The sequence below is a fragment of the Pipistrellus kuhlii genome, unplaced genomic scaffold (assembly GCF_014108245.1).
Source record: "Pipistrellus kuhlii isolate mPipKuh1 unplaced genomic scaffold, mPipKuh1.p scaffold_m20_p_12, whole genome shotgun sequence".
Taxonomy (NCBI): Eukaryota; Metazoa; Chordata; class Mammalia; order Chiroptera; family Vespertilionidae; genus Pipistrellus; species Pipistrellus kuhlii.
The window spans coordinates 26828110-26950005 of record NW_023425427.1 but is presented as its reverse complement, the minus strand read 5'-3'; the positions used below and the strand labels follow the sequence as shown (position 1 = coordinate 26950005).

The 121896-nt window shown below is 40.2% G+C and overlaps 2 protein-coding genes and 1 non-coding gene across 7 annotated transcripts; 2 read left to right on the top strand and 1 right to left on the bottom strand.

Annotated features, from left to right (window-relative positions):
• Positions 1-229: 229 nt before the first annotated feature.
• NMRK1 (nicotinamide riboside kinase 1) lies at positions 230-23746 on the bottom strand. Of its 4 annotated transcripts, XR_006741284.1 has the most exons (11): positions 23424-23743; positions 19588-19735; positions 18275-18334; positions 17220-17310; positions 16841-16889; positions 11508-11655; positions 11359-11430; positions 10618-10721; positions 7640-7723; positions 3761-4248; positions 3125-3718 (listed from the first exon to the last, which is right to left on the bottom strand). XR_006741284.1 is itself a non-coding variant. In XM_045580107.1 (10 exons), the coding sequence occupies exons 1-10, from the start codon at positions 23581-23583 to the stop codon at positions 245-247; spliced, it is 954 nt and encodes a 317-aa protein (XP_045436063.1). In that variant the 5' UTR covers positions 23584-23746; the 3' UTR covers positions 230-244. The 4 variants fall into 4 exon arrangements, 1 of the variants encoding a protein (XP_045436063.1); XM_045580107.1 differs by lacking the exons at positions 3125-3718; positions 3761-4248 and adding an exon at positions 230-282 and having other exon boundaries at positions 23424-23746; XR_006741285.1 differs by lacking the exon at positions 11359-11430 and having other exon boundaries at positions 23424-23746.
• LOC118716786 lies at positions 4510-4640 on the top strand. The gene has a single exon (XR_004987250.1). It is a non-coding gene; the product is annotated as a small nucleolar RNA SNORA18 (small nucleolar RNA).
• A 234-nt stretch (positions 23747-23980) lies between the features above and the next one.
• Positions 23981-79445, top strand: OSTF1 (osteoclast stimulating factor 1). 2 transcript variants are annotated; one of them, XM_036433777.2, is made up of 11 exons: positions 23981-24260; positions 51336-51382; positions 58394-58444; positions 61034-61097; positions 62790-62843; positions 64246-64353; positions 65290-65339; positions 69147-69225; positions 71447-71545; positions 78506-78536; positions 78926-79445. In XM_036433777.2, exons 1-11 carry the CDS (start codon positions 24227-24229, stop codon positions 78951-78953), a joined length of 645 nt encoding a protein of 214 aa, XP_036289670.1. In that variant the 5' UTR covers positions 23981-24226; the 3' UTR covers positions 78954-79445. The 2 variants fall into 2 exon arrangements, with proteins under 2 accessions (XP_036289670.1, XP_036289669.1); XM_036433776.2 differs by lacking the exon at positions 78506-78536 and having other exon boundaries at positions 23997-24260.
• Positions 79446-121896: the final 42451 nt, after the last annotated feature.

Sequence of the window (121896 nt, the reverse complement as noted above, 5' to 3'; positions counted from 1 at the left end):
TGTCAAATTGAGACTATCCAAAATAGACTTAGGAATTCCATGTAATGTCTGCTGCAGAAACAGGTATGATAACATAACGAGCATAGGATTGCAGGCTATAGCCCTTTTGATGGACAAAAATGTTTTTATTCTATGAGCATGGTATCCCAGAGATAAGAGATGGAAAACATTTTTTTTAAAGGAACCACATAGTTGCCAAAATTCATCTTCTATAAATCAGTTGAATAATATACCAATAGTTGTATCAATCTGAGTCCATTAGGGGAGAGAAACCACAAAGTACTGTGAACAAAAAAAGTTTAATTAAATAATTGTATACATTCTTACATAAAATAAATATAATTATCCTTTAAAAATTAATAATTATATTATATAAATTAACTAAACAGATACATCATAGTTATATATAAATGAAATATGTTTTAAATATATTTGTTTATATAAACATATGTATTAAAATATAAAAAAGACCTAAATACCGTATTTTTTGGCCATAAGATGCACTTTTTTCCCCCCAGAAGTGGGGGGGGGGGGGGGGAAGTCCCTGTGTCTTATGATCCAAATATAGCCTACACATCTACTTTAAAAAAAAAGTTTTTTTACTTGCCCGGCTCTGTGTGGTCTCTGTGTGCTTGCCCGGCTCTAAAATGGTTCTAAATGCTGCTGTTTACTTTACAGGGTTGATTACATGTATTTATGACTGTGATGTTGGGTTTTAATGCACATAAAATATTTTAGGACACTATTTGTTTCAGAATCTTTTTTTCTTCATTTCCCTTCTCTAAAAACTGGTGCGTCTTATGGTCCAGAGCGTCTTATGGTCCGAAAAACACGGTAACTCTGATGATATATTTATTATGTAAATAGAATATACACAAGGTATTGGCTACTAAGAATTAATGAGAACTCTTAAGGAACAGCCACATCTCAGTGACTGAGGAAGGGATGAGCCAGTAATGAGAGCCAGACCTTGGAGAAGCCCTGGCTGGGGAACTCAGTTTGTTAGAGCATCAGTACATCAAGGTTGCGCGGGTTTGGTCCCCAGTCAGGGCACATTCTACAAGACTCAACCAACAACTGGGTAAATAAGTGGAACAACAAATCAATCTTTTTCCCTCCCTATCTTTTTCCTATCCTTCCCTCCCCTCTCTCTCTCAAATCAGTTAAAAAAAAAAAAAAAAAAAAAAAAGAAAAAAAAAAAGAAGGATCTGCCCTGGCTCCCTGAATGGCACAGAAGTCACTGTGGTGCCACGTCAGCCAAACTTGCTGGAATCTGCCCTCTGGAATTTTGGGGAAATCCACTGTCAAGGGTGCTTTGGGAAAGCCACTTATTGGGAGATGTCTCACCAGAAGAACTTTGCTACAGTTGCTGACTTCACGGAAAGCAAAGTCCTTTTCTTTTTCAATGTCTCTCTAGTGCCCACTGTTGACAAACTAACATCGTTCCAGCTGGCAGAATAGTTAAGGGTCCAGATTAATTTTTACAGTTGAGGCAAAATGAAGACTTTGGATCTAAAAGTGAATAAAATAAAAAATTGGCACAGGGATGATTTTGCAATGCTTTTGGGGCTAAAAACACCAGTAATTTCAAGCTGGTAGTGTCCAAATATGCAGGGTGGGGCTTCATGGGCCTGTGAGCTATTTGTCTACTACTGTGCAGAGTGCAGTAACTCTAAAAGTGTGGCCCCGGGTCAGCGGTAATATCATCTGGGAACTTGTTAGAAATGCAAATTCCAGGGCCCTGCCCCCCAAACCTATTGAATCAGAAACTGGGGTTGGGGGCCAGCAATCTGTCTCAATGAGCCCTCCAATTAATCCAGATACGGGCTAAGGTTTGAGAACCACTGCTGGAACAATTCGTTCCAGGAACTTGCTGTGCAGGCTTGAAGGGAGGAGTCAATAGGGATGTCTTTGCATGAGTTTTAGTCTCAATTTTTAATCTTGAATAAAACAACCCAGCTTCCCTAGGATCTGGAAGCTAGCAGGGAACATACTATTATATCTCTATTTTTGCTATATTGATGGCATCTTTGTGGACCCTGTGGTGTGACTGCATTGGGATATATTCTAGTACTTTTTAAAAAATATTATTTTATTGATTTTTTACAGAGAGGAAGAGAAAGGGATAGAAAGTTAGAAACATCAATGAGAATCATCGATCAGCTGCCTCTTGCACACCCCCTGCTGGGGATGTGCTGGCAACCAAGGTACATGCCCTTGGTCCGGAATTGAACCTGGGACCTTTCAGTCTGCAGACCGACACTCTATCCACTGAGCCAAACAGGTTTCGGCCGTATTTAATCTTTTAAAAAATTGTTTTAACTTTATTTTTATTGTTGACACTATTACAAATGTCTCCATTCTCCTTCCCCAACCCCTTCGTCCACATCCACCCTACCCTTACCCCACCTTCCCTCTGGCCATCACCACATTGTTGTCTGTGTCTATGGGTTACTATGGGTTATGCATATATGTTCTTTGGCTAATCCCTTTGCCTTCTTTCATCCATTCACCACCTTCTCCCATCTGATGGCTGTCAGTCTGTTCCATATATCCATGCCTCTGCTTCTTTTTTTCATCTCTCCATCACCACTTATGCTCTCTATACTTCCTCCACCTCCATCCACCTTCCCCCTCCTCACCCCCACTCCCTGCAATCACCACACTGTTTTCCAATGTCCACGAGTTCTTTCCTTTTTAGTATTTAATATTTGAAGTATGTAAAATGTGAAAATGACTATATTCTTTGACTAAGCGCTATTCTGTAAAATTTCAATGTAATTAAAGAAAACCAGCAAGCTTTGTAGGTATCTTTTATAACATGTTATTGCCAATATAAAACACTTGTACAATACTAAATATCCAACAATTGAGAAATGACTCAATAATCTTACATCAATTTGAACTATTATGCTACTCTTACTTTATAATTAGGAATTATATTTTAAATCCAATGTAGAAAAATGCCAAAAAGAAAAATATAAAAATTTGATTATATTTTTAGTTTGCAATTTCTTATTTCTATGATTTGAAACTAGACACATGACATCTTCTACACTAAGATGTCCATGTTGTCTTATAATTCGCTTTCAATGAGCAAAACAGAACTCAGACTTCAACTCTTAACTGGGAGAGCAATTTAGTTTTATTCAGTTTCATTATATAATGGACTCCATAAAGCTTCTTAAATATTAAATATTAACTTTAAAAGGAAACAAGCATCACAATGAACCATGTAACCATATAAAAGACAGATGAATGTGAACAGCAAAATCACTGGATGTATACTCATTAAAATGTTAACATGCTGACTGGTGGACATATAAATGATTTTTTTTCTCCTTTTGCTTTTACATTAAAATTTGTTTTATAATCAATACTAGTGGCCCAGTGCATGAAATTCGTGCACATTAAAAGGGGATTAATTAAGGAAATATTTTAATATTGCTATTTACCCTTCTCTATAAGTGTTAGAGATTAAAGAAAATTAGTAAAATGTATATGAAAATCTTCCTCCCGTTAGAGTCTGGGATGTGCTGTGGGACCCAAAGTCAAGTCCCAACCCACCCACGGTGCCTCAAAATCATGTGAGACCCTGACCCAGCGGGCCCCTCTGGGTAGGGGGTGCAAACTCAGGTCTCCTGGCCCAGCACTGGGTGGGGGGCTCAACCTCAGGTCCCTGCTGATTGCTCGTTAAGGCTTGTTATGGGAATTCAGCCTCTGCTGTGGGCGCAGCCATCTTGTGTTACGGAAACCCCACCTCTGCTGAGGGCACAGCCATCTTTGTGATAGCATGATGGTCAATTTGCATATTCCCTCTTTATTAGACAGGATACTGTTATCATGAGGTAAAAGTAAATATTCTTAAAGGATGTTTGAATGATGCTAGTGACTAGACTGCCTTATTATAGTGAGAATAGATAATCATTCAAATTCGCTTCAACGTCTGGATTTAAGAAGGATGGAATTAAATATATAACTTCACATCCTTATTCTCCTGGGTCATTTAGTGTTTCTTATCAATCAAATTCAGTCTTTGTTGTTTCCCATTCATAATTATGACTTTATCACAATTACGCTTTTACATGCTTAGAGTGGAAAATTAGTTGATCAGGGTTATGAGATGTTATGAGAAATGTAAAGTGTAGTCAAATGAAACATCTGAAACTCCTCCCCACTAGCTCATTCCTGAATTAAGGGTCACAGCGGGTTATTCTGAGGATCCCTCCAGGCTGGCTTTGCAGGACACTATGGTTGGAAGAAATGGGAAAGATGGTGGGTTAATATAACACAGTAAACTTATACAACTGGGAAAAAAATAACATAGGTCTTGGAGGAAGGAAAAGCTGATCTTTTTTGGTTTTTATTTTTCTTCTAAAGTGTCTGTTACACTCAGGGGTGGGCAAAAGTAGGTTTATACTATTCATATGGACAATCCAATAATTAATAAACAAATAATAACACAAGAATAAACTTTGTTTACGTACTCACAACTATAAACCTACTTTTATTGAGGTCTATCCTGATGGGTCTTTTTTTGTAGACTTACATCATTGGAAACACTTCATAGAATAAATACGTTGCTTCCTTTATTCATAGAACTGTGTGTTAGATCTATGGGAAGGGATTACAAGACATCTGAAAACAAACAAACAAACAAAAAAACCTACTTTTGCCCACCCTGTATTTTCTTCTTTTTAAACTTTATCCAATATCTAGAAACAAGCAAGATAGCCTTAAAAGGAACAGTTAATTATTTCCTTACAAGTCTCTAGGACATAGGCAAGCAACGAGGAGGGTGTAACACACATGGACATGTACTTTCTTGTAGACCTTCAGCATGCCAACTATTCTGGGGCCTTAGTCCCATGGCAAAAGCTGGCGTTTGGTACAGGACTACGAATAATTTGCCTGAAATCCATGATCCTTTTATTTTTTATTTTTTATTTTTTTTAATTTATTTAATTATTTTTTTTTTACATATTTTAATGATTTTTTTTTTGCCCCCCTCCCTCCCTCCCCCATAGCCCCTCCCTCCCCATAGTTTTATGTCCATTGGTTGTACTTATATGCATGTATACAAGTCCTTCGGTTGATCTATTATCTCCCCCAGATCCTCCTCCCCTCCCCGCTGTAATTTGACAATCTGCTTGTTGCTTTACTGTCTCTATATCTATCTTTTGGTTCATCAGTTTATAATGCTCTTTATTATCCACAAATGAGTGAGGTCATGTGGTGTTTCTCTTTCATTGATTGGCTTATTTCACTCAGCATGATGTTCTCCAATTCCATCCAGGTTGCTGCAAATGATGAGAATTCCTTCTTCTTTATGGCAGCATAGTATTCCATTGTGTAGATGTACCATAGTTTTTTGATCCAATCATCTGCTGACGGGCACCTAGGCTGTTTCCAAATTCTGGCTATTGTAGATTGTGCTGCTATGAACATAGGGGTGCATATATCCTTTCTGATTGGTGTTTCTAGTTTCTTGGGATATATTCCTAGGAGTGGGATTACTGGGTCAAATGGGAGTTCCATTTTCAGTTTTTTGAGGAAACTCCACACTGTTCTCCACAGTGGTTGCACCAGTCTGCATTCCCACCAGCAGTGCACGAGGGTTCCTTTTTCTCCGCAACCTCGCCAACACTTGTCGTTTGTCGATTTGTTGATGTTGGCCATTCTGACAGGTGTGAGATGGTACCGCATTGTTGTTTTGATTTGCATCTCTCGTATAATTAGTGACTTTGAGCATGTTTTCATGTGCCTTTTGGCCTTCCTTCTGTCTTCTTTTGAAAATATTCTATTTAGGTCCCTTGCCCATTTCTTAATTGGATCATTCATCTTCCTTTTATTTAGTTGTATCAGCTGTCTGTAGATGTTAGAGATTAAACCTTTATCAGTGGTGTTATTTGCAAATATGTTCTCCCACACCGTGGGCTTTCTTGTTGTTTTGTTGATGGTTTCTTTTGCTGTAAAAAAGCTTTTTATTTTGATGTAGTCCCATTTGTTTATTTTCTCTTTAGCTTCCATTGCCCTAGGGGCAGTATCAGTGAAGAAGTTCTTTTGGCATACGTCTGAGATTTTGCTGCCTGAAGATGCTTCTAGTATTTTTATGGTTTCCCGTCTGATGTTTAAGTCCTGTATCCATTTTGAGTTTATTTTTGTGTATGGTGTAAGTTGGTGATCTAGTTTCATTCTTTTGCATGTGTCTACCCAATTTTCCCAACACCATTTATTGAAGAAACTGTCTTGACTCCATTGTATATTCTTTCCTCCTTTGCATGATCCTTTTATTTTTATCAGCAGGCAAAACATAAGGGCAAACTCCAGTATATGACTCAGTCACTAAGGGAGAATTGATCTGCTCACTGGCCATTATCGAGAAGATGGAAAAGCCTAGGTGACCAAAAGCTGAAATGACCCTGGAAATATCTCTGTAGGGCCAGAAAGAAAGCCACTGACCCCTATACAAGTGGCGTTGGCGCAGGTGCTATCATTTATGAAGGCAGAGCCCCATTTTCCCCCTACACTCCATTATCCATACATGCTGGAGGCCTGCCTTTCATCAAGGTAACAGATGGCAGGGGCGGGCAGGCATATCTGGCAAGAATTATAAGGTTCCCTAAGAAGTAATTTAAAAATGGTCCTGAAATTTCTTCAGTTGGATTCATGCCTACATGAAGGGCTGATCCTGAAATTGGGAGCATGGAGGAACTATAAGCTGCATTGCTGGGCTCAGTTTCCTGGTCAGATAGGAATTTATTGAGGACATGGGAAATCTGATTCTTGAGAGATGATATTTGGACTATGGCAGTGTGTGTCACACACACACACACACACACACACACACACACACACAAATCATGTAATATTCTTCACTGCTGGAGTGACTCTACTCTCTTGTCTTGAGTCAGCCGATTATTGCATTTTGCATGATTAGCAGTAAAAATCTTTTTAGTTCAAATATAACAGCAGCTAGATCTATAGTTTTATTCTCCCAACATGCTTTGTTATCCTCCTTCTTCTGGTTTCTACCTCCTGCTCTGCTTTCCCTTTCATTTATCCCTTTAATTCAGGAGACCTTAAGAGGCATATTCAATTACAAGATCAGTAGGATCCAGTTTTAGCCAGTCAGAGTATGCCAGTTCCCTGGCCATAGTGATTGGTTTAGCAAAAGTCATGTGACCCAAGCAGGACCAATCAAAGTCTTCCATGGGAACATTTAGCAAGGCTAAAATGGAAAACTTGTGTTTAGTTTTGAGGTATCTGGGAAACAGAAATTGGTGAAAAAAATCTTTGAGAGGAATAAGGAGAAGGGGAGCTCTAAACATATTAACATTTTAACTTCACTTGGCCAAAGGATCACTTCAGTCTTATTGAAATAGCAGCTATCTACTAAAATATTTAAACTATTGTACATAACATAAATGTTAAGAGGTATAACGAAGGGTGGATATTTTCACCCTCAAAAAATTGATTGAGTCCTCAAACCCATTCATAATCTGATTCTGAATTATCCTCAAAGCAGTGAATAAATGGATACAGTCATTCCTACATTAGCATTCTGGTATGCCATTCTTAGGTATGTAATGAACTATGTTCCTAGCTGTTCCTTCCACTTCAGTAGGACAATATTTACATTTTTGCTTTGCAAGTTCCTGTCTTAGATCTTCATACACTTGTGAAAAGAGTTCCTCTTCAGATTTTGTCCCATCCAGGTAAACTGAAAAGGGAAAAAGAGAGCAAGTCAAATAAATGCTAACAGGCTTATTAAGATAGCATGCTTACGTTGGCACCTGGTATCTCTTGAAAATACCTAGTAGGTTTAACCAAAGAACTCAGGATCATAAAATAAAAATAAATGAATAGCCATTAGAGAGTGAAGTACATTATAGTCAGGAACAACAGGTAAAAATTTGTGGTTAATTATAGAGAAATGAACACTAGTTAATATAAACATTATTACTTTTTTTTTTAATGGAAGAAAAAGAAAATCATTAAATGGCACTGAAGAGGTGTGTCTCTGAAAGAATCCTGTAAGGGAGTAGTTATCCCACTTACTGATGCATCAAGATTATATGTGAAGCTTCTTACACCATGTAGGGGTGTAAGATATATACTGAATCAAAATTCTTCAGGCCATATATATACTGAATCAGAATTCTTTAGGCCCAGAAGATATGTATTAAAAAACAATATATATATATATATATATATATATATATATATATATATATAACTTCAGAGAGGAAGGAAGAGATAGAAACATTAATGATGAAAGAGAATCATTGATCAGTTGCCTCCTGCATGCCCTCCACTGGGGATTGAGCCCTCAATCCAGATATATGCTCTAGCTCATACTGTGACCTCCTTGTTCATAGGTCGATGCTCAACCACTGAGCCATTCCAGCCAGACTCAGAAGATATATATTTTTAATGAAATTGGCATAGTAAGTCTTGGAGAAAAAGTGGAAGTTATGTATGTTACAGAAAGGAAAAGGCCTTCTAGTCAGACACCTGCAGCGGTAGGGAGGTAGGAGAGAATTTTGCACCGTTAGGAAGGCCTAGAATGTGGGGAGGCAGAAACAGTGGAGAGAGGAGGTTGTGGAACAAGGCTGTGCCTTTGCTGTTAGAGGCCTTGATGTCTGGCTGTGTGGGGGTTTTACCAGAGAGCTGGAGACTCTATGAAGATATCAAGCTAGACAGGGACATAGTTAGATTGCCATTTTAAAGGGAGAGGGAGAGAGGAACAGTGAGAAGAGGATGCTCCTGTAACCATGTCCAAACTGGAAGTGCTGTGGCTAGAACCCCAGCAGCGGCCCTGTGGATGGGGAGAAGGGGTTGAACTTGACTGAAGAAGAGATTATAACGGCCACCAGACCAGGGGGGAGGCCCCATGCGCTTTCTGCACGGTTCAGACATAGCCCCCTGGAGGCCACGGAGCTCTTCCCAACATGGGCAGCTCCCTTTATTCTGAAAAGTATGCATCAGTTCTGCTTCTGCTCCAACTAAGAGCCTTCCCCCCCCCCTCCGCCCCCCCCCCCCCCCCCCCCCCGGGCTTCCTGCAGTTTCTGTGTGGAGCCCTGTATTCCAGAGGTCTGTTCTGAGCCTGGGCTCATCCATCCAGATGTGTACCCCCAAATCACCACTTTATGCCTCTCAGGTATCTTAACTTGTGCAAAAACAGACTTGCATCCTTATCTTCCAAACCTGCAACTCCTTCACTTATTTCTATTTTCCAAAACAGTACCTGCCAGGTTCCAAGGTATTATTCTCGACACCTTGATTTCCTGGACCCACCGTATCTACACTACCATCCAGTTCTATTGAGCACACGTGCCCAATATTGCATCCTCTACACCGAGCCTCCACATGGCCAAAGAGATTTTATTAAACAAGAATCTGGCCGAAACAGGTTTGGCTCACTGGATAGAGCGTCGGCCTGTGGACTAAAGGGTCCCGGGTTCAATTCTGGTCAAGGGCATGTACCTTGGCTGCGGGCACATCTCCAGTAGGGGGTGTGCAACAGGTAGCTGGTTGATGTTTCTCTCTCATCGACATTTCTAGCTCTCTATCCCTCTTCCCTCCTCTCTGTAAAAATCAATAAAATATATTTAAAAAAAAAAGAATCTGGTATCTGACGTGTCCTTGTTTAAACCTGTCTGTAGAGGGCTTCCTACTTTTACTGGGATAATGACCCACGTCCTTAACTGGCCTGTGTGACCTTGAGGGTTAGGATCTTTCCTGTATTACCAGCAGCACTTCTTGTCCTTGGTTTTTCTCTCCACAAATACACCAACCTTCTTCCGGATGCTGATCATTCCTTCCGGCCCCCTGGCCCTTTCCATGTATCACACCCACTGCCCAGGGTGATGATCTTCCATCCCAGCACTCTTCCCTTTCTCCAGTTAACCCTGTCAGAGCACAGCTGGCATGTGGCTGGATCCCTGGGATGTAGGCAGTGCCCTAAGAGCTTGTTGTCACAGCACTCGGCACAGCTGGAAAGGGCATGCTCAGGTAGCTAGTTTAACGTTTGCTTCCGTAGTAGAATGTTGGCTCATGAGAAGATGGACAGGATCTGCCTTATTTCCCTTGATATATATCACCAGGACAATACGTGTACATTGAAAACATTCAATCCATATTGACTGAATAAACGACCACCTAGAAATCACCAAGCTATTCACAAGAGCCATAGAGAGACAAGCAGAAGCCAGGAGAGCCTGTTGTGAAATACGGGAGCCCAGAGTGCTGCACAGTAAAGTTTCCTTTATAACATAACACACACATAAGAAACACGCCTTCTGCTGAAACCAGGTTGGCTAGTGGATAGAGCGTCAGCCTGCAGATTGCAAGGTCTCAGGTTCGATTCCGGTCAAGGGCATGTACCTTGGTTGCAGGCACATCCCCAGTGGGGGGTGTGCAAGAGGCAGCTGATCGATGATTCTCTCTCATCGATGTTTCTAGCTCTCTATCCTTCTCTCTTCCTCTCTGTAAAAAATCAATTTTATTAAAAAAAAGAAAAAAAGAAAAAAAGAAACATGTCTTTTGAATTTTGTGTACTTTCTGGCAATGATAGGTTAAAAGGTCTCCCGTGGAGGGAGCAAGGGCACTTACCAATCTCCTCAATGCTCTCTATTTCTCCTCTGTGCTTTAGATACATGGGCCACACGTGGCCATCAAAGTACCCTTCAGGGTCTGGAGGCTCATAAACCCTCGTGCTGTCAAAACAGGTGGGAAGCTTCATGTTGATAGAAACACACATGGATAAAGTAATATAGTAACGGCCAGGATAATTAAAAAAAAATCACTGAGATAGAATCTAAACAGGATTAAAACTATACATTTTAGACTCAATGCCAGTTACAAAGACAATAAAAAGAATTTAGTTTGCTCATCCAAAAGTTAATCTTCTAATTCACTATAATTTATATTATCTTTTCCTCCCTCTAGTTTTTTTTTTATAAAATAATTAAGAGATAAATACCAATGTAAATAATGATAGAAATACTGATACGCAAGAGTGAGCTTTAAATTAATTGGTGTTCTTTGTGGCTACAGCAGAATCTAGGCCAACTAATTTGGAGTCATAATCAGCATGGAATTATTTCATTTGAAGATTGAGGAGAAATCAGCCAAATAGCTCCTATAGGGCCTTTTCTTAGAAAAGTAATTTGTATTTGTCCACGTGGATGATTATTTATGGAAAAAGGCTTTGCTTATTGTGTAAAAGAGCTGAGGCTTCCCTTGTTTGAAAAAATGACATATACATATTGCTCAATAATGTTGCTGTCCTCATTCTTCTTTATAAATTCTGTCTTTTGAATCATCATCTACAAAGGCAATTTTAAAACTTACCTCCTCCTCCTCTTACATTCTTCATATGGAATGGTCAGAAAGTATCTTCTATTCCATACAGTCTCAAGGGGCCTAAAATAATAGCATATTTAGTTCACAGGGATTTCCTCCCATTCATTCAGAGCCAATATCTGAGTGAGGATGCTTACTTAAAATTAAAGAGAAGGAAGCCTTCGATGATTAATATGGGAACTTCCTCAGCGTTTCTCCAGTCTGTTGATACCGGAGAGTGTCTTGGGCTTTTCATCCAGCAAGAAACGGTGGACATCATTTTTTCCATGTTAAGCGCTTCAAGCACTTCAAACAACATACAAAAATGAGAAATCAGTACCAAAAAAGTGTTATGATGCAGGATTTGAGTATATCCTGGGCTTGCTAAATATATTAAACAACATTATTCACTCTTCAAAAAACAGAATAACAAACCTTTTAGATACTTTTAAACCCTAATATTGATAAATTGGTATGTTTGAAACATTTTTATTATGGGAACTTTGATACACATACAAAAGTAGAGAGTAAAAAGTACAATGAACTTCCATGTCCTCATGAGCAGCTTTGACAGTGATAAACTCAAGGCTAATCTTGCTTTATTTATAACGTCTACTATCCCGACTGCATAAAAGTCTAACATTTTTGGATGACAAAATATCTACAAATTAGTTTAAAAGATATATGACACACTGAGGAAAATATCTAGTGTATATGGTAAAAAACTAATACATTTTTAATATTTTATTGATTTTTTACAGAGAAGAAGGGTGAGGGATAGTGAGAAACATCAATCAGCTGCCTCCTGCACACCTCTTACTGGGATGTGCCCGCAACCAAGGTACATGTCCTTGACTGGAATTGAACCCGGAACCTTTCAGTCCGCAGGCCAACGCTCTACCCACTGAGCCAAACCTGTTAGGGCAGAACTAATATTTTCAATATATAAAAAGCTCTTACAATAAACAAGAGGAAAACCATTAAAACTTTTGCAAAGAACACAAATATGTCGTTTTCAAATACTAAAATGAGCATTCTTTCTGAGCTTTTGGTTATAAAAATGATTCTGAAAGTGTGGTACCTTGACCAGCAGCCTCAGCATGACCTGGGAATTTACTAGGAAGGCAAATTCTGCGTCTCACTCAGAAGTACTGAATTGAGTCATTTGGGCTTAGAGGTTTTTAAATTAATTAATCCTTAATTTATTTAATAGATATAGGGTTACTAAGATTTTCTCTGTTCTGGTGTTACTAAGTGTTCCGGTTAATAATGTAGATTTTTTAAAAAAAATATATTTTATTGATTTTTGTACAGAGAGGAAGGGAGAGAGATAGAGAGTTAGAAACATCGAAGAGAGAGAGTCATCAATCAGCTGCCTCTTGCACACCCCCCACTGGGGATATGCCCACAACCAAGGCACATGCCCTTAACCGGAATCGAACCCGGGACCCTTCAGTCCCCAAGCCGACGCTCTATCCACTGAGCTAAACCGATCCTGGCAAATAATGTAGATTTTTAAAAAACTAAATGGAGTTACACATATGTTGATATAGATGCGATTTGATATGTATGTTATTTTGTTGTATTGCTCCTTCATATTACCACTTGGTCCATTCGATGGCACAGGCACTTTCTGAGCAGCATTTTAAAACATATGAAGTGGAAAACTGGGTCTCTGAATGGTCTGCCTCAAAACAAGAAAAGTTCTATTGGGAGAGTATCCACAAATTACCTGAAAGATGGGGGAAAAGTGTAGCTAGCAATGGACATTACTTTGAATAAAGCACTTTTGATGTTTCTCTTGAAATTATTGTATTTTCTTTTATTACAAAATTCGTATTAACCGGTTAATAATGTGGATTGCCTATTAACTAGTTAATAATGCAGATTACATATTAGCTGGTTAATAAGGCAGATTAACTGGTTAATAATATGGATTGTCTACTAACCTGGATGAACCCATGATTTTGTGCATTTGGGATTCTCAAAATAAATCCATTTTTCATCAACAGTCACAATTCGATGGAAAAAAAACTTTTTTTGAGCTGTTGAAGCAACATTTTACTGATGACTTTTTGGTTTTCCATTTGTCTTTCATTCAGTTGATGTGGCACCCATTTTCCTTCCTTTAAAATCTTTCCCATTGCTTGGAAATAATCAGAAATTGTTTGCTGAGCATTTAATCTTTCTGCAAGTTGTTTCTGAGTTTGACATGCATCTTCATCCAATAATGCTTGTAATTGTTGGTCTTCAAACTTTTTTCGGTTGATCTGGATGTCCTTTGTCTTTCACATAGAAATCATCACTTTTAAAGTGTTTAAACCAGCGTTCACAAGTGTTTTGAGATGGAGCATGTTCACCCTAAGCTTCCCGAAGTATATAATAACTTTCAGCAGCACTTTTCTTCAAAATAAAGTAATTAATTAAAACTTCCCACAAATGCTCTTTTTTTGGGACACAAAACTTGATATTTTTAAGTGTAAAAATATCTATGATGTCAACACCTTCAGCAAATTTGACATATGAAATTGTGAAGCTTGCTGTCAATATAACAAAATAGCATGCATATCAAATCACATATACAGTAACTCCATCTATTGAAAAAAATCCACATTATTAACCAGTACACCTAGTAGTCTTGGTGAGTTATATTTTTCTGGGAAATAGTAAATTTCAATTGTTTTCTAATATATTCACATAAGTTGTTTATAATACCTTTTAATGTAGGTAGCATCTCTAATGCTATTATTTTTGTTTCTGGTATTTGTAATTTGTCCCTTTCCTGTTTTTTGTTGTTGTTTTGTTTTTTATTTTTAATCCTAACCTGAGAATATTTTTCCATTGATCGTTAGAGAGAGGTTCTTAAGCCTATTCAGTCTCCTTCTCCTTCTCCTTCTTCTTCTTTTGCAGGTAGTCACCTGTTTAGATGTTGATTGCCCAGATGAGGGGATGTTTGGCTTCCCGCTGAGCCTCACTGATACTTAGGGTGGGAGGGATTGCCATGAAGGGAGAAAGGGAAAATTAATGTGCTGGTGTGGCTTCATTGCTGCTCAGCAATGAGTCAAGTTCAGCTCTCTACTGAGTTCTGCTGATAGTAGCTGACTATCTGGGCGGGGGGGAAAAAAGTGTGGAGTACAACTAGCACCACCTCACACAACCTCATCCTGCCGCTTTGCTGGAGGTGGGGGTGGACGTTCAGTCACCGTTTTGTTCCACTGATATGATCCCTATGGATGACACCGAGGGTCAATTCACCCCACCTGACTAGTGTGATGGGTTCAGAAGTCTTGCTCCCCACTTGGCCCTGCTAACATCATGAGGGGAAAGTGGTGTGTGTGTTTTTCCTTTGGCTTGAGTAGGGTGGATATTGCAAAAATGATTTTCTATTCTGCTAGGACATCCTTTCCTGGTTTGTTTGGTTGTTTGTTGTCTGTATCTATTGATGGTTCCATGTTGCACACTTCTCTAGCACCCCTTCTAGAATGTACAAGAGGAAAAAAGGAAACTCTGGTAATTCACAACCATGTTATTCCTCAAAGCCTGAAGTCCCTAGTCCGTCTGCTCTCTTCTTTTCATCCTTCAGAGTCTTTCCTTTGTTTGCTGTATTTCATCCGGGGTTTTTAGTAGAGGAAGAAATAGTTAGGAATGGGGCCAATCCATTTTGGCTGGATCCAGAAATAATGTTAGTATTAATATATTTTCATTTTTATTCAATTAAAAAATCTTTTCTAATTTTCATTATGATTTATTCTTTAAGTCATGGGATGTAGAAGTGTTTTGCTTCAGATAAAATGGATGATGTCTGGGAGTTGCTTCAAAATAACGTAGGAGAAAGTGAGTGAGGGTCTAGATAAAATATAATTGGCCAAGAGTTCATCATTTTTAAAGCTGGATGTTGAACTCATGAGAGTTTATTATACTTTCTTGCCTACTTTTGTATATATTTAAAATTTTCTTTTAGAAAAAGTTTTTACAGAGTCGAAGATATATGGAACAGACTGACAGCTGTCAGATAGGAAGGGGAGGGGGGAAACTGGTTGAAAGAAGGTGAAGGGATTAGCCAAAGAACATAGTTTGTGCATAATTCATAGACACAGATAACTGTGTGGTGATGGCCAGAGGGAAGGGGGGTGGGGGCTGGGTGGAAGTGGGCAAAGAGGGGGTGGGGACATCTATAATAGTGTCAACAATAAAAATAAAGTTAATGTTTATTTTTAATCAGAAAAAAAGGGTATTGATTATTTTGCAATTACTTGGGACTTTACTTCCTCTTTAGTTATTGATTTCTAATTTCTAATTCAATGCTCTGTGATTGGAGGATGTCCCTGTACCTTTGAGGTTGATGTTTTATTGCATATTATCAATAATCTTTGCTCCTATTAATAGCTTATTCACATCCTTGGACAATTGGGATATTAGTGTTTGTCTTATTAGTTTGTTAGAACTCATTTGAGTTAGGCATAATCCTTCATCAATTGTTGAAAACAATGTTTCCTAGGGCATAGCATGACATTCTTTTTTCTTTTTTTCTTTTTTTTAATATATTTTATTGATTTTTTACAGAGGAGGAGAGAGCGATAGAGAGCTAGAAACGTCGATGAGAGAGAAACATTGACCAGCTGCCTCTTGCACACTCCCTACCGGGGATGTGCCTGCAATCAATGTACATGCCCTTGACCGGAATTGAACCTGGGACCTTTCAGTCTGCAGACCGACGCTCTACCACTGAGCCAAACCGGTTTCGGCAGCATGACATTCTTTATAGGAAAGTAAACTTTTACTCCTGGACTTTAATCCTTTGGCTTCAAAGCTGTGTTAGATTGAGTAGAGGAGTGACGTGAATCCATCTAAAAAAAAATTTCATTATGGTTTTTGGTCAATGAAAAGAAAAAGGAAAAATCAACTGTCCAGATCACCGTGGTCACTGGAAAGGAGAGCTCAGAAGATGAGTACTTTAAGTTTGCCCCAGGTGAGACTGAGGGTAGGGAAGGGAAGTAGTGGTTATATTCCCCAGGCAGGGATGACCTTGCCCTAGCTTCAGAAGAAAAAAATCCGTATCATTTCAATGTTTTCAGTTTTAAGTATAAAACTGGGGGAAATATTTCATTTTTAAAAATAGTTGAACAGCCTGGCCGGTGTGGTTCAGTGGCTGAATATCGACATACGAACCAGGAGATCACAGTTTGATTCCCTGTGAAGGCACATATCCTGTTGTGGGCTCAATCCCCAGTAGTGGGCATGCAGAAAGCAGTTGGTCAAATATTTTTCTCTCATCACTGATGTTCCTATCTCTCTTTCCCTTCTCTGAAATCAAGAAAAATAAATAAAAATAGTTGAACATAAGTCAGAAACCTTTACAAAAGCATGTTCCAAGTACAGTGATATGTATTTAAACACACTTTGAGAATGTCTTCCCAGATAGCACCCTCTTTGGTTTTGAAAAAGAAAATGAACATTAGGATGTAATGTTTTCACAAGCTCATCTACTTACCATCGTACTGCAGAAATCCATTTTTATCTGTCTCTATCTCAGACGGTGGCTGAAAAAAATAATAAAGTACCCATAAAAACTATGCAATGCAAAAAAACAAACAAACAAAAAACTATGCAATGCAGAAATAATACAATTATACAACAAAGAGGCGATAAACCTTTAATAAATGCATTGAATGAGGATAAATAAAATCAAAGAACAGCCGTGATAGTGGTGCCATCTAGTGGATAAGTAACACTACTGCATTGACTATACCTTCATAACAAAAGCTTTTATCACTCAATAAAGGCTTTTTGGATGCACTATTAATACAATAAACTTTGCTACTAAAACTTCTTTTGTGTTAAATAAGTTATCTAAGAAGTTTTAAAGATACCTTAAAGAAATCATCCTGAGATATGACACTGCAATTTGGGAGATGTTTTTGCAATTTTTGAGCCAATGTTGTCTTCCCACCATTTGTCACACTGAACCAAAAAAAAAAAAAAATAGAGAGAAACTTTGTAAAAATATTGAAAGAACCGAGAAGAAAGTTACATTAAAAAACATACAACATTAAAAAATATCTTATAAAAAGAACATTTAAAACAATATCTAATATCAAAGAAAATTTATTTCTTTTATAGATAATGTTTTTCTGTGGGGAAAATCAAGGCATAAGTAAACGGTGCAATAAATTATAAGAAATAAGCTGGGACTTACGCCCAGCTTTGGACATATGGAACCTGGAGCACAGCCAGTGTGGCTCAGTGGTTGAGCATCAACCTATGAACCAAAAGGTCACAGTTTGATTCCCTGTGAGGGCACATGCCCAGCATGCGGGCTTGATTCCCAATAGGAGGCATGCAGGAGACAACCGATCAATGGTTCTCTCTCATTATTGACATTTCTATCTCTCTCTCCCTTTCCTTTATCTCTGAAATCAATAAAAATATATTCTCAAAAAAAAAAAAAAAAGAAATGAGCTGGGAAGGATTGAAGAGAAAGGTAACTAACTACTGGGCAAATGAATTGGGTTATACCAAGACTAAATACTAAAAATACGGCTATTGTGTTGGAAACAAAAGAACTTTTTTGTCTATGGTGAAACAGTCAGAGGGTTCACAGGCAACACAGAATATGAGCCGCATATTTTAATGCAAAGAGCTAAAACTACAAATCTTTTTCAATGCACAGTGGAGAAAAATGGAGGCGTGGCCTTGCCTTTGGTATAAAAAATAAATGATAAAGTTGCTTATTGCCGCTCCTGTTTTTCTGTTTACAAGGAAACTCTCCCATCAAATGCCAGTGCTCCGTGTTGCATTTGATACTGGCCTGTTCTCTAGGACTCAGGAATCCTCACTGCTTCTCCTTCCCCCATCACGTCCACATGAAAACACCCCTTGGACATCCTGAGTGCCTTGACCAGCTGTGTGTAGCAAAATTACTCACCCACCAATCCCAATGACAAATTTTTTCATAATTAGCTTTGAAAATGTCTTCTGAAATTTCCTAAAAAAAAAAAAATGGAATGCTTATCATTTAGACGTCTGAAGAGGTAAAAGAAAGAGTCCTACATTAGGAGGGCCAGCTGAGGGAGGAAGATGGCACAGCCCTGGACTGTCCACATTCTGTGAAGGAGCTTCACACGGTATAGGCATGCCCTGGAGATACGTGGGTTCAGTTCCAGACCACCCTGTAATAGAGGGAGTCAGAATCTTTTTGCTGGTGGAGGGTCTTGACTTCAATTTATAAAAACAAACAAACAAACAAAACACACACACACACACACACAAAAACAAACAAACAAAAAAAAACACCCAAAAACAAACAAACAAAAAAACCCATGCAATGTCTGTAAAGCATGGTAAAAGGTGGTATGCCTGGGCTGGCTTCTCTCTGCCACACTCTCCTGCTAAGTGCCAACAGATGGTGCGTGCCCAAGTCAAGTGAACTGAAAGGGCCTGAGACAAAGTAGACACCCTTGAAAGTGCGTTTTCAAGGCTGTGGAAGAGCTGCCAGGTTGCAGAGCACCCTACAGTTTTACACCCTATCGGCCTATCCCTGAGCTAGGTCGCCCTTTCCCTGCTGGACTCAATCACTTGGACATGATTCATTTCCCTCACGTGGGAACCACAGAGCTTCTCTCTGTCTCCCTCTTCCCCCTCTGCGCCCTCTACGTTCAGGGCACCCTTTCCCCACCCAGAAGCCTCGTCTAAGGCTACGGTAGATACATTTTTTTCAGAAATGGGATAGGCAGTACCTATTATAGGCTTTGTGGGTAAAGAGGTGAAATCCAGGCTATTATGTAAGCATTTATATAAGAGATAAAACAAATTTCCACTATGTTTTTGATAACAGTCTAAACATAATAATAATTGAGTACAACTGTTTCTGGGTAATACATGTCTACTAATGAGAAGATAACACTTCCCTAACTGGATTTGCAAGTTTGTGTTCCCTATCTGAAAACAGATGGCAAATGGTGAAGCAGAGGGTCAGGTTTTAGGCACAAGACCACTGTCTGCTGACCCCTGGCCTAGGGGTCGGAGGGCAGTTTCACACTTGGCCATTTAAGAAGCCCCTTCCAATGGGCCAGCTTGACCTTTTTAAGTGAAAGGGTGAAGTCAGCGGAGGGAGCCTCAGAAAGCAGCTCTTTATCCCTGATGCTGTGCGTGGCTCACCAGGAATCTAAGCTGTGCTGTTCATGGAGGGTGGCCCCTGCGCTGGGGTTCCCAGCAGCCCTCCCCCATCCTACCTCTGACCTGTGTCCAGACGTCCCCTGGGGAGAGGTGGTGGGGAGAAGAGCCTGGTGCAGAGGGGTAGCTGCTCCTTGGCGTCTGCCCAGCTTACCCAGAATATTCCAAACTGAGAGCAAGAGCTTACGGTTCGGTCCCACTTTCACTAACATGCCTGTGTGAGACAAGAATTCAACAATGACGATGCTAACACTATAATAACACAACACGCTGGGCATCTGAGTTTCACCAGGAGTTGCACTGTTGACTGTATCTCCCACCCAAACTGACAAAGCATGTCAAGGGACCAATTACATACGACGAGTACTGTCAATTTCTATGCTGTCATCGTCTGTGTAAGAAACGGCCAAATCCGTAGACTTGTCCGAGTTCGTTTGAGCCAAACTGACAATTGCTGGGAAGCAAAATCTCAACGGATTGAACAAACGTTCTGGAGAATGGCAGTTTTGCTGCTTATTTTATACATTAGAAACAGAGGAAGAGACAGAAGGGGGAAATTACATGAAGTTCACTGGGGATAGATTAGGGAGGTGGGAGAAAGCAAAAAACAGGAAATCTCCGAGATTGGATAAAGAACAAAACAGAGAGACACTTCTTTTACACTGGTGAGTACAGAGTAGTTAACCATGAACATTCACGGCACACCACAGAGATGGCATTTGGGGAACAAGTTAACCGTGAGGGGTTGTGTGATCGCATGCCCTGGTGTGAGGACATACTTGGAGGGGTCCGGAAAGAGGAGATGACGCTGACATCCCAAGGATTTGTTACCTTAGATACAAAAAGATAACAGTCAGACTTACCTAAGGTAAAACTTGACCTTTTCTTTGTCAAGGAAGCTCCAGGCCCAGGAGGTGACTACCTGCCATGACTAGCTTTTAGTCAGGAACACTGATGTTCTGACCGTCCCCTGTGGTTCCTTTCGGACATGGGCCTCTCTGGAGCCTGTCAGGTTTGGTGTGGGGCTCCTTTTGGTCCACATGATTTTTCTACTTTTGGGTTAAGTTTTACCCTATTCTTTTTAATATATTTTTATTGATTTTGTACAGAGAGGAAGGGAGAGAGATAAGAGAGTTAGAAACATCAATGAGAGAGAGTCATCGATCACCTGCCTCTTGCACACCCGCTACTGGGGATGTGCCTGCAACCAAGGTACATGCCCTTGACCAGAATCGAACCCGGGACCTTTCAGTCCCCAAGCCTATGCTCTATCCATTGAGCCAAACCGGTTTTGGCAGTTTTACCCTATTCTTATTTTTAATATGCCAGTGCGAGGGTGGCAACTATGCTTTTTTGGGAAGAGAAGGCTGCCCTTTATCTCGCGCGGGTACCTTTCTTACTTTTTTTGTTGATAAATGTCGTTTCTTTTGCAAAGGGAGTTCACTAGTTCACTTAGCCTACTCCTTCATTTTGCAGTTGCAATTGGCCCAGAAAAATGCAGTGACTTGCCCAAGGTAACACAGCTGGTATGTTTAGGAAAAGTGAGAAACAAAACTAGACCTCCCTTCAAGCTGCTAAGAAGCATTGTGTTAACAAGAGCACAGAAGAGGTGGTACATGTGTGCAGGCTTGTGAGGCTCTCATGTATGATTGATGCCCTTTTTTTTGATGTATTATTGATGGGTGTGTGTTCTCTCTGCACACTACAGGGCAAGGACTGCTGGTCCCCGTGCTTCTTGCCACATTTGTACACGCACACTAGGATTCCGTACCAATGACATAGCATGTAAGTAATGAGTGTGGTTGTGGCCCGGCAAAAAGGCTTGAGGGGGTTATTTGGGTGGGAACTCTAGCAATTCAGAAACCACGTGTGAGACAGACAGTAAAAAACCTACTATTATACTAAATCCTCTGGGGCTCAGGAGGGAACTCCCCCAGTCCAATGCAAGTCCAAAACAGGAACCCTCGGTTCTGTATTCGTAGTCTTAGCCTGTCCAAGTCAGTGCTTAGGCAAATGTTGGAGGTACAGCCCTGGCTGGTTTGGTTCAGTGGATAGAGCGTTGGCCTGCAGACTCAAGGGTCCCAAGTTCATTCCGGTCAGGGGCATGCATCTTGGTTGAGGGCACATACCCAGTAGGGAGTGTGCAGGAGGCAGCTGATCAATGTTTCTCTCTCATCGATGTTTCTGGCTCTCTATCCCTTTTCCTCCCTCTATGTAAAAAACCAAGAAAATATATTTTTTTAGAAAATGTTGGTACAGTCCATTAGCAATGAACAGATGACAATGTGGTGGGAAGGGTCGGGAACTGGAAGCAGCAGAAGCAAGACTTGGGCTGGGATGAGTAGCTGGGGTGGTAGCGGGTGTAGAAATCCCAGAAGCCATTTGTTTCAAACAGTGTCCCATCCGATGCACAGGGCAGCTTCGGTTGGTTTCTAAGTTTGGGCCTGGCTCTGTCCACCTCAACACCAGGTTCTGTTATTTCACTGCCCGTAGCCCTCTTTAAGAACTATTTTTAAATCACATTTCAAAAAGCTTTCAGTCAAGAGGTGCCAGTCTCAATACTGTATGTACACGCAGCAGCGCCTCCACAAAGCAAACAAGTTTGATCAACTACACACAGTGAATCACTGAATGTCTCCAGAGAGACAACCATTTGGACTTTCCAGCCTCATCAGCGCAGGGCATCCGATTACTAGGAATATAATCACCCCCAATCTCATGGGATATTAACGTACTTGATCCTCCCAGTAAGTGCAAAGCTTTCCTCGGCAGCACAGAGCATTTGCATGGGGGGTAGGAGAAGCGACTAAGCTATCCATGAGCAAACCCAAAATAAGTCATTTTAATTACTTTCTTTCACCCTAAGTAAAATATATTGTTGAGTCCTTTTTTTCTTCATAGCTGGTGTTTGTAACATTTCATTTATTTCACTACTAGGGCTGGTACACTTTAGATTCCAAACTGCAAAATGGTCAGAGGTGGCATGTGCAGAATCAGCAGGTTATAAGAAAATAGCAACCCCCTAACACAAACGGTCCAAAAGACCGACAATATGCGAACGAAATGTTCTTGCTTTCCCAGGTATTGAAAAGAGCAATCTGGCTAAAGTTCCTGAATATGCCAAAGATTTCCCTTTCCCTGGGAATCACTCCCATCTTTCACTAACTAACCCCTGGGATAAGTTTCGAAACTTGGTTTTACGTCGAGTCTCATGTAGAAAGCTTTTCTTTCTCTTCCACTTTTCTCACCCCAAGCACACAGCTGGTGTAGAATACCGACTGTGCCATTTTGAACTTACAAACGCTGCATTTCGTGTGTGCTTCCATTGGCGATTCAGTTTGCTGGGTGACGGGTGGGCAAAGGTTTGTCAAGTGCTTCACAGAGAATGTTTCCCACTTTGCGGGCAGCTCTCATGGGGTGAAAGCAGCCACAGGCGGCACAGAAGCCACTGAGCGTGGCGGCGTCCCTAACACTTTATGGGCACTGGAATGAGACTTTTATGTAATTTTCACGTGCCACAAAACATTCCTTTGACCTCTTTTCAGCCATATAAACATGTGAAAACCGTTCTTGGTTAGCAGGCCTTGTGATATACCAGGAGGCAGGGGGCGGTAGAGTTAGCCAACCTGGTCTTGTCCCCGATGACTCCCCCCCTCCCTCCCGCCCCCCCAAATCTGGAAGACCTGTGGGAGGCAGACTCCCCATTTCAAGGACCACTGCGGGGCGTCCAAGCACTAAGTCAGCACGAGCGCCCGCGGCTGGCTACCTATCGGCCGGTCCATAGGGGGTAACCTAGGGGGTAAGAGACGCAGGGACTTGCAAGACGCAGCCGGGTTCGGGCTCCAGCAGAGGAGCACTCTGGGGGGCACTTCCAGGCCCCGCGGGGCCAGGCAGGTACTCACCCGGACTTCCTAGTCCTCCCGGGCCGAGCCGCAGAGGCGGCGGCCCGGCGCGCCTGTCACTAACCCAGAAGCCCAAGGCCCCCGCCCCGCGGCGCTCCCCGCCCCTGCGCCCCTCCCACCGCGCCCCTCCCGGGTCAGAGGCGGCCCAGGTAGAGGTCATTAAGGGAGGGGTCCGCCCGCCCCGCGGGGCGCCTGCCGCAGACCCCGTAGGGCGGGGCCGGGCTCTTGGTGAGCGTGGCTCTGCGCGCGACCCCGCAGTTCAGCCTGCTCGTCGGGGGCGCGCGCCCGCTGCGCCCTGGCCGGGCTCCGCCGCCGGCCGCGCCCCCGCCGCCGGCCGCGCCCCCGCCGCCGGCCGCGCCCCCGCCGCCGCCCGCGCCCCCGCCGCCGCCCGCGCCCCCGCCGCCGCCCGCGCCCCCGCCGCCGCCCGCGCCCCCGCCGCCGCCCGCGCCCCGGCGCCGCCGCCCGCGCGCCCGCGCCCCCGCGCCGCCGGCCGGGGAGCCAATCAGCGCTCGGCGAGGCGGCGGCCACTTCCTCGTCGGCCGGGCGCGCGCTCCGGACGGCTGGGCGGCCGCGGGGCGGGGCGGGGACTGCGCCGGGAGCCCCTGTGCCTGCGTCCGCTGGTCCCGCAGCCCAGGTGGCTCAGTGGATAGAGCGTTGGCGCGGGTCCTCCAGGGCGCACCGCTGCGCACCAGGCAGAACCCAGGATCTCGGGCTTCCCGGAGGAGAGCCGGCTGGCGGCAGGGCGCGTTCGCTGGGCTTTTCGTGCGTCGTCGTCTTGAGGATCAGCTGCTCCAGGAAGCGAGATGGCGAAGCCGCCACCCAAACCGGTCAAACCAGGTAAGGGAGGCGCCGGCCGGGCCCCCTGGCCGCCCCGGTGCCCGGCGAGCGTTCTCTGCCGCTGGGCAGCGCGGACCCGGCCCGGATCCGACCCACCGGGAGGGGAGTTTGCGTTCGCTAAAGAGGAGGAATCGTTTTTTTTGTTTTTTTTTGTTTTTTTTTGCAGAGCAAGAGGATTTCGAAGATTTTTTTTTTAAGTGTATTTTTTAAAAAATGCTGTCGCCCTCGGTTTTACAACATGGACATTCTCTGCGACTTCCAAGCGGGTGTGATGGCTTCGCCCCATGGAAACTTTCCTGGTGGACAGGGTTATTGGTCTCTAAAAAAAAAAAAAAGAAATTAGCCACTTCCTTTTTTTTTTTTTTTTTTTTTTCAGTGTGTGTCACTGTCAAGTTAGAGTTCTTGACCGGCCCGAGAGAACAGGAAGTTCGCTGCTTGCAGGGTGGGGTGCGTGCGCGAGGCTCCTTCGGGACTTTTGAAAGGAACAGCTTTTGAAATTGATCTCGGCATCTTGGAGGGAAACACACACACAAACACACACACACACACACACACACACACACACACACACACACACACTTAGGAGACTTGTGCTCGAGTTCATGGCGAGAACCATCGCGGCTGCGGCAGAGGAATCTCGGCGTTAACTCCGGGAAGTGTCACTTTATCGTGCAGCGCCAGTCCTTCCCTCCGCTGCCCCCGTGGTTGGGCCTTCTGCACCGGAGAGGGCGAGATTACTAAATCCCTCAACGCCGTTTTCTTGGCCCATCGTCCTGGTTCTTTTTTTTTTTTTTTTTTTTTTTTTTACTTTAGAATATTTCCTGCGATAGGGAGAAAAGAGAATTTAAAAGGGTCTGGTGTATTTCAGATCAGTTCTGCTTAACACACTTTCCCACGTTCATTTGGTAGGTGATTATGGGGAACGCAGGAAACAGAAAATAAATGGCCCTGACCTACTCAGGTTTTTTCCCCCCCTCCCCATCTCATGGAACTTTGGTAGAGCATAGGCTGAAAAAATATCCATTTACATTTCAAAGTAACCTCTGTTGCAAGGCATAGAGTTTCAGTGATTAATTTTTCCTTGATTTTTTTTTGGTAAACTTTTAGTGAAGTGCTAGAACTTGCACGATTATTAAGTTTTCTTTCTTTGCCCACATGCATGGTTAGTGTCAAGTCATTTGATTTGAAAATGGTGTACATACTCACATATGTGGAATGGTGATTCACTGGAGACTTAAATTTCGGTGGGTGGGTGTGGAGAAAGCTACTGGGACTTTGGCGCTGCTGTGAGAATTGGGCTCTGTGATTCTTTAGATGTGGAATCTGATGAGGAATCTGCATTTTAAGTGAATATGTAGGAGGTGGCCGCTTTCTAAACTCAGATGTGAATCATGACCTCAAGTATTCAACAAAGCATAGTTATTATTTGATAGCCAAATAAAGTACTGTACTTTATTTTAAAGAATGTCTTGAGAAGCTATTCATGAGGGTGTTTTTTTGTTTTGTTTTTTTTTTAATATCTTCAGACATGAAGTGATGTCTTTGCTGCAGCTGGAGGGACATGGGATGTGATGTGTGTGTGTGTGCGCGCGAGTGTGGACTTATGCACACATGGGTGTGGTTTAAGGACCATAATGTTCCCAGTTGGGGATAAACTCCTAGGAATCATTTTTGTTGTCTAGCATCACTGCTTTCGCTTCTTCAGCAAACCAGAAAGCAAATGGTTGAAAATGACCGTTGTTGAGAGACAGCTGGGATTCCTCACACATTTATAAATCACATCCAAACTCAAATAAGGTCACCATAGAAATAGGGTCCCTCTAGCATTCTGCAAAGCAAGAACCGGGCGGAACAGCGTGGCTCAGTTCATCGGCAATATGAGAAGAGGACAGCTAGGTGAGAGAGGACAAAGGACTTATTGGAAAGTTTTGGGAATAAGGAACATTAAGCTTTTTATCACGTGGGCTGAAGTATCTATCTATCAGGGTGATTGGCAATATCCTATGAGGGGGTCCAATCAAAGGAGGCTGCCCAGACGAATGCTGGTCAGCTGCTTGTGGGAAAGCCCTGCCACTTAATTCCTTTTTCATTTTCTTAATTTCCTTCCTAAGGCTACACCAGGTGTCACCTCGTTTGGGGTTTTGTCCGTAATCAAAATTCATTTGCCAAAAGCACTTCTTAATGTATGTAAGCTCTGTGCTAGACACCAGGATTCCAAGGAACAATGAAATAGGTTCTCACTCATGAGAGTGTTGAGTCTAATGGGAGAGGTTTACATATGTACAATTAATTTTAGGTTGTTCCTACAAGTAAGTGGCTGATTTGTCCATTTTGTTTTAAAAAAATCTTGTAGTTAAAAATAAAAGCAATATTTTTATTATTAAACCTTCAGAAAATAATAAATATATAAAAACCATCCCTACTTATCATCTGGTGATAACCGCTGTTTTTACCCAGGTTTTTTTTTTTTTTCTTTTTTCTTTTTCAAATCCATTTCATTGGAAACAGAAGATACAAACAGTTATTCCCAGGACAGAATCAGATTCCATTTTAAGTGCCTTGCTGTTGGCTGCCATGTTTCCTCTATGCTCTACACTACAGTATCACCTACCTTCTGCTTGAAAAATCAATTCGTTCACATTTTCACCTTCCCTTGTTTAGTGGTGTTTTTATTCACTGCTGGCCATCCCAGGCAGGTCTCTAATTGTTAGATGTGTCACTATGGTGCTCCCTCTGCTAAAACGTGTCACAGTTTTGTGGTTTATCGCATTCCTTATGGACTCCTCTGTACCTTCTACTGTTTTACACACATGTGGCATTTCTGCTCCCTTCAGCCTCCCTCTGGAGCCTCGCAGTTAAATTAGGGTGAACCGGTCCTGCTTGTTGGAGTGGAGAAAACGACTTATGTTCTCACAAAGCCTTTTTTTTTTTTTTTTTAAAGAGACTATTCTGAGACTTGATGTAAAATGGGCCAAGGACTATTGAATGAGATGTGGCTACAGTCCTTGCATTCAAAGCAGCTTTGATGACCCTCCACTGTAGCTGGAAGTATTGATTTTGATGGTGGAAGTAAAGCGGCATAAATATTTCACGTGTCTTCTGAAAATAAATTTGCGGGACATTGAAGGAGCAAATGGCAATGTTTTGGGTTGTTTTGTATACACAGTACAAAAGAAAATTCAAGGGTGTCACACATATGCTGCTTATATAACACCGCTGAGAGGGAAAAGGTCTTCCTCCAAAACCATCTGAACTTTCATATATTTTTCCCCCCTCTTAATAGATAAATGTCAGAGGTGCTCCATTATACAGTTTGAGAAATGCCTTGAAAATGACAGGATGATGATGATGATGATGGTGGTGGTGGTGGTGGTAATAGTTAACATTTATTCCTAAGTGTCAGGAATTGCGCCAGGAACTTTAAATGCCCCATCTCATTTGATTATCTTAGCTTCCCTAAAAGGGAGATCCTAATAGAAAACTATTTGAGGTCTCAAAGGTAGGAAGTGGTTGGTTTGACCCAGGAATGGAACACAAGCCTTAACTGGAGTCACTGCATTTTGCTCAGAGAAACCTGTGAGAATTCTGTTAGATTGGACGAGGTTTTGTGGGGCAGCCATCCTTATTAACTTACACAATTGTATTTTTCATATTGGCTTTGTATCACCCCTCTTTCAATAGGTCTGTATTAGACTATTAGATACTTTCCGAGGATAGAATAATCTTTTATTTCTTTGTACCGGCATAGCAACTAAACTTTTTATGCATGACACACATAAAAAGTCTTGATACATAATGAAGTCTTTGTCTGGAAGAAGGTGAGGGAGACTGTGGTTGGGTACATCTTGTAGCTTCACCATAAAGGAGCAAAGACTGGAGGCACTGTCCATCAGCACTACTTCTGAAAGTAGCGGGGGTCCCCTCCCTTTTGTGTTAACATTCCCACTGCTTGACTTCACTGTGACTAGTAACTCGTTTTTCTGGCACGCCTCTATAAGAGAGGAAAATATTTCCTCTACCTTCCTAGGTTCTATGTCTGGGTCCTATGAATTAAACTGAGGAAAAAAAAACACAGATTAACAGAAGAAAAATGCATACAAATTTATCTTGTTTTAATTTTATATGTACACTAGAGGCCCAGTGCACAAAATCTGTGCACAGGCAGGGTCCCTAGTGGCTGGCAGCTGCCAGCCAGGGCTTCCCTACCCCAGCTGCCGGCGGGGGCCTTCCTTAGTTCCATGCCGCCCACTTGTGGTCAGCGCAAAGCATAGTGAGCGATCGAACTCCCAGATCAGTTGAAATCCTGAAGGGACACTTTGCATATTAGGCTTTTATATATAGAGATGGGAATATACAGAAAAGAAGTGAAAAACCCAAAGAACTGGTTAATCTTGGAAGCTCATACACAATTTTAACAAACTGTAATGAAGTGTGGAGAAGTGACTAGACAAAGAACAAGAGGGTCAGGCTTCTATGGGGAATAAACTGGAAGGTAAATATATGGGGAAACTAATGAAAGATAAAGGTCATTTTAGTAAGATTTGTTTATACAGACTCATTTAGGCGCCATTTCCAACTCCAGTGATAAGGATTGTTCTCCTCATTCTTATATGGGAACATGTTGGGAGGGATACCTTCACAAGAGGAATTTATGCCCTGCTCTTAGGTCAATAGGGAGAGGATAAAGCAAGCATGTCAAACTCAGGGCCCGTGGCCGAATGCAGCCCACAATGAATCTTTTTGGGGCCCAGCCATTATAACTGTATGTAAGAAATATTTTAATAAAAATTTGTATCTTAATTCTCACAATATCATGTTATACATAATTATTAATAATGAACTACAACATTTGCTAATGACTGATTACTATAATCGTGTTGCATTCATTTCCCTTCCCCACCTTACATGCAGGCACACCATTTCTCTCCACTAATACTAGCAGCAAATATTTTAGCAACCGATTGCCATATCATTAGCTTTGTACTGGTTTGGTGTGTGCTTGTTTGGTGTGTGCAACAGGAAATCTTTCACTTTCGGGGAAAAAGAAAAATAGGTTTATTTGCGTTACTTATTTGTGCAGTTATTCAGTGTCTGGTAACGTAATGTTCAAGAAAAATATTAATTTTTATTAAAATGTTCTATTATTTTTATGTTAACAATTATTTCAGCCCTTTGTATTCAGCATGTCTCTATCGAAATAAACCTATGTTTCTATGAAAATTGAAGTTTTTATTGTTTTGCAGCCCACGTAAACTTAAACCTTGTTTATTTGGCCCATGTGAGCCTTTGAGTTTGACATGCTTGGGATAAAGAGTCCTTCCTGTGTCTGCTTTTACTCACCTGCCTTCAGCTCACAATAACCCTTACACCAAAGTGGCACATTTTTGAGTGGCAGATTTTAATCTCCTTTACCTTATATCTCATGTCCAGTGAAAAACCATTGCTAAAGTGTGCTCCCTTGCTTATTGCCCAGGGAAAAACAAAATATGAGAGAGAGAGAGAGAGAGAGAGAGAGAGAGAGAGAGAGAGAGAGAGAGAGAGAGAGAGAGATGCACTTGGCACTTTCAGTGGGCTGATGTGAGCTAAGTCAAGATTCTCTATAAATTTGTCAACCATACTTCAGTAAAGCTGTATTTGTGGGGGAGATTCTCTATCAAACAAATTACAGGAGTTTGGGGGAAAATGTTTAGGTATCAGTACAAAGAGAGTTTCCTAGTTTTTTTTGAACAACCGCATGGTATTCTATTGTATTTATTCAATCAGACCTACATTAGCTAGCATTTAGATTGTTTCCATTATTTTGTTATAACAGTCTTGTTGCTTACTTGGTGAATAAATCTACAGAAAGTCCTGACAGAGGGGTTGGTGTATTGTTCAAAGGCACGTGACTTTTCATTTTCATAGACATTTCCAAAATGTTCTCCAAAAGAGGTTGTACCAAATGACCTTCCTACCAAAAATGTGTGAGCTTGTCTTAAACAGTTACGTTACAAAGCATGTCATCATAGGAGATAGCATCACAGTGTGACCAAAGAACTGGGAAGGAGCTGGAGGAAGCTGAGAAGGTGTCACAGGAAGGACAAATTTAAGCAGGATCTCCTATGCTGAGGAAGAGTTTTGTAGACAAAAACGGGGGGAAGTCATCTGACTTGGGCAGAAATGGAATAATTTGATATGTCCTCCTATCCACATTCGCCTGACTGCACAGGGCTGAGCTTTTTCATCTCTCAGAGAAGCCAGGGAGACTTGCTGTGCACACATGCAACTGTGGATCGGAGAGATTTGCTCCGAATCAAAGAGAAAGTCATTCATTTGGTATAGCAGTCAGTGGAAAACAAGAATCTGTTCTACACAGGAGTGGAGAACTTCAATGTCTGCATATCAGCCCTCTACCTACCTGCGTCTCTGTTTGTCAGAGGGTTAACCATAGCCGTGGGTGTGTAGTTTGCAGCATGGGTTAAAGAGGGCCACAGATTCCAATCCCTTACACAGGCCATTGGTGGGGCTGCTATGACCACCTCCTTTTCATTCCTTCTTCCCGCCAGTCCTTTCCCACTTGATGTCTGGGCACCTGTAGAACTGTTAGAGTCACAAGGAAAATTCCTCAACCTGCTCTTGGGGGAGAGCTTTGTGTTTGTGCATGTTGATTAGCGTGGGATTTTAAAGCTCATTAGCATCCCTTAGGATTTGGTAAGTTACTTTGGTTTTATTTTTATTATTATTATTTTTATTATTACTTTTTAAAAATATGTTTTATTGACTTTTAATATATATATATTTTATTGATTTTTTACAGAGAGGAAGGGAGAGGGATAGAGAGCTAGAAACATCGATGAGAGAGAAACATCGACCAGCTGCCTCCTGCACACCCCCCCACCGGGGATGTGCCTGCAACCAATGTACATGCCCTTGACTGGAATTGAACCTGGGACCCTTCAGTCCACAGGCCAGTGCTCTATCCACTGAGCCAAACCGGTTTCGGCAAGTTACTTTGGTTTTACATCCCTGGGACCAAAGAAGACATTCCCTGTGGTTCTTTCCTAGGTTAGGGCTCCTGATTTCCGGGCAGCCTGAATTGGAATGAAGGAAGACCCTAGGGAAAAGCTCAGCGAATACCGCTACAGAGGCCGCCTTGAGCCCTTTAGGAGGATCTGGCGGCAGCACTAGGGAGTCTTTCTGGCAGCCTGACACTCCAGGGATTTTGCTTGGTTCTGAGAAACGCATTGGTTCTATTTCAGGATTCCCTCCCTTGTCTGGGGAGAAAAGACTTGAGTCAACTTTTTGCATGAGACAAAGCATGGCTTCCCCTGGAGAGTGTCCTGGTGTGGCTGTGTCTTCCGTGAACCTCCTGACCCAGGCCATACTTGGGGGCAGGACCCCTCCAGTGGCAGTGTCCCTGAGCACGGCTGAGGGCGGCCCGGCTGGGAGAAGCCCTGCTAGCCCGTTGGCACGGTTGGCAGGTCTCAGACTCCCGATTTGGAAGTATCCACAGAGCCTCGTAATGCCTTGCTTGAAAACCAGATTCCAATCTCTCTCTAAAAATGTTGCCTCACCGGGTTTACAGGGTTTTCTGCTTTGGGGCCCTTGTTTGATGAGTCACTGCAAGTCCATCAGTAGCCGGGAGGACGTACCCTGAAGGCAGCATTCTCACTGTTTTTCAGGCCTGGAAACTGGCTGTGAAATGTTACAACAGAAACCATCCCCTCCAAAGTTATTTTCTGAAGGGTGTGCCAGAGAGATTGTTTTCTGCCTTATTTTTTCTGTTGGAGAAGAAATCCCTCTCTTTCGTTCTTCTGTCCTCAGGTTCTAAATCTAAGGCACCCCAGCAGCTGCCGAAGAGCCGGGGCCTGTGTTAAGTTGAAATGGGAAGCAGGTGTCACTCCTCTTTTAGGAAGCCTGGCCCCCTCCACAGGGCTGCTTCTGATCGTGGCCTCATGGCTTCCCACTCTCCAGGAGCCATTGGAAATCCAAATTTGGGGCCTCTGAAGGGTCCCTGGCGTGGTAGAAGTTCTGTTCTCCACAGTGGGTGCCTGCCCATTTCCAGATGCTTGGTTGGCACTGCGTCTTTCTGACGTCTTGACCTGTGGGGCACTCTCTGATCGACTGGCACGGGGGTATCTGCTGCTTTGCCTGTCCCAAACCCTTGTCGTTGGCCTGCTTTTCTCCTGCTGGGACACCTGTCCCTTATCCTTTAGCTAACACACCTGGGCCTTTCGGGTATACTCTGACCCTCGATTGGCCTGGGTCTGTGGCTACTCTTCAGTGGATTTCCCCTTAGGTGTCCTTGCTGCTTCAGACCTAACCTCAGGCAGGCCCGCATACCGTAGCCATTGGTTTGAGCTCTGATGATGGCACCTTAAGGGACCAGGGCCACATGCCCAGAGAGCCTTATGGCAGCGTCTCGATCAGGACCGCCCTGGTCTTCTTCTCTGACGTCGTCTGGGACTTGGTTTCCTGTCATTTCAGCTCCATAGGGCTCTGAGAATGAACCTACTCACCGCTTCACACCCGAGGAGCAAATCCACCTTCATGGATTTATCTTAACCCCCTTCCCAAAGGTGTTTAACTTAAGAATTAGGTGAGCTGAAAACAAGGTTCCGGGAAGGAATTCATGCCATAGTCCCCCTGGTCCCCACGGCGTGGCTGCCCATGGTTTCAGTGACCCGCACTCAACTTCAGTCCGAAAACATGAAGTGGGAGATTGCAGAAGTTAACAGTTCATAAACTTTAAATCTCATCTCCTTCGGAGCAGTGTGACAAAGTCTCAGACCATCCGCCTGACGTGAATCGTCCCTTTTCCTGGCTCCTCCTGTTGCCTGTCAGTCACGTGGTAGCCCTCTCGGTGGATGGAGTGTCTCGGTACCCTGTGCCCCTGTTCTAGGAGCCCTCATTTTACTTAATAATGGCCCCAAAGCGCAAGAGTAAGGATGCTGACAATTTGGCTATGCCAAAGACAAGTGCCTCCTTTCCGTGAGAAGGTATGTATTTGTAGGGGGAAAAAATAGTATATATATTCAGGGCTTGGTACTATCTGTGTTTTCCCATATCTACTGGGAGTCTTGGAACTTATCCCCTGTGCCTAAGAGGGCCACTGTACTCTTTCACAGGACTTCAGGCATAAAGACAGGCTAATAGCGCCCAGATATTCCAGGGACTCGGCTTTCAGTGAAAGAAGAGGTAAAATATAGTAATGGGAAATGAACGTTAGCTTTGGGGTGAAATTCTGGTCTCAAATTCTTTTTTAATCTTCTTTTTTAATCCTCACCAGAGGATATGTTTTTACTGATTTCCACAGAAAGAGGAAAGGGAGAGAGAAGGAAAAACAAACAAACAAACAAAAAATACATGGAGCCCTAGCCAGTTTGGCTCAGTGGATAGAGTGCTGGCCTGTGGACTGATTCCGGTCAAGGGCACATATCCCAGCTGCAGGCTTGATCCCTGAACCCACCACCTTTTTGGTGTACTAGATGCTCCAGCCATCTGAACCACCAGGCCAGGGCTAGCCTCCGGTTTTTAATTGCCAGGTCCCCTTGATAAGCCAGTACCTACCTAGACCATTCTGGGCCTGTTTCTTCCCTTGAAACTCTGATTCTAAGTTTTCGTTGCCTTACGCGGTTTTTTTTTAAAGAACTCCCCAGATTTCTACTTAATTTTATCCTGAGCTTCATGTAGAACCCTGCACCATGTTTGTTGCTCCCTGTCTTCCTGCTACTCCCCACTCTCAAGTGTTATGTGAATGCAAACACATGGAGGGATTCAATACCTTAAGGGCTTTCATCAGTCCAGATTTCCATGACAATGCAGCAGAGGGGAGGAAGGGAGGGAAGAGGACATAGCATGTTTGTGAACAGGTCTAATCTGACTTCTCTTGGGCTCTGGTTGAATAGGGCAGTCAAGGGTTTGTGTTTTTTGTTTTGTTTGTTTGTTTTTTGGTAGCTTCCTAGTAGAAGAGAACACCAGGGTGACCCTGCAGAAATGTGTCTGGACCCTACAGGCACAGCCAAGGACACCCGCGCCAACTGTGGCATTCATGAATGGCTGAGGACTTTTATGTTTGGAAAATGTATAAAGCTCTTGGTGACTGGATAACATCAACTCCAGAGGTTTGAGAGCTAAGGATGTATCTTTAGCTGGTGTGCAGAGATTAATTCTGTGCAAAATATTGTTCAGAATCCTCTTTTCTATGACATTTATTTTTTTCTGTCTTCTTTGGAGGTAACAGTTCTAAGCCAGGGATTCTAGCTCAGACCTTGCTTTATAGGAACAGCCATGTTTTATTCCAGGAAGGAAGGTTTTCAGTGCTCCTCTCTGGGAGAGAAACAGCGATTCTTCCCCTAAGAAAGTTGTTCTCAGAACACCCTTCACTTTGTCAGTTAATGTGGTTCTTAACACAAGAAACCGAAGCCTCTTTTTCAAAAAAGAAACTAACATTTCTGTACTTAGAGGGTTTCCGATATAATGACAGTTTTAAGAACCTAGAATTGTCCTGATGGATATAAGTCTTATTGCTAAAACTTCAGAACTTAAACAAACAAACAAAAAATCCCGTTGTAGTTAAAAACTATTATAGTGCTCTTGAGTATTAATTTTCTACTAAATACACTTCAGGCCATAAAGAACTGCAATTTGTTAGGACAGATGACAAGAGAAGACAGGTTACTTTTGCCGCTGGACAGTGGGTACTGAAGGAGGGCAAATTCCTGGTAATTATTATAAAAGCCTGCAATTTAAATACCGCTGAGTGATGGTTGAAAGCCACTGCCAGGGGAGAGAAAGTGGTGAGTTTCCCCGCATCTGTCCCTGTGGGCAGAGAGGTTAGTTTTTTTCTCTGTCAACTCATCCACATCATAAACAGCAAATAGTCCCATAGGTTCAAGAGTTTGGAAAGGGACCAGGAATATTCACAGAAGTTTAAGAGCAAATTCCAGAGTCTCAGTCCCCTGTCTTCCCCAGCTCATGGCCCCATTGCATAGAGAGAAATTATTTTCTGGATGTCTTTTAATGAGAAAGAGTTAAAATCACGAGCAACTTACAGCCTCTGGAATGAGTGTGAAAGGTGCCTTGGGGCGGGAGTAGCTGAGTTCCTCACTGAATCTAGGTATCCGACCTTCAGCTATGTCCAGTCCTTGATGGTAGGGGATTTTCAAAAGAATGGTCCTGTAATTACCCTAGTTTAACTACAGCCCCAGAAACCACAGCTTTTCATTTGTCTGACCTTTGTCATTCTCTAGGGAAATTCTAGGGACTTCTCTGTCATTCTTTAGGGACTTTATTCTCCTGGGCCCCTCTTCCCTTTCCCCAGATGTGATCTGGTTTGGAAAAACACCTGAACATTTCTTTTTTGTTGTTGTCGTTAATCCTCCACCCGAGGACATTCCATTGATTTTTAGACATAGTGGAAGGGAAGGGGAGAGACACACAGAGAGAAACATCGATGTGCGAGAGACACATCAATTGGTTGCCTCCTTCAGGTGCCCTGCCTGGGGTGGGGGATCGGGGTGGGGGATCGAGCTTGAGCCTACAACAGGTATGTGCCCTTGACCAGAATCAAACCCAAGGCCCTTCAGTCTTCCTGCTGATGTTCTAGCCACTGAGCCAAACCGGCTAGGGCCTGAACATTTCTTTGACCTTTTCTGGGAGTCACTTGGACTCTGCGGGGTCAAATAGACATGAGGCAGATTTGCAAGAGACTACAACTAAATTTAACACATACACACATGTATGGGAACCGCGCATATGAGTCAGCGATTCCACGTGCAGGAGAGGTTTACGCAGACAGGGGGACTGAGGTCTGTAAGAAGTTCTGTGTTAGGGCTGAGGTAATGCACCTCGGGGGCTAATCAGGGTCATTGCAGGGTGATAAGAAGAGCAGCTGCTGAGAACATGAACGTTTGCCGTCTCATAGACGGGGCTTGAAAAGGTGACCACTGAAAATCTCTTATGGGAAAGGCCTCGAATTCAAATTCTTAGGCAGATAGGAGTGGGGGGCAAAAGTTTCTGCTGAGCCTGCGGCTTATAGTCACCTTTAGATCAAAACAATCCGTATACCACAGAGGCCCTTCTTGGGGGTGACTCTTTCTGGACCTCCACAATGTCTTGGGCCTTCTCTGACCCTGCAGACTTCTGTCTCGCCACCCCTTCCCATAAGCACTCTCGGCTCTCAGAACTAGACAAGCTGGAGAGGGGACTCGTGACCAGAGCATCGCCTTCCGGGCCCAGCCTTCGGCGAGATGCCAGTTGCGGCTCTGTAATGTCCCAGGTGCCATGCCCAGCATCTCCACCAGGCAGAGCTCACTGCGTTCAGGGAAGGACCGTGGCCCTTAGGAGCCCTGTGAACCTTTTGAGGAAGCACTGCTGTGGGACTTGGGAGAAGATGCTCTCAGGGGACCATTTCTGGGTTCGAGGCTGTTAAGTAGATGATCTTGGAAGAAATGAATGTCTTAGACAGCGCGTTGGTTTCCTACAGGGGGCCTCTCTGAGTCCACTCTCCTGTTCTAGGAAATGGGCTTTGGGGGAGGCTCTTTCAGGCGCCACAGAAGCAGACTGGATTCCGTCTTGTTTTCTGAAGGGAGAGGGGCTCAGATTCAGTTGTTACTTATTTTTGCTCTCTAATGACTTCCTCCTGTGTGTTTGGTAATATTTCTTACACACCCAGTGCTTGTGCTGTTATAGAAGAGTTCTAGTGCCAGCTGGAAACAGTGAAATGCCCTCCTCCACTCTAGATTTGGCCCCTCTGTGTTCCTCAGGTGAGTTTCGAGTGAGCACCTGGATTTAGGCTTAAGCTCAGTTCAGTGTCTCCAGAGATTCGCTTTTGTTTTCCTTAGACACAGTGTATATCTTGGTCCTTATATCAGTTTTTTTTTTAAAATATATATATTATTGATTTTTTACAGAGAGGAAGAGAGAGGGATAGAGAGCTAGAAACATCGATGTGAGAGAAACATCGATCAGCTGCCTCCTGCACACACACACACACACACACACACACACACACACACACACACATACCCACTGGGGATGTGCCGGCAACCAAGGTACATGCCCTTGACCGGAATCAAACCTGGGACCTTTCAGTCCGCAGGCTGACACTATATCCGCTGAGCCAAACCGGTTTCGGCCTTCTATCAGTTTTAAAGGGCTTCTGAGTTAACTAAAGGAGACATTTATTTTTATCATCGTGTTGTCTTGTTACCATGTGTTTTTATAGAGGGTTAAGACCAAGGCCATTTTTTTACTGTTGCAAATTTTTATTTCCTAAGTGCATTAGTAATTTCCTTAGAACTTGGGCATTCATGAAGTCTGAATGCTTGTCCATTTATTATTTGTTCAAATTAGAAACTTCTCTTGGAATAAAAAGTAATTTCCAAGGCGATTTTTAATCTATTCAGAGAGCATTCTATTAATTGCCAAGAGCACCAGATATCTAAATCTGAAAATTTTCTATTTGATTTCTAAATTTTGATTATACACATTAATGTATTAAATGCTCCGGCCTGGTGTTTTTTTCAGGTTGTGAGTGGTGACCCAGTAGTAGGTCATCAAGTCAGTATAGTTAGTCGTGACTAACATTTAGCATTTAAGAGAGAGAGAGAGAACAGAACAGAAAATATCAGAGAGTGCTCTGGCTGGGTGGCTTAGTTGGTTAGAGCGTAGGTTCTAGGGCTCTAATTGAGCCCCTGTCAGGGAATATACTAGAATCAACCAATGAATACATAGATTAGTGGGACAACAAATCTCTCTCTCTCTCTCTCAAAATTAATTAAAAAAATATCAGAGAGAATCACTCCAAGTTTTGGTGAAATTTTTTCAGTTTCATGAGAGTGTATATATGTGTGTTTCCCGGTTCCTGATGTGCAATGTATTTCCTAATGTGGGCCTCAGAAATATTGAGAAACCTCTCTAGCCTGTCTGTGCTCTGCCCCCACCATCCTCCTACTAGTTCCAGCTGCACTGACCTTGTTGGCGTTCACAGGCAGCCCTCCTGGCCTCCAGCGCTTCTGTCTGTACGCTGCTCTGTAGTACGGGTCTGCCCCAGCCTGCCCCCTGCCCCTCTGGAAAAGGTAACCCCTGTTATCTTTCCAGAATCAAAGTACATGTCACCTTCTCTCCAGCCAGCACAAGTCATGCTTTTATGACCTTACTTGGCATTGCAGTTACTTATCTCTCCACCATTTTTTTGGGGGGTCAGATTAGGGAGACAAAGAAGACAAAAAAACAACAACAAAACACATTAAAATACTCTGCTGATAAATAAAGTAAAAATAACCTGAATTGTCCTTCAATAGGGCATTAGAAAAATATGTTTTCCTGTTTATTTATGGAATTTTTATTCTTTATAGACAGTTTAGGAAAATAAATAAGAAAATAATTTTTTTTTTTTTTTTGCCTAGAGGTAACTATTAATATTCTGACATATTTTTCCTTCTGGTTTTCCTTCTATGCATATTTTTATTTTACATAGTTGACTGTATATATATTATACCACCAACTATATATATATATATATATATATATATATATATATATATATATGCCTAAGCGACCATTATGACTGGTTGCCATGATGCGCACTGATCCCTAGGGGGCAGACACTCAATGCAGGGGTTGCCCTCTGGTGGTCAGTGTGCTCCCACAGCGGGAGTGCTGCTCAGCCAGAAGCTGAGCTCACGACTGGCAAGCGCAGCTGTGGCGGTGGGAGCCTCTCCTTCCTCTCCAGCTGCCTGCCACTTTGGCATTGCTACATCCCCTGAGGGGTCCCAGATTTCCAGAGGGCGAAGGCCAGGCTGAGGGACCCCACCTGTGCACGAATCTGTGCACCGGGCCTCTAGTTTTTACATAATAGTAAAACATAAGCTTATCTCCAAAGAGCTAATTTTTACTCTTACTGTAGTAGCCTATATTCCAGCATATGTATACATGTTCATGCTTTTCTGTTTTTTTAAAAAATAATTCTGCATTCATAGCTGTTATGGACTGAATGTTTCACTTATATATTGGAGTCCTAACTCACAATGTGATGGTACTTGGAGATGGGGGCTTGGGTAGGTAATTAGGGTTAGGTTAGGTCAGTGTTGGCAAACTCATTAGTCAACAGAGCCAAATCTCAACAGTACAACGATGGAAATTTCTTTTGAGAGCCAAATTTTTTAAAGTTAGACTATATAGGTAGGCACATTGTTATTAACTTAATTAAGCTGGCCTTGCTAAAAACTCAAGGGGCCAAAGAGCCACATGTGGCTTGAGAGCTGCAGTTTGCTGACCACTGGGTTAGGTCATGAGATGGGGCCTGTGTGATGGGATTAGTGGCTTTATGAGAAGAGGAAGCAAGATGGGTGTGTGTGTGTGCGTGCACACACACACACACACACAGAAAAGGCCATGTGAGCACACAGTGAGAAGGCAGCCATCTGCAAGTCAGGAAGAGACTGACCACCAGAAATTGAGATGTCTAATACTTTGATCTTGGACTTCCCAGCCTCTAGAGCTGAGAAATAAATGCCGTGTAAGCCACCCAGTATGTGGTCTTTTGTTAAGGCAGCCTGAGCTGACTAAAGACAATAGCTATAGGTTTCAAAATGACCACTTAAAACTCACATTTAATTCTTTAATAGCCACTGCAGGATATAATACTAGATGTTACGCTTTGTGTAACAAAAGCATTAAGATTTCTCTGCTGGCATATTATAAATAAATCTCCTAATATACAGGAGTAGGATTTTTGCCAGTATGGATAAAGACCCAGGGAATTACCCTCCCCCCCCCAAAGGTAAACATTTGTAGTATATAATGATAGCTAACACGGGCACATAACACCACCTCAGGGGCTGCACTCAGTACTTCATTTATGTTACTTTGTTCAGTCTCATTTAACCCCAGGGTGCCAGCAGTAAAAGCTCAGATCTTTCTGCGCCGCTTCCAGGCTGTTCAGAGCCTGGGCCCTGGAGCCTGGGCCTGGGTTTACACCCTGTCTCCGCCTTCCTAGCTGTGTACACCTGGCCCAGGTACTTACCCTCTCTAGCTCAGTTCCTTCAGCTGTAATAGAGCTAATAAAGCCTTTACATCTCAGGGTTGTTTTGAGGATTAAATGAGTGATTGCAAGTCAATGCTTGGTAAGTGTCTCATAAATGTGAGCATAGATGGGTAATTTTGTTTTGGATTAGAGAGTTTACTTTAAAAAAAATATGTGTTTTTTTTAATTTAGAGAGAAAGGAAGGAAGGAAGGGAGAGAGAGAGAGAGAGAGAGAGAGAGAGAGAGAGAGAGAGAGAGAGAGAGAGAGAGAGAGAGAGATTGATGTGAGAAACATTGATCAGTGCCAACTGGCGACTGAACCCACAACCTGGGCATGCGCCCTGACTGAGAATCTAACTGTGACCTCCTGGTTCATAGGTTGATCCTCGACAACTGAGCCACTCTGGCCCGGCTATTATTATTATTTTGATTTCCCTACCTTCCCACCCCAAGCATTTATAAATGCAAAACTATTCTTAGCCTCTCACTGGTTGTATGAAAACAGGTATTGCTGTCATGGGCTCATCTGAGCCTTTTGCAGAAGGTAACATGACCCAGCATAGCCTTGATTTAGTTAAATTCCAAGGACTGAAATAAAGAATTTTCCTCCCTTCATCCCCACAGTCTCCTCAAGCTGGCTTGGGACAAAGATCTTCTTAGGATGAAGGGTCTTTAGGGGCCCTGGCCCCCTCTCCAATGTGCAGACACACTTGGCACTGAGCATGTCATTTGAAATGCTGAACCCTGCTCTTTGGGGGCTCTTACGTTATACTGTGGAGAAGAACTAAAAATAACCAGCAGTTATGACCTCTCAGGACGGAAAAGTAACCAAGTTCGCTGAAAGGCACTGAAAAGTGTAAGCAAAGGGAAAAATGGATAAGAAAGGCACACTGTTAATCAACAGAACCCTCTTGTCAGAAAACACACTGGCTACTGTTTTTAATGAGTCTGCCATTCCTGCAGCTGAAATCAAGACACGTTTCAAAATCTTTAGTGTTTTTTATTTTATTTTATTTTTTTATTTTTTATAAAGTGAAGCTGCAGGGAAGAGGTGGTGTTTGGGTAAGGAGAGATGAAAATTTTATGTTCATAGCTTTTTAAAAAATTAGTTATTATCCTTTATGGTAAAGATAGATATGCAACTAGAATTCACTGGATTTGACTTAATTAGCCCAAGAGGGTGAGGGGAAGAAACTTATTCTTTGCGTTGGAAACTCTCAGACATTGCTGCCCTCTTGCAAGGATCATAGCCTCTCTATTTTATTTCCAAGAGTGATGGGCTTTTGTGGAATGACATGAATAGAGATCATGACCAAGGAGCCTGTTCTGAGCTGACCACCTCATTTGTGGGCGTTTGCACTCCACAGATCTCAGGGGAGTGTTGTGTTGGCCCAGCAGAGCACAGCTGTTTCCTTTCACCCCAGCAATCAAATGACGGCCTGGACTCTTGGATGCTATCACATAGACTCCTTCTGTTTTGCTTTTGAGCAGAAAGCATCCTGTTTCATCATGCATGTTTAATGGAATAATTTAAATATGCCTAGTAGAAATAATAGTCATGCTTTTACTTACTCTGAGAATATTAAGAGGTGGTGACCCATTTTTTTTTTTCAGGCACACAGGACGTACATTAAGAAATGAATACTCTCTGTGTCCTCTTAGACCAGTGGTCGGCAAACTGTGGCTTGTGAACCACACGCGGCTCGAGAGCTGCCGTTTGCTGCTCTATTGACTAATGAGTGTGCAGACCACTGTCTTAGACAACTGTGATAACTATATAAATTCTTATTTTTTTTTTCTCATGATTTTCCCTTGTTCACATAATTTTCTTACTCTTCTTTCTTTTTGAAAACACTAATGGTGGTTATAAATGATCTGTTTTGGGGGATGATAGGAGAATATTATCTATAATAATAAAAGCATAATATGCTAATTAGATCTGATGACCTTCTGCATGAAAGCCTGGGCTGCGAGGGAAGCCCGGGTCCCGGGTGCCTGCCGGTGGCCAGACGGAAGCCTGGGTCTCAAGTGCCGGTGGCCAGAGGGAACCCCGGTCCTGGGTGCCAGAGGGAACCTTGGGTCACAGGTGCTGGAAGGAACCTCAGGTCACGGTGCCAGAGGGAAGCCGATGCCAGCAGCAGGGGGAAGGAAGGCCTACTCTTGCACAAATTTCTTGCATAGGGCCTCTAGTTATTTATATGCTAGCTGAGTTTTAAAATTCACAAAGTGGAGGAAATATTACTTTTTCTTTAGAGTGTCTTGTAGCAAATCCTAATTTGATCAGGTAGCCTAAAGCAGTGGCTTTCCAAAAATTTTTTGACCTTAATCATCAGTAAGATATTTTACTTAATGACCTGGAAACACACAAACACACACACACACACACACACACACACACACACACACACGATTATAGGGGTAAAAGGAAGTTTATCTTAGCCTCAAATTTCTTCCTAAATTTGCCATTTAACTTTGGCCAAATGGTGGAATGCCTGCTTTAGTGTCCTTTTAGGCACACCTAGACTTGAATTAGAACAAGGATTGTGGATTGCATTGGTAATTCTCCTGTCTAACCAGTGTAGTGGCACCAGTAATGCAAATAAGACATGCCAGTTGGATGTATTAATATCTTTTCTTTTCTTTTTTATCCGCACCTGAGGATATTTTCCCCATTGATCCTTTGGAGAGAGAGTGTAAGAGAGGAAGAGAGAGAGAGAGAGAGAGAGAGAGAGAGAGAGAGAGAGAGAGAGAGAGAGAGAGAGAGAAACATTGAAGTAAGAGAGACACATAGATTGGCTGCCTTCTGAATGCTCCCTGGCCCTGGCTATGGATCCACTTGCAACCTAGGTACAATGTGCCCTGGACCGGGAATTGAACCGGAGGCCCTTTGGCGAGTGGGCAGACAGACTCTCTGACCACTGAGCAGCCAGCCAGGGCTGGATTTATTATCTTAGCATTCACTGTGAAAAACAGGTTAAATACTCTAAATGTGACTTATCCCAAATGCTCCCTTTTGTGCTTTACATATGAAAATTCCTTCAGTCAATTGAAAGTTTAAATGTACATTTATAATTAGAGAGTAAAGTATTACTAAGACTAATGATGATTGTGGAGGCTGTGAATTTTATATGTCCTATAGGTATAGACTGGGAATTAATGTTGCGAGAGTGCAATTGCTAATAATTTTGGGGAAACCAATGTGTCATTTGTGGCATTGCCTTCAATGAAATTGCATCATTAGGATTAAGCAAACCTTCCAGCACAGAGATAAACAGGAGGCAAGGCTTGACTTCAGTCGTTTTCTATTAGGGAGGAAGGAAAGCTTACTAACTTCGTGGTAACATGACCACAGGCAACAGCTAAGCTGGCAGGGCTAGCACCAAACTAGCTTGCTTTTCCACGGACCTCATTTATTTATTTAACAGCTTTAAAAAAAATGGGATATATATATATATATATATATATATATATATATATATGTAATTATATATATATATGTAATTATATATATGTAATTATATATATAAATATATATGTAATTAATTTTAGAGAGAGGAAGGGAAAGAGATATATAGAGAGGGACATTGATTGGCTGTCTCCAGCATGCTCCCTACTGGGGTCTGAGCCAAAACTTAAGCACTTGCCCTGACCTGGAATCAGACTGGCAACCTCTTGATGCGTGGGTCATCAGTACTGATGAGCTCTGACCCTCACGGACCGGGCTCCACAGACCTGATTTTATACAAGTCTCATCTGGCTGCAGTTATGGCTTTTGCCCTTTTTTTTTTTTTTTTTTTAATATATTTTATTGATTTTTCTTACAGAGAGGAAAGGAGAGAGATAGAGAGCTAGAAACGTCGATGAGAGAGAAACATCAACCAGCTGCCTCTTGCACACCCCCTACAGGGGATGTGCCTACAACAAAAAGAAAGATATACAAGTGAGGCCAAATCCAGAAATCTGAGTAATGAAGATAAGAATATGAGAGTTAACGCCAAAACCGGTTTGGCTCAGTGGTAGAGCGTCGGTCTGAGGACTGAAATGAAAGGTTCCGGGTTTGATTCCGGTCAAGGGCATGTACATTGGTTTTTGCCCTTTTATATCACATTTTAAAAATGGGCCTATCAGGCCGAAACCGGGTTTGGCTCAGTGGATCGAGCGTCGGTCTTCGGACTGAAAGGTCCCAGGTTCAATTCCCGTCAAGGGCATGTACATTGGTTGCAGGCACATCCCTGATGGGGGGTGTGCAGGAGGCAGCTGATTGATGTTTCTCATCGACGTTTCTAGCTCTCTATCTTTCTCCCTTCCTCTCTGTGGAAAATCAATAAAATATATTTTAAAAAAATGGGTCTATCAGAAATTTTAATACGAAGGTTGTAATCATCATTTTTTTAAATAAAAGTTCAGACTTATTCTTATTTCTCAATAGTCCATGCTGTAAAGACAACATTTGGCTTTGGCAAATACTGATTTCAATATTTGGCCATTTGGCATGATGCCAAACAAAATGTGTTTATTTCTAAAATAAACATCCATCTATCCAATCCCAATGACACAAAAATTTCATAGAACTCTTACTACTTCTGTTGTGTACAATGTGCTCTGGTCTTTTCAGTCCTGCTTAATATTTTTCAAGCTTTTAAATTAGCTTCACAATAACATACACACACACACACACATATGTAAAATGTACAGGTTATGATCTGCAGTTTAAAAATGTCGAGACTCAAAGTATTCTGTGAATAGTGAAGGGTCATCTTTGTATGAAGTATTTAGTCATACAAAAGATTCAATGTAGGTTTTCTAGTTATGTTTCTTTCCCAGAAATGCAATTTAAGATCTCAAAGGCATGTTAACATAACATATGAATTAAAGCTACTGCTAAATACTTTTCTGTAATTGTTGTGCCAGTGTACACACCCACCAGTAGTGTTCGAGAATTCCAGTTATTCAGGATTCTTAACACTTAACATTGTCAGTATTTCCAGTTTTAACCATCATAGGTGGGTATGCAGTCCTAGATGGCTCATGCTTCCCAGATTCATAGCAGAACATCAGTGAAAGAGCCAGTCTGATCTAGATCACAAAGTTCTGATATTTGAAAAGTTATCCCTCTCGCTGTTTATTGAATGTCTGTTTGTTACAGTAAGCAGTCCCATTTCAATTCTGTCTTAGAGGCTTCCTCTAGAATAGGGGTGTCGAACTCAATCAGAGAAGGGGCCAAAATCTAAAATCCAGCCTAAATCGCGGGCCGAATGGTTTACTGAACAGTCATAAACTGTCATTGTGATGGAAACGCAGCGGAGTGCAGTGATGACAGCGCGGTGCGGGCCACATTGCAAGGCCTGGCGGGACGGATTTGGCCCGCGGGCCTTGCGTTTGACACATGTGCTCTAGAAGCTTCTCCACTCCTTCGCCAGCAGAGAATAAAGTAGATTAGAAATTTTATGTTTGAATTTATAAGCCCCAAGTTCTAAGTGCTTATTTCAGGGTCTTAGAGATGTAGCAATTCATAGTCTGCCAACCTCAGAAACAGAAAATTCTCTTACCCTTTCTCTGTACACGGCCTTGTGCAGACCCCCTTTCCTCTACCTGCCTCAACCATGGTGGGCAACGATTAGCTTACTGAAATCTGGAGCAGAGGAAAATAGTGTTTGGCTCAGGACTGGTGGCCTCAGCCCTTCTCTGTGGGGGCAGGGTAGGGTTGCAGAGAAATGGAAAGGGTGTGCCTGGCCAGGTGAGAAGCCAGCCGAGTGAAAAACCAACAGGGGCCTGCAGCTGTGGGCGTTCACTTATCTTGCTAACCTCAGGAAACTGGCCCTGCTGAAATCCCTGATACCGTTCACATGCTATATCTCATGTGAGCACCACGTGAACATCAGACAAAAGACTGGCCTTTTTTCCAGTCTCATTCAGGGTGAATTCCAGGGTGATTTCAGGTAATCCATGCAGTCTTCCCGGCTCTGCTTTCCGTCTTTGTTACGTGTAACCAGACTTCCATGAGAAAATGATGAAGATGGAAGTTGCCCGAAGAAGGCATCGAAGTTAGCCTCCCTGCATACCGTGTTTCCCCGAAAATAAGACCTAGCGCATGGAAAGAGAAGACATTCCCTGAAAATAAGACCTAGCGCAACTTTGGGAGAAAAAATTAATATAGGATACTGTCTTATTTTCGGGGAAACGGTACATATAAGAACACAACAATTTCACATGTGTGAATCTGCTTTCATTAAGTAAAACTGGAATTGATCAGTACCATCTCTTGATAATTAAAATGTATTATTATTTTTTAGATGTCTGCAAGGATAATACTGGAGGAAGACATAGTACCCTGATTTCTACCCTTCGATACTTTGTTTATATCTGTATAGAACATTAGTCACAGTTGAATTAAATATGATGTAAAAATGATCACTGTATTAAGTTTAAAAAATATATATTTTATTGATTTTTTACAGAGAGGAAGGGAGAGGGATAGAGAGTTAGAAACATTGAGAGAGAGAAACATAAATCAGCTGCCTCCTGCACTTGCCTACTGGGGATGTACCAGCAACCAAGGTACATGCCCTTGACTGAAATCGAACCTGGGACCCTTCGGTCCGCAGGCCAACATTCTATCCACTGAGCCAAACCAGTTAGGGCTATTAAGTTTTCTTAATTATTATTCTCTTAAAAGACTCATCCAAGGTTAATAAACTGTAATCATGAAACTTGGTTTTTATGCAATTCTTTCATATCCTCTGGCTATTTCTTTTGCATTCTTTTATTTCTATTTGACTCAGATCTGAGAATAGAATAAATTAAGGCCCAGAACTTTAAAGGGATCCACAAGAGGCTAACATCCTAACATCTATAATATCTAATAAAAGTTTAATTTGCTAAGTGTCAGGTTGGCTGTTCAACCAATCAAAGTGTACTATACTAATGATATGCTAAGGCCACTCAACCGCTCGCTATGATGTGCACTGACCATCAGGGGGCGGATGCTCAATGCAGAAGCTGCCCCCTGGTGATCAGTGTGCTCCCACAGGGGGAGTGCTGCTCAGCCAGAAGCCCTGAGCCAGTGCAGTGGCTGTGGTGGGAGCTTTTCCTGTCTCCACAGCAGCACAAAACATGTCCAACTACTGGCTTCAGTTGGACATACCCCAAGGGATCCCAGACTGTGAGAGGGTGCAGGGCAGGCTGAGGGATTCCCCAAGTGCACAAATTTCATGCACCAGACCTCTAGTTAATCAACAAATAGGACTATATATGTGGTAGTATTTCTATAGCATTACATAGAATGCTCCTTGTATAACAGCCTAAAGCAATGGTTTCCAAGAATTTTTAAAGCGTGCAATGCTTGGACTGTTTAGTTAGGCACATTGACATCTTTTCCCTTAGATTATCAAATAAAAAAATGACAATAGCCAACACAATAGCTGTCTGGTGTGAATGAATCAAGATTATAGTTTTTATTTTTTTGTCAGATTGCCTAAAAATATATTTTTTGGTGTGCCACAGAATTTTAGAAATTTGTTTATGTGTGCCATAAGATGAAAAATGTTGAAAATCTCTGGCCTAAAGATAGTTTGTCTAATGTTCAATGTAAATAAAAATGCAAATAAATCTCCCACTTCCTTTGTGAACAGTTCAAGACAATCACAAGAGATACAATTACAAAAATCAATGGATTAGTCACACTTGAAGTATTTTCTTAGGTTCTTTATATTGGATTTTATCTATGCTCATTAAATTGACATGGACCCTTGTTTTCAAAATTAGCCACAGTACAACCCTTTGCTGTCATTCCCTCAAAGAAACCAGAAAGTTCTGTCTTTTTGAATTTGACTGCTTCCTTGTGTAACTTCTCTTTGGAAAGTTCGAAGTAATCAAGATAACCAGTCTTCCCTCTCAGAGAGACAGTCAGGTCAGCAGAAAATATTTCTCCTGGCAACTCCTTCTTCCCTTGGCAGTTCCTTTCTCAGGGCTGTGGGTGTGGTTAAAAAAGTAAACTCCAAACAAAAAAAAATTTCACCTTTTCTTCTGCCTATAACCCTCCCCTTAGTAGAGCAGGAAAGAAGTGGCACTAGAATTCAGATTGCAAAAAAATATTTTCTTGCAGCACACTAAGTGGCAGGGATCTGAACTTTTAAAATATGTAGATTAAAAAGGATCCACAAGAGGTAACATCCCAACATTAATCGATAAATAGTATCGAGTCCCAACATTAATCAATAAATAGTATCATTAGGGCATTAGAAAAAAATGATATTCCTCCCTAACCCCCATGAAGGTATCTTTACAGCTTTATTTGACTCTAAAAGTAATGCATGATATGTGTAATAAATATAAACAATACATGTAAGGTAGAATGTGAAGGTTCCCATTAATTGGTTCTCTCATTTAAGGGGTGTGCATGTGTGCGTGCGTGCGTTGTCAACATAAACGAGATGGTACTTGGCATGATGTCACTGAATGTTTTGTAGGCTCTTTGTTATATCCGGGTCTGCAGATCCTTCTTTTTTAATAACTATTGAATGAGTGAGTCAAGATTGATTTATCAATACATAGGACTCTCTGAATGGATATTCTGTCATTTCTCATTTTCTGATGTTCTAAACTGCATGGTTCAATATGCTAGCCACCAGCCATGTGTGGCAATTTACTTTAATTAGAATTAAATGATGTTTAAAAATAAGTTCCTCAGTCACTCTCATTACATTTCATGCATTCAGTAGCTATATGTGACAAGCACAGATATAGGACTTTTCCATCATTGCATCCTATAATATCTACTAAAAGAGTAATATGCAGATTCACCATCACTCCAACACACAAGATGGCTGCCCCCATGTGGTCAAATATGGCTGCCCCCATGTGGACATAAAATGGCCATCACAAGACAGCCAGCAGGGGAGGGCAGTTGGGAGGCACCAGGCCTGCAAGGGAGGGCAGTTGGGGGCGATCAACCCTGCAGGAGAGGGCAGTTAGGGGTGACCAGGCTGGCAGAGGAGGGATGTTGGGGGCAAACAGGCTGGCAAAGGAGCAGTTAGACATCAATCAGGTTGGCATGGGAGTGATTAGGGGGTGATCAGGCTGGCAGGCAGAAGCGGTTAGGGGCAATTAGGAATGCAGGCAGGAGAGCAGTTGGGAGCCAGCAGTCCTGGATTGTGAGAGGGATGTCCGACATCCCTCAAGGGCTCCCAGATTGGAGAGGGTGCAGGCTGGGCTGAGGAAACTCCCCACCCCCATGCATGAATTGCGTGCACCGGGCCTCTAGTATAATAAAAGTGTAACATGCTAATTAGACCAGACGTCCTTCCAGACGACCTTCCTGATGAAGCCGGGGCTGTGAGGGAAGCCCAGGTCCGGGTACCTGCTGGCAGCCATAGGGAAGCCAGGGTCCTTGGTGCCTGCTGACGGCTGGAAAGAAGCTTGGGGAAGCTCAGGTCCCAGGTGCCAGAGGGAAGCCAGTGTCAGCAGCCAGAGGAAGGAGGGCCTACTCTTGCATGATTTTCATATATCAAGTCTTTAGTAGTTATATAGGACAGTGCTGTCCTAAACGACTGGTTTTCAGACTTCTTTTGAGCACATTTCCATTCTTTTATTCATCCATTTTTGAGTTGTTCAACACATAATTATTGAGTGCTTCTATGTTCCAGGCACTGCGCTAGGTATTTGGACATCTCATTCGTAAAACAAAAACACCTGTCCTCATAATGCTTCCATTCTAGCAGCGAAAGATTGAGCACTCTCCCCCAATAAATATAAATGTAATTATAACTTGCACGTGTATTCTATTGTGCTGTCACCTTATTAGACATGTGAAATTGGGAATGAAAAAGAAGGTAAAAATGTGCATGATTTCTGAAGTAGTCCTCCTGTGTCCCGCTGTGGAGGCCACCATTCTGCACGGTGCTCCTGTAACAGGTGTCGTCTCTAACGGTGCTCCCAGTGCTCACACCGAACTGTTGTCACTTTTTAAATAGGTAGTTCTTCTATTTTTTAAAAAAATGTGTATATATATATATATATATATTATTGATTATTTCACAGAGAGGAAGAGAGAGGGACAGAGAGTCAGAAGCATTGATGAGAGAGAATCATCATCGATCAGCTGCCTCTTGCTCACCGCCCCCCACTGGGGATGTGTCCACAACGAAGGTACATGCCCCTGACCAGAATCGAACCTGGGACCTTTCAGTCTGCAGGCTGACGCTCTATCTACTGAGCCAAACTGGTTTCAGCAGTAGTTCTACTATTTTGATATCCCTTCTAAATTTATTTCATAAAAGACCTGTTTTTGTTGTTGTTTTTTTTGTTGTTGTTGTTTTGTTGCTATTTTAGTTTTTTTTCTTACCCTGTGTGGATTTGTTCTTTTACTTACATATTCATTTAGCAAACATTTATTAAGTTCATAGTGTATAATGACAGTTAGGTGCCAAGAAATTGAAAAAGTCAGGGTTCCTCTGCCTTTAAATGGGACAGGCCAGCAAATCAGTTCTTCTCAGACACGGGATAATGGAAATGCAGCAAAGGGGCGTAGAAAGAGAGAGGTCTTTTGGCAGAATGGAGGACAGCTTTCATGAGCAGGACCTCCTCTTTGCTTAGTGATTGTACTCTGTTTTGGGACTTAATGGACTCACAGATTTCTCCAACAGCTACTATTTTTCACAATGGTATTTTCTTTTTGGGGGGCAAAATAAAATTCTAAACCATTGGCTTTATTTTTAAACCATTGTCTATTGTCATGTTAAATATATTTTCATGTTAAATGCTCACCTTTCCAGTATTAAACTTAGTTCCTAGTGTAGGAAGGGCTCTGTATAGGACAGAAGGTAAGTACATATAATTGTGTAGCTCCTATTGTTTAACAGGAAAAAGCAAAATCACTTCAGAGGTGTGTGCTTATTCATGCTTTCATTTAACACGTTTAAAAAAAAAAAATGCCTCCTATGAGGACAAAGCACTTAATTCCAAAATGAATTTTTCCCACAGGCTTTGAATTAGGGAATTCTGAAGAATATAATGGATAGTTTAGAAATGAGAGAATTGACCATGTTGTTTTTCCACCTCTCTTTTAGGGCAAGTTAAAGTGTTCAGAGCTCTTTATACGTTTGAACCCAGAACTGTAAGTATTCAGTTTTTAACTTTAAATTGGCATAAAAACCTAAGCTGGTTGCATTTGGATACTTCCTCTGGCCTAAATGTGCTGCCTGTTATTGGTTAGCCATAAATCATTTACAGGAATGGGTGTTGGGTCTCTCCCCCTGCAGCTCAGATGCATGAACATTAAGCCCCTCTGCATGATCTGTGTGTCTTTCTGTCTCAAGGTCATATAGTCCATCTTGAGCTGCTTCTCTCCATGAGGTGAAACCACTGGCTTTAAAATCACCGAGTGACCTGCATGGCAAGCATGTCACCTTGTCTTAGTCATCCTTCCACTGACTCTCTTGTTAACTGATTTTCCCTTTGACCTGCTACATCAAACTACGTATAATGGAACCTTCTGCGAATTGCCCACAGCAAATTTTTTTGTCTCTGATGTATGTAGTTTTCATTGTTACAGTTTCTGGCATACATCCAGAAATCCATCTCTCCACCCAGGGGTTGGTGAGCACATAATAAGTGCCAGAGACTGGTGCGGACCTCGGAGCTAGTGTCGTGACAACAGAAAGGACTGTCTCAGGGAGCTCCCATCCCAGTAGGGAGAGACAGACAGTAAGCATGACAAATGAGTCTAACTGTCAGAGTCTGGTTAAGTGTTAGGAAGGAAAATAAGGAGGGTAAGGGGAAACACAGTTAAGAGAGGAGGAGTGTTATTTTTCAATAGAGTGTTTAAGGATGGCCTTTCTATAGAGGTGACATTAAGTTTTTCTTTTTTTAAAATTTATTGATTTGAGAGAGAAAGCGAGAGAAACATTGATTTGTTTTTCTACTTATTTACACAATCATTGGTTGATTCTTGTATGTATCCTGACAGGGGATTGAACCCATAAACTTGGAGTATTGGGATGATGCTCTAACTAACTGAGATACCTGGCCAGGGCCTAGGTTGACATTTGAGTGGGGACCTGAAGGAAGTGAAGGAGCAGAAGGAATAGTAGGTCCAAAAAGGATGCTTGGTGGGTTCTAGAAACAGCAGGGAGGACAATGGGGTTGGGAAAATTGTGAATAAGGGAGAAGGAAGTGTGAAAAGGTCAGAGATACTGGGTCCTCTAAGGCATTGCGGGTTGTGTTTGGATTTTGCCCTGAGTAGGATGGGAAGCAGTTGAAGGATTTGAGCTCAAGGGTGATTAGATTGCAACGTTTTAGAAGAATCACTTCCAGAAGTGGATAACCAGGGAGTCCGGACAGGATGCAGAGGAGAAAGAAACAAAAAAGGAAACCTAATCTCATTGACCTCTCTCTCTTACGTTGCATGATTCCTGGGGTAGAAAGGAGTGGGGGAAAAGGAGGCAGTCATCCTCATTCTAGAAAGCAACCTGCATTTACTCATTTGAGACCTGAGGTGACATCACTCTTTTCCCTCTCTCCTGTTCATCATCACCTTTGTCCTTTCTCACTGACCTTTAACAAATATGTTTGGTTGGATGCTATATTAGTTACTTTAATTCACCTTTGGTTCTATTCCAGATGGAGTCTCTCCTCTGCTCTTCATCTTTGTTATTATTGAATGCATAGGAGAGAGTAGGCATTGCTTATTAGGTTTTTGAATATTCTGTAGTTCAAATGTTCTTGTATTCTTTAATATCCCTGGTCTCAAGGATTCTAGGCTGCAGAGCAATGTTGCTAATTCATCCTGATGTACCGGTTGTTCAGTAATGACTACCCCGCACCCTGCTGCCCCCACACTCTGCCCCTTTCCACTTGTCCTCAATCCAGTGGTTAGAGGTAACCTATAGCTCCCATGGACCTTCCTGACTGGTTAAGTGCCTGTACTTGTGCCCGCTGTTCCATATTTTGAGTATCACCCAAGAACTAGCTTAGTTTTGCATTATTTTTCTGAATGAGAATTCCTGTTGGACAATGCTGGAAGCTTGGTTTGGTCTTTCTCTTCCATGATCAATAGCCATCTGCTCTGGTGGGCACATTCTAAACTGACCTGGTCTCCTTAGAGTCATTGGGACCAGGCAAGATGGAAGAGCTGGTCTGGACTCTGTGGGACCATTGTTGACTTGTGCAGCACCCCAGAGAGCCCTGGTCCCTGTTTTTAGCTGCTCTTCAACCCTGAGGAGATAGGGACAGCAATGTCCACCTCCACTCTTGGTGATCCACCAAACAGGTAGAACACTGGACAGCTTGTGGCTCCCGATTCTTCCTACTCACCCATTTCTCCCCTGTCTTGCTTGAAAGCAAGGTAGTTCTGGCACCACCCAGTCCTGTTTGGTTCCTATTTCTCATCAAACCTCCAGTGCAGTAATGTGTCGTACTGAGAACTGGCTGGACTTGACAGACCGGTGTAAGACCATGCTGATAGAGAATGAACAGCATTTCCTGTGTGCTGGGGGTATAATATGGAGTTCCAAAGAGAAACCAGCAGGACCCTGCTCTATCACATAATATTTGCCGGACTTTGCTAGGCTTATAGCATTAAATATACAAGAAGGAGCCCTAGAATGGGGTTCCAAAAGCTGAAGCCCAGCCCTGCCACTCACACCGTGTAACCTGGGGCAAGTTTCTTAACCTCACTAAGCTTGGTTGTGAAATGGAGATAATGCTCATGGCCAGCCCTGCTCTAAGGGGTTTTTGTGAGAATAAAATGAGGTTAAGTATGCTTTGCAAGTATAAGGTGCTGCTGTTGGTTTTGTTGTAATGCATTATGCGGACGGAGGTGGAGGTGAAGGGAAACAGATATTTTTCAAGGCCATATATATAATTTCAGAGAGGAAGGCGGAGGGAGAGAGAGAGAGAGAAACATCAATGATGAAAGAGAATCATTGATTGCTGCCTCTTGCACACCCCCTCCCGGGGATCGAGCCTATAACCTGGGCATGTGCCCTTGACCGGAATTGAACCTGATACCCTTCAGCCTCAGGCTGATGCTCTATTCACTGAGCCAAACCGGTTAGGGCAGCCCCTGCCTTTTAACCAGGTCACGACACCATGACGACCAATAATGGCTATGCAGGACCCTTCCCTATGAGAGAAAGCATAGGTGGTTGCGAAGAGCAGGGACTCAAGAATTTTACTGTCATGGTTCAAGTCTGGGGTCTACCGTGTACCTGGTCTGTGGCCTTGGGTCTGTTTCTTACCTATAATGTGGCAATAAGAGTAACTCCCACCTGATAATGTCCCTGGTGAGGATTAAATTAGTTAATATTTGTAAGTGTTCAGACTAATCTCTGGGATATAATAATACCATAAATTGTTAAATAAAAATACACCTGTCAATTTATTTATTTTTTCCTTTTTATTATTTTTTTGAGGCTCCGCATTGACAAACCTGAAAAGTGTCAAAAGTATCCCACAGTCTTCTGGAATTTTAAAAATAAAAAAAATATATTTGCATAAGTCAACACAATTAATACCTTGGGAATTATATAGTACAGGAATGAGAATATTATAACCCCAAGTTGTACTCATCACTGTAACGTTGCAGTGGCCAACATTTTACTTGTTCTGATACCTTGTGGTTCTTCAAGGGGAGAAAGAGGAGGAATGTGGTTAAAAACCAAAGAACAAGCTGGAAATAGAGAAATGCTTAATTGACTGTGTCCCTATCTTCCCATTTCTGTCTCATGTATATGATGCCAGGAACTTAAAAGTAGTTCCTTATCGAACAATTTACATTAAGAGCCCTGTAAGCGGAGAAACCGGAAAGTGTGAGCATTACCGGTAAAACGTTATCTGAGTTTTAAAATCATGAAATTACCTTGTCGTCTATACCAGCGGTCGCCAACCGGGGGTCCGTGGACGACAGCTGGTCCGTGAGGTCCGGAAGGTTGGTGCCATCAACTAAAGAACTTGGTAGACCACCTCCTCAGCTGTGTTCAGGACAAGCTGCCACTAGTTTCTTTGGGAAAAGATATTTTATGGGTAGCAAGTAGTGTTGTGTGTCTGGGAACTATTGATTAAAAAGAAAATAAAACACCCACTCTCCTTTCTCAAGATGAAAAAAAAAAAAAAAATAGTGAGACCTTATTATACCTGACTGAAATTGACCGTCTGCTGTTGCCTCAGTTAAAAAACAAGTCTGCCCTAATATGTGGCTTGTGGTAGACGCCGCTGTTGAATAGCAGCCATTAATTTAAAAACCAAACCGAAAGAAAGCTGAGAAGTAGCAAAATGACTGTACTTAGCGACATTTTCCAGATGCCACTTGACCAAACCACGCAGGACAAGAATTACTTAAAAGACATTTAAGAGTTTTAACTGTCCTAGGCTTTTATTGCCTTCTACACAATCGAGGTATAATTTTCATTACATAAAATTGACCGCTTTAGATGGAAGAAGGCTTAGAGGGGATACCTGGCGATAGAGGAAAAAGAACGCACACAACAAAAGAATCCCTGAGCACCCAAGCAAAGGTCAGTCTGTACCACCACCAGTGAGTGAGTTCTGCCAGAAAAGGAAGAGCTGCTGGACTCCGATCACACTTAGAACCAGACTGACTTCTTAAAAAAATTTTTTTAACCACTTTCAAGTTTAGTACATTTATAGTGTTGTCAGCCATCATCTCTGTCTGGTTCCAAAAGAAACCCCATACCCATTAAGCATTTGTTATCCATTCTTCTGGGCTTTATTCCTTTGTGTGTGTGTGTGTGTGTGTGTGTGTGTGTGTGTGAAAGACTAAATGCAGGGAGTGTGTGTACACTTTGTTTTTGTTGAGGTATTTGTATGATACTTTTTCACAATGTGCCTTTTGCTTCCAAGGGTGAGTGATCTTATTAAATGAGAAAATTTAGGCAGATTTGGCTTCCACGTTTTCAGAAGTCAGACCAAAACTGTAGGTAGAGATGACTCCTTAATTTCAATGAAAGCGCCGATTGAGGAGGACTCACTGTTAGACATGAGTGGGTAGGGTTAGCGCTTAGAGAAGTACAGAATGAGAATGGCCCGGGATGGCTCTAAGACCAGAAAGATCTCTTCAAGGCATTGAGCTCTTTCAAAACTCCAGGACACTTAGTCACTCCAAGAAAAATGCTACATTTTCACATCTATTCTGTTTTCCTTTCTTCTTTATTACCCTATTTCATTCTCTTCTCCCATCTCTGACAGTCATCTGAAGGAGAGATAATCAAATGGTATTGCCAGCAAAGGCCGACCTTGGGCGGCCACTGTGTTTACCTGGGATGCTACCTATGATGGTAAGCAAGTCCCCTTTCTAGCTTCTCTGAGAGGGAGTTACAAAAGGAAATAGTTTGTTTCCCTAGTCACTTTCTATGTCCATCACACATCGGTAGTCATATCGATCATAGATCATCAGAACATTTTAGAGAAGAGTTAGAGAAAATCTTAGAGGGCATGCTTTGTTTTGTCCTCCTAAATGCCCATTTCAAATAATATTAAAATGGGTATCATCAAGTCTATGTAGTTTCAATTAATTTTGCATAGCTTGTGCTATGTTTAAGTCTAGTCTCTGTAAATAAAAATGTAAATGCAACAAATGCTTCAGAAAGTTGCCTTTTAAAGGAACTTAGCCATTTTTTGTTATCATTAATCATTAATGACAATTTTGATATTTGAATTTATAACGCATGTAAATATTCATGTATTGTGGTGGTTTAAAGCATGATGTAGCTGTTATACTTTTATTTATATTTGGAAGAAATAGTTATAACAATGATATAGGTCAGCTTTGATACTAAATAAATTGCTAGTGCAAAGTCATATTTACTACTCTCGTCAGTGACTGAGAGAGGAGATAAACAAATGGAAAAAGAAATGGATGAAATAATTTGTTTTGCTAGTATAGATTTTATTTGTATGGAAGAATAACTATAATGGGAAACTTCAAAGCCTCTTATGAAGAAAGTATTTTTACAACTAAAATTATGAAAGTAATAAAAGTAATAATATTTGGAAAATACTTATTTCATACATTATTGTGATCTTATCCTGTGTGAAATTTTGTGCCCTACATTTTCCACTCAACATGACAATGTAAACATTTCTCAATATCTGAAACTCCCTCTGAATAGACATCATCCTATTTACTCATAAGTCATGCTGATAAGTGTTATCTATTAATGGGAAAAAGGAGATGTTTAATTAAAGTGCCTGGATTTGTTCAGAGAGTGTGTCAGACAGTTGGCTGGTATGGGCTAAAGCACATACTGTAATCAATTAATCCCTTACCTGCTTATGGTCATATCTATCAGCTCCATATCTATCAGCTCCATATCTTTCATGGTTAAATTCTGTATTAACTATTCTCACATATAAAATGTTCATTTTCTCTGAACATAAAGAGATAGGATAATAGTTTTCTCAAAGCAAGTATTTAGCAGATGTCTATATGAAAGTGATTAAGTAATCATTTAGGAAAGAGCCAAGCTTCTAGTCATTTGTCATGGTTTTAATTCTAGACATTTATCCTTTTACTAGAGGCTTGGTGCATATATTTGTGTACTGGTGGAGTCCCTTAGCTTGGCTTGCACCTTGTCACAATCTGGGACCCCGAGGGGATGTCGGAGAGCTGGTTTTGGCTTGATTCCCACAGGTCAGGCCAAAACCAGTGCTGGATAGATGGCAAGCAGTGGTAGAGGTGGGGGTGAGGCCAGCTGCCTGCTGCTGAGGGAAGGAAAGCCCCGATAGGCCCTGATCTCAGGCCTAGAGACCCTACTCGAGGGATCCTGGGTTGTAAGAGGGTGGAGGCTGGGCTGAGGGACCTCCCCTCCCCACCAAGTGTATGAGTTTTTGTGCACCAGGCCTCTAGTTTTTATATAAAATGCCCTCCTTTCATTGTGGAAGAATATGATGTGTGTATTTAGGAATCTTTATTATTGTTCAAATGGGAAAAATTCAGCTTCAAGAACATGTGCCAATTTGTTAATAATGTTTTGTGAAATGATTTATATAATTTAAAACCACGTTGAATATTTTATTATATGGAATTTATATAATTTTCATAATCATATTCTAATTCATGAAAATATCACATGGAGTCAAACTTAAAAAACATTTTTTTTTCTTTTAGCCAGATGAATTATACTTTGAGGAAGGTGATATTATCTACATTACTGACATGGTAAGCCCAGCTAAAATTTTGTAATCTCCTGTATGAATTAAAGATATATAAGACTGTTTTGTAAAGCCATAACATTATTTAAATGTGTTTCTATGTAGAAATAGATATGCTCAAGTCTGTTCATTTTAGCACAGTTTATTAGAAATTCCCCATATGTTGAAAAACAAGAAGATACTTGATTAAACATTGCAGAATTGGAGTATGATGTAGCTACAAAGAATAAGGAATACCCATAAGGTGGAGTAATTTAAGTGAAAAAAGCAAGATGAAAAAAAGTGGATTGCAGGCCATCACTTATCTAAGAAAAGGTGAGAGGATATACATAAACCTATTTTCTTCAATTTGTAATAAAAAGTCAAAGGAGGAGTCATAAAATAAAATTTGAAAAATAGTATCTTCTGTGCGGGGGGGGGGGGAGGAAAATAAGAGTAGAGGGAACATAGATGGAAGATAGACTTTTTAAAAATTATACTTTATTTTGGAGATCTCACTTTGGAACCATGTAAACTTTTTCATAGTCATACAATTAAATTGGTAAAAAGCAATCCCCGAAAATTAAAAGCAGCCTGAATCAAGTGAACTTGATTGTAATAACCATACAGAAAGGATCTATTCAAAGTGATGTTAAAACTCAGCAGTTGGAGTGACATCTCTAGTAGAAGATGGATGAAGAACAAAAAGAACTGCCCCCAAAAATGTGTAAACTTTTTAAGCATGATTTTGTTGGAGATTGTTAGGATCACTATTCTGAGAGAGTTGCATGTGTAATGTGTAGCAAATGAGTCATTAGGTCAGTGATGTTGAAAACTGGGATTTTCAGCCTGCAAGAAAGGATATATGGCTGTAAGATCAATGAGGGTAAGTAAAAACCCTGTAGCTCTGCATTTGAATAGAACATATTTTACCTAAAATGAAACAAGACATGATCTCCTGTTCTATACTTTGAAAAGGCCTAGAAAAAAAAAACCACACCAACTAATAATTCTATATGGTTTCCCATTAAAAGGATCAAAGCTCTTTTGAGAAATGCCAGTACCAGGTCTGGGACAGTTAAGGTACAAGATAACCCCTAACACCTTGTTTTTAGAATGAAAGGAAGCTACCAAGACCACCTAGGGTCACATTGGAAAGACACAGGAACTGTGTTGGGGAGGCCGTCACTAGCCAAAGACAGGACAACTTAGCAATCAGAGTAGCGGTTCCAAAGGATTGAAACACATTTACTGTGCATAAATTATGAATCCCTAATGATATATCAAAATAAACATTATAAGATACCCTGAGAGGATGTGAGGGAACCAGCTTTTTATTATGACATCTGTTATGGAAAATAATCAACATTTATTCTGCCTTTTTTTTCATGAATTTCATCTCTTGAGAGCCTGGGAGTTGATGAGGGAGAGTTTCTCTTTAAAGAGGTATTCTAGTTATTTAAATGAAGTGGGAATGATGGAGTTAGAATGTTTTCCTCTTTGCAACCCCTATGAAATAATGGATCCAGGTAATGCTCTTCAGTGGTTACTAACATTCCAAAAGGAGAGGTTACCAGACATTGTGTGTCTTTCGATGAGAGAGATCAAGATGAAATAGTCTTGCCAAAAAAAATTGAATCTAAAGATAATTAAGCCTCTAAAATTAATGAACAATTTAGAGGCAATTCAGGGAACAGAAGAACACATCTTTGCTAACACAGGAATTCAACAGGCACAATCCAGGCTGTTGGAAACTACAAAACAAATGGATTTTTTTCCAATAACTAAACTGTGAAAGAGTGAAAAAAACAAATGGAAAGGGAACCTATAGAATAAAAGAGACTTAAGAGGCAAATCAATCAATCCTACCATATGGCTCTTATTTGGATTCCAAGTTATAGAACAACCAGAAAATTTAAGTATTTATTTAGATATTTGATGATACTAAGGAATTGTTGAAAAATTTGAATCTGTGATAATGTATTGCAATTATGTCTGAGAAAGTTCTTATCTTTCAGAGATACATATTGGAATATTTGCAGATATTGAAATAATATGATGTCTAGAATTTATTTCATGTTAATCTGAAGGGGAGGGAAGTTATAGGTGGGGGTGTATACCAAGTAATATTGTCCATAAGTAAATAATTCATGTGGTTGAAAATGGGTACGTGTAGGTTCATTTAGTGTTCTTCCTTCTTTTGTATAGGTTTGGATTATTCTGTATTAAAATTTCACCTAAAAAATAAAGGTGACATAAAGAGATCTTTAGAAAATAAACAAACAAAAAGTCTTGATGCTAATAAAAATTAGTGTGGACAAAAATATTCTATAGATAGTCTGTATACACTAAATGTAATTCTTTTTCTTTTCATTCGTATTATCTTGGTTTGATCTGTTTGGTTGTTGAGGCTCTGTGATGAAGTGCCTTTACTTTGCAGCAGACAGACATGTGAATGTTTATAATTTAGTGGTAAGATGAATGTACACCCGTACCTAGGAAGCTTTGCCTGTAAGCAGGGCTGATGAGCTGGTTACGCTCCATGGGAGTCCAATGGTGTTAAAAGGGATTGAATGTTCATTGGATTTGGTATCACTTAAAACTCTTCTTTCCCCAGAGTGATACCAGCTGGTGGAAAGGCACCTGCAAAGGCAGGACTGGACTAATCCCAAGCAACTACGGTAAGCATGGCGTGGCTGCACTTTGGCATGCTCTGTGCACTTCCAATTCTCTGGTCCCTGAGGCCTCTCTGCTTGTTGCTCTGGCTGAGAAATCAATGGAGTCATTGTCAGTCTAGGACAGTGGTCGGCAAACTGCGGCTTGCAAGCCGAGGTGGTTTGCCGCTCTGTTGACTAATGAGTTTGCCGACCACTGGTCTAGGACATTTTCTTCTCCATGAGCCTGCTGTTAATGACATGGTGATGGTCAGTAGACGTGCTTGAGCCTTGACTCATTGGCTTAAGAAAATGCATTGTAGCATTCTTGAAAGGACCCAGGATTTCCAAGGAAACACACTTTACTTCATTCAACTCTTAGAACTTTTTTCCTGTTAAACTACATGTCACGGATGGTTTCTTAGACTAGCCCTTCCTTTTCTGATGGAGTCACCCTGCCTTGTTAGTCCATTCTTGGGGCAGTGATGCTCATCAGAGGCCTCTTAGGGGCGGGTTGGGCAGCTGGAGCAGGGAGGTGTGGCCCCTGCCATGAACACACTTGTAGCTGGATGGGGGAGAAAGCAGGGTTTCCTATAGAAATCGGCAAAGTGAATAGAGCCCAGGATTGATTAACAAGGGTCCAGGGTTCTAACCAGGGACCTTACTGAAGGCACTGAGCTGCTACCTCTGGGACTGTTCCCTTATATGCGTGATGAGAGGGTCGATTTAAATAACTTGTAAGGTTCCTTTTGACTTTAGCACCGGATGCATCCTTAGACCAATGGCGCTGGTATCAGGCGCCCGTCCCAAGCACTGGAAGGGGACTTAGAAAATTTCAAGGCAGGCACTTTAAAACTCCTAGTGGGGGGAGGGAAGAAAGAGGGTGGAGAGCTGAGGCTTGGGGCCCAGCACAGGGCCCCACCTGTCCTGGTTTTAGGGCGATACCGTTCTGGATGTAAAAAGACTTGAAACATTTCTCCATTTCTCTAACCTTTAAAATCCCCAAATGTACCCGATTCCCGAGGTTTGTAAAATGTTCGTAGACACTGAGTGTAAAATGTGGCTTTGGATCCCAGTTAGCCAAGGGAGTATCCAGTTCCAGCTCTTTGTGGAGGGAGGGGCTGTCTGAAGTTTCATTTGAACGATAGTCCTGTCACCCCTGCTGATTCTAGCTAGGATAGCAGTGGACACACCTTCCTTGGAGGCAGGTGGGTGTACTCCTTTCTGCATACAGGAAGCAAAATATTTTCCTCTCTCCCTCCTCCCCTCATACACACACACACACACACACACACACACACACACACACTGGAAACATCATAGCGGGTGTTTTTTTTTCAGAACGTAAAAATGAACATCAAGGTCTTTCTTTTGTATTTTCATGACTAAATTTGTTTACTAAATACTTGAACAAACTGGTATGCAGGCCATGGATCTGCTAGTTTTGTTTATACTTCCAGTTAATTGCTATGCTATTATATTGTTGCTTAGCTTGGTTTCATTGAACACGTAATTCAGCGTCTTTTAAAGCGGGAAACATCATTTAGATTTTCTGCTACTCTAATAACACTCTCAGTGACGGAAGCTGGGTTGCAGAAGGCCCTGGCCCTGTGGGAGCTGGGTGTGTGTGTGTGTGTGTGTGTGTGTGTGTGAAGGCTTTAGTGAACCGTTTGGGTGACACGCTCAACCCTGGGTTTATACTTTATCTTTCCCGTCTAGTGGCTGAGCAGGCAGAATCCATTGACAATCCACTGCATGAAGCTGCAAAAAGAGGTAGGTGTGATTTTTTTTGATTGAGATATATGGAGCAGTGACACACGGAGATTTTAATTATACAGTCTGGTGGCTTTTGACAAGTGCATACAGCCATGTAACTAATACCCAGATCAAGGTCCAAGATTTAGAACGTTTCCGTCATCCCAGAAAGTTCCCTTTCTAGTTAAATCCCTCTCTCCCCCAGGGGCAGTCTCTGTTCCGCCTTCTGTCATCCTAGAGAGACAAGTGTAATTTCGGTTTTAAAATGTCAGTCACTCGCGCTTTTGAGTGCCGTATATACCCCATGCTCAGTGGCAAGTGGAAAGGAATGGTCTGTGACTCCCAGAGCCTAAAGTCTGGAAAGAGAGAGATGTGTGTGACAGAACAAGATGGTGTGATATGTGTAGCAATGGAAGTGTGTTTGAGTTAAACAGACTCCAGAGGCCAGAATGAGCTAACAGGAGGGCAGGAGAGTGGGGGTTTCTTGGGGAGATGGCATTTGGGAGAGTGTTGATGGTGTGTGTGTGTGATAAGGGTAGAGTCAGGGAGGGAGGGAGCCACAGGATGGGCCTTGCACCCGAGGCTTTATCCTCTGGATCAGTAGTTTTCCACTGAGGGTGATTCCTCCCTCCGTACCCTAGAACATGTGGCAGTATCTGGAGATATTTGACTGTCATGACTAGGGGAATGCCACTGGCACCTTTTGGGTAGAGGCTGGGGATGCTGCTGAATATACTATAGGCTACAGGACAGCACCGATAACAAAGAATTCTCCAACCTCAAATGTCAGTAAGTCTACTGTTGAGAAACCCTGCATGGGGAGTGTTTGCAAGGATTCTTTTATTCTATTTTAGGTCTTTTTGAAATCGGAATATGCAAAAGGAAATTATTGGCTTAAGATTGTGCATAAGTAGAGCTACAAAACTGACATTTACAACTCTTTTTTTGTGTGTAAATTAGATATTTAGGGCATTAGCCAGGAGATTTTAAATCAGTAGTTTTACTTTGACATATGAGTAGAAAATCAGAGTAGGTTATGTAGTGGTTTTTTTTTTTCTTGTGAGAACTGAAAGTACATTTTAAATATGAATATAGGTAGTGTCTGCTTGTTCTTAGGTTTGACTTTTCTTCCCTAAACTTTAGTAATTCACAAAGGAAAAATATCTATTTTTTACAAAGTAAAATACCTTAAGCAGACCCATTTAGGCAACTCTTCCCTTTAAACTACTATTAAAAATTGATGTTAATACTTTCCATTAATAAACTGGAAGTCAAAATATACCATAATAGATGCATTACTCAGCAGGTCTTATTTTCAGACTTGCTGATTAATCCATTGCAGGATGAAATTGATTTAAAGGCCAAACAAAAAACCAAATCCTTTTTCTTGTGTTTTTATAAATGTAAAATTTTTTTTCAGGCAACTTGAGCTGGTTGAGAGAGTGTCTGGACAACCGCGTCGGGGTCAATGGCTTAGACAAAGCTGGCAGCACTGCCTTGTACTGGGCTTGTCACGGGGGCCACAAAGGTATTGCATTTTGTTACTGTAAATGCTTCTGAAAAGTGTACTTCATCCAGGAGGGTCGGATTTACAGAAGTGAAGAAAAAATCGGTTATTCTTTTCAAATCCTTTTAGAACATCAGCCAATAGCCCAGATGCTAGAAGCTTTCTTTGTAACACAGTAGGTTGAATGTCATCAGTCAGCCTTCCTACATGGACCTCTCTGACTTGAAGGAGTGGAAGCTTCCTTTCCTCAGACTTGGCAAAGTTACAGGAAAACAACAGTCATTTAAAAACAAACCCCAGTATCTAATCTTACCGAAGAAAGGGGCAGAATGAACTCCTCTGGCTTAGCTTTTTCCATGAGATAGTCTTTGATCTTATACATTTGAAGATGAATGAAAACTGTTAGGATCAGGAGAAAGAGCATTTGCTTGAGTTAGTGACTCAGTTGGTAACTTTCTCTGTTATAGTCCCTAGTAATAATGACAGATGGAATTTCTAGATGTATTTCAAACTGGCCAAAATTCTGCCACAACCACTCCCTTTACACCTCTCTCTACAACCCAAAAACATAATCCCAACAACAATGAGAAACAAAAACCCCAACAAATTAAATAGCATAACTGAAGGAAAATTTATGGCTGTGTCCCAAAAGATATCCATTTTATTTTAGCAAGTAAACACAAATTAGTGATATAAATATTAGGTATCATAGCATTTGTAAAAATATTCCTATAATAGATGTCATGTGAAAATGCAAAAGCCAAATTATTTGAAAAAAAATATTCTTGAAGTAATTCTACCTTTTAGTGTCTTAATACTTCAATTTAGAAAAATTTGTTGTAAGGACTTTTTTAAGATTCTTCTGAAGAATTCACTTCTTTAAATGTATGATGCCTAGTTTTATCAGATTTTTAAAAAATTCTTTAAAAATTCTTATTTTTTCTACTTGAATTTCAGATATAGTAGAAATGCTATTTACTCAACCAAACATTGAACTGGACCAACAGGTAAGATTCTTTACGTGAAAGTCACTTAACACACCTGCCTTGTTCTTTTTGTGCAGCTTATGGGCATGAAAAAAGTCATATCATAGTGTCTTAACAATCATATCATGAATCATATGTCCTCAAGTAGAATCCTGAGAAAGTGGAGCTTGCTACTGATTATTTGGTTGACAGAATTATAGGTTGTAAATGATTTCTTTCCAAATTTTGCAGCCATGCCTCCATGTTATTCTACTCTCTGGGGTTGCCTTTGCGAGGTTTGATGCCATTTTGATTTCCATTCTTTTGTGTGTAATCTACTTTTTCTCTTAATTGGCCTCTTTAACTTCAGTGTTCTAAAATTTCACAGTGATGGGCTTCAGTGTGGGTCTTTTCCCAATAATGATGGTGAGTATTTTCAGCCTTGAAAAATATCTTGTATTAATTTCTTTTTTTTAAGTTTTTATGGTCATTTCCTGACCATTTTCTTTGTTCTTTGGTTCTGAATGCCCATTAGTGGTTATGTTAGACCTCTTAGGGTGAACCTCCAATTTTCTTAGCTTTTCTAAGATTTTTCTCACTTTTATCTCCATGCTTTATTTTGGTTACCTTCTCTATTTTATAACTTTTCTATTGCTGTGCAATAAATTACCGCAAATGTAGCACTCTAAAACAACACTCATTTACCTTATATTTTCTGTAGACCAAAATGCTGAACATGACATAGATGGGTTCTCTGCTCAGGTCTCAGAGGTTGGAATGTAGGTAATGGCTAGAGTGGGATTCTCATATGGAGATCACACCCTTTTCCAAGCTCTTGAGGTTGCCAGGAGAATTGGGTTTCTTGTGCTGGTGTAGTGTGGACCACTACAGAGACCAGTCATCTCTATGGACAGTTCACAGCATAACTGTTTGCGTTCTTTCTCAAGGCCAGTGGGAGATTGTATCTCTGACAATAAACCTGTTTTTTTGGGGGGGGAGGGGGGGTCAGGAAAGGGCACCCAATGTAATCTCCCTTTTGATGAACTCAACATCAACTGATTAGACTCCTACTTATGGGAGTGATATTTTATTATATTTACTGGCCTCAACCACAACTCAGAGGGAGGGAATTATACGGTGGGTATGTGCCAGGAGCAGGAGTCTTGGAGGCAAACTTAACATTCTGTTTCTCCCCCAAGCTCTTTCTTTTACTCTGATTGTTATTTTAAATAGCGTTCTTTATTTCTTGTTTCGTTACTTAACATATCTCTGATGTTAACTCTAGCTTTTGGAAACATTTTCTGCTATTCACAGTACTGTATCTTTTTCCTCAGAGATTCATTTGATTTTTTGTTGTTGTTGTTTTGGTTCTTTTTCAAATACAGACTTTCCTCAAATGCCCAGTGTCTTTGTCCCTGCATGTTTAAGTGTACTAGTAATTATAAGCCCTGTGTGCTTGTGGGGCTTGTTGTCTGGTGGGCTTCTCCACAGGTTTTGCTGGGTTGCCCCTATGTGCCAGCAGGAGGACTCCCTCCCTCCTCCGCATGTGGGGCTGATCAGCTTCAACAGAAAAATAACCTCCAGCCTCCTGTCTGGGTACATGTGAGGTTGTACACATTGGGGCCAGGAAGTGATAAAGGCAGTGGGGAGAGCAGTCTTACTGCTCAGGTTTTAGGTTTTCCAGCTAGCCCCTGGTTGTATTTCCTGGCCTTATTGCCGCCTTCTTTTGTACTTAGTGTCTATGAGCTTGGAAACTCTCTGGTTAATTTCTTGACAGAGTAATTCTAGCATCTGCACTGGATCCTCCAGCAGCAGGGGGAGAGGCAGGCGATCTGGGGTACTGGGGTTACTTCTTGCAAACATTTCCCCCCATACCCTTGTTTTCACCCCCATGCCTCATTCCTGCTCTTGTGTCTCTAGGCATCTCCTGTGCCCAGTTCCTGCCAGGTTTCTGTGGAGGGAAGTCTGTTGGCTTCTATCTGGTGTCTTGTTCTGCGCTTCCGCTTGGGCTCTGTCGCTGCAGTTTCTATTCCTTCATTCCATTCCATCTCCCTACATGACTCATCTCCCATCTCTTTAGTCTCCTTACCCTCTTTGGAATCTTATATGACTTTATAACTTTCTTCTCATTTGAGGTTTACTTAGAGCAATAATTTACAACCACTGTGCTGCAAGAATTTTTAAAATGTGCAATACATGACTATTTAGTTAGAGGCACTGAACCTCTTTACCTTTAGATTGTCAAATAAAAATGACTACAGACAATACAACAGTAGCTGTCCTGTGTAAATGCCCTGTCTTGAACCATAAATATATATATATATATAGGACATATACTGGTCATGTTGTATAATAAGTTTGTGTTTGTTTAGTTAATCCTTAGTGCCAGAAATCCTTATATATATGTATAGGCACCTGATTTAAAAAAAAAAAGTCACTTTTAGCCCTAGCTGGTTTGGCTCAGTGGATAGAGCTTCGGGCTGCGGACTGAAGGGTCTCGAGATTGATTCCAGTCAAGGGCACATGCTCAGGATGCAGGCTGGATCCCAAGTAGAGGGCATGCAGGAGGCAGCCAATCAATGATGTTTCTATCTCTTCCATTCCCTTCCTCTCTGAAATAAATAAAAATATTTTAAAAAATTAAAAGTCACTTTTACCCTGGTAGCTCAATTGGTTAGAGCACATGTGTCAAACACAAGGCCCGCGGGCCAAATCCGTCCCGCCAGGCTTTGCAATGTGGCCCGCACCGCGCTGTCATCACTGCACTCCGCTGCGTTTCCATCACAATGACAGTTTATGACTGTTCAGTAAACCATTCGGCCCGCGATTTAGGCTGGATTTTAGATTTTGGCCCCTTCTCTGATTGAGTTCGACACCCCTAGGTTAGAGTGTCATCCTGATAGACCAAGATTGCGGGTTCAATCCTGGTCAGGGCACATACAAGAATTAACCAATGGATGCATGAATAAGTGGAATAACAAATAGATGTTTTAAAAATTAATTAATTAAAAAAAAAGTCACTTTGGAGTAAAAAGGATAGGTAATTAAAATTAATTATTATTATTATTATTATTATTATTATTATTATTTTTAAACTAAAGTTATACATTTTTTTTCTTGTTGGCCTGGCAAAAATATATTTTTGGGTGTGCTGGACAATTGTAGTAATTTTTTTATGTGTACCATGAGTTGAAAAAAGTTGAAAATCACTGTCTTTGAGTAAGCCTAAATTCTTGTGTTTTTGGTCTATACTCTATTTTTAAAATGTTACTTTCTTTGTTAATTTTTTAAATTGAATTTATTTGGATGACATTGGTTAATAAAATTACATAGATTTCCGGTGTGCAATTCTATAATACATTATCTGTACATGTATTGTGTGTTCACTACCCCATTATGCTAAGTGAAATAAGAAAGTCAGAGAAAGACAAGTACTATATGATTTCTTTTTTTTTTTTTTTTTTTAAATCCTCACCTGAGGATATGTTTTACTGATTTTAGAGAGAGGGAGAAAGAGAGAGAGATATAGGAGAGAAACATCAACCAGTTGCCTCCCATATGTGCCCCACTGGGGATCAAACCCACAACCTAGGTATATGCCCCGACCAGGAATTAAACCAGCAACCTTTTGGTGCACAGGACGATGCTCCAGCTAACTGAGCCACACCAGCCAGGGAATCATATGATTTCACTCACGTGGAATCTACTAAATAAAATAAACTAACAAACAAAACAGAAACAGACTCATAGATAGTAAACTGACTGACAGCTTTCAGAGGGGATGGGGGTTGTGAGGGCTGGGTGAAAAAGGTGAGGGGATTAAGCTGCTTTCTCTTTTTATCGCCACAGAACAAGTTGGGCGACACAGCTTTGCATGCTGCTGCCTGGAAGGGTTATGCAGATATTGTCGAGTTGCTTCTGGCAAAAGGTAAAGTGTGCTGAGTTTATCTGGTCTTTGCTTCACCTGAAAAGTAGGCTACATCCAATGACACCAGTAGGAAGAATAGGAAGTGTAGGAAAAATAATAGCCTCCTTATTTTAAAACTGGGATTTTTAACCTCTACTCTGTCTGTATCGCAGAGTTGTTATGATAAGATGGAATTATTCTGATGATTTGTGTTTTTAGTTTTAAATTAAAACTGTGGTAAGCTTTCAAATTATGTATGTTAATTTTAGTAAGAACTTATTGTACATTTATGTAGGGTTAAAGGACCTTAGAAGAAGATAGAAGTATTGTGTGTGTGTGTGTGTGTGTGTGTGTGTGTGTGTGATGGGGGGGGGGGAGTGTGGACAGAGGAGGTCCTCTCTGAGAAGTATGGGTAAAGTCTCTGAGCTCCTATACTCACAGGAAAGTCTTAATAGCTAAGAAAGATTTCTGTGGCTGCAGTATCCTGCTCTGACTGTATAGAGAATGAGAGAAGAACCTTGAAGTCTCTGTTTTTACTTAAGTCAGAGGGGACTGTGAAGTTGTAGACTGACCGTCCATTCAACCATTTGTCCCACAAATACTCATCAACCCTTACAGCGCACAAGGCATGACACCCTGGTGCAGAAGGCTGTACTATAAGATGCTTGAGCCCCCAAGGCCCTGTGACATGGATGTACTATTACTAGTGCTCCTTGAGCAATGCTAGCCTATAGGAGAGGAAATGTTTTTGATGTAAAGAATATTGATGATGTAAACTCTTGGTCCAAAAGATTGGACACCACTTTAGTTGTGCTCCCTCCAAAGTCATGCCGAGAGCTGTGCAATTATTTTTGTAATGGTTACACGATGGAATGATACCAGTTCAGATATACTGGGTAAAATAAAGTATATTATTTAAACGAATTTTACTTTTGGAAACATCAGCCACTGGAAAATGGAAAATTACATATATGGCTCTGATTTGTGGAAGAGGATGTGGTGGTGAAGAGAATGCTCCACTCACACATTGTGGCAGAAAGTGAAAATTGCTAAAGCCTTCCTGGGAAGCAGTCTGACAGGAGCTAGCAGAATTTAGAATGTACATAGTCTTACATTTCAACACCACTTCTAGGAAACCATCCTTCAGAAACACACACACACACACACACACACACACACACACACACACACATACACACAGATGTTCAAGCAGGTTCATGGCAGAATTGATTGTGATCATGAAAATTAGGAACAACAGCTACATATTTCCCAGTAGAGGAGGGATTAAATAAATTTTGGCCTGCCCACAAAATGGAATTCTTATAAACATTTAAATAGGTTGAGTTATAAGTATGTGTGCTACTAAGGAAGTAGTACCATTATAAATTAAGTTAAAAAAATCTTGGGAGTCAAAAGGTATAAACTTCCAGTTATAAGGTAAGTCATGGGGATGTAACACACAGCATGGTGATACAATTAATAATACTGTATTGCATATTTGAAAGTTGCTAAGAGAGTAGATCTTAAAACTTCTCATCACATAAAAAAAGTTTTTTGTAGTTGAATGGTGAAGGATGTTAACTAGACATTGTGATGATCATTTCACGATATCTATAAATACTGAATCATGTATACTTAAGACTACTATAATACAGCATACTTCTGTATTTTTTTATCTTTAATGATGAGAATGTGTTCATGAATGCTGATACAATTTTTAACACAAGACAAGGAAGAAAGTATGTAGAAGATAGGTTATGGGAATTATGAATAAGTTATTATATTATTGTTTTACTAATTTACATGAGAATATATTTATAGACATAATATATTAATTCCCCTCAAGCTCAACCCACATGATCTTTCCCAAAGACCGTGAACAGAAGAGGCAAAGGGTGTATTGAATTTAATCTCCAAACAATCATGCTGAGGCATATTAACTACTGGGGTCGAACTGCTTTAGGGTTTATTAGAGGACATCAAATTCTGCTGGGACTTGAAGAGAAAGGCTATATTTTGATTGTGCATAGTTATCACAGGTGCAGCAACAAGCCTCCAGATCAAAGATGACAAAGACATTATTACTGGTGTGAGAAAGTTTTTCTGCTTTGAAAAAACTTGCTTCTGAACCAGAAAAGTTCTCCAGTTAGTTTTGCCAAAAGTAATCAGTTTTGGTGGGAAGAGTATTGCTGCTGCTACCGTGTTCAAAAACATCTAATTTACGTTTCTTGTGTTGGGAAAGGTGCTAGAACAGATTTAAGAAACAATGAGAAGAAGCTGGCCCTGGATATGGCTACTAATGCTGCCTGCGCAACTCTCCTGAAAAAGAAACAGGGAACAGGTATTTTTTTTTAAAAAAAATAAATCTTTATTGTTCAGATTATTATAGATGTTCCTCTTCCCCCCCACCCCCCCCACAGAGCTCCCCTCCACCCGGTTCCCACCCCATGTTTTTTTTTTAAATATATATACATATATATATACATATATATATATATATATTAAAATATATATATATTTTATTGATTTCAGAGAGGAAGGGAGGGAGAAAGAGATAAAAACATCAATGATGAGAGAGAATCCTTGATCAGCTGCCTCTTGCATGCCCCACACTGGGGATTGAGCCCGCAACCTGGCCATGTACTCTAATCCGGAATCAAACTGTGGCCTCCTGGTTCATAGGTTGATATTCAACCCCTGAACCACGCCAGTTGGGTGTGTATTTGGTTATAACCCTTCTTTTCCAATGGTGCTGTCATGACTAAGATTTCTCAATTTAGTATTAGGGGGGGGGAAATTTCTTTCAGGTGATTCTGAAGTTAGATTGTCTGTCTGTGGTCCAAATCAGAACCTCTAACACAGAAGAGTACCCTCATGCAAACAAATTTGAAGAGACAAATTAAACATACAAATTTTTGTATATTTCTTTGTTTCTTACAATTAAATTCGAATCACTTTGCTTTCCATTACAGTCCTTTTCAGAGAACCATGATCTCCATCTCTTCTTTTCAGATAACATTTTTTTTTTTTTTATTGAGTGGACATCTCTAAATATTTTTTTAACTTAATCATTCAACAGCTCCATGATTATATTTTGTTTCTGTTTTAAATGAGGACCTCAATAAACTATTTTAGCCCAGCTGGTGTGGCTCAGTGGTTGAGCATCCACCTATGAACTAGGAGATCACGGTTTGTTTCCTAGTCAGAGCACATGCCCAGGTTGTGGGCTCGATCCCCAGTGAGGGGTGTGCAGAAGGCAGGCGGTCAATAATTCTCTCTCCTCATTTGATGTTTCTACCTATCTCCTTCTCCCCCTCCCTTCCTGTCTGAAATCAATAAAAATGTATTAAAATATTTTATACTTTGTAAACATGTTGGCATTTATTTGTAGTACGGTGGGTGGTTTTTAAAGATGAAGTTTAGGTGTACCTTCTTTAAGATAAAAATTGCTATCAATGTGGGAGAATAGGTTTGAAAAAAATGAAAGGCTTGTGTGGTTGTTTTGAAAAGGTGTTAAAGAAAGGTGCTACACAGCATTGCAGTCATTCCTGATCAACATTCAGAGACCGGATGTTATTTGACCTCTCAGTACATACCCTATTGAATGTGTCCCCCAGAATCATTCTAATGTGATTCCTGAAAGAAATGCTGGAGGGTGTGCCTTGAACTCCTCTTCCTATCCTTCTCTTCTGATTCCCCTCTTCATTCATCATTAGCGTACAGCCCCTGAGAAACCCAGAGCTGTAGGAAAAGAAAGGTAGATGATTTGGTTAGAGGGAACTTCTCATCTCTTTTCTCGCATCTACTTTATGTTTGGCATTTTAATACCATTTTGAAGTATATAATTAATACATATTTTTCACTGTTTTTTGTTTGTTTGTTTGTTTGTTTGTTTTAAAGGAACCTATAATGGTTTTTCCAAATCTTTAGCATTGCTACTCATCATTCCAATCCTTCTTAGTCTTGCTTTAGAGCAGGGGAATGTCTGGCCTGCAGGCCTTCTACAGCCCACAAAATCATTGGTTTGGCCTGGCTGATGTGGCTCAGTGGTCGAGTGTCAACCTATGAACCAGGAGGTCATGGTCCCATTCGGGGCATATGCCTGGAGTGCTGGCTCGATCCCCAGTGTGGGGCAAGCTGATCGATGATTTTCTCTCCTCATTGATGTTTCTATCTGTCTCTCTTTTTCCCTTCCTCTCTGAAAAAAACAAAACAAAACAAAAACAACTAAAAAAAATATGTATCATTGGTCTGGCCCTGGGGTGAGTTAATTGAATGTTTGACCAAATATAGCAGGCTAATTTTTAAGGTAATAACTTTGTATGACCCATGAATGAATTTTTAAATATCTAAATGGCCCTGGGCAGAAAAAAGATTCCTCACTCTTCCTGCTTTAGAATCTAAAGTTTAGACTGATGAATCTTGGTGGAGATCTACAATATAACTTTTGAAAAATCTTTATTATACAGGCTAAAGTGCATTTGTTTTCATTTTAACTTGAAGGTATTATCACTTTCAGAATTTGTGTAATAACTACTGATTTCTGTTTTTATCATTTGAATTGATTTCTCATTAAGTTTTGAACCCTGGGAAAACTTATTTCTCCCCCAGGCATCCTTTTATTTATGAGAAGAGGCAATCTTATATTGCCCTATACATATTCCATTCCTAGTAGAAGCAACAAAATAAAGTCAGTCGCCTGGTTTCCTGTTTCAGCCCATCAAAAATATCCCAGTCCCCTTCTCTTCCTGGCTCACCAAGGGAGCTTCCCAGAATTATCCTCCTTCCCCGTTATGGGATTCCCATCACAGCCCTCCTCTGGAATCTATTGTTCCTTTTTCTCCTTTATTCCAGACGTGTGTTTGTTCCAGATCCTTATTTCTTTTAACTTCAGATATATAATGTCAGCTGTTTAAGCAGTTTGGGATTCTAATTATTTAAGCCATGTGTGCTCACTCGCAGAGCAAGCCTTCCTTTAAAGTAATTGCTCCTACAGAGATGAACTGGGTTCTAGTAAGTGAGAGAGAAAGTATTTACCAGCTGAGTGGTGCTGCCCAGCCGCATTGTTGCTGGGGAGAGAGACTGTTACTTGGTGTGGACCTCCTGCTCCTGCTGCCTTGGTTGGGTTAGGAAGTAGGACTCTGGCCTAATTTCCTTTCTCTGCCACTGACTTCCTGTTGCTCTGTGGGTGTCTTCAGAATGTCCTGACCTAGGAGTAAGGTTTCTTGTGAGCTGAAGGTTATCAGAAGCTCGTGCGTCGTGTGAGCTTGATCACGATGGGCACGGGAAAATGCCAAATGTGCTCAGCCCCTGGAGAGCTGTACCCCGACGCTTCTGACGTGAGCAGCTGGACGGGGGAGAGGCAGGTCGCCAGCTCTCCTCTGTCTCTCCCCTTTTTGGAAGTTTTTGCAGATTAAATAGGGCTAGATGATGGGCGCTCTTTTTCTCTGTTCACTCCAAGTGTCCTTAGCATGCCTTCCTAAGTATGTACTGATTGGATAATGGGTTTGTTAGGGAGGTAATCGAAGAGCCAAGAATGGAATTTTCATATTTCGATTTTCATCTTACCTTTTTCTTTCTTTTTTGTTTTTCTGCTTCATTTCCTCAGAAATCCAGTTAAAAAAATTTTAAATTTGTATTTTGATCCTAGTTGGAATGAGAGTTTAAATATTGAGCTGTGTCATTAGTTGCCAGCATGAACTCTAAGCTGGAAAAGGTATATTCTGATATCATTTTCCACTTCTTGATTTTTTTTAAAGAAAAAAAGAATTCATTTGTTTTAATTATTATGAAGGATAACTTTAGGATATAAGGGTGGGGTGAGAGTCATATTTGAGAGTTGAGCCCTTTAATTTTTTTTCTAATAAAAAAACTGGGATATAATTCACATTAAGTGAAGTACAAAAATCCTAAGTGTACAGTGCATACACTTATTTGCCACAGCCCAGATCCAGATGGAAAACATTTCCCATTTCACAGAGGCCTCCCTTAGTATCCTAACTTCTCTTACCACAGATAGCTTTGCCAGTTCTTGAACTTGATATAAATGGAATAAAGCAGTATGTACTTTTTGTGTGTCTTTTCCTTAACATCACTTCTGTGATGCTTATCCATGTTATGTGTTTATCCCTCCACCAGTTATTTATGTCTGTCTGTCTGAAGTGCTGATGCTTGATTTGGAACATGTAAGTCCAGGGCACTGAGACTGAAGAAAAATGGAAGTGAGGCAGGGGAGGTTGGAAGTGCTGCTAGGTGATACATTCTCATGCCGGGCATGAACCAAGATAGGCTATGAAGAGATACAGCTCATGACTCAGCATTTGTCCATATGAGTTTCCAGAGAAACTGCCTCAGAGCAGTCAGTGAAAGGAAGGGAGGAAAAAGAATTTATTCGCCTGGCTCATTCCTGTTTCTTGTGTTCCATTCGGTCTGAGTTTGCAACATGGCAGGCCATCCTTCTCTTGCTAACAGGAGAAACGAGGTTAAAACAAAGTGCAGAAATAACCACTGAAGGACAAAGAATATCCCAAATACTGCAAAATGCAGGATTGGCATAGCAAAGTAGAAGGGAAAAGAACTTTGCCGTTTGTCTCTTTGTCTTTTACTTAAAGCTGCTTTTACCAAGTTAGTAGCCAGTCTCGAAGTTTGTGTGTGGGGTAGAACAAAATCCATTTCTCCCAGGTCTCCAGAACTCCTCTTAGGGGGATGGAGAAGAATATAGTCAACCTGGAGACTTGTAATAGTTTGGAAGTGAAATCATGGAAGTTTCCCTCTGTTCTATATCCGCTTATTTTAAACATGTAAAGATTCTTTAAAAAGCTACAATATCATTAACATACCTAAAATTAGTAAGTTCTTAATATTACCAAATGTAATTTTCAAAATTTGCCATTTTTCTTATGCTTACTTACTTAGTCTTTGCTTACTTATCTATTTATTTCCTTACACTTTGTAGAAGTCAGGGTCCAAACTAGGTAATTGATAGGTAACTCTCAGTTTTGTTTTTTAAATTAGTGTTTCATTTTCTCTTCCCCTTGTTTTTAGCTTTGTAATATATTTGTTAGGGACTGAGTTAGTTTATTTGAATTTCCCAATGTAAACGTTGTAAGTATGCAGTCCTGTGGTGTCGTGCGTCACGTTCTACTGTCTTCTGCATTTTTGTCAAATAATGTTACATTCCCCCTCCCCCCCCCCCAAAAAAAGATGTTAGATCTAGATGTTTGATTAGATCTAGGTCTAGCTATCATAGGGGGAGAGGAAGGAATATTTCAGAAAGAAAATCATGTCCTTCCACAGAGGCACATAATATCTGGTTGTCACTTTTCCTATGATGTTAGCATCCACTGATGATCATTATTTAGATCTAGTATTTCACTAATCTGCTGCAAATGGTGATATTCTAATTCTGTCACTTTTTTTTTTTTTTGCCTCAGTTACTAACTGAGAAATTCTATTGTACAAAGAAAAATTTCTCATCAGCTGTTTGGTTACCCAGAGAAATAGTTCATGTAGCAGAAGCAGATGTTAATGTAAAAAACCATTGAAACCTGTAAAGAATTTTTGTGAGTTTATTTGAGCCAAACTATCGACATATGTGTAGAACCTCAATGAATTGAGAGAATGCCCCGGAGAATGGTGGGTTACATCTGTATTTATGCATTGCAATCAAAGGAAAGGGATGTAGGTGGGTTACATGAAATCCATTGGAGATAGACTAGGGAGGTGGGAGAAAGCAAAGCAGGGAAACCTCTGGGATTGGATGAAAAGTAAAATGATAGACACATGCTTATGTGGGTGCAAGAACAATTACCATAGCAATGAAGGAATTTGTGGGATCTGTCCTGGAGCCCAGGCACATTAGGTTGTGCTCCAAGGGGTCCAGAAAAAGGGAAGTTACAAGTTACCCAGACATTTTAAGGGTATATTATTAAAGATGCAAAAAGACCAGTAGATTCAATTCAGGTAAAGGTGGACCTTGTCAGTGAAGATACCGGCCTAGGATGTAACTAGCCACCATAACTGCTTTTAGTTAAAAGTTTTGAGACCATCCTTTTCTAGTGTGTCCCATAAGTTTGCAAGACCGCCATTCAAGCCTTCCCTGAGCTCTGTCAGGTTAACATGTGGCCCCTTTCATCCACACAGAATAAAGGCTTGATTTTTACCCTTCATTTAAGAGTTTTCATAATAACCCTATCAGTCTCCAAAGGGACCTATGAATTCCCTGTGGCATGTGCTGAAATATTTTATGTGTTTTACTCCTTTATAATTAATATCTTTCTGGATAACTTTGGCTAATGGAGGCCTCTTCAGGTTGGATCCTGAACCATTTTAAAGTAATGCTGATTTTGGTAGGATCCTTGCTTTCTGGCATGACAAGTGGTTTCAGGGGCATTTTTTTTTTTTTTTTTTTTACATTTTCTGCCCCAGACTTGAAATTAGTCATATCTCTAATGAGCAGTGGGGATATAGTATTTAGAGACCATGATCTGGATTCTATAACATATATTATTGATCTCTAACAATGTGTTTATATGTGCATTTCAACCCCACTCCCCACCCTCCTAAATTATACCTAGTGTAACCTGTTATAGAAATTTTGAAGCCAGACAACCAATGGGTCCAGGCTGCCTGTCACTACTTGAGCCAATTCACCAGAGACAGGGTTGAATAATCCTGGCAGTATGGGAGAGCAGCAGGTCATTCACAAAAATCTGCTTTGCAACCCTCATAAGCCAGCTATTTATATTGGTTAGGGCAATATTACATGGGGAAGTAAAAATTATAGGCATGGGAAGCAGGCATTGGGGGCTGGGGTTCAGTTCCATTGTTTGGGCAACAAGATTGTTAATCTTTCCATGATAATAGGCAATTCTTGAATGAGAGTGGACCAAATTCCAAGATTGACTCCCAGGTCCTAGGTTGACTGCCAGCTCCCTGGTTGACTCTGGGATCCTGGGTGTACTACTCCCAACCAGGTTAGAATGTCCTTTCTTTAATCAGAACAAGCCAATCACGGTTAGCAGCATGATTAGTATTTCTTGTAACTATAGCTAGACCCCAGTATTCTATTTTTGCCCCTAACAATTTGACCAGATAGTTGAATAGGTGAACATTCAAGTCCCAGTCTTCCTTTTGAACCCTGTTCGAGGTTGATTTTAAATTTGATGAGGTTTTAACTCTTTCTATTTCAAAACTTTTTTTCATTTCAATCTTTTGTTTCTGAGTATACTTTATCAGTGTTTTCTACAATGAAACTGAAGCTTCTGTATTCTCATTCTCTATCCTTTCTCTCTCTCATTAGTTATCTTTCTACCCAGTGACCTTGCCTTCAGGTAAGGCCTCAGGTTGTTGACAGTCTGAAGTCCTGTGTGCGTTTGTCCTTGGGGGCGGTTGGAAGCACTGCCCTCAGAGGGGAGGGACTTCTGCTGTGTTTCACGGTGGTCGGGGACCATTTTGTATGAGATAGAGTAATGGTACCTTAGCACCATGTGCTTCAATTTCCTCATGTCTAAGGAACATGCAAACAAGTGTATTTGTCAGCCTCTGTGGCAATCGTTACGCTGAAAATAAAAAGTTGAAGAAGATTCTTGGGGAAAGAAGAACCCCTGGATCTGAGAGAAGATGACGGTTTGTTGAATTGGCAGGAGGTTTGAACATAAAAACAAAATCCAAGCAATATTTAATTTCTCTTTTTTGCCTTCTTCCTGTATTTTTTTTTTAGATGCTGCTCGAACATTAAGCAATGCTGAGGATTATCTTGATGAAGAGGACTCAGATTAATTCCTTCCTGAAGCTTTAAGGGCTAAAACTTCTGTTGCTTTTGCCATTCCAAAACCCTGTCTTTGCCAGAAGAGTGTTGGTAACTGTTTTTTTGTTTTTGTTTTTTAATGTCCATATGAACATTGTGGAACGTGGCAGTATTGCACTGTGTTTGAGTAGAACATGTAAATGAATAGTTCTCACCTTTGGTTTGCCAATAAGTTACTGGATTCTTTGCTGTATAAAGTAAGTTTTTGTTCAACAGAATAGAACAAGAAGAGATTATTGCTATTTATCAAGTTAAAGAAATTTTAAGAATTTATTTCTTTAAAAAAATCAGGATGGTTTTATAAATTAAATTTCTTTACCTCAAGGATGTTTTGAATGGATTTTTCAAGGGTAGAAATGCTTATTATAATAATAAACCAAAAGACAACAGAAAATTGTCAGTTATTCTGACAAAAATAAACATTTGAAGAGACTGTTTCCTTTTGTCTGTTTTTCTGATATGACTCTGTGCCGGTAAATAAGTAAGTTTTTTATATTTAGGTAAAGACTGAATTTTTTTTTTTTAAATTATATTTTGTATTTGTTAGCACAGGAGAATCATGAGAGCCAAATCGCCTTTCAACTTTCTATATCTGCTTTCATTAAAGTCAAGACAATAATCACTGAAAAGATAACTTTCTAATAAGATATATAACTTTAATGAGTATGAAACTTTCAGTTTTATCTCCAAGGTTATACTTAGTATGAAGAAACCTAGCAGCTCATTGTTAAAGGTTTGATAAGTTAAAAAAGAAATGACTGCCTCGGCCAGGTAGCTCAGTTGGTTCATTGTTGTCTTGATAAGCAAAGGTTTCAGGTTTGATCTCTACTCAAAGCAACCAATGAATGCATAAATGAGTGGAACAACAAAATGATGTTTCTCTCTGTCCTTTCCTTTCTCTCTCTCTAAAATCAATCAGTCAATTTTTTTTTTTAAAGAGGAAATTATTTTCTTATTATGGAACATGCCATAGTTTTCTATGATGGAGTAGCCAGGAGTCATGGTATTTTTTGGCTTTCAGTTTTTCACATTGGTTTTCTCATGATTCAGATTCTTTTGCTAAAACATCAACTAACATTTTAGGGAGCCTTCTGTACTATTGAAGTGACACTTCATTTGAGCTCCTAGTTTTTATCACCACTGTGATGATATTAAAAATGACATGGCCATTGGCATTTGTCCCGATTCCAGGCACTAGGCTTAGGACTATATTTTGCAAGAAGACTTCGATATACTAATTTCAAAAAACACACTGGTGAAGAGAAGGAACTGTTTAAAGAAGGAAGTGGGTTAGCTCAGGAAACGAATAACTGCCTCTAGTCTATAAGGCTTTCCTCTGTCTCAGCCTGTTTGGTTTTCCTCTCTGTGGGTGCCTTGAGAAAGGATACTCTGATAAAGAAGCCTGTGTGAGGTCTTTAAAAAAATTACCCCAACTCAATTTCAGTAGAAAGAAATCTGTATAAGTAATGACAGCAAAAGATAAGAAGAAAATCTGAAATTAACACAAAAGGATACTTTATTTTCAAAACAAATGTTATTAAATGTGAGGTAAAAACATTTGTATTTCTTCATAAGCATAAATTTGAAGATAGGAAATCATTGTTGAAATTATATCTGTTCTCACATAACCTTTAAGGATTTGTTCTTTAAAAAGGGTGTTTATACTATAACTAAAAGCTTTTGGAAATCTCTAACTTTTTGTTCCAGGACATTGTGGGCCTGGGAATATTAGGAAAGATGCCAAGTAAACACTCTTAATTTTTTAACATGGGCGGAGATAATACATGGATAGATATAGATAGTTTTTATGAAAATATTCTGTGCTTGATGTAGATATATTATTTATGTATTTGAGGTAAAGAGTAGTGGGGACTTCACTGCCATTGCTTTTAACATTTTCAAACCTATGAAAATTCTAGGAAGTTGGCCAACTATAGTATCTTGGAGGAGTGGAGGGTGGTCTTAGAGATTTGCAGGACTTTTTGGTGAAATAGGACAATGCATTTAGCTGTAGTTGAAACTCCATGGTGAAATTTACTTTTGTTTCTTGCTTATTCAGCCTAGCTGATCTGAACTGTCTCAGAGATTGTTTCATGCTAAAGTCAGCAGCAAAAAAAAAAACCACAAAAAATAAATAAACAAAAAACACACACACAAAAAACAACAACAAAACAACAACAACAACAACAACAAAACTTGCCACTGCTCTGCCCCTGCAGAGGAGGGCTTTGGTTATGTCCTGGGAATGACTTTGGAGATTTTCTGTAACCTGAGCTTTCTGACGTCACAAAGGCCTGAACTCCTTCCAGCCTTTGCATCCTTTAAAAGAAAATGCCTTTCAGCCCCCCTGAGCCAAGGTAGCTCAGGGTGCTTGTTCAGCTACCAGCCCAGTAATGTCCTGCAAAGAACTTTTTTTTTTCTTTTTCTTTAAAAAAAAATATATTGATTTTTTACCAAGAGGAAGGAAGAGGGATAGAGAGTTAGAAACATAGATGAGAGAGAATCATCTATCAGCTGCCTCTTGCACACCCCCTACTGGGAATGTGCCCACAACCAAGGTACATGCCCGTGACCAGAATCGAACCTGGGACCTTTCAGTCCGCAGGCTGACGCTCTATCCACTGAGCCAAAAAACGGTTTTGGCCATTCTTTTTTCTTATCAGAGTTACCCACTTTAGATTCCTTTATGGGACTGGTCTGCAGCAAGTTATTTATCGTTGGATTGCCATGCAATTACAGCTGTCAGTTTCTTAGTGAACTTCCCAAATGGCTTTTCCTTTTTCAATGGATTGGCTATTTAACCAAAGGGAAACATGGAGCAAAGCAGTGGTGACTCTGTTTTCCTCCCCTTCCAATCTTGCACAAAAAAATTGGAAATATGCTGAAAGTGAAATCTCAGATAATTTCAGGTAGAGAAAAATGTAAAATTTTTTCCATGTATGTTTTCTTCACAAGTATTCTTTATTGTACAGAACTTCAGAATTACTGATATTTCTTATCGTGAGCCCTGTATTTCACATCTTCATATATGGATGATTTCTTTTCTAATAGGCTGTAGGGCCTAACATTTACATCTGATCATCACCATTTCCCTGTTGACTTTGATTTTGTGTTTGTTTTGTGACATTTTATGTTGTACAATAAATATGTATGTAGCAGAGCAGCCTTACACTGAGCAGCCAAACTTACAAGTGTCTGACTACTGAACATTGAGGTTTTGGTGGGAGGGGTATTGCAAAAGACTCTGCTCTATTTTAACGGAAAATACAGCCTTGGTGAACACTTTTCTTAAGTGTAGGAAAAATTGCAGACCACAAATGTATGGTTTCTGTCTTCTTATTTTTTAAATAACAAGCCTTTACATCTGCCCCTCCCTTAAAATGACATAAAATTAAATAAAACTATCATTTATTGAATGCCTACTCTGTCAGTTCCTGTGCTAGGCACTTTCGATGGCATGATGTCTTTTGATCTTTTCAGCAAAGGTTCACCGGGGTGGGGCATGTTCATTCCCCTCTGTCTTTGCAGAGACGTTGAGGTCTGAAGCAGCTAAGTAACTGGCTCAGGGTCACAGTGCTTGAAGGTGGAAGTGCAGGTGTGGCTGACTCCTGAGCCGATGTACCTGCTGCCTACTGCTACTGGCAGATGATCATCCACGTGCTCAGAAAAATACACAGAATTAGACCAGCTCCTCTTCCATCTCAATCCCTGCATGTGGAATCTAATAAATTCAACATACCTACTAATTTAACTAAATGTTTTATTGAAGGAACTCTTAAGAACTTTTTTTTTTTTTTTTTTAAGGATTCCGTTCCCTCCCACCCCCCCGAAAAATTTTGGCAAAACTTTTTGGTTCCTGGTAACCCTGCAGAAATGTTTGTGAAATAGGTTGTACCCCTCAACTTTCCAAATTTTCCATGCAAATGAAACCGAATACATATTAAAGAAAGGCTAGACTAGCAGTTCGCCTTGTCTGACTTTGTGTAGCTAAATTCAACTTTTGCCTCAGAGAGTCTGAGAGCTCCTCACACATTCCCACATAACCCTGAAAATCAGCGCGTCCTTGGGAAGGGTCACAGAATGATGTCTTACTCAAGTCTGGGAGCTCGTGGTGGACGTGGAGGTGACCTCACACTGCCATGCAGTTCTGTTGTTTCCTGCCAAAGGCCATCTGCTTGGGGTTCCCAATAGGCTCAACCTCTGCCTCACTTGCATCTTTGCCAAGTGGGGGCTGGAATGAGGCCAGGTTTTGGCTGTGGCTGGAAAAGACAACTGAGGAAGTTCAAAGGTCGGAGTTAGAGAGCCCGAGAAGAACCAGAAAGGAAAGTGGAAGAAGAGACAAGTAGGAAAAAGACTGAACAACGAAGGAGAAATGGTGACCCTTTTCAAATCACCCATAGTTCTGATGTGACATCGTAAGAACGCTTCAAGTGGCTAGGAGTGTATAGGCTTTGCAGGGACACTCTGGGTTCAAGTTTGGCTCTGCTGATATTGCTGAATGACGTTGGGCAAATTACCTAAAACACTTCGTTTCCTTAGCTCTAAAATGGGGGAAGCAAGCATACCTACTGCCGAAAGTTGAGAGGATGAAATAGAATGATTTATGTAAATAACAGAATAGTGCCTGGCAGAGTCATTGCTCAATAAGTATTGGCTATGCTCATATGCCCCATGAGGAAGTTTTCATGAAAAACTAATAAATGTGGATGTGTGAAGGATGTGTCAGCAAATGTTTTTCAAAGTCACCGCTATTGTGAACAGTGAGATATTCTAAAATACTTTAAAAATGAATGAAGGACAATGGTGTTTCTTTTTAATCATTTAGGTATGTTTACACGTGGTTGTTTACATTTTTTTCAATGTAAATGTACTCATTGAGAATTATGGATAAGAGGTGTATAACTAGAAAAAACTTGGTAATTATTGAAATAATTCAAAGTTCAGGTGAGGAGACTGTCTCTCCCACTGTCTCCGTTTTACATCCTTGCGTTGGAGTAGTTCAATGGACTTGACAGTCCATGGGTCTAATATTCCTTCTGGGACGATTTCAAGTTGGAAGGCTACTTGACATACCATCTTGATCTTATATTTTTTTTTTTTTAATATATTTTATTGATTTTGTACAGAGAGGAAGGGATAGAGATAGAGAGTTAGAAACATCAATGAGAGAGAGTCATCGATCAGTTGCCTCCTGCACACCCCCCACTGAGGACATGCCCGCAACCAAGGTACATGCCCTTGACTGGAATCGAACCCGGGTCCCTTCAGTCCCCAAGCCGACGCTCTATCCATTGAGCCAAACCGGTCCCGGCCTTATATTTTTTTTTTCAAAACAGAAACAGTCCATATATTCCAATAGATAAGCTTTGCAGCTTCATATGTTTCTCCTATGAGATCGAAGCTTCCAGCATTTAGTTAATCATGGTCAATGAGATAGAGAATCTATGACATTTAGAAGTTAAGTATCATACAGTCTTCACTGACTTTGCACATGAAGGCGATAAAGTAAGAACTAAGTGGGATATTTCCATATTCCCCCATTCCAGACGGGGAATTCCTGGGGCCACCGAAAATGTCTTTTTATACCAGGAGTAAGTCTGGAATAAAAAGGTATGAAAATAAGGCCTACTTAGGTACAAATTTCTATGAAGAATTAGCCAAAGAACAGCCATTGACTGAAACTAGAAATAGCTTCAGAGAAATCCACAGCCCTGAAAAATTCTCAAGTAAAGAGAGCATCACCATGACAGCCAGTGCTCAGAGGAAGCCTGGCCTGCAGCCCTCACGCATCATTTTTGTGCCCTGTGACCAGACCTCTTAGTCCCCTGGATGTACCTGGAATGAGGACCAAGTGATGTTGGCTCCTCATGGGAATTCAAAGTGTCATTGCTGCATCAACGTTTAGAGAACCTTGATCAAGGACTCTCGAGAACCTCAGATTATAGCATAACCTACTGTGGTTGCTGTGTCAGTTTCTCCGTGTGTGGTAGCCCTCATCTGCAGCAGGCCACATGGAGAGCCCTCGCTCTTAATCTCAGCACTAGGGCTCACATGGTGGGTCTCGGGGAAAGGCCACTTGGAGGTCTTCTACTTTGACCCAGGTGAGTATGTGAAAGTGGTGTGGTATCATGGGAGGTTTTTACTTTTATTCTTTTTTTAAAATGTATTTTACTGATTTTTTACAGAGAGGAAGAGAGAGAGATAGAGAGTTAGAAATGTCAATGAGAAAGAATCATCAATTAGCTGCCTCTTGCACACCCCCTACTGGGGATGTGCCCGAAAACAAGATACATGTCTTGACCAGAATCGAACCCGGGACTTTCCAGTCTGCAGGCCAATGCTCTATCCACTGAGCAAAACCAGTTTCGGCTACTTTTATTCTTTAGATCTGCATTCATCAGTGCTGGGGGTATTGCTCTTCTTTAAGTCATATGCTTTCCACCTATTTTTAATATTTTGATCACCGCTTATAGACACTGAATGAAATTTGTAAATGCCTCTCTCTCTTAAAATCGGAAATTGTGCCTAATCCTCTTTCATTTTGCATTATTAGCAGTGGTTTCTTCTGTACTCTGAATTCATTAATTAATACCACTACTGCTACCTCAAACCAGTAAGCATTTATTCCTCACTGGAAAATTTCAGCAAGAAAACGGTAACTGCTAATGTGAGAACTATTCCTAAATGTTTCTGAATAGTCAGATGCTACTTCCTCAGTTCAGCGTCTGGTCCCTCTCCCCTTTTTTAATCAATGGAGCCTGAGGCCACGAAGTGTCTTCCTATTAGAAACACAGCAAGTTAATGACAGCCAATCACCGGAATCAGATGCAAGGGATTTGAGATAGTTGCCATGGGCATTTCTTTCAGGATCCAGTTGCTGCGTGTGAGAGATCATTTTCACAGTGTAGGTATGCCCCTCGCCCCCAGTGGATTTTCCAAGTCCTTTATATTCAGCTCTCTCCACCCTCCCATTTTTTTTTTACTACATTTTAGTCACACACCAGCGGGACTGGGGAGGCCTGTTCAAATCAATATACACATTTATAAATTAAAAAAAAACATATTTTTACTTTTGTCTCCTGATAAAGGTTAATATGAGAAGGGAACTGAAATGCTATCCAAAATGAAACTTGAAACGATTGAGCTTATTATCCCAGTTATGTGTCTGGGCTTCTTAGCTATCTTAGATGAAAAGGAATTGAAATTCGTGTGCCCTTATTTTTATGGTGTCTGAGTTATTACAATAAGATGACACAATTCTGTGGAGTATGTCCAATCAGAGGATATAAGTGTTCATGGCACTTTCGGTTTCATCAGTCAGCAATGAACATTGTTGAATATTCAGCAAATATTCGCAAACATTTTTATGTATGAGGTGCTTTCTTTTTAAGATGAAGAATAAATATTTTGAATGTTTCTATTTTATACTTGTTTAGCAACATTGCCATTTAGAACCACTGAGGAATCCTAAAAATGAACCCCTGGTAAATAGGTAATGTTTCAGTAAATATTTCTGGCTATTAAGCTTTCCTTTGAACCAAGAGCCCTGTAAACTTGGTAATGACTTTAGATGAATAAGAATAAAGTCTGCGCTCATTTCCTCAATCTTCATTGATGTGCCTTATTTTAGTTGTTTGCAAATATTTTTTATTGCAATGTTAATAATTTCATATACATTCACACAAACAGGAAACATCTTGTGTTTAGATATTTGAGGGGCTCTAATGTTGCATACAATTGTGGCTTAATATAAAAACTAACAATATACATCCAGTACTATAAAATTTTATTTTTGCTGCAAGCTGTGTAACAAACTTAATCCTCTATATGTCATTCTTTTTTTTTTTTATCATTTCTATAGCTATTTCTTTTTATGTATGTATAAATGTGTAAAAAAACCCCCAAACATATATATATATGTGTGTGTGTGTGTGTATACATATATATATATTTAAAAAAATATATTTTATTGATTTTACACAGGAATTGAGAGGGATAGAGAGTTAGAAATGTTGATGAGAGAGAAACATCAACCAGTTGCCTCTTGCATACCCCCCTCTGGGGATGTGCCCGCAACCAAGATACATGCCCTCGACCGGAATCAAACCCGGGACCTTTCAGTCCACTGAGCCAAACAGGTTTCGGCGATATATATATATATATATATATACACACACACACACACACACATTATTGTGAGAAAAGCCACCGATACAGGCATACCTTGTTAGGTATTGTGATCTATTCCAGACCACCTTAATAAAGAGAGTGTCACAATAAAAAAGTCAAAATCTTTTTTATTGGTGGAGGGTCTTGCTTTCCATTTGTAGAAAATGCAATACTTGTCAAGCGCAATAAAGCAAAACACAGTAAAATGAGGGTATGCCTGCACTCTTTTTTTTTAAAAAAGAATTCTTCAATCACATACCATTTTCTTGAAAATTCTCTCCTTATGAATAAAAAATTTTTAATTGTGACTTAAAGGATTGGCTATATTTTATCTTTTAAAAAATTGGGTTAAGGTCGGGAGCAGCCAGGCCCGGAGCAGCAGCAGCCAAGCCCGGAGCAGCTAGGTTGGGAGCAGCAGTGGCCAGACCCGGAGCAGCTGGTTGTGGAACGGACCAGAGCAACAGAGGGCAGGCCCGGAGCAGCCAGGCCCGGAACAGCTCGCTCCTCGCCTGCCCCTGCCCCACGGCTGCCTCTCAGACATGGCTGGAAACTTTTGCGGGAACTTGAGGGTCTGCTGAATCAAGTGATGAAGGCTTAGATCTGGATGTGTTGAGTTAGTATAGCTCTGGGGTGTTGATCTGTGAGTGCCTTGTGTGGGGCCTGGATGAGGTTGGTTGATCTATTTGGAAATGTCTTTTGTGTGGGATGTATCCTTGGGCATGTGGAGGTGTTATTGATTTGAGAAAATGCTAAGTAACTGATTTGCTGTCTGAAAGGTTTAAAGTTCTGAAAGTTTAAGGTCTCTTGCCAAAAAGAGGTTTTAAAGCTAACACCTTAATTTTAATGGAGAAAGGGAATGACAAGCCCTTCCCACCCAGAACAGGTAATCCAATTCCAACCAGCAGCTATCTTTAAACAATGTGTCCATTTACACTTGAATGGCTACACCTTTTGATAGCCTAAGGGCAAGTTTACATGTAAACAAGTTTGCTCTCAACTCCCAGGGCAGAAAAAACCCCAAAAAAACCAAGGTTTAAAATTATTAGATTTTAAAATTTATTCTTAGAAGTGTAAAAGTTTATTAATTAAAAAAAAAACAACAACAAAAAAAAGGAGATTGAAAAACCTGATGAACAATAATAGCTGTTCATTGTAGTAGAGTCGGTGATATGGGAGGGGGGTGGACTGACTGTTCTGGGGGGCGGAAAGGGAGGGAGGAAGAGACTGAACATAAACTGTGCACCTATGGATGAGGACAATGGGGGGTGGGGAGGGGGCGGAGGGTGGGGTGGGAACCTGGTGGAGGGGGGAAGAAATGAGGAACCTTTGTAATAGTATGAACAATAAAGATTGATTTAAAAAAGAAAAAAAGAAAAAAATTGGGTTAAATCATATGGTTGCTTAAAATACTTTTCAGTTTTTACTTAAAGTTGAAATGGCCTGCTCACAAACTTTTATTGCCCTGCATGCATTTATAATAAAGAAAATTTGGTTTCACTTATAAATATTGATTTAAGCAAACTAAAACTGATTTAAACGGATATTTAAGTGCAGTTGTTAGACACGAATAAAATGGTTACTAGCTACATTTCATTCTTTTAGAACTTTGTCTCTAAACCAGTGTTTTTTTCTACCCTGTTCTTTTATCCTTTCCATCCAAGTTATAAACCAGTTTTGTCAATCCTAACTCCAAAATGGTGCCTCCCAAATCTGTGCTTTCCATTCCATTTCCATTGCTACTGCCAGGATTCATAAGGGGGTCTGTGGGAAGGGGATCTTGGAGGTCTGAGGATAAACTGCAGATAAGAGACAGCATAATTAGGATTAGAAAGAGCCAACATTGTAGCAAGGACGATAAATATGTGACCCACATTTGTAAATGAGGCAAAAACTCCATTGTCAGGCATAAAGTTAAGACTTGGTCATGCCCACCTTCTCCTGGTCTCCAGGGTACCCTGCAGGTGTAGGTGCAGCTCCCTGAAAAGACTTGCTGTACTAGATGGTCAATACCCCAGCTCAAGCTCGCCCCAAATTCCTTATCTTCTAACCAGGCATAGTTTCTGCCCTCTGCACTTTCTGTTCCATTCCGTCCTACAGGCAACAGACATGATAAATCTACATGACCATTTGCCTCTTGTTCTTGAAACTGAGATCCAGTGCAAGCTCTGCTCCGAAGCATTTGTTTAAACTGGAAATCATCTTTGTTTTAATTTCCTATAACACATTGCTTTTACTTTGCAGTTATCCTGTATCAAATATGTTTGTGCTCTAATTACTTTGTGTTGACAGTCATGCCTTATCTCATTGCTTTGGCCTTAGATAACATAAAACCTGCTATAGAGGGTTAATTTTTTTTTTTTAAGTTACACAGTAATTTGACTGCCCCACCCCCTTTCTATGTAAAGTTTTATGAGTTTTAATATACATATAGATTTGTATGACCACCACTATAACCAGGATACAGAACAGTTCCAGTCAACACAAATAACTTGGTTATCCCTTTATAGTGACCCCCTCCCCCAACTACATCCTGTTAATCACTCATCTATCAATTCTCCAGTCCCGTAATTTTGCCTTGCCCAGAATGTCACATAAATGGAATCAATCTTTTGAGACTGATTTTTTTCACTCAACTTACCTTTGAATTTATCCGTTTGTTGCATGTATCAATAATACCTTCCTTTTTTATTGCTAAGTAACATTCCATTTTATGAATGTACAGTTTGTTGAACATTTGGGTTGTTTTGGCAATTAGGACAAGCTGTGAACATTTATTTGCAGGTATAGTAAGCTCTTTCTTTGCTACTGAGAGCAAGTCAGGAAATAAAATTATCCTTTGTTTCCATGTTGGCCAGCGGGTGAAGGTGCCTGGATTCTCACCTCCCACATCTGCGTGGACCTTTTCCTGTGCCCATGAGGTCCCTGTTTCTTTCAGTGCTTTTTCCTTCCCTGGGCACTTACCCTGGAACCTTCATTCCTTCCACAACACACCCAAGGCCCAGGTGCACGGGTAGCTGCTACAGACTGGACGATTACCGAGCTGTATCTATACATCCACGATATTTGGAAAACATTTGGCAGTACCCCCTCTGCACCCACCCAACACGTGGAAAGAGGACGCAGGTCTCAGCCAGGCCCACAGTTCAGCCCTCGCTGTGCTGTGTGTAATCCCCTCTGGCCAGAGCGGGTAATCTCGTGAGATCTGACCGCCAGGTCTCCCCAGGACCAGTTTTGCCATTGCCCCGCCTCCGGCCGCAGGGGATTGGAGCACCTGGATGCTGCACCATTTCCCACCCGGGGCTCCTGGGCAAATCCTGCTCCTTCCTGTGCCTCCCCGGCCTCCCACCCAGAGCCGGTGTCACAGTAAGTGCTTTATCGATGAATATGAGGTCAGCATGATTTCAGCCACTTGGTCGTAGGGTCTTGGGTGTGCGAGCAAAATTGGTGATGGGCCTGGTGGGAGGCCAAAAGGGGAAACTGCTTCCTTCTGCGAACACTCTGCCACACTTCCGCACCACGGTGTGGGATTTGCACACCAAGCAGCTCGCCAACTCTCTGGACACCGACCGGGTGACCTGTAACTCACTCAGTTCGGACACTGTCTCCTTGGGGTTAGGCTGGGCCCGCCCAGGTGAAGGGCTGAGTCCTGCAAGGCTGCCACCTGGGCCCACTTACTATGCCAATCACACGTCCAGGTTGTCACCGGTTCTCCTGACCAGCTGTTGGTAATCGGGTGTACCCAGACTTTATCCTTGAGGTTGATAATTTGCTAGAATGGCTCACCGAACTCAGAAAAAACAGTTTACTTAAAATATATTGAGCAGCCAGACAGAAGAGCTCAAGGCACTGGGGAGGGAACAAGGAGCTTCTGTGCTCTCTCTGAGCATGCTGTTCTCCCCACCTCCATGCATTCACCAACCCCGTTCTCCAGATCTCTTCAGTTAGTTGTGGTGTTTTTGTTTTTTTAAATAAACTGGAGGCTTATCTGGATGGACATCCGTTATGCACGTTTCTTTCTCCACCAGGGAGATGAGTCATTCCCAATATCCTTCCTGTCCCACCAGCACAGTAGCTGGGCGATTTTTCAGGTTTCCAGTAGAAATTAATGACGCTAGTCAATTTTCCAGCACTCTGTACCACTTTGTGACCCCTCTCAATGCTACTGAGGTTGTGAGTCTAGGTCCTCGAATGGAAACAGCAGTTCTCAAACTCACAACACCGGGGCCTTTGCTATTAGGGTCCCTTGGAAAGGGAATGAAGCATATCAGGAGTTGGTGACTAGCACTGCAGAGGTCAGGGTTCAGCAGATCATGTATGTGTACAGACCACACATCTCAACTCAGGGTAGAGAGCAATTCCTGTTTATAGTCACTGCCCCAACAAATGTCTTTTGATGAATCATTATTCCTGAGGTTTGTTTAGAAATGTGGTCATGATGTCCTTTGATATAATTCATAAACTATACAATGACAAACCTCCTCTTAAACACTTAGCCTTTCATCTTAACTATCTGTGCTCTTGTTATTAGCATTATTTAAAATAAATAAATAAGTGAAGGCATCATTATATAGGTGTGATTGATTAAATCAATGATTTTAAACTGGTGTGCCAACAATAATTTTTATTTTACTTACATATTAAATTTTTTTATTGAATTTATTTGGGCGACACTGGTTAATAAAATTATATAGGTTTCAGGTGTAAAATCCTATAATGTATAATCTCTGTTGTACTGTGTTCACCCCAAGTCAAGTCTGCTTCTATTGTCATTCATCTCCCCTTTACCCTCTTATAAATCTCCCTACCTCCCCTTTCACCCTGGTGCTCACCATTCTGTTGTCTGTGTCTATGAGATTTTTTTCCCCTTAATCCCTTCATCTTTTTCACCCAGTCTCCAACCCCTCACCCTCTGACAGCTGTCAGTTTGTTCTCTTTATCTATGAGTCTGTTTCTCTTTAGTTTGTTAGTTTGTTTTGTTCATTAGATTCCACATATGAGTGAAATCATATGGTACTTGCCTTTCTCTGACTGGCTTATTTCATTTAGCATAATGCTCTCCAGGTCCATACATACTGTTGCAAAAAGTAAGATTTCCTTTTTTTTTCTTTTCTTTCTACAGCTCAGTAGTATTCCATTGTGTAGATATACCATAGCTTTTTAAAAAATATATATTTTATTGATTTTTTTACAGAGAGGAAGGGAGAGGAATAGAGAGCTAGAAACATCGATGAGAGAGAAACATCAACCAGCTGCCTCCTGCACGCCCCCAACTGGGGATGTGCCTGCAACCAAGGTACATGCCCTTGACCGGAATCAAACCTGGGACCTTACAGTCTGCAGACTGTATCCACTGAGACAAACCTGGGACCTACGTCTGCAGACTGTATCCACTGAGACAAACTGGTTTCGGCTATACCATAGCTTTTTATCTACTGATCCACTGATGGACACTTGGGCTGCTTCCAAATCTTGGCTATTGTAAATAATGCTGCATTGAATATTAGGGTGCATATATTCTTTCAAATCAGTGTTGGGGTTTCTTCAGATATATTCCCAGAAGTGGAATCTTTGGGTGATAAGGCATTTCCATTTTTAGTTTTTTTGTGGTAACTCCATGTTTTCCACAGTGGCTGTATCAATCTGCATTCCCACCAACAGTGCACTGAGTTCCATTTTCTCCACATCCTCCTCAACACTGTGGTTTGTTGATTTATTGATGATAAGCATTCTGACAGATGTGGGGTGATATCACATTGTGGTTTTAATTTGCATTTCTCTGATCATTAGAGCTCTGATCATTGAGCATCTTTTCATGTCTATTGGCCATCTGTATGTCCTCTTTGGAGAAGTGCCCATCGCCCATTTCCAAATGGGATTATTTGTTGTTGTTGGTGTTGAGTTTTATAAGTTCTTTACAAATTTTGGATATTAATCCCTTATCAGATGTGTCATTGGCAAATATGTTCTAGCAGTCAGTGGGTTGTTTCAACAAGTTCTAGTTTTGCTAGGATTCACACATATCTGGAAAACTATCATGAACATCTGTGGTGACTGATTATTGAAGAGGCCTGGGAAATATGGAGTTAAAAACAACAAAAGTTCTATAAGGAAATTAAAAACAACAGCACATTTAGTTTATGTTCGTATACTGATTTGAGGAAGCTAAAGCTGTCTTGTGTCCTACATTTGGGTTAGTAGTAACTCTAAGGACTGTAATGGCTCACAGAATATGGTGGTTATTATGTTAAACATTTTATGTGCATAGTAGATTCAAGATGACCACAAATTCATTACCATTCCACCAGTCATAGGTGGGGTTATTTGTTCTTTTCTTGAATCTATGCTGGCTTTTGTGACATGCTTCACCAATTGAATTCTATTGGAAGTGACTCTCTGGGATTTAAGGCTAAGTGAAAAAAAGGCTTCCCAGCTTTTGTGAAACTCAGAAAGTCTTGGAACCTAGTTGCCTGACTATGAGGGATCCCAGGTAGTGCTGTCGAGAGGCCTCTTGAAGAGAAACTGAGGCCTCTGGCAAACAGATCTAGGTGATCTCCTACCTTATAACCATTTTGGAAATGGATCCTCCAGCCTCAATAGAATCATGTTAGCAGATGCTTTGGGCAGCAGAGATGAATGCCTTGACAAATCCTTACTAAATTCCTGATCCACCAAATCATGAGCAAAATAAAATTATTGTTTGAAGCTACTAAGTTTGAGTTGTTTGTTGGGTAGCAACAGATAAGTAGACTACAAGCATTCACTTATTTAATTCTCATAATAACTTTGTGAGGGAAGTATGATCATTTATGCCATTTTAATGGTGATGAAATTGACCCATAGCTATTAAATAATTTGCCCAAATCTACAATTGATGAGCCCAAATCTACAACTGATGAGCCAGGGAGATGGGAATTGATTGAATCAAGGTCTGTCTGACTCTAAAGTTCTAATTTTAATTTTGAGCTAAATTGTTAACGTAATTCTACTGTTTGGATTTCAGTTAACATAAAAATTAAATATGTTAACTTAGTGTATCGAACCTTTAGTTTTTCAGATGCCAAGTTTTGTTTTTTTAATATTAGGATATTGATGGTTTGTGAACAGGTAAGGAGTTTTGGAATTACCTAGAAAGTAAGCATAGTCACTCATCACTGATATAGTGCTCACTTATCCATATCAGCTCTCTGGATCATAGCTGAGATCACTTTCATTTAAGCACAAAGAGGTTCTAAGTACCGAGAAAAAGGACAGAAATCACAACTTGAAAACTATATCATAACTTGCAAGACAGATAACTCTACCAAACCATGACATGCAAGACAAACAAAGCTGATTCCTTCAGCACCAGCTCATTCAGACCTCAGTGTTCAAGATAAATTACAAAATTGATCTAATAGTAACTGAATAAGGACTTTCATCTTTTAGAGGTACTAGTAAAAAAAACTACCAATTGTTTCAGTAGCTCACCTCGTTTACAAACTTTGACCCTTCTCTGCCTCGACCTTGCGTAGTATCTTCTGCCCTAAAACCACCCGATGCCAAATCTCAGTCCCCAAAACTGCATAAACACCCTTCACTAACTGCCTTAGTTTGAGATGTGTCAAGTTCTCATGGTGTGTGTAGTCCCTTGCTGCAGGAAGCTAATAAAATATAATCTAATATTATCTTTTCTTTCTTTTGTTTTTTAGTCACAGATGTGTTCTGGAGGGTCTTTGGTACGTGAACTTGAACAGCAGAAAAAAAGATAAGAATAAACCTAGCTTAGGTGGCTGAAAATTAAAAATCAGATATCTTATCTTGAAAAATATATTACTTTGCTTGGGCTGTCCTAACAAAATACCATAGACTAGATGGCTTTAAAATAGAAATTTATTTCCTCACTAGAGTCCCAGTGCACATGAAATTGTGTGTGAGTAGCTCACTTCCGTTTGCCTCAGCTGTCTGCCTAGCCCATTGCCACTCTTAGCTTGCTGCCCTGCCCTCTGCCACTCGTAACCCTCTGCAGCTAGTAGCTTGCAGCCGTCCCACCTGCCGGGAGAGCTGCTGCTTGTTTGGTTGTGACTGCGTTATGGTGTGACGGCCACGGGCCTTTTATATAAGATAGAGCTCTGTAGGCTAGAATTCCAAGCAGGGTTGGTTTCTCCTGAGGCCTCTCTCCTTGGTTTGTAGATGGCCATCTTCTTACTGTGTCCTTTTATGCTGTGCATGTACATCCCTGGTGTCTGTTCAAATTTCCTCTTCTAATAAGAATACCAGTCAGATTTGATTAGGGTCTAACCCAGTATCCTCTCTTCATTTTATTTATTTATTTATTTATTTATTTATTTATTTATTAAATATATATTTTATTGATTTTGTACAGAGATGAAGGGAGAGAGATAGAGTTAGAAACATCGATGAGAGAGAGTCATCAATCAGCTGCCTCTTGCACACCCCCTACTGGGGATGTGCCCGCAACCAAGGTATATGCCCTTGACCGGAATCTAACCCTGGACCCTTCAGTCTTCAAGCCGACGCTCTATCCATTGAACCAAACCGGTCTTGACCCAGTATCCTCTCTTTAACTTAATTACCCCATCTTTAAATACAGTCACATCCTAAGGTACTGGGCTTCCATAGATGGATTTTGGGGGAAGGGGACACAGTTCAGCCCATAACAAGGAACATAAGCTGGCTTCAGTTTGATGGCAGTGAAAGAGTGGTCTTTTTTCCTTGATGCTATGTTCTCATCACTTAGGTAAATGTGGACCAAACGTTGGTGGAGCCTCCCTCAGCTGGAGGATTGTGAACAATAAATTAGGTGAATCATCAGGACAGGATCCTGGAGCAAATTCTATGAAATGTATTATCCTAGATTTATTTTCCCCACAATGACACATATGATGGCAAGTACAATACACCTAGTGGCCAGTGCCTGTGACCCTCAGGCTAGCCCTGTTTTTTTTCAGTCAGTGAAATATAGTAAATGCAAGTTAATGAACGTGATATTGTCATAGGGAAAGTAAGACGATTCTCATTGATTTAAAAACATGAATATGCAAACTTTAGCAATTTGAAACCCAGCAATTTGTTGTGTGGGTGTCCGGATATCCTTCAGCCTTAGGAGGTTGTCTGATACTTTAATAACTAATAGACTTGCTTCAACGTTAGTCCCCTATGCTGCTGGAAATCCAGTGTTCTCCCCAGTATCTCCAGAGATCTCCAAATACATATATCTTCAGGTCACTGCAAGCTCTAACTTCTTGCTGCTTCTGAGCCCCCTATAACCTCTTCTTCCCTAAGAATCTCTTCTTATAAATATCAACATAGCTCTTGGAAGACCCTATACTAATCAAATGTTTGCATATCTGACATGAATCCTTTATGCACTTATCCCATATAAACATTTCACCAAAATGGCACTTTACTTTTGGTCCAATGATGCCACCTTTCCCATTATTCAACTCTCTATTACACTTCTTTTATTATTTCAGTGGGATTTGGGGAGGAAGGAGAGGAAAATATATATCCTGTTAGTTATCTTGAACTACTTATTTTCAAAGGAAAGATATCTATATCTTTATTATATCATATATATATGTATATTACATTATAGGTAAGGAAATTTCAAAGAGTTAAAATTTCCATATCAAGATGCATGATTCATTCACAGCCCAGGGTTTCTGATTTGAGTTATAATTGTAAATTTCATTTTTCATACATTATGAAACTCTGGAATTACCTTTTGGGCAAGAAAAATCTTTCTTTTTAGAGAGTCTGAATAGTTAGCCTAAAAAACTTGAAATAGTATTCAAAGACTTTCTAGTGAAATAAATATTTTGATCAAATATTATTCTGGAATTTCTGAAATAATATGGGAGAAAATCAAGTAATTGAAGGCAGGGTTGTATTTTATTTGTCTAGATTTCTCACAGATATCTACAATGTCTGACAGACATTAGATGCTCAATATGTGTTTAATCAGCAAGAAGGATGTTTATTTTTTTTAACGCTCAGTTCCCATATTGGCCATGAGAGGTCAGTAGTTACCATGGTTAAAAAATTAGAATTCTTAAAAATTATATAAAGAATTTGTTATCTGTAGTATTAATTATAAAATCAGTTTCATCACACTTTAGGTGCAATATAATTTTTGATATTTCATCTGAGAGAGGCAGTTTTATTTATTTATTTATTTATTTTTTTAAAAATATATTTTATTGATTTTGTACAGAGAGGAAGGGAGAGATAGAGAGTTAGAAACATCAATGAGGGAGAGTCATCGATCAGCTGCCTCTTGCACACCCCCTACTGGGGATATGCCCGCAACCAAGGTACATGCCCTTGACCGGAATCGAACCCGGGACCCTTCAGTCCCCAAGCTGACGCTCTATCCATTGGGCCAAACCGGTCTCGGCGAGAGGCAGTTTTATTTGAGAGAATACTCTGAATTTTCTGCTAAAATAGAACAGCAAATTTCCAGTGTGAACAAAACTACAAGAAAAGTCAAGGAATAATGTATAGATTCTTCCTTAGAGAATGTGGAAAGAGAAAATGGTTAAATACTGGAAAGGAAATAGAAAAACACAATAATGAAATAGATAAAGGAGCCCTGGCCAGTGTGGCTCAGTGGTTGAGCATTGACCTATGAACTGGAGGTCATGGTTCAATTCCTGGTCAGGGCACAGGCCAGGGTTGTGGGCTCAATCCCCAGTGGAGGGATTGAAGGAGTCAGCAAATCAATGATTTTCTCTCATCATTGATGTTTCTATCTCCTTTTTCCTTTCTTTTTCTCTCTGAAATCAATACAAATATATTTTTAAAAACAGATAAAAGAAGAGAAAGGAGTGAATAAGACTATGAAGAAGAGAAAATGCTGTATGCTTTACATCAAGTATTGGAGAGAAAAGCTATGGGAATGTGTTGGATTTCAGATGGGTTGGTAGCATCTGCAGAAAACTTGTTTATGACACAGCATTTTGCTTGGCCAGGTGCTGTGCTTCATCAGGAAAATGTCATATCTGAATTGGAAATATGGATACGAGACCCTTCATTTCATTGTATATGAAAACACATTCAGTTTTACTTTTCTATCCAGACTAGATTGTATCTTTCAAAGGTCCTGGAGTCTTGCTTCAGTTACATTTATCTCCAGGTCTATTTCGGTTTTTGTGTACTAACAGTTACCCTTTGTGTGTGTGTGTGTGTGTGTGTGTGTGTGTGTGTGTGTGTCTTAGCTGACCACTGTGGCCATATAATTCATCAGAGTTTTCCCATTCTAATTACTTACATGAGTCAATAAAGAGACAAAGAAAAAGGCAGAGCCAGTCTATTTATTTATTTATTTATTTATTTATTTATTTATTTATTTAGTACAACACAGTTTCCCCCTACTTGGTTAAGAAAGAAAAGTTGGGAAACTCTGAGTCTCTGGCCTACAGGCATTGAGTCATTGTATCATTGAGAGTCATTAGGACATTTAGGACAATGCAAATTGGGCAAGGACTGCATTTTTTAAAAATCTTGATGGTATGTTTCTAAAGACTTATTATTTTATAAACTGTCAGCCAATTACATTAGAGTGAGAATTGCATTCATTTAAATTGAGCAGTCAACATAAACTATGTGTGTTCCTGGGAATCTTTGTGTGTTTGCTTCTGTGTTTGTGCAGAATCCAATGTGTTCCAAGTCTCCTCAATTTGGCAAAGAGAAAAAAAAAATTAACTTGAGAAACAGAAGAATTGGGTTTTAGCTGCATGCAGGTCAAAGCTAATACTTGTACAGAAAGCACCTCCTAGGAGATTTAACTACATGTTCATTACAATATTGTTGTTTAACAATGAAATCTGAAAAAGAAATATCCAACTAAATTTCCAACAATAGGGAATCATTTAAATAAATTATGGTACATTAAATAATGAGATTTATGCAGTCATTTAAAATATTGCTATAGAATTATATTTACTGGAATGGAATGATTTTTCATATATAGATTTACTTTGTATAATGACATTCATTTAATGATTTTATTTTTTCCATATGGCTTTTTAATAGCTATACCACTTTTTAGACAACTCTTTCAAAAAATTAATTATTTTTTCAACCAATAAATAATAAATATCTATAGGAAACATTATGGTTTTAGGCTAATGAACAGTCATGAGTTTTCTCAACAAATAATTTCTAATAAAGTAATACAATATGAGACAGTGAATTGGACACCATATTTGGTGATTCCAAATGATTGCTCTGTGTATGTTCACCAATTAAGAGCGCTAAAGATAAAGCATCTCTTTGTTCTCTTTCTAGATCACTTAGGACTGGCAGATTTACCCTTTAGTTTTTCCTAAAAGTGATTTTCAGTGTTATAACTTATCTCTAAGTCTAATTTCAGTACAAAATAATAACCATGTACCCTCAAAATTTTGAAAACTTGATAAAGAACATGGTATATATATATATATAATTCATCTTCCAAATGACTTCCTCACAATTGTTCCCAGCCAATAGCCACTATCAAGACTCTTCTTCCTCATTTTGTGAGAAATACAAATATTTATTATATTTCAATGTCTGAACCATATTCATATACTTTTAAATATTGCTTTCTATTGCTTATATGACTTGCTTTAATTTTTTTTTGTTAGCAATGTGAGAATTGTTTAGGTATCATAGAGTGGAATGGAATGTATCATAACGTTTTCCATCAAGATGAATGGAAATTTGCCTGGCCGGCATGGTACAATTGTTGAGTGTTGACCTATGAACCCAGGGCAGCCGATCAATGATTCTCTCTCATCATTGATGTTTCTCTCTCTCTCTCTCTTCTTCTCCCTATCAATATAAATATATTTAAAAAAAGAATGGAAATTTTAAAATTATAGTTTTATTACTTAGCAAGGTTTTCCAGAAATAAATAATGTTATGCAAGGGATATGTGAGTGATTGAAGTAAATGAAGCCAGTTTTCACTAAAAGATGGTAAAAGATAAGCATAATAGAAATATATGCGTATAAATAGATAATAAATTGAAAAGATACATGCCAAAAAATTTCCCTAGTGCTTATGGTATTGGGTGTTGGATGCTTTAATTTTTATTATAGTCAACTGCCCTTTTCCTTGTTCTTTTATTCTTTATTCTTTTATCTGTTTAAGTATCAAAATAAAATTTGGAGTTATAAACAAATTCCAAACTCCCCCTGCCCCCCAGTGGATATTATATCTCTGTGTCAGTCTGATACATTATGAGATTCATCTTACATGCCTTGAGGGTGGGGTTATAAGGAGCCAATTGTGGATAAAAGATGAGTTGATTTTTAAGTTTTGTATTTTTGAAATCAAGACCTGGCAAAGACAAATAGCTGGAAGACTACATAAGCATTTAGAGATGGTTTCTCCTGCATAGAGACTGGATAATGTGTGCCTGGACTTGAGGGGAGCCTAAGAAAATCAGAGGGAAGGTGAGAAGGTGTTGGTCCTAGATGGGACAAGTTCTAGAATCTGGAGAGAGAAGAGTGGCAGAATTTTTCAACACATATGTTTGAGAGCAGGAAAGGACTTCTTGCAGAGAAATTGAAACTCACAGGTAAAAAGAGGCATCTAAAACAACACTAGCTATGATCTTGCCTATTTAGGGCTCCTCACATTTGGATAATTATTGAAGGACAGAAAGAGGAAGGAGAAGGACAGGGACAGAGTTAGTTTCTTCCTAGGTTATTCCTATAATCCAGAGATTTCTGTCTCAGCAATAGATTAGGAAGGTTCTGGGTTCATACAGGTCATTTGTCTATAATAATGTACAGAATATTATTGCCTCTGAATAACAATAATGAAAACCAGTATTACAATAGACAGAAATAAGTTTACTGGACTTGGCCTGGTTTCGGAATGTGTTTATACTTGTGCTCAAGTTATTTTACAAATAAACAAAAGTGACATTTTTGAAAGTTCAGAGATTCATAAGGTGGTGTTTCCATTAAAACCTAATCTGAACAAAATAAACCAATCTAGTTCCACATGAGGTTGAAATGTGACTTCATTTCTAACCTGCCAGATAACCTAATTAAAAAATAGTATTGCACAAATAAAGCATCTCTTTATGCCTCCTAGAAGTGAATTTTGTCTTATTATTTACATCAATTAAAAAATTACAACTCAAGGGTAAACAAATTTGCAGATATACATTGACCTTATTTCTCATGTTGTATTTTGCTTCAGTTTCTCTCAATTTAACTTATTCTGCTAATTAAGCCCTCACTCTGCACCCTGGCTACCCCCACCAATGCGCCACTGAAAGTCCTTTTTCCAGGTCATCAGTATCTTTCATGCTGCTAAACCCAGGAATCTCTTTTCTGTTCTTGTCTAATGTTAACATAGGACACTATTGCTCATGCCCTCCTTCTTGATATTTTTCCTCCTTTGCTTTTTCACCATCCTTTTGTTATGCCTTTCCTTTTCTTCTTAATCTTTCTTAAGAGCTCTTCTTTTCTCTTCTCCATTCTTTAAATATTGGCCATCTTTTGACTGAGATCCTCTGTTTCTTTCTTTTTCTTTTCATTCATCCTCATATAATTCCTGAGAAATATTTATTTTTTAAGGTCTTAATGATCAATATGCATGTTATTCCCAAATCTGTGTCTTTGATGTAACTTTTCCCCTCAGCTCTAGACTTATGTATCTGACCTCTTACTGGGTATCTGTACAAGGTTAGTCCATAATCTCACAAAAGCTCTTTGCCCAGAACTGAATGCATCCTCTCCCCAAGCCTGTTTCTCTTGTGCTTCTCTATCAGTGGCTGGAATTCCAAGCCATGCAGGGACCAAACTAGAGCCCTGGATGTTCCACTTGACTCCTTTCCTTCCCTGAATTCCCATTTGTATTAGCCTGCTTGGGCTGCTACAACAAAATATCATATTCTGGATGGCATAACCAACAGAAATGTGTTTCCTCACATTTCTTGAGGCTGGGAAGTCAAAGATCAAGGTGTTAGCAAATTCAGTTTCTTGGCCCCATCATCATGACCTCATTTATCCTAAATTACTTCCCTAGAGGCTCCGTCTTCACATCCAGCCACACTGGAGTTTAGAATTTTAACAGAGATTCTGAAGGGGACACCAACTTTCGGTTCATAACACCACTGTCGATCATCCCAAGTCTTTCAGTTCTTCCTAATAACTAGTGTTTGAAACACTCTCTTCTCTCAACTCCTACAGTCATTAATTTAGTTTTGGATGTCTTTTTACCATGGCAGGCACCCTTACTTGTCTCTGTTTCCAGTCTATCCCTGTCCCACCTAGTCCCTGTGCTGCAGCGGAGGTGCTTTTTTCAAATGCAAACATGATCACATCACTCTTCTCAAAACTTTCCTATGCGTCTTAGTACTTTCATGATAAAGCCCAGATCCTTAATTGGCTCACAAGGCCCTTTGGGAACTGGGCCTTTCTTGTCGTCTTAGTCTGATCTCTCACTGCTCCCCATCTTGTGCTCAGTGCTCCAGCCTTAAAAACAACCACTGTTCCCTGGAAGGACCACACTTCCTCTTCCTCTGCCAGGCCTTTTCACTTATCGTCCTTTCTCCCTCCTTCCTCTCCTTCTTTACTTCTCTCCTCTCCTGTGTACCAGAGTCTGGCTAATGTTTATTCTTACATTTCAGGGGTCAGTGTTGAGACCACCTTTTCTGGAAAGCTTTTCCTAACCTTTCATACTGGGTTGGGGTACTTCCTCTATAGATTCCTTTACTTACCTGTCACTCCTTAGTGTCCCCAGAATCTGGCATAGTGCCTGGAACACAGCAAGCCTTCAATAATTAATACTTTTTAAAACGAATGAGTACGTCTTCCCTAACCTTTAGGTAAGTTAATTAGTTAATAGAGCTGTTGTATAATATACTGGTTGTAGTCAGTTCCACCTCTGAAGGACAAAGCAAACTTGATCCATATTATCAACGTGCTGTGTTAGGGGAGTTGGCTGGAGATACTGAAGCATGGAGCTCAGTGGGATAGAATAGTGGTAATGGCCAGGGATATACCCAGGTCAGATGACCACCATTTAGGAGGGAGGTTTGTCTCTGCATACACTCACTTACTGCCCAGGCCCTCGCTGACAGCCAGTTGTCTCCATGTAAACGAAAGCCTATAAATCCGGGGGCTGTATAAATAGTCAATAACCATTATGCTTCTATATATAAATAAGTGCATAAAAAAATGAGAAATGTATTTTTTATTCTTTAAACTAAACCTTATGTCACAAAACAAGTGCTTTAAATTCTACAACACATCATTTATCAATTATTCTAATAATTTCCAAATTGCTTATTGATTTTGAGAAAAATTAATTTTTATGACTGTCATTGATTAAATGATATTCTTTTTTGAGTCGTGATTCTACACAGGGAACTACATCAAGGTCTTCCAAGGATTTTCTGATTATCTTTGTTGCAGCTGTAAGTGCTGGGTGGGTATATTTTCCCAGGTCCCTCCTACATGTGGAACCTGGGAAAATCCATGTACCAGTCCTACCTATACGCTACCACCAAGAGGCCTGCCCACTACTCTGTTGTTCCAACACAGGCCCATGGGGAGCAGTAAGGTGTGGGGGTAGGGAGAAGGGGGTGGGAGGAGGGGCACTGCTGCCTCTACTATTGCCTTGATTGGCTGAACTCCTACCGAAAGCTGCCCTCATCTACCTAGAAGTAGTAATGGCATGATGCATGAGGCATTCCTATTGGCCCAAGGAACTATCAGAAGCCTGAATCAATGGCTTTTGGTGGGGGCAGAGGTTTGAATATCATGGCACTTCTCTGTTCAAGAACTTTCTTTCATTCCAGTAGGATATATTTATTGATAAATACAGATCCCTTAGCTTAACATGGGAGCCCTCATTAGTATGTTCCAGTCTGCCTCATTGCTCTATGTCTCTTTGTTTTTCACATGTGCTCTGTGCTGCAGGCAAACTGGAGGATTTCTTTACACACACACACACACACACACACACACACACACACACACACTACCCCTCCTGCATCTCCTATTGCACTGGGATTTTTACCTCTTTCTGAACTATTCTTCCTCTCTCCTCCCTTTTAATGCTGCCTGTTAATATTTTATCTCTCCTTCAAGGCATATTTGACATGCTGCCACCTCCTATGAAGGGATTCTTGACTCTCCAACCAGATTATAACTGCTCTCTCATTTGAACTTTCTCCTTTGACCTCAACTCTATTGAGCCTTATGTTTTTAAATTATCATTTGCATATTTTATAAATAAATCTTCTTCATATTCAGAGACTGAAGATTCCAGAGAAAAATGTGTTCTACTTTGCCTTTCTATCTTTTTGAGATCTTATGATTGTGCCTTTCACCTAACAGATATGTAACACTTTATTTGGTGAGAGTTAGAATTATTTTTATGTGATTATAAAAGTGCTATTGAGGAGAAGTTCTAGAACCAGCATGAAAACTATAGGAAGAAATGTTTTTCTGATTTCTGTATTCTATTGAAATGTGGATGATAAAGGTACACGTGTCACAAGGTTGTTGTGTAGGTTAAATGAGATCATATCTTAGTTAACACAAAGTCTGACATGTAGCCAGTGATCAGTGAATGGCAGTTGTCATTGTCCTTATTTTATTACCTTCTTTGATAGTAAGATCTTCCCAATAAAGTGGTCCAAAGATGGAAAAGGCTTCCTTCTTTCCCTGGGAGTATGTTGATTTTTTTCATTCAACATAATGTTTATGGAGGCTTACAATGTGGTGGGTCTGTGTTAGGGGCTGGAAATCCCATGCTTAGAGCTAATACCAGATATGGTTCCCACCTTCATAGAGCTCAGAGTCTAGAGCAGGAGATGGATGTTTATCTAGCAGTTATGCAAGAAAATATCCACAGCCCTGTCGAAGCCTGATTTAGGGGACCTTGAGCTAGTGAAGGAAGGTCCTCCTGAATTGTTCAAATATAGCTGACTAACCATCAGGAGAAAGTACTTTAGGGGTGATTTGATCAAGGCTAGGACTGGGGGAAGGCAATGAGTCACTCATCTCAGGTGCAAAATTTAAGGATACACAAAAAATTCCATAATTAAAATAAATAATATTTAATATTTTAAAATTTGAAATTAATGTATAATCCATAGTGAACAAAATATCACAATTTTGAATAAAGACAAGATCAGTAACAGTGCTGTGATAAGCCATTGTGGAGCCTTAGGTAAAAGGAAAAACCAAATATTTATCCTTAGTTCTAGCCCCAGATTTGACTAGATAAAAATTCTTTAAAAGTCCTTTCCTAGCTGGGCAGTCTGGAATATTATGTACATTCATGTGAAACTTCTAACTCTATCCAGCAGAGGGCAGTGATGCCTAAGTAAATAACCAGTGGGAGGCTTTGTGTCTCATCCTCATAGTCATTATTATCAAGTTCTTGGAATTATTTTAAAAGTAAAAAGTTTCTTTTCAGTAAAAAGAGAATGTGCCGTGGAAATGATGTAATTTGTATTGGAAGACAAGCAAACTCTTATAATCTTCATTACATCAAGCTTTCTTTTTACTATTATTAGTTTTTAAATCCTCATTCAAGGGCATGTTTTTAATTGATTTTTTCTGAGAAAGACAGAGAAAGAGAGATAGAAATATCAGTTGCCTGTTGTATGCACCACACCTGAAGATTGAACCCACAACCCACCAACTTTCTGTGTCCAAACAACTGAGCAATACTGGCTAGGGCACATCAAACTTTCTCTTTGATAGATCTATTTTTTTTTCTTCAGAATTGATATGAAAAGTAGACAAATCCAGGATTTATCAGCCATGTGGTAAACAGTATTCTGTAATTTTTTTTGGGGGGGGCATATTTTTGGAAGCAGCAATTAATATTTGGCTAGTTTTCTCTTTATTTCTACTTTATATTCTTTCAAGGTTTAGAGATTTAGAAAAGAAGTTGGACATTATGTAGAAAGATCATTTGCCAGATGAGAAAATTAATGCAAGAAGGGTGGCTTATTTACTTGTGAGTTTGTTGGTTATTGATTAGTTGTTTCATTTATTCAAGGATTTCACAAGCATTTACTGTCTACCATATGACAAGTTCTGTAGTAGCATCATGGACATGACGAATGTAAATCACAGTTCTCATATTTAAGAACAACTACTTGAGAATGGGAAACACTGGCAGAAATAGATACTTTGGGTACGTGTGTGTGTAGAGGTGTGTGTCAAGCACTCTTGGAACTTAGTTGAGGAGCAGCTAACAAGTTTTCATTTGCCCAGTTTACTGTTATGAATACTTTTAGGATCTAGATATGGAGTTTAATACTTTGTTTTATTTAGCTGTGACTTTGGCACAAAGCATACTTATTTTATTTTTATTTCAGAGAGGAAGAGAGAGGGAGAGAGATAGAAACATCAATGATGAAAGAGAAGCATTGATCGGCTGTCTCCTGCACACCCCCACTGGGGATCGATCCCACAACCTGGGCATATGCCCTGACTGGGAATCAAACAGTGACTTCGTGGTTCACAGGTTGACGCTCAACCACTGAGCCATGCCAAGTGGGCACAAAGCATACTTCTAATTAACCTTCAGGAATTTCTCAGGCTCTAGTTCAATGGGGATATCCATCAAATATGTTTATTGGTGGCCATCTGAGAATTGGGAGGGAAAGCCTGGGTCCTAAAGCAATTGTCCAGGCATGCAGTTTGTAAACGACACCTGGAGAACTCTAGGGTAGTGTTTCTAAGAGTGTGGTCTGTATCACCTGCATCAGATACTTTGGATTACCTGTTGAAAATTCTGATTTTCTTTCTATAGACCTATAGGAGCCGATGCTGGAAGAAAGGGGGCTGGTGGGACCTGTAGTTACACACATGTTCCAGATGACTCTTAGGCATAATGAAGAGCCCCAGGGACCATTCCCCTTGCCTCTCCCAGCTCATATATACCCACTCATCACAGCACTTTCAAATTGTAAGTTCCAGAAGGTTTGGGGTTTTATGTTTATTGTGTTCACTGCTGAATCCCTATTACTTTGAACAATGCTGGGTGCACAATAAATATTTGTTAATTGAATAAATGAAGATAAATAAGTTGAGTTTCTACTTGAGGGTTTATTTTGAATAAAACTCTCTACTTTAAACAAACAAACAAACTTCCCAGACCAAGGTTTGGATTATTTTCTTTAAGGAAAACAAATATAGCTGAAGGTCCTTAGGTAATTACATTGGATATAGAACTTAACTACATTTTCAAGGACAAATTTTCATTTCATTCTAATAATAATCTGTAAAGCACAAGTAACCCCACATTTATTTCAATAAAGATTAGATTTGCTGAATGTTGTGTCAGGTACTGGTGAGCTTGATTTCTAGTCCATCTATCCTGGCCTGTGGGCCAAACCTCTTAATGCTGGCATGTCTGGCACTCTTGATTCAGTTTGAAGCATAGAGGTCATGTGACATTGTGTTTGCTACATTGTAAGTGAGGGAGCTGGAGCTGGGCTCTTTTGTTTAGATCCTCATGTTTGATTTAATGGCCTTTCCAATTTTTATCTTGCTTTCATGGATCATGTGCTCAGTTTTGCATTCATTCCTTCTCTTATATGTTCATCTAGAGTCTGAAGTCTTCATCTTCATCCAGCTGTGGCTAAAGTGTTGCTCTTGTAGATCCTTCACCCCTTGCCCTCCCTCTCATAAGCAGGTGTCCTGCCCCGCCCACCTGAACACTGCGCCTGGAGCATCTGGGTGGCCGCCATCTTTGTCCTTCTAATTTGCATAATCCCTCCTGATTGGCTGGCAGATGTAGTGGAATGATGGTCAATTTGCATGTTTCTCTTTTGTTAGTGTAGATTAAATAGCTAATTATGATGATAACAGTAAGAAGGAAAGGGAGCAATATTATATGTTTTTACTTGGAGTTGGTCTTTGTTTAAGTTCCCCCCAAAGTACATGCTGAGAAAAGGATTTGAGAGCAAGTAGATTCTTTGGGAAGTGACTCCAGGAGTTACTGTGAGGGAGTGAGGCTATGAAACAGGGAAGGGAGGAAAGATCAGTCTTGTCCTTTGAGATGTGATGGAATGAGCCTCTGAATGTCACCCTGGGTGATGAGAATTTTTTAGGTTATCCACCAACTCCTACCCTCATTAGTTAAGGGTTGATGCTAGAGCATATGCTTCCTGGTACTTCAAGTCTATGGTCTTCTTTTGTGTGATTAGAGAGTTCCCTCAAATAAGGAGATGCTGCAGGAAGCCATGGTGATAAATAGGTACTGTCTGCAAGTGATCTCTGGGTTAAGTGGAAGGGATATGGATATGGTTTTGAGATGATTTATGTATACAAATGCTTGGTTTCTTCTGGCTAGGGATCAAAGCAGTAACTACTTTTTGACAAAGAAGGCAAAGTCTTGTTGGCTTTCCATATTTTATTTTAATTAGGAAACAGATGAATATTCTAATAAGTTTTCTGAAAGTTGTAAAACATTTTGCTTAAATATTTTTTTTAAATGTAATCAAAAGTACAAACCTAGACAGTTTTAAATTCTTAAAAGCAAGTACCACTGTTGGTAGCAGGGTTTTCATTTCAGGAGCATCTTATACCCGACAGGGATATACAATGGCATTAATTTGTGATTTGCTCTTTTTTGATATCCTGTATACAGGCTATATATTTTTTTCTTTATGGGGGTTTATTTCCCAGTGCATTCTTTCCATGAAACACATTACTGTTGAAAATCTGGCTGTTACCTGAATAGTACTGCTAAGACTATATAAAGTGAGAATGAATGGATTTATGTTTCCTTGTAAGTACTAAGGTACCTGATTCTTATCTCTGATTCTTTTGGTTCTTAAGTCCCTGATAACAACTCTTAACAATAACTCTGGATGCAGATGCCAAAACAAATATATTCTTCTTCTTTGTATAGTCTTAAATTTCTCTATTACATATACAGTGTTTTGCTAAATGTCAATATTTAGTTGGAGTCCCTTGAAATCTAAAAAGGCTAAGCCAGATAAGAAGGATTAAATATGATCTTATTTTCTACATTAAAGAAAACCTAATTTTCAGAGCCGAAATTTGTATGAAGCAAATAATCAGATAATTTTCTTTATCTCTAAGTGTTTCCCAGATGGAACAGCCTATATAATAGTATGTTATGTTGCTTGAATTGGATGTACATCAAAATCATTAGCTTATTATAAATGCTCCACCAGGGAGATGAAAATTAAAGTCAAGATGAAATTTACTCTTTGAAGAATTCCAACAAGATTAAGCCAAATATGTAGGAAAAAAGCATCTTTTGGAAAAATTTATCAACTATATTTTATATTCTTAGACTTCCACTAATCAGATAATTAGTGGTGGAACAAATTATTAAGTAGGAGATGAATTTGGGAAAAGAGTGTTTATTCTCATCTCTCCAGGTTTTACTTAGGACCTCTTACCTGTTATTAGAAGGATAACAATTGCTGCCTGTATTAATTAAACTCTGGATTATAAGTGACAGAAATTCAATCTTCAGCATAGCTAAGCCATAGGGAAGGTGAAACTGGACAGAAGGATAAGTGGAACCAGGGAATTGAACAATGTCAAGATTCTTAGTCCTTCCCTTACACTTCTTTCTGAGTGACAATTTTATTCTTTTTTTCTTTAAAAAATATATATATTTTGCCGAAACCGGTTTGGCTCAGTAGAGCGTCGGTCTGCAGACTGAAAGGTCCCAGGTTCGATTCCGGTAAGAGGCATGTACGTTGGTTGTGGGCACATCCCCAGTACAGGATGCACAGGAGGCAGCTGATTGATGCTTCTCTCTCATCGATGTTTCTAACTATCTTTCTCCCTTCTCTCTGTAAAAATTCAATAATATATATTTAATTATTATTTATTGATATATTTAATATATTTTTAATATATTTTATTGATCTTTTACAGAGAGGAAGAGAGATAGAGAGCTAGAAACGTCGATGAGAGAGGAACATCGACCAGCTGCCTCTTGCACACCCCCTACTGGGGATGTGCCCACAACCAAGTTACATGCCCTTGACTGGAATCGAACCTGGGACCTTTCAGTCCACAGGCTGATGCTCTATCCACTGAGCCAAACCGGTTTCAGCACCAGTTTCATTCTTATTTATTTATTTACTTACTTACTTACTTATTTATTTATTTTAGCACAGACTCCATTGAATTTGGTTCATAAATACCCAAGCAAATGAAAACCCAAATGGTCTAATTAAATTGTTGTCAATCAGGTTCTCTGTCAGAAAGCAGAACATGGAGCTTCAAATCTGGGGATCCATTAGCAGCAGGCTCAAAGTAGCACTATAGGACCATGAGAGGGCTTCCACAATTTTTATAAGGGGCCATCACTCTGACTGTATTAAAATATTTCTTGTTTATCTTATGGATTCTATTGAGTCAAGCTATTAAGTAAGCCCAGGATGCTAATGAAATGGTGTTGAAACTGGGGTTTGAGGTTAATTGTGACATTAATTTATTCTTGTTATGTATGACTCTCATTTGCCCAAGTAACTAAGAACTACCCTCTTTTCCTAAGAACAGTCTGGTGTAGGGGAGATAAGAGTATTAATGAAAGAAGAATGGACATGGAATTTCTTAGCAACACTCTCTCCCATTTCTACCTCCATTAGGGTAAGACAGAGTCCAGGGTTTGCATTAGCAAGGCCAACCTTCAAACCATTTACTTGACTGAAAAAGTTCAAAGCATGTTCTGCTTTATGTTTTAAACTCTTGACTCCTGATTATTATCAGGTAAGAACCATATCAATTATCATAACTGTAATTGCACTGCTTTTAATAATATCTGGAAAATCATGTACATTAATAGTTGAGCTTTTTATCTCTGTTGAAGAACAATTACTTCTAAAAAATTTATTATACTGTGAAAGTAGATGGTTTTCATTTCATTTTTTTGTGCAAAAGAAATCCCAGGATTGAAGTACTTTAAAAAATTGTTTTGGGGAGAAATACATTAAGTTTCTTTGACAACACAATCTTTTAGTGAAGGAGTAATTTTGCATTATAGAAATGCAAATGTTCCTCCCTTCAGGATTAATGTGCTTATTTCTTGACTGATGATCAGCCTCTTTATCTGGCAGGGGTATGATAAGCTCAGTTTGACTACTTATATATTTTGTTTTATAGTTCCTTTGCTATTTTATTTTGCCTGTGGGCTATCACAGCTTAAAATAATTATTTTAATATCTGGAATGGATAAAAGCAGTCCAAAAAGAAATACGGCCTTGTTTGCATTATATCTCCACTTAGAAGGTAATGGCTGTAATAAGATTAAACACGTACATGAATTAATCATGTTGCTGCTTCATCTTTTCCGCTTTATTTTTTTGAACAACTTACAAAAGCACACAGCAAATTTGTAGGTTGTGCTTACTTTTATATCTTTGGTTATAATATATTTATTGGTTGAACAGATAGCTATTATTTTTATCGAGGACCACCATGCTAAGGTAATATACAGGGATGGGCAAAGTAGGTTTATAGTTTTTCTTATGGGAAAGACATGCAGGTTATGGTTATTACAATAGCTTTATTAAACCAAAAGAATGTCACAGCGCAACTGTAAACCTACTTTTGCCCACTCTTGTATTTAGGGTTCCAGCTATAAAGTGGATTTCTGATTGTGCTATAATTTCCAAGGCCAATTCCTGGACTGTGTTTCTTTTCCTTGGTACTATATAAAAAATTCTTGATAAAAAGATTATTTTCTTAAGAAACAAATGTAATTCCTTTCTTTTTAGTGCTTCCCCCCCCCCCAGATTTTTTTCTTTTCAGAAACTTTTCCTCTCAACATTTTTTCCTCTCAACGCTATCCCAACTATATATATTTTGTGGTATATTCTCAGTAATATTTTGTTCTATGGGAAATAATAACCATAAACATGACCATACATTATCATAGTTGACTTGATTTTATGTTTGAGTATAACTACTTATTATCAACTATGTTGTGAATAAATATTTTAAGGGCTCAAAATTTTTAAAATTGAGGTAAAAATCACATAACATAAAATTTTTCCTTTTATGTCTTCCTTCATTCATTTACAAGATGTTTTTAAGGTTCATTTATATTATAGCATGAATCAATATTTCATTCTTTCTTATGGCTGGATGATACTCCATTGTATGTAAATACTACAGTTTGTTTATCCATTCATCATTGATGCATATCTGGAGTGTTTGCACCTTTTGGCTATTTTGAATATGAATAATTCTGTTATGAACATGCATGCACATGTACTTGTTTGAGTAGCTCTTTTCAATTTTGGGGTGTATATACCTTGGAGTGGAATAGCTAGTAATTATATGTTTAATTTTTGAGGAACAGAATTTTTTATTTCAAATTTTGGGCAAATATTTATATCTAGCTGTGCTTGATTCATTTGATGACTCACTACACACATTTTATTTTATTTTAAAATATATTTTATTGATTTTTTTATAGAGAGGAAGGGGGAGTGATAGAGAGTTAGAAACATCAATCAGCTGCCTCTTGCATACCCCCTAATGGGGATTTGCCCCCAACCAAGGTATGTGCCCTTGACCGGAATTGAACCTGGGACCCTTCAGTCCGCAGGCTGACACTCTATCCACTGAGCCAAACTGGTTTTGGCACACTACACAAATTTTAAAAAGGTGCTCAAGTAAAGACTGTGAAATGAATAAAATATGTAATAGAATGTGAATACCATTACTCACCTTACACCAGGGCAAGTAGGACTCTTACCAGGGTTCCAAGCCTCAGAGAGCCCCGTGCTTTGGAATGCCTTTATGAAAAACTTGTAAGACTTCCTTGGGCCTGGGATTGGCCAGGGTTGCAACCATTTGAGAGAATCATTAAAAGCCAGCTTCACAGGGGTCCTCTCCAAACAGAGATTACTTTTTAATCAGATTGTAAAAAGATACTGCATTCCAGTCCTGGCCAGGTAGCTCAATTGGTTAGACTCTAAGCAGTGGACGGCAAACTCATTAGTCAACAGAGCCAAATATCAATAGAACAACGATTAAAATTTCTTTTGAGAGCCAAATTTTTAAAATTTAAACTTCTTCTAATGCTACTTCTTCACCCAGGCCGTGGTATTTTGTGGAAGAGTTACACTCAAGGGGCCAAAGAGCCGCATGTGGCTTGTGAGCTGCAGTTTGCCTACCACAGGGTTAGAGCATTGTTCTGATATATCAATGTTGTGGATTTTAATCTCTGGTCAGGGCACATACAAGGAGCAACCAATGAATGCATAAATAAGTGGGATAACAAATCTCTGTCTGCCTCTCTCCCTCTCTCCTTCTCTCTCTATAAAATCAATTAACAAAGAAGATTGCATTCTAAATAAAATTATAGGTAATGTCAGCAGAGTCTAGGTCATGAAGAGTTCTATGTCTTGTTTATAATTTGGACATTATTTCATATTGGGACTGGTTTAGATAGGCTATTATTTAGTAGAGAATCATTTTGAAAGAGCCAAAAGCAGACAAAATTATACCATTTATGAAGTCATTGTAACTGTTCTGGAAAAGATAATGAAGGTGGTAGTACAAAGACATAATGGATGTTTTCTACAGTGCTATTTATTATATTTTAAAATTAAAGATGTTCAAATTGTTTGTTAACCTGGAACTGATTAAAGAGTTATGATGCATTCATTCAATGGAAAATAATTCAATTATTATAAATGATGGATTATTTAAGTATATCATCAATTAGATGTTTGTTCAGGCTGCTGAAGAGTCCAGTTTCTTAGCTGATATTTCTACTTCTCTTTGGACACAGTATAATCTCCAAGTTCAGGTAATCCAGGGTACTGAGCAAGACTCTGTCCTTGGCAGGAATCATCATGATGGTTGAGGCCCCGTCTGCCACAATTCTGATCCTGCAATCATGACTTAGAACACATGTGTCAAACACAAGGCCCGCGGGCCAAATCCGTCCCGCCAGGCCTTGCAATGTGGCCCGCACCGTGCTGTCATCACTGCACTCCGCTGTGTTTCCATCACAATGACAGTTTATGACTGTTCAGTAAACCATTCGGCCCGCGATTTAGGCTGGATTTTAGATTTTGGCCCCTTCTCTGATTGAGTTCGACACCCCTAACTTAGAAGGTTAGATCAAGAACTATTCTAGCATCAACTTTTTGTTTCCAAGATCATCCCTTTTCTTTCATTTTGCTCCAAATGCAAACACAGCTGTCTTCTTCAACTACCTCAAATTACATTCTAGTATAGACCCACTGGTCCAGCCTGAGATGGCAATAGTCTTCAGCAGTTTTCAAAGTGTGTCATCCGGCCTTAAATAACCCTGTGCCATTGTATGCATGTTTTGTGTGTATGTGTGTAGGGGAGATATGGAAAGCCTTGTAAATAATGATAATAGTAGTAGTAATAATAATAATCTTTCCTTTGGAACATCTTTTTCTTTTCCCTCCTCAAGGGCATAGTCTAGTTAAATACACCCTTAGTTTACTTGATTAAACTCATCAGTTAACATCTCATTGAGTTCTTTTTACATTCAGATATAAGATGGCCTCCCATTCTTTTCTCCAAAAACAATGACTGGATAAGTACCTTACACTGAACTGATGACCTTTTGGTTTCTGGGTCAACGCTCAACCGCTGAGCTACATGGCCAGGCTCTATTGCTTTTCAGAAAGAATGGAAGAGAGGAATGGAGGAGGGAGGGAGAGAGAGAGAGGGAGGGAGGGAGGGAGGGAGGGAGGGAGGGAGGGAGGGAGAGAGAGAGAGAGAGAGAGAGAGAAAGAGGAGAGAGAGAAAGAAAGAAAGAAAGAGACTGGGGGGCAGGGATCAAACTGCAACCTAGATACATGCCCTTGACTGAGAATCGAATCTGTGACCCTTCTGTGTGAGGGTTGATACTCTAACCTCTGATCCACACCATCCAGGGCTAGAAGAACTTCTTGACTTTACCATCCCACTATTTCATTGAAACTTCTATTTGTGTTATTATATTTGAATTACTAAATTATATTCCTTTTTTCTGATCATTTATAAAAATAGCATCTTGTTTTTCTCATGAATGCAATACTTTTTTCCCTCTGATGATAATATAGTTATTTTTATCTTAAAGTTTCATTTACTGTTCTCTTAATTAAAATTTTGGAAAAAATTGTTTTCTTTAAATTTCCTTATCTCTTTGTTTCCCTCTACCTTTCATGTTGGAGGCAGTGTTTATTTGCCTTGAATGATCCATGGCTTTTCATTCATACTGATGGCTAAAAACTGATTAAAAGCCACTGTGGCTTGATATTGTTGACTGATACACCTCCTAGGACAGTCAGATGATTATCCAACTTTTTGGTTGAAAATCCTTCTATGTTTTTTCTGAGAAAAGATTCAATTTTACCAGGAAAGGATTCTCCAATGAACTTTTGGGGAGTAAAGGTTGGATTGTTAGAATTCTGAAACTGGACAAAGGGGTTTGGGAGAGGTCTCTCTGTTCAGCACATCAATTTTCATAGTAGTTCTTGGCTTTGTTCAGCATCTCTTTTGTGTCTGGTGTCCTCACTTCATAGTCTCTTTTGTTCATTCTATCCCAGCATGTACTGTCCATCTCATGCGGGATTAAGAGGGTGTTCATCTGTTAGGGATCTGGGTCACATTGCTTCTCCTACAGACTTCCAAATCTCTTTTCAGCTCTCTGTCACACCAGGTGCCTCTAATTCTTGACTTACTTATTTTTAACATGTTGGCTTGTTTCTTGGCTGAACGGTTGTTACCGTTCTTCCATGATTTTTCCATCTTAATATAGTGTGGCTCTGGGTTACTAGTATATATGTCTTATAAGATGGAGATTGTGCTTCTGTTTCTTATGCACATTAATATTTGGGGGTTAATTTTAGAGCATAGAATAGAAAGGAAATGTTTAAAATTCTTAATGTATATAATATACCCACCTCTCAAATCTTTATCCTTTATAATAAAAGCATAAAAAGAAACTTATGCATTTGCTAGTTATCTATCTCTATTGGGAATGTTGATGTTGGTTGGTGCTTCTCTTTAATTATGAGACGTGTTTTGTTCCTTTGACAATGAGAAATATAAGATGCCCAAAACCTGTCTGACCAAACTAGCCTTAGTTATATGAACATAGAAATTTTATTCCTGAGACAGTTGCTAATATAAAAACATAACTTAAATGAACAGTTATACCAGTAACTAAAAAGTAGATTGAATTAATCATTCAAAACGTGTTATTAAGTGCTAGGCTCTGAGACTACAGAGAATGCCGAAACTATGTACTCTGTGAGAAGAAAAAGCCAGAAGTTGTTACCCATTCAAAGCCTTTAATATCCTGTCCACAAAATCGGGGGGTAGAGGGGGGCTTCCTTTTTTGCTCTTCTCATTAGTTCCTAGATTGCATGTTGCTCTTCTGTCTGTGATATTTTCACCTTTGCATGGTTTCCATTGCAACCAGATACAGTGGTCCTGATGCATGTTATTATATGAGAGGAGTAGGAATCACAGTTGACTAACTCAGAAGTTAGGAAATATTGCATTATTTTTTGAAATAACTCAGAAAAAAACTTGTGGCCCCCAACCTCTAGGCAATGTGAGTCAACCTCATTCAAACTTGACCCCCTCAACCCAGTTCTGCAGTCTTCACTTATGTACATGATCAAATTGTGGTTATCAAATAATGGTTGTACGTGTGGAATCTGGAGGCAATAGCCTAGGCTCTGTGATTTCAGGCAGCTACTTACCATCTCTGTGCCTCTCTTTTGTCATTTGTAAAATGGAGAAATAATGGCATCTACTCAGATGATAGGGCATTCAATGAATCAATATGTGATAATTACTTGAAGAGGAGTCTAGGATATATAATATAGCATATGATTAACTATTACTATTATTACTTCTATATTTGGACTATTTGAGGTTTACAGTTGTCTGACTTTCAGATAAATGGTGTAAGTATTTTGATTTGCTTGCAAATACCTCTTCCATAGCATCTTTGTGGTGTGGAGAGGAGAGCTGAGTCTGGCGTGAGAAGCCCTGGCTTTGTGAAGGATTAACTTCTAAATCTCAGTTTCTTCATCTATAATTCCAGAGAACTCATCCTTCCTGTCACTATTTCATCATTTTTATGCTCTGCATCATTTCTCAATAACCTACGTAGAACTAGGCCTCTTTTGTAATATGGGGAAGATTTCCTTCCCTGTAATCTGGTGGTTTGTAGATCAGCGGCTGAATTTATTCAACAGCTGAATGCATTGGCTCTTCTTGATCTTGGAAGAACTGGAATAAAGAAGAAGTGAAGAACCTTGCCTTTGTTATATTATAAAGGCATTTTTTATTTCTTACTGGACAGCATTGTTCTATCATTCTGCTATTGCCTGTGCTCCATAGAATACTCTCAGTTTTTTCAATAGCCCAGGTCTTTATATTTCCTGTCTTGTGTTTAGATTCTGCCTTAGTTGCATGATTTCACTTTTCCTTGTGAAAAAAACTAACACTCATACAGAATTGAAAATGAAAATGGTGATTCTTTCCTAAGTGTTGTGTTAATTGGTAGCATCTCCATGTGGCCTGTTTCTTTCTTATGTGTTAGATTATGGCAACTTGGTGTCTGGGATACCAAATGGGACCTTTCTGTTGGGGAATTATATCACAGCTTAGAATAACTTAAATATTTAAAAATGAATTTTTATGTCTTGTGTTAGGAGGGAGTTCAAGAGAAAAAAATGGTAGAGAAATAATGTTTTACAAAATGCTCCCTCCAATTCTTGCCCTCTGAGAAGTAGCAGGTCTGATACCTACTTTAGAGATGAGACTGAGACCTCATTAGCAAAGTCATTTACCCAGAGTCACATAGCTAGCATCTGGGAGAGCTAGGGCTTGAACCCTGCTCATTTGACAACCTCATAATACCTGTGCCAGGACACTGTAGTTGTGAGTTATCAAGAGGAAGCTAGATTTTTTGGTTGTTAATGATCTTCCTGCCTTCATTTTAGTGATGTTGCCAATGTACTAGTGTTAGAAATAAGTAAGCAATATGGATAGAGGGTTCAAGTCCAGAGGACCCTGATCACAGCTAATGATGTATGTCTAGGTTAACAGGGAGTATGAGCCTGATACACTGGAAAAGAACTGAAACTATGAATCAAGTACAGCTTTTTTTTTGCAGGTGTGATGGCCAAACCATTCCAGAGCACATATTGACCATGATTCTTGGTCAAACTTATTAGTGATAGTTATTCTACAGAAGACATGGTTGATTGTATCTTCAACCTGATTGGAGAGATATGGAAGAATTGGGAAGGCTCATACCCTACAGATTTGGAGACAGTGTTCAGGATTGTGACCACCTCTTCTTAACAGCAGAGAGAGCAGTAGATGCACTCAGAACTGTGGTTAGACAACATGTGGTAGAGGGAATTTACATTTTAACTTGCATGAGGACTGCTGGCTGGAGTAAATCTCAGATATTTTACAAGGGGGAAGACTGAGGCCCCCAAAAGCAAAGTGACATGTCTGAGGTCACATGCAAATTAGTGGCAAAACAGAGCTTACAATCTAGTTATTTTTCCTTCTTTGTTGTTCTTTCCTCTGCAGGGAACATTAAAGCACTGGTTTCAATTTGGACTTGCACACTGGAAATACCCTGGGAACTTAAAAGTGTTGGTGCCAGGGTCCCTCCCACCCTGAGGCTCCATCTGATTTAGTTTCTGTGGAGCGTGGCCTGGGCATTTGGATTTTAAAATTTTTTTATCTTTATGGTTGAAAATATGTCCCCTAGCCCTTCTCTTCCCCACCTCCCCACCCCATATTGACCTCCTATACCCTGCTCCACTCCCCAGGCCTTTACCACACTATTGTCCTGTCCATGGTTTATGCATATATGTATATAACTTCTTTAATCTAAAAGCTCTCCAGGTGATTCTAATATGCAGCAATGTTTGAGAACCTTCGACTAATGATTCTCAAACCTAGAAAACATTAAAACCACCATATGAGTTTTGAAAAAGTATGTATCTCTGAAGTCCCACCCCAACACAGTCAAATCAGAATCTCTGGAAAGAAAATTAAAAAGAATAAAAGAGGGAGAATCTTCTGATGGAATCCATCCTCTTTCATTCTCTCTTTTAATCTTAAGTCTTGACCTCCAAAGTTAAGCCTGCTCTGCTTATACTACTACTGTGTGTTGAGAGGTATTGTGGTCTCTCAAAAGGGGGCAGGACTTCTTGATTTCAGCTGCAAACAGTCTTTCTTCCTGGTTTTTATTCCAGTGATGTTGTTGCTTGTGTTGGATTGTTAGAAACTAATGAGAAGGTGGGCAGAGCATCGAAAGCTTGACCTCTCTTATGCCTATGTGTCTATTCCCATTGGTTCACTGTTTATGGTGGTTCAATTATAGTAACCTGGGAAGCTTTTAAAAAACACTTTGGCACCATCCCTCAAATATTTTTATTTAACTGGTCAGCTTTGTGGCTTGGGCTTTAGTAGTTTTAAAAAGTTCCCAGGTGCATTCAGGAGTTGGAAAAGCATTAAAAGCTACTGGATTCAATGTATTTCACCCACACACTCAGGGATTGGGCAATTATATCTTGGTTCACTCGCCCAGCATGGAAACATGTCTTTGCTGTGCTCAGCCTGTGGTCAGAGAGAAATTATTCAGCGTTCCCTCATCAGGTGGCCATGTTGTCATTCCGCACATTGCTGATGAGCTCCATTAGATCAATTTGGAAATAATGGGTCTCTGTGCTCCCTACCTCCCACCCCAGGAATTCAGGGTCAGGGATCACAGCAAGTCTGATGCTGAGGAGCCTGTTGCTCTTTGTGTAGAAGTTGTGAGGAGACTGTAGGAGCTCAGCATCTATCCACTCTGGACTCCTGGGTCATTGGCCATCATGTACTTTGGGTTTCAATAAAAATGATTATGTTGCAGTCAAATAAGAAACCAAAGCCTTCCCAGTAGAGGCAACTGCAGGGAATAAGAGGCAGTAGATCAGGAAGATCTTAGGATATCAGAAACTCTATGTTTTGACGTTGATTCTTTAGAGAGAATCCAACCTCATCCTTCCAGCCTCCAGCTTTCTCAGAATGACTTTTCTATCTTTCATAAAGGTGACTGAAAAGGCCCAAGTGTTCATGCCAGTCCTGATCTCTCTGGATCTTGTAGTGCTTAAGATTCTCATTTGGAAGGTATTGTGGAAAAATATGAAGCCAATCAGAGAGGGGGAAATAATATCATGGAAGCTTCCTTGGCATTCTAGGTGCTTGATACAATGCAAATGGGGATTGGGGTCTGGCAAGTTTTGGCACAGTTATCCTCCGTACCTCATGTCTCTTCAGTGTGGACTGCTCCTTTTTTTTACGAATTCCTGCGCCTCCCTTCAGCTGACTTAAGCATTGCTTTTGTTTACTCTCTTTCCCAAGCACTCAGTTGCCTCTCTTAGGCAATGTCATATACACTGAGTAGCCAGATTATTATGATCTCTGAACACATTATTATCTGGCCACTCAGATTAGAGATCCGGTGCATGAATTTGTGCATGGCCAGGGGGAGGGGACATGGATGGTTGACCGGCCTGCCTGTTGGATGAACTCCTGGTCTAGGGGGCAATTTGCATATTAGCCTTTTATCATACAAGATAAATACTGAGTGGCCAGATTATTATGCATTCAGAGATCATAATAATCTGGCCACTCAGTGTATGTATGTCACTTCTTTCTCCCCCTTTAGACTAAGTTCTCTCAGGCAGTGCAGCACTTGTACATAGTTGTTGGATACAGATTTTTTTTTTTTAAATGAAATAAGTAGATGATTGAAAAGGTCTTCTGATCTTTCTTCTATTTTCTTGATTTGGATGCTGAAAGGATTTCCTCCCTGTGTTCTGAAAGTTTATGTTTAAATGAGACTTTTGTGGACTGTGGTTGTAGCCATGGAAGAGTCTCATGTTGATCTTTTCTTAAAGGTTTTTAAGTCCAAGAAGTTAGCAGAGCTGGAGAGTTGAGAAGAGAACTTTGGAGCCAACCTCAGTGAACCTTGAAAGATCTCAAATACGGGCTGTAAGGTGTGGGAACTGACTGAAGCAAGGTAAAGAAATAAAATCGTTCACCATGACATGAGCAGAGCCAGAGAGAGGGCCTCACCTCCCTCAGTGCCTGGCATTTGGCAGACATGCAGTAAATGTTTGTTGGATAAACTTGTCTAATATAACCTAAGAAAGCACCAATTTTCAAAGGATTCAAGTAGCTTCTAATGTGCGCTTGGCTCCATTTCTGTTGCTTTCCTAGTATGATGGCGACCCTATTAAGTTGAGGTGATTCATTAGTCATTGCCAGAACAGTTTTATTGGGATGACTATTACCATGTATTTAACTTCTCAGATCCCTGTAGCATTTTATTGCTGATTGTTGTTCCACTAATCCATTCAAGGTGATGGAGTTGTATTCAGTTTTAGCAAGGGCCAATCTATTCAGCTAGCTGCATGCCCAATGAGCCGCTGGTTAAAATCCCCACAGAGACCCTCCCAGAATATATCAGGACCTTTAATTATGTGGTGCTAATAGACATCACACAGTTTCTTTTGACATTTTCACTAGACAAGTATTACAGACATGTGATTACCATTGTGTAGAAAACTTACTACTGAGGGTATAATTAAGATAGGTTTCAAGGGACCAGCATCAAGGAAATTATTGAGTGTTTTTAGAAGAGAAATAAAAGATGACTGACAGGTATCTAGGACTTCCATGTTT

Coding starts and splice junctions, on each gene's coding strand:
- NMRK1 (XM_045580107.1), bottom strand. CDS start 23,583: ATGACCTCTACCTGGGCCGCCTCTGACCCGGGAGGGGCGCGGTGGGAG. Junction 16,890..17,219: donor CTCAGGATGATTTCTTTAAG/GTATCTTTAAAA, acceptor TATTTTTTTCAG/CCACCGTCTGAGATAGAGAC. Junction 283..7,639: donor GGAACTTGCAAAGCAAAAAT/GTAAATATTGTC, acceptor TTTTGTTCACAG/TACTTTGTGGTTTCTCTCCC.
- OSTF1 (XM_036433777.2), top strand. CDS start 24,227: ATGGCGAAGCCGCCACCCAAACCGGTCAAACCAG. Junction 62,844..64,245: donor GCATGAAGCTGCAAAAAGAG/GTAGGTGTGATT, acceptor ATTTTTTTTCAG/GCAACTTGAGCTGGTTGAGA. Junction 64,354..65,289: donor TTGTCACGGGGGCCACAAAG/GTATTGCATTTT, acceptor CTTGAATTTCAG/ATATAGTAGAAATGCTATTT.